A 144179-nucleotide genomic window follows, 5' to 3' on the forward strand; every position below is an offset into this window, starting at 1 on the left:
TCTGTGCCATGTACCCATGACAATACTTTTTCTGTCAGTTTAGCATTATTATACATCTAATAATTCTGATCACAATCAAACAGAATGCAGCTTTCATTTTTCTAGCCCAGTTATGAAACAGAAAGAAGAGATCTAATTGGTTGCTATAAAACAACGTTTTTTGTGACTACACAGAGCTGCCAGAGTATAAAAACAGGATGCCTGTAACTTCAACCTCTGATAACTCAAGAGAATTAAAGCGGCTCTGTCACCAGATTTTGCAACCCCTATCTGCTATTGCAGCAGATAGGCGCTGAAATGTAGATTACAGTAACGTTTTTTGTTTTTTTAAAACGAGCATTTTTGGCCAAGTTATGACCATTTTTGTATTTATGCAAATGAGGCTTGCAAAAGTACAACTGGGCGTGTTTACAGTAAAAGTACAACTGGGCGTGTATTGTGTGCGTACATCGGGGCGTGTTTACTACTTTTACTAGCTGGGCGTTAGGAATGGGAGTGTATGATGCTGACGAATCAGCATCATCCACTTCTGTTCGTTAACACCCAGCTTCTGGCAGTGCAGACACATAGCGTGTTCTCGAGAGATCACGCTGTGACGTCACTCACTTCCTGCCCCAGGTCCTGCATCGTGTCGGCCACATCGGCACCAGAGGCTACAGTTGATTCTGCAGCAGCATCAGCGTTTGCAGGTAGTAGCTACATCGACTTACCTGCAAACGCTGATGCTGCTGCAGAATCAACTGTAGCCTCTGGTGCCGATGTGGCCGACACGATGCAGGACCTGGGGCAGGAAGTGAGTGACGTCACAGCGTGATCTCTCGAGAACACGCTGTGTCTGCACTGCCAGAAGCTGGGCGTTCTGAAGAGAAGTGGATGATACTTCTCGTCAGAACGCCCAGCTAGTAAAAGAAGTAAACACGCCCAGATGTAACACACATAATACACGCCCAGTTGGACTTTTGCAAGCCTCATTTGCATAAATACAAAAATGGTCATAACTTGGCCAAAAATGCTCGTTTTTTAAAAATAAAAACGTTACTGTAATCTACATTGCAGCGCCGATCTGCTGCAATAGCAGATAGGGGTTGCAAAATCTGGTGACAGAGCCTCTTTAAGATATAAATGTTCTTTTTAAATCACACGAAGGCGTTTTTTTTAATCTACATCTACGGGCAGTTCTTGATTATTATGTACTTTTATCATCGGGATCCTTCCATTTACCAGACAACAAAACAGGCATAAGGGACAGGACAACAATCAATAATTCGAATACCTGACGCCCTGCCAGTCTGTCAGCAGAATAGAGGCTGACATTTATGAATGGCTGACGGCACTGAAAGTTTCTGCTAATGCGCTAACAGGGGATTTCATTTTCCCACTCTGTTTTATTCTTGGAACATCCCCACTGATGAGATTTTCTGGAAAACGAAAGCATATAACAGATTTTCCATATATGCAATGATCTCATATACAGCTTCAATATTGGTTCTCCAAAGGGTTGGTACATGACAGTCCTGTTAAACATCATAATTTCTATATGGATATGACATTTTTTATTTTATTTATATAAAGCATCCACATATTACAGCCAATTCTACAGGGAACGTATCAATCCACAACACTTACTGTAGCGTTTTCTGCATGCATACACAAGTTGAGGTCAATGTAATGGAATAATTCAGTAGTATATTACAGGAATTCCGAGAGGTCTGTCTGCAGATAAACTGTATAAACATTCTAAGATTCAAAAAATATACCAGAACAAACTATTACTTTGACTTTGGGTGTGAATTGTGAAGAAAATGTCAGAAACAGATCCAAGACAAGTTAAGCACTTAAAAGTAACTCACCTGATGTAGTTTATATAGGTTGTCCAGGATTCTAAAAACAGGACTACTTTCTTCCAAATACAGTGCCACAGTTTTCCACAGGTTGTGTGTGGTAGTGCAGCTCAGTTTCAATCACTTCGATGGAGCTCAGCTACAATACCACATGCAACCTGTGGACAGGTATGGCACTGTCTTTAGAAGAAGGCAGCCATATTTTATTTCTAATCCTGAAAACCCCCTTTAAACTGTGAAATGGAGTCTAAAAGCAAAGTTTTCTTTTAAAACATTTTTGTCAGTAGTGTCTAAACAAAGAAAACGTCTCGAACTGCCTTTATGCATACAAAAGGTATATGTGCCATGTTTAAAGACTGAAATATTACATTTCTCTACATGAACACCACTTTTATACAGGAGCCCCAGTATAGTTTGCATACTCCATCAACAACTTTAAATTGAATGCAATCCTGGGCGTATTATATCTTAATGCATAAAGTGTCTTTATGGAATAAGAAGATCAATGAAAGTATTGAAAACTAAATACTCCCCCCCCCAAGTACACAGGATTATGAGAAAATATTAGGAGGCCAGTGTAAGACACACATCATGGACTGCCATTACACACATCCAGTATATTATGCTATCTAATACGTGAACATAAAGCAATGCGCTTGTAAGGCAGACTTCAAAGTGCAACTTAAAAATAGACAGAACTTCTGATACTGCCCCAGATTTCCCAGCAATCCCTACAATCGTGAGCGGCTGCACCCACATGAAAGCATCTGACAGTTCCAGGTGCTCAGTGATCCGCAGCTAAAAAGTCATTAGCACATCCCGCTCCTGTACACTGGTGTGAAAAGGTTTCCCAAAAATAAACGAGTGAAGTCCTGGTTTGATCTTTTCAGCTAAAGACATAACTATGTTGAGATCGCCCTCTGCTGTCAGATCCAGATCCATTTTCAGGTTGCGCAGGGATTTGAAAACTTTTTTACCCTTTTGTCTAAAAAAGAACAGAATGATGTCATGGCATAAATTCTACTTATTCGTAAATGACAATAGGTCACATCAACACCGACATTACTTTTCTGTTAAGATGCCTATTAACCTGTGAGGTAAATGTAAATATGTTCTTACACTATTCAAAGACTCCTTGTATGCTTGAAAAGTGTGAGGAGTATTCCTAAAATGGTACCTTTAACCCCTTTCGGACTGGGCATTTTGGGTCTTTAGGATGAAGCATCTTTTTCCGTTGCTGCCTTCCGAGAGCCATAACTTTTTTCATTTTTCTGTCAATGTAACTGTATGAGAACTTGTTTTTTTGCGAGACGAGTGATATTTTTAATAGAACCATTATTGGGGTACATATAAATCATTAGGTAACTTTTTTTTGGGTGGGGAGGGGTGGGAAAAAATAGCAATTCCGTCATATTTTGTGGGATTTTTTTACGCCGTTCATGGTGCGCTTTATATGGGCTGTTACGATTGTTATGTGTGTATTTTTTGTTTTAACACTTTGCACAACTAAACCATTTATTAAACAAAATGTAAAATGTATTTATTTTTTAGCCCCACTAGGGTACTTCACAATGCGATCCTGAATGCTGCAGCGGGATCTCAGCTGTATAGTATAGCAGACACCCACTGCTGATGGCATGGGAACAGCGTCTGCCCCCCCTGGCCATCAGCGCAACATAACTGTACATTAGGTGCGAGAAGTTAATCCTCACCATGACGTAGTTACTTCGTGGTGCGCAAAGTGGTTCAGTCACTGCAGATTTGCAGGGTTGATTTTGTTGGCTACCAGAAACACTTGGCTACTGACTAAAGTGAGTTTACTATTTAAATACCAATAAATACAAATCCCTGACTATACCCAGCTTAGTGAATAATATGGCAGGAAGCACTTGATTTCAGCAGCCAAAGTAGTACGTTTAGCAACTTATTAAGAGGAGACATGTTCTTCTAAGCTTAGCAATTCCATTACCGATACAATGTTTTAATCACTCTAAATGGCACAGTTTTATTATCAGTAGGCAGAGCCGTTTATGGTTAATAAGTTTGCCAACCCCTTTCGATATGCCCTGTCAGAGCAAGTGAAGTCCACGTATTAATTTGTCCTGTGTCAGCGTGTTGAGAAAAATCTGCTATGAAATCAGACTTCAGGCAATATGAGATCTGACAGATTGTCACTTATAAGCAATAGCTTGGGCCCGTTGCTGGCACTGATCTGGAGACTCGTTGCCTGAAATCTGGTTTACTGACAGATTTATACTCACATGTGTTGGTAGATCGTAACATTACCACATAAAGAGGAAAAAAAAGGGGGAAAATGGTCCAATGCTTTTGTTTTTCTTGTATAAAGTGTATCTCCAAATATAGAAAGCTTTTGTCATGTCACTGCTCATTGGTGGGGGTTCATGCACTCCCTTTGGCTTCTTTTTTAAGAGATGGGCATGTGTCTTCACATTTCCCGAATTAAGCCGCCAGGACATTTCGCTCTGCAGAGCAACAAAGCTCCTTTGTTCTAGGTGCAGGTGAGGGTAACAGCATCTCAATGACATTTTAGAAAATTTCTATAAAAGGGGTAAAACTTTAAAGCAGCAGTTCTAGTAAAACCATCTCTTCAAAAGGTACGGATTCTCCTTGCGGAGATCCAGCTAGCAGGGAGCCTCAGGGGCTAAGCTTCCTGGGGAAAGTATGCAAAATGGGTCTCCTTAATAGGAGGAAAATGGTCCCTCTAGTTCCATGGTTGAAATAACTGTGCTCCAAACCTAACAATGTTTTCATTCCCGAAACAATAAGCAATATTCCCCAAAAATATTTTATCATTTAATTATTTTTCAACTAGAACTTTGAGTTGAACTTACGTGTCATCTTCAATGTATTTTATTAGTGTCAGTGCCTTCCTATGAAGTATCAGCATAAACTGTGCCAAAAATGTGCTTCTTAGAGAAAGATTAGGTTTCAACTGAAATATCTGGAAAAAAACACAGTAAGGTGTTGTATAAATTCTGTTGATTTTTTTTATTACCACAAAGTCAGAACCTTGGCTATATGCAATCAGCTGACACACTAAATTTCCCATGCTCTCCTAGTTCACATGTAGCAAACGGCATTAAGAAATCCAGACTGCAGGCATGGGGATCAGAGATGATCAGCACTTTTACTCTGGCTAATTGCATAAAGTGATTGTGTTACACTATTAAAGCAAAAACAGATAACACAAGTGGAGTAGATACAAAGATTAATACAGCCTTTCCTAAGAAAACAACATTTTCATAAAAGCGTGCCTTCAGTTATATACAAAAATAATTATAGTGCTTATACAGAACTTTGCAAAATAAGTTTTCCTATGTACTTTCATTAGCCTATACAGCTACTAAATAGCAGCACGGTCCGTGCTGCAGGCTGTTCATACTCTGCAGTAGGTGAAGCGTCCTGCTCTGTCTCCTAGGCAACTGTCTCCAGTATGAGAGCCAGCACTGTAGGATCACGTTACATTCTACAGCGCTGGCTCCCGTACTGGAGACGGTAGCCTAGGAGACAGAGCAGGACGCTTCACCTACTGGAGAGTTATGGACAGCCAGCAGCACGGACCGCGACCGGTACGTGCTGCTATTTAGAGCTAGAATCCACTAAACAAGTAATAAACCCAAATTTTTTTTTACCAAAGTCCTGCACGACCATTGTCTTTTATATAACTGCAGGAATACTATAAAGGAGTAGTCTTCTCTCGAGAACCAAATTTCCATACACCGCTAAGAAGCAGCGGCTTTCATTCTAGCGAACTTGCGATACATTTGATTGGCTCTAAGTAATACTGCAATTCCCCAGTAGTGGCAAATAAGCAGCCAATGGCAACTTCCTCCTTCAAAATCAGCTGTTTGCCGGCAGACAGCGGATCTCATATTTAAGGGGTTGTATGTGTTGGGACATCTCTTTTAATTAACCTTGGGTTGGTGAAATGAAATCTATGGCGCTGTCTCCGAAACACAAGTGAGTGAAATGCTAACAACAAGCAATTCAATTTCATATCCTCAAGATCTTGAGTCATTGATGCCTTTGTGTCTAGGGGGGAAAAAAAATATTGACCCTTTTGGAAAAAAGCATTGTAAAAATTGTAAGAGGTTAAAAAAAAATTTTTTTTCTTTGCCTATGCAAATATTTTTGCAAGATGGTTACATCTCTTTGTACGCTAATGTTATTGGTTAGATTACAGAAAGTGCAAAAATAGATCAAATAAATTCCCCATATGATACCGCATATGTGTACTTCATAAAACGTGTGACACAGCTTTAAAGCGAGCCTGTCAGGTGATTTATGCAGCCCTATCTGAGAGCAGCATATGATGGAGAGAGAAAAGCTGAGCTCTGTGATCTATAGGTTTTTTTATGATTTGAAGCAAGACTTCTGATAGAAAAGCAGAGTAAATCCAGACTCCTAGAAGAGACAGTGAGAGTCCTGCTTACACCGCCCACACACAATGATTATATTATCTGTGGCACTCTGTGTAGTTTTCTGGGTACTGTAATTAGGGTTCCCACCCCTTCAATATTTATGAGAGAGACTTGAGCACTACCGATTGATATGCAGAAAGAGATTTATTCATATAGTGGCAAGATAAGTGTGTTTAACGTTTCGGCCTTTCTCAAACACTTGCCGCTATGTATGGGTGTACGCTGCAGCTTGTAGTGGCGCTATGGAAAAGGTATTGCAACCGGTGATTGACAGCTGTACCAGCGTGTGTACAGAAAACTTCCAATCACTGTGTATGGGTGCTGTAAGCAGGACTCTCACTATCTCTCCTAGAAGTCCTGTCCGGATCTAATTTGCTTTTTGCTCAGAATTTCTGCTTCAAATCATATGAACTTATATATATGGCAGAGCTCAGCTTCTCTACCTTTATCATATGCTGCTTTCAGATAGGCATGCATAAATCACCTGACAGGTTCCTTTTAATACTTAGAACAAAGCAGTCTATTTTAGTTTGAAGTCTATCTCCCTCCCTTAGCTTGTCCTGCATACATGTTAAATGGAACCTGTTACCAGCATTTCACCTATTAAACCAGCAATACCTGGTGGCAGTGGGTGAAAAATCATTTCTATATAACCTATAATTGTCCTCTTAGTCGGCTCTGTAGCTTTATTATTCAGCTTTTTATTGATCCCACACCGTATGCTAATGAGCATAAGAGTCAAATCTTCGTTTGAAAAGCTTCATCTATTCATTCCTCAAGTCTTTCAGAGTTCACCCCGCCTCCATACTTTTGATTGACCGATCCACGCCTTCCCTGGGCACACAAAATCTTGCGCTTGTGCATTGATGTCCTCTTCTGGTGTGTGCGTACAACGGGACACCGGATTATTACGATAAAAGGCGCAAAATGTTTGCAGACCGTTATTTACAGTCGGAGGAGGAGTTTAGCAGAGGAGATAACGGCAATGAGCTTTTGATAGCAGCGGCCAGTGAGGGGTAAGTAAAGTTCAATAGGTGAAATTCTGGTGACAGGTTCCCTTTAAGTGTTTGTCAAATAGTACACAGGGGATGGAGATGGCAAAGTAATAGAAGAAATTATCGCATGGTCCCCAGAAAAATGACTCCAACAGGATAGGGCCCCCAGTATTTCTCTACATACAGACCACAGATGCGATTGTGATCTAATGATCACTGGCATAAAGGAATGCTGGGGGACACACAGATCATGTCCAATCAGCATTCCCTTATGTCGCATGTGACACTGGATATCTCATTACAACATCATGGCTTTCCACAACAACAACTTAAAAGATAGAAAGAATTGTTTCCGCTTTAAGATTCTACTTTACTAGGATCTCTGAGAAGACAGCACAATATACATTGTAATCTAATATTAAGGTTAGGACACTGAAGGTTAAAAGGGATTGTGTCACCTCAGACATTTATGTAATATTGACAGGATAAGCCATTAATGTCTGATAGATGCGGGTCCTACCTCTGGGACCCACACCTATAATCCAAAAGGGGGTTCACTGACCCCAATCCAGCCTGGGGCATTAGCTACAGGCCGCTGTATCCAGGCAGAGTATAGATGCACAACAGGATGAGACGCCAGTCGCCGCTACACCAGGCAGGACATGGGTCATGGGACCTCTGTTCGAAAGATAGGTGGGGGTCCCAGAGGTGGGACCCACACGAATCAGATATTTATGGCATTACCTGTGGATAAATATCTGAAATTATATAATCTCTTTAAGATATCCTGGGCTGAGTAATGCAGTTAATACGGAACAGATCCAACAAGCCACCACTATTGTCAATGTTTCTCAAAATTAATACACTACCTGTTCCAAAAAGTTTTCGACAAATGTGTCTCGGTGTAGAATATCTTGAAAAATATTCCTAGAATAAAACAATGCGCAAAAGTAAATGAAACATAGGTTATAGTAATACGTTTATTGGGCATATCATTACAATATGTCAAATCTTCATCTAGAAATAGCCAGAGTCCTTTTTTTATTATGTTTAGTTTTCGGAAAGGAATTTTCTGTGTTTAACTATATTAAAGAACAGAAATGTGCTTAAAGGCTATGTACACCTTGCTTTGAAATAGTTATTTATTTTTTATTTTAATAACAATGTGTATCCGTGTGTTTAGTGCAACTTTCTAAATACTTTTTATTAAAAAAATCTTTTTACGTTTTGAGATACAGCTGCTTTTTATCCTGTATACAGAGCAGCTATATCCAGCGCTAAGACCTGAATCCGTCAGGTAAGCAAGACTGACCGGTTCGTTGACAACGGGTCCTGCGTGTCTCTGACACGCAGGATCCACCTGTTAATGATCACATCTAAGTTATGAACTTAAATGTGATAGGTAAACTCTCGATCCTGCGTATCAGAGACACGCAGGACCCGCTGTCAACGAACCGGTCAGTCTTGCTTACCTGACGGATTCAGGTCTTAGCGCACGATACAGCTGCTCTGTATACAGGATAAAAAGCAGCTGTATCTCAAAAAGTAAAAAGGTTTTTTGATAAAAAGTATTTAGAAAGTTGTACTAAACACACGGATACACATTGTTATTGAGAAAAAAAAAAAAAACAATTTCAAAAGGTGTACATAGCCTTTAAATCATCCAAACCACTCGATAGTGAGCCAGGGTGAGGTGGAGAAGTGACCGCTCTAGTACAAGCAAATTGGATGTTCCGTGGAGATAATGAAATTACCATTTTGCTAGTCACTTGCTTACTGCCAACAACCCTGCTGTAGGCATCCATTCATCTGCTCAACTAAGCAGCTAGCTGCAGTCTTCATCTCTCTATTAATACTATTTTACATCAATATTTGCAAAGTCTTTCAAATTAGCTTTCATACACTTAAGATGTCACTCATCCAACGCATTTTACACATCAGGAAAAATGTTGCATTTTGACAAGAAAAGTTTGCACAGCAGGAACTCTATCTATTAAAAGATACAGCCAAGAATAATTCTTCGTTTATTCACCCATGTCACTAATACAACGATTCAGCTCCTCCATGGAGCCTCTCAAGCGGAGAAGCTGAAAAATGTTGTATTGGTGACATAGGTGAATAAATGAAGAATTTATTGGAGTGCTGCCTCCTTCTCTACTTCGGCTGTTGCGCTGATAACCTTTATGTCGGAAGTCCAGTGGCTTTGCACCCACTATGGTCTTCGCTGCTGTACTTCTCCCTTTCTGGATTTCTATCTATTGAATGAAATGCTGAAAGGAGGAAACGGTTAATATAAAAAATGACTATCATAGGCTCCACTTACAAATTAGGGGTGAAGCTTTCATCTGTGTGTATGACTGAATCTCCTGCCATATCTTCATCTGAAGTGGCCTTCCACAAAGCAGCCAGTTCTGCCCTCATGTAACGTCGCTGGTTATAGTTGTGTTCATGGCAAGGGGGCATTTGCTTTACTGTATTGACATCAACATCAATATGGGTAGCAGGGTATGGAGCATACATCACCTGACGGAACGGCAGCACAAAGCTTCCAGTTGAATCCTGAAATCAATTAAGTGCCTGTTATAATTTTTTTCCCGCAAGCATTTGTTTACAACTATGAACTAATGTACAATATATAAAAAAAGGAGCACGCTCCTATGTCGTTGAATGTTACCGATTGCCTGTCACTTGACATAGTGTTCATGCACCAAACCCCTGTTAATATACTAAACAGAACGGAATGGTATTGATTTGCATGGGGATTGGTGATGGTCTTATTTTCATATTTATATGAGGACTGATCGCTAGGGTACAGTCTGGTGACAATCCAGCCTTGGGTTAGGCTATTATGACCCTACCACTCAACTGGCTAATGCACCCAGAAGGTACACGGTGTCCCTGCGGTCAGCTGTCTGAATTGTACACACAATGTCACATCTACACTAGCATTAATTCCCAATACGTTTCCCGTCCCGGTTAGCAAGAGGGATCATCAAGAGATTTAAATGCACGGACAGAACATTAAGCAGTTAAAACTGCTGTTTGCTAGATAGAGAAGCAGTTAGAACCGCTGAGCTGGAGCACTGATGGTGGACTCTAGCTGCACGATGCGCGCGGCGGCCTGAACTACTATATAAAGATGAAGCCACGCCCCCCGCATGCCATCAAACCCCACGTCATCAGGTCTCGGATAGGCCTGACGTACATGTAGGTGTGTGAGATGACGAAGCGGCCGGGAGCGTGTACTCGTTGCTATAGCTGCGAAGACCCTGAAATGCTCGGCACAGAGAGCCAAAACAAACGTGACTCACCCACATGTACATCGGGCCTATCAGAGACCTGATGACGTGGGGTTTGTGTGTACAATTCAGACAGCTGACAGCAGGGACACAGTGTACCTTCTGGGTGCATTAGCCAATTGAGTGCTAGGGTCATAAAGACTGTACCCCAGTAATCAGTCCTCAAGCTGTCTGTGATTGAATATCAGTCACAATTGTGAAAGCACTGGGTGTCACTATTATTTTAACGCATACTTATTAAAAGTTACATTTTATTTTTTCATCCACAAATCATTTAGTGATAAGTGTATTATAAAGTGGATACAAATCCACAATTTTTCAGTGATCGTTATTTTCATATTTAGGGCGATTTGTGCAATGCAATGGGCTGTGAGTGTACAGGATTCAATTTTGCAGGCCACACATTTAGGGTATTGTCCATACAGAGTTTTTTCATGCGTATTACGCCTCATCAAAAAGAATTGCATGTCACTTCTTGAGGCAGATTTTGAGCATTTCCTATACACAATGCCAAGAAACACTACAAAAATCTTTTGGCAAATCCACCTAAAAAACGGCTGGTTTTCAGTGGCTGCTTCCTCTTGAAAACAGCCTCGTATTCTTCTGCTTCGTACAGATTCCATGTGAACACACCCTTACACGTGAGGGGCAACTCAAAGCAGGTTGGTTTCCCTTCTCATATAGCAGCATAGCACAATCTCTAAGCTGCAAGTATCTAATATATATATATATATATATATATATATATATATATATAGACACACACAGATATATACATACACACTATTTTATATGTCCTTAATTCATGACAATCATATTCTGCAACTGTGATGCAAAAATAAACATTTAAAGGGATTATATGGGATTAGAAAAACTAAGCTGCAATAATACACAGCCTGTGGACAAAAGCCACTGGTACTAGAAAAAAAAAAAACAACCATATTTTTCTAAACTCGTAGAGACCCTGTTGTGTATCAAAGGTGTAGCATAAGTAGAACTTTTGACAAGTCCACTAATCAGCAAGTAAAAATCCAGAACATGCAATAAAACTATAATCTTATGAGAGTTCTGGGCTGATACATTTAGGTCTACATAGACTGACCTTAAGGAGCCCTTGAACGAACAGACCAGATTCATACTTGAACGATGACTCAGATCTACACAGTCGTGAGCATTTACGCTCTGCGGGACAAAGAAAGAGGCAAAGTGTCCTCACCATCTTTACCAAAGTGAAAAAAAGAAAAGAAAATATACTATTTAATGCATCAACACATCCACATTACTAGAAGTTAATCTAATTTACTTTAAAGCGTACATAACATTTCAGGTGACTTTTCAGAATAAGCGGTCATATGTGTGTACATGAGGAATAACACTATTTCCAGCCATTATATAACTTGTAATCTGCATTATTTAGCAGTTTTCTACTCTGCAGGCTCGAATTCTCAGTTGTCTCTGAGCTAGTGGGAAGAGTCTAACTGCTATCATGTCTTCTATACACAGTAAACATAGAAGAGGAGAATACTGCTCTCCTATCTCTATCTATCACATACACACACTCCTCAACATTGAGATTGCAACACCAAGAAGGGCAAGCCGTAAGGTTATGAAAATCGAGGAAGTAGCAGGTGTCGCTAAGATCTGCAAATGATCAAATCTTCAAGCACCTAGCTCTAATCTGTGGCATGTGGGAAGGGTATAAAAAGCCAGATTGGAAGCAAAGTTTTTTAGCCACATGAAACCTCAACAGTCGGATCAAGTGGTGTGGGATGATTGAACACGAGTCATCGCACATCCACGTGTCAGTTATCGCCACTTGTCGCAAACTGAGAGGGACAAAATCCTTGAACTGAAAGACCTCAGTTTATCACTGCTGCAGATCGCTACGCGCCTTGGAAGAGTTGTCAGCACTGTTCAACGTTGCGTGTCCCAGAGGTTCGGAGAACAACAATGAAAGGGAATGACAGTAAGAGGTGTGCGAAGGCGAACTTCTGCACGGACGGATCTCATGCAGCATCTACACAAACCACCAGAAGGCGTTTGCAGGACATTTGGCTACGAGCCAGACGTCCAGCTACAGGTGTTCCATTGACCACACGCCACCACTCTCAGAGGCTATCATGATGCACAGCAAGATGCCAATGGAGGCTGGACTGGAGGTCTATCCTCCTCAGCCCCGCTTTTGTCTTGGACGCAATGATAGCCATAGATTGGTCTGGAGATCACGTGGGCAACGCTATGAAGAGGCCTTCACAAGGGAACGTCACACCGGTCCTACCCCGGGGATTACGGTGTGGCATAATATACTATAGCCTTACAACCCTCTAGTCCTCATTTCAGGTACGCTAACAACTCGGTGTTACATTGATTGGTCGTGGAACCAGTGGTACGGCCATTTTTCAACAAGACAACGCCGGGCCGCATTTTGCTCGTGCTACTGGAGCAGTCTGCATGGCCTAAATGTGCTACCATGGCCTGCAGCGTCTCCGGACTTGTCTCCCATCGAGCATATCTGGGACATCATTGGTCGGAAATTGCAAAGGGAGCTGCCAGTAGCCAATTGTGACGATTTGCATGCCCAAGTGCATTCAGCCTGGCATAACATTCCTTAGACAACCATAAATAACCTCATTGATAGCATGCCAAGGCGTGTAAGTGCGTGCATTTCCGCACGTGCCGCTCATACTCAATACTGAAAAAAAAAAATCAAAAAGATGTTTGCAATATTTTGTTTACATTTTTTTTTATCATTTGCATATCTAAAACATGTCTATTTATTCTGTGATTTTTAGAATTCTAAAACTTTTCCTTCTTGGTGTTGCAATTTCAAACTTGAGGAGTGTATATAGAAGCTGCAGCAGCATGGAGGACATTATACAGCAGTAATGATGAGTTAGCTGAGAATCCAACACTGGGGTGAGATTTACTGAGGAGAAGCACGGATGAGAAAAACGTATGACACCGAGAAACCACGCTGACACCCATTTTCATGAAAAAGGCCTGTTTTTTTGCAGATGCAAATCAGACACACTTGTGTGAATAATGCTTTATATGTAGGCCAGTCTATTCATGAGGAGAGCACCATTCCTTGCCCTCTTCACAGTGATTAATGGCTGGCTGCTATGTATAACCAACCACTGTATTCTTAGTTCGCTCCCGTTAACCAAACGGCACAATATATATATTTTTTTTTTTTGCCGGGTGGGCTAATAGGAGAGTGGAACGGTCCTTGAAAGAAGCATGCCCTTCCATAGGGCAGCATGTTCAGATGACAGATCCGCTATAATGTAGGGGCAATTCAAAACGCTGATTTACCCATCCACTTAACATGTAGTTCTAAACCCACCCCCGCAAAAAAAATACATACAGTTGGAGTCCTAAGTTTACATACCTTAGCCACGTTCGTTAAAACTCAGTTTTTCACAATTTCTAACATTTAATCCGAATACACATTCCCTCTCTTAGGGCAGTTGGGATCACTCTTATATTTCAAGAACGTGGAATGTCAGAATAATACTAGAACACATGATTTTTTTCAGCTTTTATTTCTTTCATTACATTTCCAGTGGCTCAGAAGTTTACATACTCGTGGATAGTATTTGGTAGCATTGCCTTTAAATTGTCTAACTTTTGGATCAAACGTTTTGGGTAGTCTTCCACAATCTTCTCACAATAATTTGCTGGAATTTTTGCTCATTCCTCCTGACAGAACCGGAGTAACAGTTAAGTTTGTAGGCCTCCTTGCTCGCACATGCTTTTTCCATAAATTTTCTATGGGATCAAAGTCAGGGCTTTATGATGGCCACTTCATTACCTTCACTTTGTTATATATTAACCACAAATTTGGTAGTATGCTTGGGGTCATTGTCCATTTGGAAGACCCATTTGCACCCAAGCTTCCTAGGTGATGTCTTAAAATGTTACTTCAAAATCTCCACATAATTTTCCTTCTTTATAATGCCATCTATTTTTTTCTTTTTAAAGAGGCTCTGTCATCAGATTTTGCAACACCTATCTGCTATTGCAGCAGATCGGCGCTGCAATGTAGATTACAGTTACGTTTTTATTTTTAAAAAACGAGCATTTTTGGCCAAGTTATGACCATTTTTGTAGTTATGCAAATGAGGCTTGCAAAAGTCCCAAGTGGGTGTGTTTAAAAGTAAAAGTCCAAGTGGGCGTGTATTAGGTGCGTACATCGGGCGTTTTTAATACTTTTACTAGCTGGGCGCTCTGATGAGAAGTAACATCCTCTTCTCTTCAGAACGCCCAGCTTCTGGCAGATCACGCTGTGACGTCACTCACAGGTCCTGCATCATGTCAGACGAGCGAGGACACCGGCACCAGAGGCTTCAGTTGATTCTGCAGCAGCATTGGCGTTAGCAGGTAAGTCGATGTAGCTACTTACCTGCAAACGCTGATGCTGCTGCAGAATCAACTGTAGCCTCTGGTGCCGACACGATGCAGGACCTGTGAGTGACGACACAGCGTGATCTCTCGAGAACACGCTGTGTCTGCACTGCCAGAAGCTGGGCGTTCTGAAGAGAAGTGGATGATACTTCTCATCAGAACGGCCAGCTAGTAAAAGTATTAAAAACGCCCCGATGTACGCACATAATACACGCCCACTTGGACTTTTGCAAGCCTCATTTGCATAACTACAAAAATGGTCATAACTTGGCCAAAAATGCTCGTTTTTTTAAAAATAAAAACGTTACTGTAATCTACATTGCAGCGCCTATCTGCTGCAATAGCAGATAGGGGCTGCAAAATCTGGTGACAGAGCCTCTTTAAGTGCACCAGTTCCTCCTACAGCAAAGCATCCTGGCAACATGATGCTGCCTCACAGTTGGGATGGTGTTCTTAGGCTTGCAAGCCTCCCCCTTTTTCCTCCATACAGAACCATGGTCATTATGGCCAAACACTTCCACTTTTGTTTCATCAGACCAGAAGACATTTCCCCCAAAAAGTAAGATCTTTGTCCCCATGTGCAGTTGCAAACTGTAGCCAGGCTTTTTTATGGCTGTTTTGGAGCAGTGGCTGCTTCTTTTCTAGGTAGCCTTTCAGGTCATGTCGGTATAAGACCAAATTTACTGTGGATATAGATACTTTTGTACTGGTTTTCTCCAGCATCTTCACAAGGTCGTTCGCTGCAGTTCTTGGATTGATTTGTATTTGTCGCACCACAGTAAGTTTGTTTCTAGGAGACAGACTGAGTCTTTTTCCTGAACAGTAGGATGGCTGCCTGGTCCCATGGTGTTTAAACTTTCATATCATTTTAACATAGTTTTCTCGAATTTTCTAAGCTATTTACAGTCAACTCGGTGTATATAAACTTCTGAGCTACTGAGAATGAGATGAAAGAAATTAAATCATGTTGTCTAGTATTATTCTGACATTTCACATTCTTGAAATATAGTAATGATCCTAACTGACCTAAGAGAGAGAGAATGTTCAGATAATCACTATTAATCATGTTATACAGTAATATCATTATTCCTGACCTTGATACACTTCAAATGTCAGGACTGCCCCATGCTGTAGGACTACTCTGGCACTGTCCTGAACTGCAAGCAGATTATCACACATGAAAAGGACTGAAAGGTTTTAGAGTAGGTAAGGGGATTATAGGAGAGCAATTGCTTTTCAATTATTTTTTTAAAGTTTGAAAGACTTCATGTAGTTTAGACAGTGTGAGTGCACTAGTTGTAGTCATACTACGTGTGAATGGCTGCATAAATGGTAGTTTACCTGTGGTTAACATGCAGACTACAGCTGAGATACACCATCTGGAGTTTCTTATTTTAGTTTACAGTGTTTAGTTAAAATAGTGCATGATAAAATATAAGAAATGCATAACTGTATACCTAAAGGCTTTGGAAACCCTTGATGCCTTTTTTATATAATGTATGTATTTTGCCAAAAATAGACACCTTTCTAATATACAATTTCATTAAAACATTTCCTTTGTTTCTGTTCTGCAGCTTCTATGTATCAACTGTACATAGAAACTGCGGAACACCTCTGACATCTCATGTAACCCGAACAAAAAACAAACAAAAAAAAAAAAAGACATCAAAAGTTTTCCATAGCCTATAAAGGGTAACTAAACGTTCGCCAAACTTCTGACATGTCATAGTGTTATGTCAGAAGTTTTGATTGGTGGGGGTCCGAGCACTGAGACCCCCGTCAATCGCTAAAACTAAGCGGCAGAAGTGCTCGTGTGAGCGCTCAGCCGCTTTGTTTCAGTTTGGCTGTTTTCCGGAAAGCCGATGTATCGGAGTACGGGCTCATAGACTTTCTATTGAGCCCGTACTTTGATACATTTATTTCCGGAAAAAAACAAACAAAAACTAAGCGGCTGAACGCTTCTGCCGCTTCGTTTTAGAGATTGGTGGGAGTCTCAGTGCTAGGACCCCCACCAATCAAAACATCTGACATGTCACTATGACAAAAGTCAGAATTTTGTCGAACGTTTAGTTACACTTTAAAGAGGACTTGTCACTAGGTCATATAATAGTGCTATCGTCCGGATTCCAGCCCCGTGCCAGAGATATGGCCCACTGTTATGTTTGCTCCCTATATGCTAATTTGCTGTAGTTAGCCAACGGGGAGTGAACTACCCTTAAGCTGCCTTGCACTGATTGGTCGGCATCAGAGGCAGGGAAGTTAGTTCCAGAGGAATCTAAGCATTACATAGTTCTCATTTAAATCTCAATGAAATGTCTGTGTAATGCAGGACAGGTGCTCCACAGAAAGATGCTTTTGTAACCGGTCACCACCCTAACCAAAAGATAGGGCTCCTGAGTAGAAGACCCCCTCTATTTAGAAAAAAGGATAAAAAAATAATAATAATATTCCAGGATATATTCAGCACACATTAGGTATACAAAAAAAGTCATACATTTATTTGCATCGATTCTGGCAGAAAATTGTATCCTACTTGTCTTTAAGTTTCAATATTAACTGGTTGCCGACACAGGACGAGAATGCTCGTCCTGAGCGGCGAGTACTTTGCGCATTAGGACGAGTATTCTCGTCCTGTGTGACAGCCGTCTCTGCGCTCGATCGAGAGCGGGGCAACGGCTGTAATACACCGACACGGCCCCGCTCTGACAGCGGAGAGAAACATCTCTCCGCTGTTAACCCTTTGAACGCCGCAATGAAAGCTGATCGCGGCGTTCGAGGGGGGACTGCACTTTGATCGCGTCACAGAAGATAACTGTGACGCGATCAAAGCCCATAACTTGTATGGCCATACAGCCCAGGGTCCATTGAAGGACCCCAGGGCTGTCTGAATATATTTCCTGTTATTAGGGCATACTGAGGTATGCCCTAACAACTGCCTGTGTACAATCAGTAACAGGCTAATGTATTGGCATATAGATCTATGCCAGTACATTACAGTTACAAAATCAAAATGATAAATCCCTTTATGGGATTAAAAAAAAAAGTTAAATGAATGTAAAAAAAAAAATTATGATAAATAAATAAAAAGTAAAATAATACACAGAAACACATTTTTTTATAATAAATAAACTTTTTAAAATATAAGTCCCAAAACATGAAATAATATAGACATATTTGGTATCGCCCCGACTGTAACAACCTGTACAACAAATGTATAACATTATTTATGATGATCGGTGTATGGTGTAAAAAAAATATATTAAAACTGCAGCGGAACTGCTTTTTTTCAGCAATTTCGGCCAAATAAAAATTTATAGAAATTAAACGATAATGTATTTGTACCAAAAAATGGTACGTACATAAAGTACAACTCGTTCCACAAAAAACATAGTCTCATACAACTACGTCGTACAAAAAATAAAAGAGTTATGAGCGTCGGGATGCAAAGAGCGAAATCGAAAAAAAATTGCTCTGTCCTCAAGGCCAAAATTGGCCGTGTCCTTAAGGGGTTAAAGTTGCTGCAGATCCGATTCGATGGCATTTCTAGGCTCAGATGTATGTCTGAGTGGGCAGGCTGAGCAAAACAAGATAGTCTTATTGAGTCTTCTGGTTAAAAAAGTAATATTTCAAAACTGGAAAAGGCATAAACCTTGTTAGTTTCTTCCTGGATATATCTTCTGAATAAGATTACTATTGTTGTTAAGCTCCGCGAATCTGTGCTCTTTAACCCCTTAATGACCAGCCTATTTTGGACCTTAATGACCAAGCTATTTTTTACGTTTTTCAATCGTCACATTCCAAGAGCTATAACCTTCTTATTTTTGCGTCGACATAGCTGTATAAGGCCTTGTTTTTTGCGGGACAAGTTGTATTTTTTAATAGCACCATTTTTAGGTGCATATTATTTATTGATTAACTTTTATTAACTTTTTTTTGGGGGGGGGGGAATAGAAAAAAAATCTGAAATTTCTCCACTCTTTTTTGCGTCCTAAATCTACGCCGTTTACCGTGTGGTATAAATAACACAATAACTTTATTCAGCGGGTTGTTACGATTGCAACGATACTAAATTTGTATAGTTTTTGTATGTTTTACTACTTTTACACAGTAAAAACGCTTTTGTTTCTAAATTATTTGTTTTTGTGTCTCCATATTTGAAGAGCCGTAACGTTTTTATTTTTTCGCCGATGCGGTTGTATGAGGGCTTTTTTTTTGCGGGACGACTTGTAGTTTTTATTGGTACCATTTTGGAGTAGATGTGACTTTTTGATCACTTTTTATTACATTTTTTTAAAGTCCGTATTCACAGAAAACAGCAATTTTTCCATAGTTTTTTATTATTATTTTTTTACGGCGTTCACCGTGCGGGTTAAATAATGTAATAGATTTATAGTCGGGGTCGTTACGGACGCGGCGATACCAAATATGTGTAACTTTTTAAACTTTATTTTGTTTTTTTAATAGTAAAGCATTTTGTAAGGGGAAAAGCTGGGTTTTTCGTTTTTTTTCACATTTTTTTTTAAATTAACTTTATTAAACTTTTTTTTCACTTTTTTACTAGTCCCATTAGGGGACTATAATATGCGATCGCATTTATAATACACTGCAATACTTTTGTATTGCAGTGTATTACTGCCTGTCCGGTTAAAACGGACAGGCATCTGCTAGGTCATGCCTGCGGCAATAATCTAGCAGGCATTCACTCCAGGCAGCCTGGGGGCCTTTATTAGACCCCCGGCTGCCATTAGAGACACAGACACTCGGCGATCGTATCGCCGGGTGTCGGTGGGGGAGAGAGGGAGCTCCCTCCCTCTCTCCAAAACCACTCAGATGCGGTGCTCGCTATTGAGCACCGCATCTGAGGGGTTAAACGGGTGAGATCGATACTAATACCGATCTCACACGGCGGAGCAGGGACGCTCCCAGCCCTCAGCTGCCTCTAGCAGCTGAGAGCAGGGAGATTTGACAGCTCCCTGCTCTGCAAACTTATTCCGATGCCGCGACGTAAAAAGTCTATGGCATCGGAATAAGGCCTGTTAGTGACCGACGTAGAAACACGATGGGCCGGTCACTAACGGGCTAACAATCTGTGGAAGATCTGGACGACACCATTTTTGAATTAGCTAAGATGTAATAATTTAAGATCTCTCATTTTTTCCCCTGGCTGCTGATGATGTGGGTAGGGGGGGGGGGGGATGGGTTTATTTTTGTATACTGTATTTTGTCAGGTATTTTTTTTGGTCATATTGATTGATAATGTGTGATATTTGCTTTGTAAATTTAAATAAAAAAATAATAATTTTATCTCTATAAATACTATTTCCCAGGCAATTGCCCTCTAATTCAAAATACAAAAAGCAGTGCATGCATACAGTATATCGACAAAGGCATTGGGACACCCACACATTAAACCTACAGGGGCTTTTATAAATCCCATTCTAAATCCATAGGCATTATTATGGAACGGTCACCCCCCCCCCCCCCTCTGCAGTTAAAACAGCTTCCACTCTTCTGAGAGGGATTCAAGACTTTTAAGTGTCTAGGAATTTTTTCCCATTCATCCAGAAGAGCATTTGTGAGCATTTGTGAGGTCAGACACAGATGTTGGACGAGATGGCCTGGCGCGCAATCTCCATTCTAGCTCATCCCAAAGTTGTTTGTTGGGTTTGAAGTCAGGGCGCTGTGAGGGCCAGTCATGTTCTGCCACACCAAACTCACCCAACCATGCCTTTATGGACCTTGCTTTGTGCACTGGGGCACAGTCATGCTGGAACAGAAAAAAGGCCTTCCCCAAAGTGTTCTCACAAAGTCGAAAGCTACAATTGTCTAAAATGTCTTGGCTTGCAGAATGTCAGGTAATTTTCCAATCTCAGATGCGTCCATCAGACTGCCAGATAGAAAAGGGTATAGTTCGTCACTCCACAGAATATGATTCCACTAATCCAGAGGTGGCGGGTGTGCTTTACAATACTCCATCCGACGATTGGCATTGTGCTTGGTGATATAAGGTTTGCATGCAGTTGCTCAACCATGGAAGCCCATGCTATGAAAAGTCTGTGTCACAGTTTTAGCGCGGATGTTAATGCCAGAGGAGGTTTGAAGCTCTGCAGTTATTGTCAGAAGAGTGTTTTATGCACCTCAGCACTCACTGACCCTGCACTGTAATTTTACGTGGTCTGCACTTCGTGGCTGAGTTGCTGTGGTTCCTCAATGTTTCCACTTTGTAATAATATCACTCACAGTTGATCATAGAATATCTAGGAGGGAAGAAATGTTACGAGTTGACTTATTGCAACGGTGGCATCCTATTACAGTACCACGCTGGAATTCAGTGAGCTCTTTACAATGACCCATTCTTTCCCAGATGTTTGTACTGGCAGACTGCATGGCTAGGTGCTGGATTTTATACACCTGTGGTAATGGCACTGAATGAAACACCTGACTTCAATGATTAAGAGGCGTGTCCCAATACTTTTGTCCATACAGTGTATATAAAGTTAAGACTATCTATCTGTATTCCCTGACCAGTGCACCTCATGCTATGAAAAATAAAATGTAGTGATAACACTTCTTCCATACAAATAGCCCTGTATGTTGAATTGCGCATCAATTCCCTATTTGGAAGTGCAGCGAACATTATCTTTAGCTTCTTTTATACAATAAACGAACGTCCAAAGATAATGTTAAAGCAGGATCTTGTTTCCTGCATTAGAATATATAAATTGAACAGTCCCAAATAGGCCGATTTGTAAGAAGTGGGTATTGACCTCGTGATTCATATATTGACGTCCACTATTAAAGACAGTCAGATAGTCTGTTATAGTATTTTACAATTCCAGTTGTGAACGACTTGCCACGATTTCACATAGGTAAATATTTGAACACTCCTTATTTAGATGCAGTATGTATCAGCCATCACCTCAAGGTAAATAGTACTTATCTTTTTGAAATCTGCTTCAAAAGTCACTCAGGGCCCTGTTTTGAGTGTTCAAGAATCGCTTCCCGTTGCAGGGGATATAGCAGGGTTATCAAGCGACTTACACGTTGTGGGTCATCCCAAATTGCGGTCAAGGTAAATGGTAACCAGCGTGGCATGGGGTCATGCTTAGATCAGATATGGCGTGAAGACTCCTGTCTATTTGACTTGTAGCTGATTGGCTGACGCGTTTTATCCCATACATTGATCCTGGACGGCACCGTGTAATACACTGATTTAATTTATTAGGGTTTAATCCTGAATAGGTATTTTTTTTAAATCACTCCCTCTATCAACTTATAATTCCCTAATAGAGTATATAAACATGGGCTTTCTAAACTGGACAACCATTTAACCCCTTTAGGACACAGCCTGTTTTGGCCTTCAGGACACAGCCTATTTTTTCAAATCTGACATGTGTCACTTTATGTGGTAATAACTCCGGAATGCTTTTACCTATCCAAGCGATTCTGAGATTGTTTTCTCGTGACATATTGTACTTTATGTTAGTGAAAAAATTTGGTCGATAAATTCAATATTTATTTGTGAAAAACTTCAAATTTTAGCAAAAATTTGCAAAAATTAGCATTTTTCTAAACTTAAATGTATTTGCTTGTGAAACAGATAGTAATACCACACAAAATAGTTACTAGTTACCATTTCCTATATGTCTACTTTATGTTTGCATCATTTTTTTTCACGTACTTTTATTTTTCGAGGACGTTACGAGGCTTAGAACTTTAGCAGCAATTTCTCATATTTTCAATAAAATTTCAAAAGGCTATTTTTTCAGGGACCAGTTCAGTTCTGAAGTGGCTTTGAGGGCCTTATATATTAGAAAGTCCCCATAAATCACCCCATTTTGAAAACTGTACCCCTCAAGGTATTCAAAACCACATTCAGAAAATATTTTAACCCTTTAGGCGTTTCACAGGAATTAAGGCAAAGTAGAGGTGAAATTTACAAATTTCATTTTTTTTGCCGAAATTCATTTGTAATAAAAAAAAATCTGTAACACAGAAGGTTTTACCAGAGAAACGCATCTCAATATTTATTGCCCAGATTCTGCAGATTTTAGAAATATCCAACATGTGGCCCTAGTGTCCTAATGGACTGAAACACAGGCCTCCGAAGCAAAGGAGCACCTAGTGGATTTCGGGGCCTCCTTTTTTTAGGAATATATTTTAGGCACCATGTCAGGTTTGAGGAGGTCTTGTGGTACCTAAACAGCCGAAACCCCCCCAAAGTGACCCCATTTTGGAAACTACACCCCTCAAGGCATTTTTCTAGGGGTATAGTTAGCATTTTGACCCCACAGTTTTTTTGCAGACTTTAGTGGAATTAGTCTGTGAAGATGAAAATCACCTATTTTTCTGTGGAAACATAGAATTTTTTCATTTTTACAAGGAATAAAGGAGAAAAAGCCGCCCAACATTTGTAAAGCAATTTCTCCCGATTACGGCAATACCCCATATGTGGTCGTAAACTGATGTTTGGACCCACAGCAGGGCTCAGAAGGGAGGGAGCGCCTTTTGGATTTTGGAAGCAGATTTTGCTGGATTGGTTTTCAGTGCCATGTCGGGTTTGCAACGCCCCGGAGGGACCAAAACAGTGGAAACCCCCCAAAAGTCACCCTATTTTGGAATCTACACCCCTCAAGGAATTTTTCTAGGGGTATAGTGAGCATTTTGGCCCCTCAGGATCTTTTTTAGAGCTAGGGTGACCAAAAAACAGCGATTTTGGCGCTTTAAATTCTTTATTTATTACAGCGTTCACCGTGCGCAATAAATTACGTTTTAATTTATTCTGCCGGTCGGTACGATTACGCCGATACCATATGTGTATAGTTTTTTTTAAGTTTTGCAGCGTTTGCACAATAAAATGAAGTTTCTATAAAATAATTTATTTTCTGGGACACGCTATTCTGAGCCGTAACTTTTTTATTTTTTCGTCAAAAAAGCTGTGGGAGGTCTTGTTTTTTGCGGGACGGGTTGTAGTTTTTATTGGTACCATTTTGGGGTAAATGCAACTTTTTGATCACTTTTTATTCTATATCTTGGGAGGGGTGGTGACCAAAAAATAGCGATGCTGACCGTTTTCAGTTTATTTTGTTTGCGGCGTTCACCGTGCGGAAAAATTAACATTATAGTTTCATAGATTGGGTCGTTACGAACGCGGCGATACCAAATATGTGTACTTTTTTTTAACGTTTTCATTTTTTCCCTATAATAAATGACTTATTATAGGAAAACAAAACCTTTTATTTTTACACTTTTATAAAACATTTTTATTAACTTTTTTTTACTTTTTACACTTTATATTTTTGTTTATTAACTTTTTTTTTTACTTTTTACACTTTCTTTTTTTGACCTGCAGCTCTGATCGCTGCTAGAATACATTACACTACCTAGGTAGTGTAATGTATTCCAACTGTCAGTGTGACGTCACAGTCACTCTGACAGTTGGTCTACGAGGATCAGCAGAGGCTGATCCTCATAGGCTGACATACATGGCAGACCTGGGGGCCGTTGTCTGGCCCCCAGGTGCCATCACAAGCATCAGAAGCCCCCACGATTGCATGGGGGCTGCTGATGCGCTACAAACCCGCTACATGCGGAGATCGCAATCGAGCCCCGCATGTAACGGGTTAATTGCCGAAATCAGCGGCGATGAGCCGCTGATCGGCAACACTGGAGAGTGTCAGCTGTCGGGGACAGCTGATCTCCAAGTTCCCGATGCACACTGTCGCCGACAGTGTGCATCGGGAATGGCACAGTGACTTTCTGTCACTCTGACAGGAAGCCTATCAGGACCAGCCGAAGGTTGGTCCTGATGGGCTTCTGTCCATGGCAGACCCGGAAGCCATTGTTTGGCTTCCGTTTGCCATACTAACTATCGTCAGACCCCGCGATTTCGGACGGGGGTCTGCCGATATGTTAGAAACCCCTAAAATTCGGCGATTGCACCCGATCGCCGAATTTAAGGGGTTAATGCGCCGAAATCAGCGGCAAAGGACCGCTGGCCGGCAAGAGGGGAGTGTCAGCTGTCGGCGACAGCTGACCTCCTGGTTCCCGGTGCACACTGTCGCCGACAGTGTGCACCGGGATTAACTCAGTAACTGTACGTCCTCGTGCGGGAAGTAACTTCCTGCAACGACGGACAGTTACGTCCTGGTGCGGATAGGGGTTAAAGGAAAGAGTTTAACAAAAAAAAATTTTTTCATGTCAGTTTTATGTCAGTGTTTTATTAAAAACGTTTTTATTTATTTGTGTGTTTGTGTGTTACTTTTTTCTATTTTTTCACTTTTTCTTCCCTATGGGGGCTGCCATTTTTTTTTCCATTTCTGTATGTGTCGATTAACGACACATACAGACATGGAATTCGGCAGTCACAGTCCCATAGGGACTGCGAACGGGGCCCGTCCCATCCACTTCTGTGTACGCCGTCTGTGTGGGAACGGCGCATGCGCCGCTCCCACACAGTCCAATTTGAAATGCGCGCCGTCCGGCGCCATTTTCCTGTGGACCGGAAGTCGCGGCCGGACAGTAAGATTACTACTTCCGGTCGCGGTTTCCGGACTTGTGCACTTGGACCAGCGGCAGCAGACGGAGCGGACGGGCCGGAGGGAGCCGCGGCGGCAGGAACAGGTAAGAGATTTCTATGTATGTTCGGGTTTGTGTGTGTTTACTACTGTATGTAAACCTACTACACTGTGTGTTAGCTCAAAAAATGGCGACACACAGTTTAGGAGGTTAGACCGTTCAATCCCCTCGTTTATCCCGGCACTAGCCAGGATAAAGGAGGGGGGGATGCTGAGAGCTCACTAGAGCGAGTGCTTTTTTCCCAATTTTGCAGAAAAAAGCAATGTGGTTGCTTTACCACATGCAATGCTGCAATTTTGGGAATAGCTCCATCTAGTGACCAGTGCTGGGAAATATTATAAATTAGAATCTAATTTATAATATTTCCTGACTCGTGAAAAAAATAAAAAAAATTTGAACAATGTTTAATCACCTACACACTAAATGTTTAACTAAAAAAAAAACAAACATGTTTTGCTGGCAACACATTCCCTTTAAATCTGTAAAGAATGGAACTCACCTGACCTCTAAGCTGAACCCTGGTAAAATAGGTGCAATTGCCCAAATCTTTATACATCTGTCATTTGCTGTTCATTTCAGTGTCTACAATTATAAACTATTTAGTACAGCGTTGCTCATAGATCAATTTATAAATAATGCTATTGAAAGAAAGAGTCTATGGAGGAATTTGTGAACCGCAAAAACATAGGATATGTCCTATTTCAGCACTGACCCTTATATGCTCCGTTGAAGCAGTCGTGTGAACGGCCCGATTGAAGTACATGGGTCTGTGTGACAGCCGTTGTTTTAAGATCTGTGCTTGCCATCAGTAAAAGGAAATATTTTCCATCTTGAACGAATATACAACTGACAGATTACTACAATTGTATGCAGTAATGCAATTATGTGACATAATATACGGCTCTATATATAGCAGCATCTGTTGCTGAACGCCATAGAAACATCTGGAAGAACCTCCTCTGAACCCAAAAGTCATAGTTATTCCTGATTGATTTTACATGATGAAGTGTTATTGTATCAATTATTAAAAGACTTGATGGAGTTAATTACCTTATTTACTTTTTCTGCACTGCTACCCACCACCACAGAGCAACCACAAGTCTGCAGATGTGAGCTGATGGCACTGTCAATGAAAGACAAAAAAAAAAACATATATATACGATTGGTATTTCCCAGCACAGCAGAAATGGCTCAACCTCCCAATATATACTAAAATTATTTGTACAAGTAATTATGAATATCTCTATACTGTGCAATCCATTCAATTCCACATTTTTACTACTCACAGCAGAAATGCCTTGTAAATAAAGTCTGTAATGCATAATGTTGCAATGACAAAAAAAAAAAAAAAGAGGTACAAAAATAGTATTTTGTCAGAACAACATATTAAAGAATAAACCCAACTTTAAATAATAACATGGTGAGCACATAAGTGCTGGAGTTGTAGGAAGGTTAGCTGGTACTCGTGTCACAAGAATACATAAAAAGGCTAAAACGCAACACAGACATGTTACTAGATGTGGCATCACTACCATACTGTCCAAAGCAGGGCTGGTCATAAGAGCAGAAACTTTATAGACCTGTCAGAAGGTCCTACATCCTATTTTCCATGAAAGACATTAACCCCTTCCCGTTGTAAACAACTTTCAGATTTTCATTTTCGTTTTTTCCTCCCCACTTTCCAAAAGCCATAACTTTTTTATTTTTCCATCGATATAGTCCTATGGGGGCTTGATTTTTGCGGGACGAGTTGTAGTTTTTCGTAGCGCCATTTATTGTGCCATATAATGTACTAGGAAACTAGAAAAAAAATTATTTGTGGAGTAGAAAATGAAAAAAAAACAAGCAATTCCTCCATTGTTTTTTGCGCTTCGTTTTTATGGAATTCACTGTACAATTAACACAGAATGTTATCTTTATTCTACGGGTCAATACGATTACGGCGATACTAAATATATATAGTTTTTTCTATATTTTACTACTTTTACAAGTAAAAAAAAGTAAGTGTAAAACGTATTTATTTATTTTGTTTTGCCAAATTCTGGGAGCCATAACTTTTTTATTTTTCCGTCGATTAAGTGGTATGAGGGATTATTTTTTGAGGGATAAGCTGTAGTTTTGAATGATACCATTTTGGGGTACATGCAACGTTTTGATCCCTTTTTTATTTCATTTTTTGTGGGAGATGAGGTGACCAAAAAAATAGCGATTCTGGCGTTTACAATTTTATTTTTTTTATTTTTTAAGGCAAACACCGTGCAGGTTAAATAATGATATATTGTAATAGTTAAAACTTTTGCGGCGATACCAATTATGTTTATTTTTTTTACTATGCTCTTTGTGAGTATTTGTGAGCCAAAACGAGGAGTGATTCCAAAACACAGACTACGTACAAATCTTTCCATTATACTTTTTCTTTGTTTATTTTCCACTCCTGGTTTTGACTTAGGCCCCATGCACACGACCGTGTTCGTTCCGTATATACATGTTTCAGTACGGGACAGTATTCCCGCGGGGAGGCAGGGAGCCTAGCATCATATATAACTATGATGCTAGGAGCCCGGCTCCCCGAACTGTGTTCGGCCCGGGAAATGAGTCCGAAACGCAGTCACGGACCGAACTCGTGTCCATGAGGCCTTACAAATACTGTTCCAAAATACTGCCATGTGAAAGAGGCCTAGGTGTATGTTCACTCGGCAAAATTTTTGTGCCGGATTCCGCCGCAAAATTCCACCTCCCATTCAGTTCAATGGGAGCCAGACACTTCTGTTTCCCGGTAGCTGTTTTTTTTCAGCTAGAAAGAAAAAGAAGTGCCCTGCCCCATCTTCAGGTGGATTCTGCCCGAACCTTTCACTGAAGTAAATGGGAGGAGGAGCAATTCCGCGGCAGATTTTGCGGTAGGACTCGCCAAGCAAAATCCGCCGTGTGGACTGACCCTTAGAGTGGATTTCAAGTCCCTCTGCAGCCAAAAGAGGATCTATTAATTAATTATAATGATAAATATCCACATTATTATCCCTTCCCCACCTTGCTGATGCCCAGCTCAAATTTATACCGTTATGGTGAATGTTCGTCCTATACTCATAATCATCCAACACGTGCTCATATACTTTCATTACCCAAAAATACGCCACAACAAGTGTCATTTTGGCATAAGTTTGGCTAATACATACTGGTAACTTATTAACTCGTTTTTTATTTTTTGTCAATGGGAATCAATGACAGATGTATGCAACTTTATAAGCATACATCTGGTGGACATTTCAAATGGCCCCACCAAACTTAATCGCAAAACATATCTTTATGCTCCCATACCTAATCTGTACCACATTGTATAGTGCCATGAAACATGATGTCACCATATAAACCAATAAAACAGAAAAATAATTAACATGCAATTCCACCACACAGATATATATCTACACTGCTGTAGAATGAATTTAAGTCTAAACAGTCAAAAATATTGCCATAGAAAAAAAAAAAAAAAAAAAAAGAAGACCAGCGGGTTGTGCAACAGCTAGTATGCCCTACACTTAAGGGGGTTTTACACACTGGGCAATTATCGGGCAAACGGTCGTTCATAGAACGCTCGTTGCCAATAATTGCCCTGCGTAAACAGGACAGCGATCAGCAGATGAACGAGCAAACACTCATTCATCTGCTGATCGTACCATTTTAAAAAAGTAAAACATTATCGACGTCAGCAGCACATCTCCCTGTGTAAACAGGGAGACGTGCTGCCGACAGGATATGGGGACAAGGGATCAGAGTAACGACCGCTAGTCCCCATGCATAGCTCCTTGTGACAGGAGCAAACGAGTGCCGATCAACGAGCTGTTTTGTTGATCGGCGCTCGCTGCACAGTCCAAAATCGGCCGGGGTAATAGGGCCTTAAGTTCTCATCTTAATATTATTGAGACTGTGTGGGATTACCTACAAAGACAAAAGTATATGAGACAGCCAAGCCTGCAGAAGCACTGTCACTAGTTTTCCAAGAGACAAGCAACAACCTACCAGTTGATTTCCCTATAAAACTGCTCAAGATTGCTGTATCAAATATTGATCTGATGTAAAAAATGGTTTTAGGAGTACTTATTATCTGTCTACTAAAAAAATGTATTTCACAATTAAAAAATAATGAAAAACATTTAAAGTATTTATAAATCAAAATATTCATAAAGTGGTTATGCCACCATTAAATATAATTTTCATTGTATAGATCATAAATAACAATGTTTGCTATTTACATGCTGTTAAAAAAACAATCCAGTGAAGAGTTAGAATATGACATTTACTTGCATAGTATGCTGCCACCTGGTGTTTAAAGTGTATAGCAATGTGCACGTCCACCTAATGAGCCGAGTGCTGGTGGACATGCATGCTCAGTCACTCTCCCAATTGCCAGATCTCTGCATAGTGTAGAGCAGCCAATAGAAAGAGCTTTCTGGCCTGCTTATCAGGGAAGGAGCAGAGACTCTGCGGTAGCATAGCAGTATAGCTGAGTAGGCTCCTTCTCAGCTTAATAGGACTGTAAATCTCTGCAACCTGACAGCTGATACAACCCTGAACATGCCCACTCTTTCTTTATTGTTTTATTTTATTATAATTTTATTTGTTTCTAAGGGAGTGCATACTGCGGTTGTCACACAGTATATATCTTCACTACTCTGGATCCTATGTTACTCATCTGTAGAAGAAGTAAGAAGGGACTATATGGTCTGCTGCCAGAGGTGGAAGGGGACAAATTGTGCTCAAAACCCCTCCCCCAGCAGCACAGATTAGCAGCAGCACAGATAGCAGAAGCACCGAGGGAGACACATGGAAACAAAAGAGAAAAAAAATAATGACAAGGTGTTATTTTTATGTTAGACACACTGCAAATTAAAACAGCCATTAACATTTTGGACTTTCGGTATGAAAAAAATTCATGGGATAACCCCTTTAAATATGGCTTCAGCTTTCAGTGATAATAAACTAGACATCTGGCTGTAGCGTACCTGGCAACGAAGCACCTTGTTATTTTGATTGAGCTATCAAAGATTGTACTTTCAGAAAATAAGTGAAGCTGACGGGAACCTTTCAAGCACTATTGCCCATGCTGAGCAAGCCTTCTGAATATACACAGACGACCATCAAGAAAACTACGGGAGCTCAAAGCATGTCAGAGAGAATGGCAGGGTAAACAAGAGAGACGGAAAATGATACTTGAGCAGGTTTATGAACTTGTTTAGTACTGTGGACAGTCCACTCAATATTGAATTATTATTATTATTATAAAATACCAATGATCGTTATGGAGGCAGCTTATAAGAATACAAAGAGCATACACCATGTGTAATGACAGGGATAGGGAAACAGACAAGTGAGCCCTAATCTACCCGCCACTCAGTCCCTGCCTACTTGCAATGACCCGTCCTAGGCGACGGGGTACAACTGGGCGATGGTCCCTACACTCAGTAAGTGCACGACAGACAACCAGACAAGGAAACACAGAACAAAGGGAAACGGGGCAGTTGCCCACGGCAACACCGTGAGCAACAAGAGTAGTAAACGAGCCGAGTCAAACCAGGAGAGTACGAGGTGCCAAACGCAGAGCAGGAGAGTAGTGAACAAGCCGAGTCAAACCAGGAGTGTACGAGGTACCAAACGCAGAGCAGAAGAGTAGTCAGTAAGCCAGGGTCAATACGAAGCAGGGACAAGTAATTCAAGAAGCTGCAGCAGGGCCAGGAAACCAACAGAGAAGAATCACAAGCAAGGAGGAACAGGAAAGGCAGGTATAAATAGACAGAGGGCGGGAGCTAGCTCCGTCTGGCCAGGCTGTGATAGGCTCTCCCACTCCTAAGCCTGCCATCCTGAGTGGTGGAAGATGGAGTCAGTCTCACAGACATAGAAGCAGGTGCAGACTGATTACCTATGGGCGTGGATACAGAAGCTGTGCCTGGCAGATCCTTAACACCATGACAGGAAACTAAAAATTGGTTAAAAATACACAGGTACCCTATCAGAATCAGTGTTAGAGAAACATCCCGGACAAGTGCTTCAGGGAAGCAGCCATAACCTTTAATAGACTATGAAATCCACTAGAACTAATGCGGTTTGGTTACAGAATTAACATTTCAGAGGTGTTCTTAGATAAGGGTATCAAGGTAAGGCAGCATCAAGAAGTCACTACTGACCAATTAGTTTTAAAGAGGCTCTGTCACCAGATTATAAGTGCCCTATCTCCTACATAATCTGATCGGCGCTGGAATGTAGATAACAGCAGTGGTTTTTATTTTGAAAAACGATCATTTTTTAGCAAGTTATGAGCAATTTTAGATTTAGTTTCTTAATGCCCAACTGGGCGTGTTTTTACTTTTGTCCAAGTGGGTGTTGTAAAGAAGTGTATGAGGCTGACCAATCAGTGACCAATCAGCGTCATACACTTCTCATTGTTCCAGCCCAGCATGATCCACAGCACAGTGTGATTGTGCAGTGAAAGAAGCTGGGCTGGAACAATGAGAAGTGCAGGACACTGATTGGTCACTGATTGGTCAGCCTCATACACTTCTTTACAACACCCACTTGGTCAAAAGTAAAAACACGCCCAGTTGGGCATTAAGAAACTAAATCTAAAATTGCTCAGAACTTGCTCAAAAATGATAGTTTTTCAAAATAAAAACCACTGCTGTTATCTACATTTCAGCGCCGATCAGATTATGTAGGAGATAGGGCACTTATAATCTGGTGACAGAGCCTCTTTAAGAGTCTGGAGGGTCTGTGGAGGAGCAGCATGAAAGAACTCCACAAATTTAAAGGAACAGTGTCATCACAATTTTTTTTTTAATATGTTAAAGATGTTAGTGCTTTATTAAAAACGTTTATATTTATTTGTGTGTTTGTGTTTTACTTTTTCTTATTTTTACACTTTTTCTTCCCTATGGGGGCTGCCATTTTTTTTTCCATTTCTGTATGCGTCGATTAACGACACATACAGACATGGAATACGGCAGCCACAGTCCCATAGGGACTGCGAACGGGGCCCGTTCCATCCACTAACATGTACGCCGTCTGTGTGGGAACTGCGCATGCGCCGCTCCCACACAGTCCAATTTGAAATGCGCGCAGTCCGGCGCCATTTTCCTGTGGACCGGAAGTCGCGGCCGGACAGTAAGATTACTACTTCCGGTCGCGGCTTCCGGACTTGTGCACTTGGACCAGCGGCAGCAGACGGAGCGGATGGGCCGGAGGGAGCCGCGGCGGCAGGAGCAGGTAAGAGATTTCTATGTATGTTCGTGTTTGTGTACGTTTACTACTGTATGTAAACCTACTACACTGTGTGTTAGCTCAAAAAATGGCGACACACAGTGTAGGAGGTTAGACCGTTCAAACCCCTCATTTATCCCGGCACTAGCCAGGATAAAGGAGGGGGGGGGATGCTGAGAGCTCACTAGAGCGAGGGCTTTTTACCCAATTTTGCAATGCTGCAATTTTGGGAATAGCTCCATCTAGTGACCAGCAATGGGAAATATTATAAATTAGAATTAATTTATAATATTTCCTGACTCGTGAAAAAAATAAAAAAAATTTGAACAATGTTTAATCACCTACACACTAAATGTTTAATTAAAAAAAAAAAAAACATGTTTTACTGGCAACACATTCCCTTTAAGGACACATTCTACAATACAATAGAATGCTAGGAAATTCATCCACTTTTACTTGAGCTTTATTGATTTAGAATCTTTATCTACGTGGCTTCTCATATTAGTTGTTGCACAGCAGTTATATTCCACATCATGCCGTCACCTACTGTGCTCATTCAGTCATCCTACACTAGAATCTGACACCTCCTGTTATGAAGCACCATGAAAATCGAGGAACCATTGATTAAAAAGAGAAAGAAAGACAGAATATGGATCATAATTTATAGTTTAGAAGAACAGAACAGAAATTGTGCACAAAATAAAATAAATTATTTCCGTCTCTAGGATGCAACTAAAGATATACAAGGTGGTTAACCCCTTAATGACCGCCGATTAGCCTTTTCACGGCGGTCATTAATGGGCTTTATTCTACAGCGCCGCTTTTCCACGGCGCTGCATTAGAATAAAGTAAACCGAGCAGGGAGCCGTCAAATCTCCCTGCTCTCAGCTGCCAGACGTAGCTGAGAGCTGGGGGCGTCCCTGCTCTGCCGTGTGAGATCGATATAAGTATCGATCTCACCCGTTTAACCCCTCAGATGCGGTGCACAATAGCGTGCACCGCATCTGAGTGGTTTTGGAGAGAGGGAGGGAGCTCTCTCTCATCCCACTGACACCCGGCGATAAGATCGCCGAGTGTCTGTGATGGCAGCCGGGGGCCTAATAAACGCCCCCAAGTCTCCCTGTAATGAATGCCTGCTAGGTCATGCCGCAGGCATGACCTAGCAGATGCCTGTCCGTTTTAAACGGACAGGCAGTAATACACTGCAATACAAAAGTATTGCAGTGTATTATAAATGCGATCGGATGATCGCATATGAAAGTCCCCTAGTAGGACAAGTAAAAAAAAAAAGTTGAATAAAGTTAAGAAAAAAAATGAAAAACCCACTTTCCCCCTTACAAACTGCTTTATTATTAAAAAACCACAATAAAGCAAAAAGGTTACGCATATTTGGTATCGCCGCGTCCGTAACGACCCCGACTATAAAGCTGTTACATTATTTAACCCGCACGGTGAACGCTGTAAAAAAAATAAAATAAAAAACAATGGAAAAATTGCTGTTTTCTGTTAATCCTGACTTTAAAAAAAATGTGATAAAAAGTCGCATCTACTCTCAAATGGTACCAATAAAAACTACAAGTCGTCCCGCAAAAAACAAGCCTTCATACAACTGCATCGGCGGAACAATAAAATAGTTATAGCTCTTCGAATGGGACGATGGAAAAACTTAAAAAATGGCTTGGTCATTAGGGCTCAGAATGCAAGCAGGGGGAAGGGGTTAAGAAGCAAAGGTGTTTTGTATGCACACATTATCTAGAGCAAAACAATGCTTGTGTTCAATCCCTATGGAGCAAACCAAATTTACATGGAAAGCAAAGAAAACGCTAAAAGAATATGTTTGCTATTACATACTTGCTTAGGAAACCTTCATGGCAGCTGTCACCAATATCATCATCATTGAGAACAGTAGTGGCAATCTAAAAAACAAAATAAATCATCAAGTCACTGCACCGTAGTCTAGAATGGTAAATTTACATTATAGAGACTGCAGATATTTATGCTAAGGCCTAGTTCACATCTGCGTTGGAGTCTCCATTAGAGGCCTCCATCGCAGATTCTGCTGAAAATACTGTAAACAGTACGCGATTGTTTTTGGTAAAACCACGGACACCCTAACAGAAACCAGACGAAACCCATTAAAATCAATGGGTTCCATCGGTCACAGGTGGTGTCTGTGGTGCAGCGGAACCACTGCTTCCAGTTATTCCCTCTGATGAAGCAGAACAACAGAATTACGAGTGCAGGTGTGAACATAGCCTAATATCTACTGGAAACTGACCAGGGTAAATAGTTGACACTAGCAAAAAACTTCCAGCACTCACTTTTTCAGAGGCTCACTCGAAATCGAAATGCACTTGACTGAGTGTTGGTTACTGGCAACCCACCTAATTTTTAGCTTCAACTAGTTTAAATAAATATCCCCAAGGATGTTTCATAAAGGATGCTCTTAGATTTCAAGATTACGGAATTCTAACCCTAAAGAGGAAATCCAGTGAAAAATGATCTCACGACATATCACATAAAAAAATTTGAAAATCCCATTGGTACTGTCTGTGAGCTGGCACCACCAACAATTTCCAGAAAGAAGGGGCTGCGGCACTTAAACCCCTTGGGCACTGCTTAATTATTTAATTTACGTGACACCATTGACAAAAGATGTTTGGGAGCTCTATAGTTTTAGAATTTAACTGAGGTCACTCAACCCATCAATGCAATATTCATTTAAGTCAGGAGATCACTTTTGGGTAGATTTCCACTGTAAACTGCACAATACATGTATTATATAATTCTAAAATTACCTGTGGAAAGCACCATCCATTATTCACGTGGTCACTTAGGGCTGTTTATGTGGATCACATTATGATTGACCGGCAGAAGCATTATACACATTTGCCCCTACAGATCTTTTGCTTAATGGATACTACAATATCCCAGACCGTTTAGGCTGGATTCACACATCACATATTTGCTGACAGGAATCTCGGAAAGCTTTTTTTTCTCCCAGAAGAATAAAGGATCAAGCAAAATTCAACATAACTGATCCTTGTTTTTCCCAACAACTGCCCCCATGCAGGGAAGATTGACCAGTTATTGGCATGTAAGACATTTATGGCATATCCACGGGATATTCCATAAAGGTCTGACAGATTCCGGTGCCAGCACTGGGCCCCGCACCGATCGCCACAACAGGGGTCATCCACCACCGTCCTGCCTAGCGAGGCAATGAATTAATGGAGAGGTTGCTGCTCATGTGAGTGGCTGCCTCCGCTTGCTCGGCTATTTACATAACTCTAAGAAGAATTAATGGAGAGATTTATTGCTTCTGTGCCCGGATGCAGCAACTGCCCCTATCAGGCAGGACGGAGGTTGTCCGAACCCTGTTCTTGAGATAGGTGCAGGTCGCAGAGATATCACAGCATCTATCAGACATTTATGGCATATCCTGAGGATTTTGAATAAATGTCTTAGATTGGAATACCCCTATAATGGTGCATTTTACCACAATGAACTAATTTATACAATGAATAAACTTTATTTACATGAACCCACAAAACACTAATTGAAGTGGAAGTAGTACATTTCTTCATTGCATATTTTCGGCATCACAGCAGACAAAGCAGAGGGCGGCAAAGAGCTATATTCTCCAGCGCTTCCTAAGGAATGACAAATGTTTGAGGTGACACCAGAATACATTAATCACCGGGCTGACAGATGGATTTAGAGACCTTCTCTTCAAATAGCCAGGTTTAAAGGCTTACATCTATTTCTTCAGGAACGCCATGCGACTTCATAGATGACAGCAGCTCCATAATAGGAATAACTTCTCCAGTCAACATGGAAATGATACTCTGGCCCTGTACATGGATAGAGGGAAAGGGTTGGGGAGTGACATTACGTTACAACCACAGAATCAGATATAAATGGTAAAAATCAGATTTTAAAAGCAGGCAAAAAAAATTGCAGAACATTTTTTTAGGATAGGATTCATGCATGGTGGTGACGGAGCAAAATCAAAAGAAATGCAAACAAAACTCAGTGTTACATGGTGATATATTATAGTGGGGTAAAATACTGCTTTAGGCAGCGCAGTGTGCTGGGGCCTGTAGAACTACAGAATGAGGCGTGCCAATTATAATGTATGTAACTAATAATAGCGGCATACAGTATAGTACAGTATACAGCATGAAGTACAAGCTGCTAAAGCCCAAATGGTGGCCATAGTTACAATTATCTTTAGAAGTCCCAGCATTGTTACACTAAGGGCTCATGCACCTCAGAGTTGTATAAAGCCACAATACGGTACCCACAGCAGCCTTGTTGGCCATACATCACCTTTGAATGCCTCTGATTTTTTTTTCTTTTGCATCAATACATAATCCGACAGTTGAAATTAAGGCACCAAAGTATTTTCCCCTTGATACATTGCTTCTAGTGAAGAATAGCTCTGTAATACGGTGTGTAGACACAGAGTGCCTGCAGATCCAAGGTATGGTACCAGACTGACTTAGTGTGCAGCGAGCCTTACTCAATATCTTATAAAGGGGGAAAAGATAACATTGGAAAAATCTGTGATCTTGGACCGTCACTGATTTACAGAATAAAATGGTTGTAAAAAGAGCTTAAATGTTATGAACACCTTTGACATGTAAAAAAATGTTTTTTTTTTAACATATATTAGTAGCCACTTTCAGGCTGCAATCTTCATTTTAAGATATTCGGATATACATTTTCCAACCTACTTCTAGTTTCAGACTTTTCTTACGTGGACATGTCTTTCCTAGTAATATATGCTGGAGGTGAGATCTACGTGTCCAGGGTGCGGCTGCCTTTACTAGGTCTCATGTATCAGCACAGCTTCGTCCCTGTACTGCTTAATTCTTCCACAGAGGGATCCCCTCTGCCTCGACAGACACTGATGGCAAGTCTGGGTGCTACACAGCTTGTGTGATCTCTCCCCCCTCCCATTACAGACTGCTGTCTGTGCTTTTCTATCAACACCCTGATACAGTTCAGCCTGTGTGATTTGCCCTTCCTGAAGACTTGGATGCTTTCCTCCCTCTCCATACTGATCTGCCCAGCATAGCCGTCTGCCACTCTGTGCTGCCATGTCTAAAGCTTGCCATAAATTAGGGATTTCAGACGGTAGTTTTCTGAACTTGGTCTGTGAAAGTTGTCGTTCTGGATGACAACTCCATAAGTTAAAACAACAAATCGCCGATCAATATCCGCCTTAAAGAGAACCTTTCACCTCCCCATACATGTGCAGCTGAGTGCAGCATGTAATGGGCAGGGCTGCACAAACCCTGGGGCACTTTACATTTTTTTTCTACCTCCCTCCATTATTTACATATCGGTGCCGTTATATTTGGCGCCCGATATTTAAATAACCCCCTGAACAGTCAACGGGGCATGTACTGGCAAGGGGGTGCTGTAACATCGCTGTGACACTGTCCAATCAGCTGTGGACAGAGTAACAGCAAGAGCTGGAGAGAGTGTGAGAGATCAGTCTTGTACTTTGCCTGCCGAACTGGCAAGGGGGCGTGTCTCTGCTATGGACAGTGCAAGCGTTCTGCAGCTCTTACACTGTCCGTAGCAGTGAATTTAAAAAATATATATATATTTTTTCTATTATTTATTAATGTTTACGCTGCGTTTTATTTTTCCCGCATTACCACACACAATTGCGTCGCAGAAACTGCAGCGTTTACGCTACGTGGGAACCCGGCTGTAGGCTGCCACCTTTGCAAAGAGTAAATTCATTAAATTTCTTCCCTCCTAGATATTCCACAATCAAGTGATATTATTGCAAAGTATAAGTGTTTAGGAACCACAGCTACTCAGCCACAAAGTGTCAGACTATGTAAAGTTACAGAGCAGGGTCGCCAAGTGCTGAGGCGCATAGTGCATAAAAGTCGCGAATGCTCTGCTGACTCAGTAACTGCAGAATTCCAATCCTTTAACATCCGCACAAAAACGGTGTGCTGGGAGCTTCATGGCATGGTGTTCCATGGTTGAGAAGCAGCATACAAACCTTACATCTCAAAGGACAACGCCAAGTGTAGGATGGAGTGGTGTAAAGCACGTCACCACTTGACTCCGGAGCAGTGGAAACGTTTTCTGTGGAGTAACGAATCACGCTTCTCGATCTGGCAGTCTGATGGACGAGCCTGGGTTAGGCGAATGCCAGGAGAACCTGCCTGGCTGCATTATGCCAACTGTAAAGTTTGGTGGAGGAGGGATAATACTATGGGGTTATTTTTCAGAGATTGGCCTAGGCCCCCTAGTACAAGTGAAGGGAAATTATTATAAAAAAAATTTTTAATAAAAAAATATCAGTGTGTTTTGTGCAACATTATAATTCCTTTTATTAAAAGATATTTTTACATCAAGTCTAAGTTATGAACTATGAGGTCAGAGAAAAGCAGGACCCGCTAACACTGAACGCATCAGTCCCGCGGACATGATGAGTACAGGATTCAGCGCAAGATACAGCTGCTCTCTATACTGAATACAGAGTAGCTGTATCGCAAAAATAATTTTTAATAACTAATTATAAAGTTGCACAAAACACACTGATTAACCTTTTTATTTAACAAAAAACGCTTTTCAAAGGTTTACATAGCCTTTAATACTTCAGCATCCCGAGAAATTTTGGACAATTGTAGCTTTCAACTTTGTGGGAACAGTTTGGGGAAGGCCCTTTTCTGTTCCAGCATGACTGTGCCCCAGTGCACAAAGCAAGGACCATAAGGTTAAGTGTGGAAGAACTCTACTGGCCCGCACAGAGCCCTGACATTAAAAGGACTCAGTCACCAGTTTACTTAGGAGATAGGGAATTAATAATCTAATAGGGGCTTTCCCGCTGATAACTACAGTGTGATTTGTTTTAAAAAAAAAATTATTACGTTAGCATTTTTGTAAATATGTAAATGAGCCTTTATTAGACAAGTGGGAGGTAACAGCAGCGATTCTACTGAGGTGGAGCTACCTCACAGTCTCTGACGTCGTCCTATCAGCATGAAGCTGCTTCACACACAGTGGGAGACATTCTAGAGGGAAGGGGGATCACTTCAAACAGCCATATCTCGGGACAGCGGTTCTGGTGGCATATGAAAGAGGTGATTCTAATCTTTCATATGACACCAGGATCGCAGTTCTAGCTGCCAGAGATATCGCCAGTTGAATACACAGTCGGGAATGGAAGCTGTATACTATATGATCACGCTGTGTTACTGGCAGAGAAGCTGTATGCTGATTGGACAGCGTCATATAGAAAACATTACACCGCCCAGAGTGAAAAGAAAATCACCTATTTCGCTATTAGAGCCACATTAGCATATTTAGAAAAATGCTCATAACTTTGCAAATAGTAAACTATTTTTTTTAAACAAATCGCAGTGTAGTTATCAGCAGCAAAGAGCTAAATTAGATTAGTAAGGAGATAGGGAATTGATAAACTGGTGACAGAGTCCCTTTAATCCCATTGAGTAGCTTTGGGATGAACTAGAAAAGAGATTGCGAGCCAGGCCCTCTCGTCCAATACCAGTGTCTGACAAACGCTCTTGTAGCCCCAATTCACAGGTATTGCAGCCTTCTTCTCCCATTCACTTCAATAGGAGAAGAAGGCTGCAATACCTGTGAAACCGCTACATGTGTGTCGATGATTCAGTGAACAAGTATAAAAGAAAGGGGAACCAGCGCTTGTACGAGCACTGCACCACCTTCAAAATAGATGATCAGCGGGGGTCCCGGGAGTCAGACCCCGACCAATCAGCTATGGAAGGCCTGAGGATAGGCCATGAATTTGTAGGGACTGAAAAACCCCTTTAATGCCTATGGAATTTTGTGATGTCATAAAAGCTCCTGTAGGTGTAATGTGCAGGTGTCCCAATACTTTTGTCCATATAGCGTATATTGAAATTCACAGAACTAATAAAACTTACTTTATGCATCCATATCCGCCCCTTCCTGATGATGTGTGTAAGGCGAGCCACACAAACCCTGTGTAGAGGTAGGTAGAAACACAGTTCAGTTTGTGGCAGAATGATGGAGAGGCCATATGTACTCCGATCACCGTTCCAGTTTCCATCAAAGATAAGAGACACAATAATTACACCCTTTTCTGCAAGTACAAAAAACTTCACATCGATGGCCCCACTTTCTGCATTCCTTAAGATCTCTCCATTCAAAGTGTGATTTGCCAGAAATGTTATCTCTCCATCACTTAGCACAACTTCATCAGTCTTTGGGGCCCAGATATGCCTCACTCGAGGGCCCAGAATGTTGTCCCAGTAGGCAAAGGTAGCAGCTAACAGTGGTGAGTAACCATCTATGGTGATCAGAGTCTTGGCTACAGCTGGAGAAGGTGGAGGACAAAGAGCCGCCATTTTTCATTTCAGTGTCAGAGCTCTAAACTTGGAAGAAATAGAACAAACAATTTGTATACCGTATATTTCACATTATGTTGGAGCATTTGTCAAGAAATATTCTATCAATACCAGAACAGACAAGCCAAATGTATTGGCCATAATTAAAACACGACAAAGGCCAAAATCAACCTGTAGAACAGAGGGCCACAATTTGATTTAGTTTTTATCTTGTGAGACAGATGTAACTTTGGGAAATGATAGGGAGCCACACTATTATATGTTGTGTTAAAGAGAACCGGTTACTAGATCATATAGGTTGAACTGGTTTACGGAAATGAATAGCGCGGTCTCCCCGATTCCAGCTCTGGTTTTTTTTCCCTGCACCACCCTCGTTCCAGAAATATGGCCCACTCGTGTCTTCGCTCCTTTAATGCTAATTTGCTGTAGTTAACCAATGGGGTAAATACAAGCTGCCTCTGATGCTGACCAATCAGCACGGCAGCTTGAGGATGGTTCACACCCTGTTGGCTAACTACAGAAAATTAGCATATAGAAAGCCAACATAACAGTGGGCCATATCTCTGGAACAAGGGGGTCCAGGAAAAAAACAAAACAAAAACAACAGTGCTGGAATCGGGGAGACAGTGCACTATTTAGGTTAGTCATTAAATTTATATGACCTAGTGACAGGTCCTTTTTAAAGGAGTTCTCACGAAGACAACAATCCAGAAGAAAAGACGAATCTAGAGCTTCACTGGCTGGACTGTCAACTCTCTAACCAAGGAGGAGCCATTCCGATTCAAGCAGAGAGGAGTGCGTAGGAAAAACCTCCTTTGCCAATCACCATGCTTACTTCGGGCACCGGTAGTATCCATAGTATGGGTATCAGATGCAGCACTGCGTTGTGGCTTCGATTATGAACGGATGTAAACAAAGCACAAGCCTCGTACAATAATCCTAACACTGACCATGCACAGTGCAGACCTACCAAGTCACTAGGCTAAGCCAATGACATTAGGGTTCACCGCGGTGTTTCAATAGACATAGGGGTAACTACACGTGTGCCCCATTTAGTGTGTATTTGTGTCTGGGTATATATGGTATGTTGTGATGGATTATATTACTTTTGAGTACTGTATGACACCTTTAATATTGCATGCCACGTTTCTTTGGACGGTATTATAGCCACATTTGTGGTATTACTTGGGCGTTGTAATGGCACTGTTCTTCCAGCATCGCAATATTATGGTGGTATTATTTAAGACGTGTACAGAGGGACTATCCTGGCGACGTATGGTGGGATTATTAAAAGCTAGGTAAACGTTTGCACACTTTTTAAAAAAATAAATAAAACATAATATAGTATTTTAAATAACTTTTTGTTAAAAAAAAAAAAAGTTAACTCTTTGAGATACAGCTTCTGCGTACATAGAAGCTGTTCCTTGCGCTCAAAAGCCAAATCCGTCAGGTCAGCGGGACTGACGGCTTCGGTGACTGCGTTTCAGAGATCCACCTGTTATCGATCACCAATAAGTGTACGGAGGTACTATTTCAATAATGTATGGTGGTATTTTTTACGCAGTAATCGGAGGCGCCATTCTGGTACTGTATTTTCCCCTCACCTATAGGTAGCTGTACTGGGTTACAATCTCTGCAGAATGTTTTTCTTTTGCCCATGGTAAGTGATATCTTCCCATCTCAGACCTGGTGCATCTGCGTCATATCTCCCCAACATGAGAAGTCCCGGTCACAGACTCATCCGTACATTGCACTAAAAATCTCATTGTGTGAGCTTTTCCTCAATCGACAGTGTTTACTTGTTAATCAGATATCACACCGATCATAGAAAAAAATCTAGCCACAAGCCGGATAAGAATCTCACCACACATCCGCAACAACGCTCCACCAAGCGCCTAGAGATTATCACCAGCATGCAAACACGGCACTACGTTACTAGGTTCGGCTCTGCATATAACAGTATGTGATACACACAGTAGACTTGCATACCTCCCACTCATACGCTGGCAACCGGGGATACCCGGTGATAGACGCTCTCTACCGGAAATTGCCTCACGTGTTATTATTATTTGCATCTACCAGAAAACGCTTCTCAGTTCATAACCAATAGCAGCGCGGCTTTGACGTGGATCTGGAACAAATGGGTAAGAGAGAAGAGCTGCTATTGGCTTCCGACATACAGTTCATTCAATGACGTCAGTTGTTACCGGTGAGACGGAAGAGCTCAGTGTAGTGGATAGTTATGATGTGTGCAGCGCGCAGCTATAGTAACGATGTATATATATTTGGCTTCTCTCCTTGAAGAAAATGAACACATTCAGCTGCCATTTTAGCACCATTTTAGGGGCCCCACCTGACACCAAACACCCCTTCACCGCTTGTTGGTCTGATGCACGGGCGTTTGTAAGACAAAATAGCTATAAGAAAATGTTCTATTTATGATACTCTAACTTATACAGTTAAAGGCCAGCTTCACATGAACATTGTACACGTCCGTGTGCTCTTCTCGAGAACAATGGACGGCACTCGGACCTCTGAAACTCAATGGGACTATTAAGACATGCGTGATTTTTCACGCCGCGTGTTTCCGTTGTGTGAAACTCACTGAATGCCCTATTTTGGTGCGGTTTTGCGGATCACGCACCCATTGAAGTCAATGGGTGTATGAAAATCACGGAAAGCACACGGACGTCTTGCTAAAGAAATGCAGAGAAGAAAATAAATAAAAAAATGTGCACCAACTCTGACATAAAAAACGGATGCTACAGGGAACACACACTAATGCCACACGGAACTGCCAAGCAGGAAAAACGCGGTGTTTTTTGTGGACGCAAAACAGACACGTTAGTGTGAATCAGGCCATAAAGTCGCACCATGACCACATATTACCACCACATAGTGACTGATAATTACCACCACACCATGACCACATATTACCACCATACTGTTACTGAATAGAGTCCACTATACAAATACCAATATTACCACCACATAGTGACTGAATAATACCACAATACGGTTACGCCTAATGCGCACGACCGTGTGCGCCAGCCGAGTACCGTCGGTGATCCGAGGAAAGATAGAACGTGTCCTATATTTCCTTGGATCGGAGACTCGGATCATTTTTCACGGACCCGATTCACCTGCTAAAGTGAATGGGTCCGTGAAGACTATCGGGTGCCACTTGGATGCCGTAAAAAACGGCCAGAGTGGCACAACGGTCTTGTGCATGAGGCGTAGCTGAATAATACCTCCAAATCATGACCAGATGTTACCACCACACAGTGATTAAATAATACCATCATACTGTTACTGAATAATACCTCCACACCAATACCACCATACTATTACTGAATAAAATCCCCTATACAAAGACTGATATTACCACCACATAGTAACTGAATAATACCTCCACACCATGACCACATATTACCCCCACATATTGACTGAATAATACCTCCATACTGTTACTGAATAATACCACCACATCATGACCAAATATTACCACCACAGAGTGATTAAATAATACCACCATACTATTACTGAATAATACCTCCACATCATGACCACATATTACCACCACAGAGTGATTAAATAATACCACCATACTATTACTGAATAATACCTCCACATTATGACTACATATTACCACCACATAGTAACTGAATAATACCACCATACAGTTACTGAATAATACCTCCACACCATGACCACATATTACCACCACATAGTGACTGAATTATACCTCCATACTGTTACTGAATAATACCTCCACATATTGACGACATATTACCACCACAAAATGATTAAATAATACCACCATACTATTACTGAATAATACCTCCACATTATGACCACATATTACCACCACATAGTGACTGAATAATACCACCATACAGTTACAGAATAATACCACCACACCATGACCACATATTACCACCACATAGTGACTGAATTATACCACCATACTGTTACTGAATCAAATCCTGTATACAAAGACCAATATTACCACCACATAGTAACTGAGTAATACCTCCACACCATGACCACATATTACCACCACATAGTGACTGAATAATACCACCATACTGTTACTGAATAAAAGCGCGTATACAAAGACCAATATTACCACCACATAGTAACTGAATAATACCACCATACTGTTACTGAATAATACCACCACATCATGACCAAATATTACCACCACATTGTGACTGAATAATACCACCATACTGTTACTGAATAATACCACCACACCATTACCACATATTACCACCATACCATGACCACATATTACCACCACATAGTGACTGAATAATACCACCATACTGTTACTGAATAATACCACCACACCATTACCACATATTACCACCATACCATGACCACATATTACCACCACATAGTGACTGAATTATACCACCATACTATTACTGAATAAAATCCCCTATACAAAGACTGATATTACCACCACATAGTAACTGAATAATACCTCCACACCATGACCACATATTACCCCCACATAGTGACTGAATAATACCACCATACTGTTACTGAATAATACCACCACATCATGACCAAATATTACCACCACATTGTGACTGAATAATACCACCATACTGTTACTGAATAATACCACCACACCATTACCACATATTACCACCATACCATGACCACATATTACCACCACATAGTGACTGAATAATACCACCATACTGTTACTGAATAATACCACCACACCATTACCACATATTACCACCACATTGTGACTGAATAATACCACCATATTGTTACTGAATAAAAACCACTATACAAAGACCGATATTACCACCACATAGTGACTGCATAATAACACAATACTGTTACTGAACAATACCTCTACACCGTGGCTGAATAATACCACTATACTGTTACTGAATAATACTCCCACACCATGACCAAATATTACCATCACATAGTGAGTGAATAATACCATGTGAAGGAATAATTTCAAAATTCCATGTTTTGTATTTTGTGTCAGTATACACTGCACAGTGTGATATTCATTTTTGTCTTTTAGGGTATGTTCACACGGCGGGGGTCCGTAACGGCTGAAATTACGGGGATGTTTCAGCCTGAAAACATCCCCGTAATTTCAGCCGTACCGGCATGTGCAGGCGCTTGAACGCCGCGTCAATTACGGCCGTAATTAGCGCTGCTATTCATTGGAGTCAATGAATAGCGGCTCCAATTACGGCCAAAGAAGTGACAGGTCACTTCTTCTACGCGGGCGTCTATTTACGCGCCGTCGTTTGACAGCGGCGCGTAAATATACGCCTCGTGTGAACAGACAAACGTCTGCCCATTGCTTTCAATGGGCAGATGTTTGTCAGCGCTATTGAGGCGCTATTTTCGGGCGTAATTCGGGGCAAAAACGCCCGATTTACGTCCGTAAATAGGCCGTGTGAACATACCCTTAGTTTGTCTTGTAATAGTCTGCAGATGCTCTGCAGATTACTTAACCCCTTGAGTACCCAGCTCATTTTGGCCTTGAGGACCAGACCCATTTTTTCAAATCTGACATGTATCACTTTATGTGGTAATAACTCCGGAATGCTTTTACCTATCCAATTGATTCTGAGATTGTTTTCTCGTGACATATTGTACTTTAGTTTAGTGCAAAAATTTGGTCGATAAATTCATTGCTTATTTGTGAAAAACACCAACATTTAGCGAAAATATGAAGAAATTATGATTTTTCCAATTTTAAATGCATCTGCTTGTAAAACAGATAGTAATACCACACAAAATAGTTACCAATTAACATCTCCCATATGTCTACTTTATGTTTGCATCGTTTTTTGAACATCCTTTTATTTTTCTATGACCTCACAAGGCTTAGAACTTTAGCAGCAATTTCTCATATTTTTAAGAAAATTTCAAAAAGCCATTTTTTCATGGACCAGTTCAGTTCTGAAGTGGTTTTGAGGGCCCTATATATTAGAAACCCCCATAAAACACCCCATTTTGAAAACTGCACCCCTCAAAGTATCCAAAACAGCATTCAGAAAGTGTTTCAACCCTTTAGGCGTTTTACAGGAATTGAAGGAAAGTAGAGCTGAAATTTTCAAATTTCATTTTTTTTACAAAATTCATATGTAATATATTTTCTTCTGTACCACAGAAGGTTTTACCTGAGAAACGCAACTCAATATTTATTGCCCAGATTCTGCAGTTTTTAGAAATATCCCACACGTGGCCCTAGTGCGCTAATGGACTGAAACACAGGCCTCAGAAGCAAAGGAGCACCTCTTGGATTTTGGGGCCTCCTTTTTTCAGAATATATTTTAGGCACCATGTCAGGTTTGAAGAGGTCTTGTGGTGCCAAAACAGTGGAAACCCCCAAAAGTGACCCCCATTTTGTAAACTACACCCCTCAGGGAATTTATCTAGGGGTATAGTTAGCATTTTGACCCCACAGGTATTTTGCTATATTTTCTGGAGTTAGTCTGTGAAAATGAAAATCTACTTTTTTTCTGGAAAAACGTAAAAATTTCTAATTTTTGCAAGAAATAAAGGAGAGAAAGCACCCCAACATTTGTAAAGCAATTTCTCGCGATTACGGAAATACCCCATATGTGGTAATAAACTGCTGTTTGGACCCACAGCAGGGCTCAGAAGGGAAGGACCCCCATTTGGATTTTGGAGCTCTGATTTTACTGGAATGGTTTTCAGTGCCGTGTCACGTTTGCAACGCCCTGGAGGGACCTAAACAGTGGAATCCCCCCAAAAGTGACCCCATTTTGGAAACTATACCCCTCAAGGAATTTTTCTAGTGGTATAGTTATCATTTTGACCCCACAGGTTTTTTGCTGAATTTATTGGAATTAGTCTGTGAAGATGAAAAGAGACTTTTTTTTGGAAAAAACACAGAATTTTCTAATTTTTATAAGGAATAAAGGAGAAAAAGCACCTCAAAATTTGTAAAGCAATTTCTCCTGATTACGGAAATACCCCATATGTGGTAATAAACTGCTGTTTGGACCCATGGCAGGGCTCAGAAGGGACGGAGCACCATTTGGATTTTGCAGCTCAGATTTTGCTGAATTGGTTTCTGGGGGCCATGTCGCATTTGCAGAGTCCCTGAAGTACCAGTACAGTAGAAATTCCCCAGATGTGATCCCAATTTGGAGACTATACTCCTGAAAGAATTAAATTAGAGGTGTAGTGAGCATTTTGAGCCCTCAGGTGTTTTATAGATTTTATTAGAATTGGTCCGTGAAAATGAAAAAATTTTTTTTTTCCAATACCCTGTAGCTTTAGCTCAGAATTTTTCATTTCCACAAGGAATACAGGAGAAAAGACACCCCAAAATGTGTTACACAATTTCTCCTGATTACGGAAATACCCCATATGTGGTTGTAAACGGCTATTTGGACATACGGCAAGGGTCTAAACGGAAAAAGTGCAATTTCGTTTTTGGAGTGGAGATTTTACAAAATTTGTTTTTTACGCCATGTTGCATTGCGCTGAGGTACCAGTACAGTGAAAACTCCCGAGAAGTGACTCCATTTAGGAAACTACACCCCTCAAGGAATTCATCTAGAAGTGTAGTGAGCATTTTGACCCCCAAAGGTTTTTCAGAAATTAGTGCACAGTGGATGTTGCAGATATAAAATTGACATTTTCCACATATATGCTATTTCAGTGCCCAATGCGTTGGGCCCAGCTTGTACCACTGGAGACATACGCCCCATAAATTGTTAAGCGGTTCTCCAGAGTACGGTAATACCCCATATGTGGTCATAAACCGCTGTTTGGGCACATTGCCAGGCCCAGAAGAACCGCCATTTGGCTTTTGGAGCGCAGATTTTGCTTGGTAGTAGTTTTGTTTAGTGTTTTACTGGTGTTTCAGTTTATAATGTGGGGGCATATGTAATCTGTGCGGAGTACATACATTTTTTGCGTGACACACTGTCGTTTTTATTGGTACCATGTTTGGCTACGTGCGACTTTTTGATCACTTTTTATTCCATTTTTTTGGAAACAACGTGACCAAAAAAGGAAATTCTGCCATTGTTTTTTATGGTATTTTTTTTTACGGTGTTCACCGTGCGGGATAAATAATATGATATTTTTTTAGGTCAGGCCGATACGAACGCGGCGATACCTATTATGTCTAGTTTTTGTCTTTTTTTTCATTTTTTTTCTAATTATAAAGGACTTGATCAGGGACACAAGATGATTATTGTTTTTATTACGTAAAACTTTTATTTATTTATTTATCTAAAACTTTTTTTTTACTTTTTTTTCACTTTTTATTTTACACATACTAGGGGACTGGAAGATCTGATCTTCTGATCCCCTGTACAATACACTGCACTACTTCTGTATTTACTGATGTAGTGCAGTGTATTGTAACTGTCACTTTACAACTGACAGTTGAGCCTATTATGTCCTGCCTTGGGCAGGACCTAATAGGCTCCCGTACCTGGCAACCAGGAAGCCGTTGCTAGGCTTCCTGGTTGCCATTGCAACCATCAGAACCCCGCGATTTTTCGCGGGGGGGGCAATGGGGTGCAGAGGGAGCCCCCTCCCTCTGTATCAATCACTTAAATGCCGCTGTCGCTATTGACAGCGGCATTTAAGGGGTTAAACTACAGCGATCGGAGAGGACAGTGATCGCTGTAGTTGCAGTGGGATGTCGGCTGTATATTACAGCCGACATCCGATGAAGATGGAGCGAGCACAGCTCCTGTGCCCGCTTCATCCTCAGGGCGTTACTATACGCCCATTTTCGGGAAGGGGTTAATAAAAATAGTGTTTTGTTTTTTTACACCGCTTTCTCTGATCTCCTCACGTATCTCACAGAAGTGAGGAGATCAGAGAAAGTGACAGGAGCTTTCTCCTGCAGACGACGTCACAGACGGCTGTGATTGGTCAGTCTTCAGAGACTGACCAATCACAGCAATCGCCGGCATTGGGGACTGCTAATTGGTCCCCAGGCCGGTAGCAGAGACGGTTAGCTGTCAATGACAGCTGCCGCCGCTGTTCTGTCACTATGTGATTTCACATAGTGACAGTTTATTCCTGCGCCGTAATAGTACGTCGAAGGTACGCTGGAATAAGCGGCCAGCGACGTACTATTACGTCGAAGGTACGCAAGGGGTTAAGGTATTTCTTCTTGGCAGTAAAATAGTTGCTAGAAGTAACAGTTTGGGATGGAGCTCAAGGTCAGAGGGAGGAATTCTCCCTTTGCTGATTACACTATGAGTTATGCCCTTTGTTCTGTGTCTTATAAATATACGCTGTGTATGATAATAAATTGGAGTCTTTCTTTTTGAGAACATGGTCTCAGAGTGATTTGACTCACCGAGCTCGTATATATACCTTCTTCTAATTTGGAACCTACAGAAATGAAGGCGTAGTGGTACCGTTGCGACCACATACCACCATACTGTTACTGAATAAAATCCACTATACAAATACCAATATTACCAATACATACTGATTGAATAATACTACACTACTGTTACTGGATAATACCTCCACATCATGACCACATATTACCACCACATAGTGACTGATAATTACCACCGCACCATGACCACATATTACCACCATACAGTTACTGAATAGAGTCCACTATACAAAGACCAATATTACCACATACTAACTGAATAATACCACAATACTGTTACTGAATAATATCTCCACATCATGACCACACATTACCACCACATATTGACTGAATAATATCACCATACTATTACTGAATAAAAAGGACTTTACAAAGACCAATATTACCATCACATAGTGACTGAATAATAACACAATACTGTTACTAAATAATACCTCCACACTATGACCACATATTACCACCACATAGTGACTAATTGTATTACCGCCACACCATGAGTACATAATACCACCACATAGTGACTGAATAATACCACAAACTACCATCAATAATGCATAATTTTCGACGTACACACTAAACGTGTCCATAGGGCTCCATAAGACCGACTGAGGCCAAAAGAGTAACGTTTTGCCCTACGTCGGGCTGGTATACGTCAGTATAGCTTTTTTTGAAGGACAATATTGCATAGTAGATTCACTGTTACATCCCAACGGGTCAACAAATAAAAAAGTATAACGCGAATTAAACTTTTTTTTAACGTGGGAGGCTATGAGTGACAAATGCCATTGAATGTTCCCCGTAAGAATGCTTGTGTTAAACGTATGCGTCTGGAAGCTCCAGTGACGTAACTGTCTGTTGGGCCCACGCTCGCTGACCACCGACACATCCTACTTACCGGCAGCCACGACCACAGGACGCTCTCTTCATGCCGGCGTCTCTCTCCCCAGATACGCCGAAACACGTGGCTTCAGTTCCCCACTGACTCCTATGCAATGTTCCCTAGCCAATCCCTATACACCCTAGACTTTAAAAATGTCTCTGCCCTTCCTCTCCTTGCCTGAGCGTTGTTGTGTCTGCCCATGTTCGTCATTGTAAATAGTCCCTTAGTTGTATCCTGTATCCAGTGTTCCCGTTACCTGTACCCCGTATACAATAATTGTTTGTTCCAGTGTGAAATCTAGTGTCGGAGTCGAGAGTATCATCTGTGCCAAGGATCATTTGCTACGCCACGTGTCTGCTACGCCAAGTGTTTGCCAGGCCGACTGTTTGCCAAATCTACTACCCAGGTACTCTTGTCCTAAAGACTATCGTCAATTTTGTTTGGCCAGCTGCTACTGCGGAGCGGCCTAGTGGGTCCACATACCCCATAGTCGTGACAATACGCTCAGGCCATGGATCCCACTGGTCAACCCAAAACTGCGGTTCAGGTGATGCAAGCGGACATGCGTGACCTCCAGGCACGCCAGGATCAGCTCCTACAGGCTGTAAACTCCATAATTACCTGTTGGGATCTTCCTTCTGTTCCTCCTCTGGCTGCTTCTGCCGCTCCACCACCTGCTATCCCTCCTGCCTGTCCTGGATCTACAATTTCATTGCCTCTACCTCCTCGCTACAACGGGGATCCTAAGACCTGTAGAGGCTTCATTAACCAGTGTACGATCCACTTCAAGTTACGTACCCATCTTTTCCCCTCTGAAGAGGCCAAGGTTGCTTTTATTATTTCTCTCCTCTCTGGCAAAGCCCTGGCATGGGCGAACCCCATCTTGGAACGAGAGGGTCCGGAATCTCTGATTTACCACTGTTTCTAGAGACTTTCCCTACAGTGTTCGAGAAAACGGGTCGAACATTCTCTGCAGCTGCCTCACTGGTGACTCTTAGTCAAGGGGAGTCAACTGTTGGGGAGTACACCATCTCCTTCTGTATGCTGGCAGCGGAGCTGGCCTGGAATAATGAGGCCTTAGTGGTAACTTTCTGGCAGGGCCTTGCCTCTCACATAAAGGACGAACTGGCAGCCCGAGAACTTCCTGCTACCTTGGATGCCCTAATACTTCTGGCAATCCGGATTGATATGAGGATTGAAGAGCACACTGGAAATTAGTCGGGAGAAAAGGACTTTTCGACTGGCGCCAAAATTTCAAAGGCCGCTATTGCCCTGCTCTGCTGCACCTCCATAGGAGCCTATGCAGGTAGAGGGACTCCGACTGTCCGACCAGGAGCGGCAACGCAGATGATCGACTAGGTTATGTCCGTACTGTGGCCACAAGGGACATTTCGTGCGCCAATGCCCGCAAAAGCCAGGAAACTCCAGCACCTAGGTTTGATTGGAGAGACAATCCTAGGTTAATCTTCCTCGACCACTAAATTCTCTTCCAGACTTTGTATTCCTGTGTCCTTCGTCATTGGTGAAGGATCGCACTCTGTCCTCGCTTATCTGGATTCCGGAGTGACTGCAAATTTTATCCAGCCGGACTTAGCTGATCGTCTCCACTTGATCACAGTTCCTCTGGAGAAACCTCTGGCGGTCGCCTCTGTAGATGGACAACCTCTGCCTGACCCTATCCTGTCTATCACCAAACCACTAGGGCTACAGATAGGAGTCCTCTATTCTGAGCTGATAGCTTTCTATGTCTTATCCAAAGCTATCAACCCCATCCTGCTGGGATTGCCATGGCTTCGCCAATATGCTCCAGTCCTTGATTGGAATTTCAGAGAGGTCCTCCAGTCCAGACCTCGATGTCTGCACTGCTGCCTGCCTCAGGTTCGTCCCATTCTTTCACTTCTACCTCAGTCACTCTCTGGATTGCCTCCACGGTATGCCAGCTAGAAGGAGGCAGAGGTCCTTCCTCCTCATCGTCCATATGATTGTCCTATTGAGTTGCTCCCTGAGGCCTCACTCCCTCGTAGACGGTCTACCTGCTTTCCTTGCCTGAAACCCAGGCAATGTCGTAGTATGTCAAGGAGAACCTGGTGAGAGGGTTCATCAGGAAGTCTACCTCACCACCATCTTCTTCTTTGTGGAGAAAAAGGATGGGTCACTCGGACCATGCATTGATTACCGTGGGTTAAACAAGTAGCCCTTGCCGCTTATCTCTGAGCTCTTAGACAGGATTCGTGGAGCCAAGGTTTTCACTAAGCTGGATATACGCGGGTCCTATAACTTGATTCCTATACGCAAGGGTGACAAATGGAGAACTGCATTTAGCACCTGAGACGATCACTACGGTATCTTGTTATGCCTTTTGGACTGTGTAACGCTCCAGCAGTGTTGCAAGAATTTGTGATCGACATCTTCCGTGGTCTTCTGTATGTCTGTGTGGTATCTTGATCTACTCACCTGATCTGACGACGCATCGGAAGCATGTAGTGACGTCTTGTTTCGGCTAAGGGGGAATAAAATATAAGCGAAACTGGAGAAGTGCGTATTTGAAAAGAGTTCCTTGCCCTTCCTGGGCTATATTGTCTCTGATTGTGCCCTTCAAATGGATCCGGAAAAGGTGAAGTATGTCTTGGAGTGGCCAAGTCCTCAGGGTCTCAGAGCTATACGGAGATTTCTTGGATTCGCTAATTTTTATCGTCAGTTCATCCTACATTTCTTATCCCTTACTGCTCCCATCTCACCTCTTATCAGAAAGGGAGTGAATGCTACGGACTGGACCCCTGAGGCAGAGTCAGCATTCTCCAACCTCAAGAGGGCCTGTCACGATCACAGGCTATGTGGACCCACTAGGCCGCTCTGCCGTAGCTGAGAGGCAGCTGGCATAGTCACAGTCTATACAAAAGTCTATAGCAGTTCCTAACACACGGTACCTGAACTAGTCCAGACAGTGGCTGTGGCTTTAGCACGGATGGAGATAAGTGCAGCAGGTTGCGCCAGACATGGCGGACAGTACTAGACAGGCCAGCCAAAACTGGACGTGGCAGAAGACACTGGACGTGGCCTGACAGCAGGTACAGTAGGGCACGACTCCAACACTAAGAGGCTCAGAAACGAGAACACAGCACGGGATACAGGATACGGGTAACATGATATGGGTAACAACTGGAACGGGAAAACACTAAGGGACCATTTGCAAGACAGACTTGGGATACTCTAACAATGCTCAGGCAAGGATCATTAGGGCAGGGCCCTTCTTATAGTCCAGGAATCATGTGTAGTTGATGATGATGATGATTGTTTCACATGTACGCGCGCTGGCCCGTTAAGACTGGGCATGAGCGTGCGCGCGCGCACCCTATGGGACACAGCGGACCGGAGAGCAAGTGAGCGTTGGCGTCTCCTAAGAAGGAGATTCGAGCCAGCGCTCACTGATCCATGGCTGCTGGCGTCAGGAGGTGAGTAAACCCGATGGCCCGCGGCCATGGACACTACTGTATCCCCCCTCTTACGCCCCCTCTTCTTGGGACCAGAGCAAGAAAGAAATTTCTTAATGAGAGCAGGGGCACTGAGGTTCTCTTCCGGCTCCCAGGACCTCTCCTCAGGACCAAACCCTCTCCAATCCAGCAAATAGATAGTCCTTCCTCCTACCCTTTTGCAGTCCAGGATCTCCCTCACCTCAAACACATCAGAAGAACTACTGGAAGCAACTGTGGAACTAGAAGTCTTACTGTAGCGGTTCAGGACCACTGGTTTCAGGAGGGACACATGAAAGGAGTTGGGGATTCTGAGGGTAGAAGGCAACCGCAGCTTATAGGAGACAGGGTTTATCTGTTGCAGAATCTCAAAAGGACCGAGGAACCTGGGAGCAAACTTGTATGAAGGCACCTTCAAACTAATGTTCCGTGAGGACAGCCAGACTTTGGTATCTGGAAGATACTGAGGCGGCTCTCTTCTCTTTGTATCCGCTTTTCGCTTCATGCGATCGACTGCCAGCAAAATAGAGGACCGGGTCTGTTGCCAGATTTGCAGAAAGTCCCCAAATTCAGAGTCAGCAGCGGGTACCTGAGATGTTGTCGACACAGGAAGAGGGACTCTGGGATGTTGTCTGTACACAATGTAAAATGGATTGGAAGTGGTGGACTAGCTTATGTGGTTGTTATACGAGAACTCGGCCCATGGAGGAAGCTGTACCCAGTTATCATGCTGCAAGGAGATAATTATCCATGAGTTTACAGAGGGCTCTCCAGAACTTTGAGGTAAATTGAACCCCCCAATTAGACACAATGTGAAGGGGCAAGCCGTGCAAGCGGAAGATGTGCTGAATGAAGAGACTCGCCAGTCGGGGGTAGGCCAGTCAGTGGGATAAATTGTGGCATCTTCGAGAACCGGTCCACCACCACCCAGACAGTGTTGCATCCTGCTGAGGGAGGAAGGTCTGTGACAAATTCCATCGCAATGTGCTGCCAGGGGACATTGGGTACAGGCAAAGGTTGGAGCAGGCCGGCAGGCTTGGAGTGATTACCCTTGTTAGAAGCACACCGTGTAGGAAGAGTTAAAGTCCACAACATCTTTGGGTAGCGTTGGCCACCATAAGAGATGAGCAATCAGGTCCCGGGTCTTACGAACACCAGCCTGCCCAGCCAGTTTAGAGCTGTGTCCCCAGCGGAGAATTCTTCTCCTGTCTGCCAACCGAACAAAAGTCCTCCCCGGAGGGATGTCTCTAAACTGCAAAGTGATAATGCAGGACGGGTCTATAATACTTTGAAGGGGCTCCACCGTGTCATCCGTCTCAAATGACCTGGACAGGGCATCGGCCTTCACATTCTTGTCAGTGGGACGGTAGTGGAGCACGAATTGGAAACGGGTGAAGAGCAGCAACCACCTGGCTTGACGGGGATTTAGTCGTTGAGCTGACTGGAGATAGGTGAGGTTCTTGTGGTCGGTGTAGATCAAGATGGGGTGAGCTGCGCCCTCTAGAAGATGTCTCCACTCCTCCAGAGCCAATTTGATGGCCAGTAGCTCCTGATCCCCAATAGAGTAATTGTGCTGTGCAGAAGAAAAAAGTCTCGAGTAATAGCCACATACTACTGCCTTTCCTTTGGAGCTCCTCTGGAACAGAAGTGCACCTGCACCAACAGAAGAAGCGTCCACCTCCAATGAAAACTGCCGAGATACGTCTGGATGATGGAGGATCGAGGCTGAAGTGAAGGTTTTCTTGAGGCTAATAAATGCGGACTCTGCCTCTGGAGTCGACACCTTGGCGTTCACACCCTTCTTGGTAAGGGTCGAGATGGGAGCCATCAGAGCTGAGAGGTTTGGAATAAACTGCCTGTAGAAATTGGCGAATCCCAGGAAATGCTGTATGGCCCTCAGGCCTGGAGGACAGACTTTAGTTTCTCAGGATCCATCTTGAGACCTTGATCCGAGATAATGTAGCCCAGGAAGGGCAAAGACTTCTTTTCAAAGACGCACTTCTACAACTTGGCATATAAGCGATTCTCCCTTAGTCGCAGTACAACCTGACGGACATCCCTCCGATGGGTCATCAGATTTGGGGAGGAAATCAAAATATCATCGAGATAGACTACAACACAGATGTAATGGCTATAGCCACAGAACGTCGTCCTGACTTACCCTCTGACGTCCGCGGCCATGAACGAGTGAGTTCCCGGCGGCATCTCCCACCTGAGAGACGTCGGCACTCACTTTCTGGTCTGGACACTGTCTCCCGGCGGACGCGCGCGCCCGCGCGTTCACGGCCTTATAGGACTAGTACGCGCATCGTTGCAGAATACTGCAATTAGCCCAGAATTCTTCGGGACTATAAAAGGGGCTCTGCCCTCTTGATCCTTGCCTGAGCGTTGTTGTGTTACCTTAAGTTTGTCTTTGCAAATGGTCTCCTAGTGTTTTCCAGTTCCCAGTGTTACCCATTCCTGCTGCCCGTACCCTGAATCCCGTGCTACCGTGCCTCTGTGCCTTCAAGAGTTGGAGTCGTGTTGTGCCCGCCGCTGCATCTGTTGTGTCGCACCCCGCCGGGTGTCTGTCTACTGTCAGAGCCTCATCTTAGCCTGAATCTACCGCTACTGTCTATATTGCCTCATGGACCCTTTCTGAACTATAGACATTGCATTGTACCTGTTTGGCCAGCTGCTATCCGGCTACGTGGTACGGCCCAGTGGGTCTACACCCCCACACCGTGACAACAGATATAGAGGAGATCTTGGAAGATATCATTGACGAATCCCTGAAAGACTGCGGGAGCGTTACACAGTCCAAAGGGCATCACCAGGTATTCACCGTCTTCCACTCATCCCGTTGACGAATTCTAATCAAATTATAAGCCCCACGCAAGTCTAATTTTTAAAAAATTCTGACTCCTCGAAATGGTCAAACAGCTCGGATATAAGTGGCAACGGGTATTTGTTCTTGACCGTGACCTGGTTGAGACCATGGTAGTCAATGCAGGGTCGAAGAGATCCGTCTCTCCTCTTAACGAAGAAGAACCCGGCCGGGGAGGAAAATTTTCGTATAAAACCCCTCTCCAAATTCTTCTTGATATAGGCTGACATGGATAAAGTTTCTGGCAAGGAGAGAGGATATACCCGTCTACGGGGAAGAGAAGCATTTGGAACCAGTTCAATGGGACAATTGTAATTCCGATGTGGAGGCAACGTCTCAGCCTCTTGCTTGCTGAAGTCATCTGCAAAACTGGCATACTGAGATGGTAGATCAGAGAGTGACTGAGGGGGCATAACAGGACGAACTTGTGACAGGCAATGGCTATGGCATCTGGGACCCCATTGAAGAATTTCTCCAGAACTCCAGTCAAGAACCGGGGCGTGTAGACGAAGCCATGGCAGACCCAGCAGGATAGGATTGATAGCCTTAGGTAGTACAAGGAAGGCGATCTGCTCCGAGTGAAAAGCTCCGACCCGTAGTGTCAACGACTCCGTGATGAACATAATCGGATCGTGCAATGGTAGACCACTCACAGAGGCAACAGCCAGGGGTCTCTCCAGAAGAACTGTGGGTAGATGTAAACTATTCACTAGATCCTGCTGGATGAAATTAGCAGCTGCTCCGGAGTCAAGATAGGCAGAGGAGGGATGTGACGGCTCTTCGGAGACGATGGCCACAGGAATCGATAATTTGGAAGAGGTTTTAATGTTTGGAGACGTCCCACCTAGAGTTGCCTCTCCAACCAACCCTAGGTGCTGGAGTTTCCCGGTTTCTGTGAGCATTGGCGCACAAAATGACCCTTAAAGCCACAATACATACATAGTCCAGAGGAGCGTCTGCGCTGCTTCTCTTGTTCGGACAACCGGACTTTGTCTACCTGCATGGGTTCTTCAGGTAGCGCACTAGGGGAAGGCAATGGTGGTCTCTGAACCGAGGGTGCTGGTCTGTGCCCCCAGCTCTCCTGTCCAACCTCTTGACTGCGCTCCCAGATTCTCATGTCAACCCGAGTGGCTAACAGGATGAGGGCATCCAAGGTAGAAGGAAGGTCGCGGGCCACCAGTTCGTCCTTGATGTGAGAGGACAGTCCCTGCCAGAAGGTTGCCACCAGTGCCTCATTGTTCCATGCCAGCTCTGCTGCCAGGGTACGGAAGGAGATAGCATACTCCCCTACTGTGGAACCTTCTTGCTTGAGGGTCAACAGAGTGGCTGCGGCAGAGGATGTTCGGCCCAGGTCCTCGAACACGGCACGAAAGGACTGCAGGAACAAGGCTAGGTCCGAGGATACAGGTCCTTGTTGTTCCAAGATAGGGTTCGCCCATGCGAGGGCCTTGCCAGTGAGGAGGGAGATGATAAACGCTACTTTGGCTTCCTCGGAGGGCCAGAGATGAGCCCGTAGCTTAAAATGAACCGTGCATTGGTTAATAAATCCTCTACAGGCTCTGGGATCACCATCGTAGTGAGGAAGAAGAGGCAGAGGAACTGTGGATCCAGAACAAACGGCGAGCAATGGGCAGTGGCACAGCAACAGCCTCTGGAGGAGGAACCGGAGGAGGAATATGGTTCCATAGCCTGAGCGTACTGTCACAATCACAGGTTATGTAGACCCACTAGGCCGCTCCACCGTAGCGGAGAGGCTGCTGGCCTAGTCACAGTCTATACAAAAGTCTATAGCAGTTCGTAATACACGGGTACCTGAACTAGTCCAGACAGTGGCTATGGCTTCAGCATGGAGGTGGCTGCAGCAGCTTGCGCCAGACGTAGTGGACAGTACTAGACGTGGCAAACGACACTGGACGTGGAAAACGACAGCAGGTGCAGTGGGGCACGACTCTAACACTAAGAGGCTCAGAAACGAAAACACAGGGATACAGGATACGGGTAACAGGGCACGGGTAACAACTGGAGCGGGAAAACACTAAGGGATCATTTGCAAGATAGACTTGGAATACACTAACAATGCTCAGGTAAGAATCAGAAGGGTAGGGCCCTTCTTATAGTCCAGGAATCATGTGTAGTTGATGATAATGATTGTTTCACATGTGCGCGCACTGGCCCTTTAAGACCGGGCACGAGCGTGCTCGCGCACACCATGGGACGCAGTGGACCGGAGCGGAAGTGAGCGCTGGCGTCTCCTAGGAATGAGATGTGGGCCAGTGCTCACTGATCCATGGCTGTGGGCGTCGGGAGGTGAGTAAACCCGACGGCCCGTGGCCATGGACGCTACAGCGCCTTCACTTCTGCCTCTGATCTTCATCATCCTGATGCTACTAAAAAGTTTTCCATGGAGGTTAATGCCTCTTACATTGGGGCTAGAGCACTCCTGTTTCAAAAGAATTCCAAGGGTAAGGCCTCGTGCACACTTCCGACACCGCTTACACGGCTGTTTTTGACGGATCCGTGTGCCCGGTTTAGCGGCCATTTGCAGTCCCATGTGCACTCCGTGTTTTCTTTTCCGAGCGCCGAGCATGGTGCTGTCCAGGTTGCTGAAAGAGTTAATGGGCTGCACTGATCGGCGGTAACTCTTTCAGCACCCTGGACAGTACCATGCTCGGCGCTCGGAAAATACAATTTTAATGTAATAAAGAAAAAAGTTTATACTTACTTTCCTCCTGTCCGGCCTCCAGCGATGACGTTTCATCCATGTCGCCGCTTCAGCCATCACAGGCTGTAGTGGCAGTCACGCACGTCAGGATGACGTCAGAAGGCCGGCCTCAGAAAGGAAGGTCGGACTGGAGGAAGAAGAGGGACTCGTCACCAAGACAACGACCAGGTACGTATGAACTACTTTTTATTTTATTTTTAATCAGCAGCCTCTTATCTCTATCAGTGATTGATAGAGACAAGTGGCTGCCGATTAGTGCAATATTTATGTAATGTATTTCTGCTCGCCCGGCCGTTGCTAGGCAACGGATCTGTCACACACGGACGGCACACGGATGCCTTCCGTGTGCCTTCAGTTTTTTTGACGGCCCCATTGACTTGCATGGGCCTCACAGTCACGGAATCTCGGACGAAAGTAGGACATGCTCTACTTTTGGCGGAACGGAGCAACGGGACTGTAAAAAAAACTGAAGTGTGCATGGCCCCAATTAAATGAATGGGCCAGGGTGCTAGCCGTCAGAAAAACGGATAGCACCCTGAAGGAAAAAGCTGAAGTGGGCATGGGGCCTAAGGCAGTGTCTTGCGTATTCTTCTCCAAACTCTTCACTCCTGCTGAGCGCAACTACTTAATTGGGGACCGAGAATTACTCGCTGTCAAGTTAGCCTTGAAGGAATAGAGACACCTGCTAGAGGGATCTTCTCATCCCATCATCATCTACACCGATCACAAAAATCTTACATATCTGCAGTCTGCACAGCAACTGAACCCTCGTCAATCCAGATGGTTGCTGTTCTTTGCCAGATTCCGATTTCTTCTTCACTTCTGCGGACATAAACATTAAGGCAGATGCCCTGTCTCGGTCATTCGAATCTGTTGACTCTGATAGAAAACCTAAACACATTATTGATCCTTCTAGGATTATTGCTGTAAATCCTCTGCAGATCAAAGACATTCTTTCTGGAAAGATATTTTGTCTGCCCTGCTGAGAGGAAAAGAATTTTACGCTGGGGGCATAATTCCGAACTTGCCAGGCATTCTGGTGCTTGCAAGAATCGGGACTTTATTGCTTGTCATTATTGGTGGCCCTCGCTACATAGAGATGTCTTGGACTTTGCTTCCTCCTGTACTAATTGTGCCCTAAACAAGTCTTCTCATTCTAAACCTGCTGGTCTGCTCCAACCTCTACCAGTGCTTGATGCTCCCTCGCAACACATTGCCATGGACTTTATCACTGACCTCCCCCTTCTGCTGGATGTACTATTATCTGGGTAGTAGCAGACCGCTTCTCAAAAATGTCACATTTCGTTCCTTTAACGGGCCTTCCCTCAGCTCCTCGTCTGGCAGATCTGTTCATTCAACACATTTTTCGTCTACATGGACTACCTCTTCATATTGTGTCTGACCGGGGTGTACAGTTCACATCTAAATTGTGGAGAGCCCTATGTAATCTTTTAGATGTGAAGCTGGACTTTTCTTCTGCCTATCACCCACAGTCTAACGGTCAAGTGGAATGGATCAACCAAATACTAGAGAATTTTCTTCGTCATTATGTCTCTGTCCAACATGACAATTGGGTACAGCTTCTGTACAATAACCATACAAGTGAGTCTACTGCTTCCTCTCCGTTCTTCATTGCATACAGTCAGCATCAACGAGTTCCCCTTTCTGTGCCAACTATGCCTCAAGTGCCTGCAACCAATTCTTGCTTCTGGACTTTTATTCACATCTAGCAGCAAACCAAGTCCGCCTTTTTTTCAGGCAGTTGATCCCATGAAAGCATAGGCCCATAAGAAGAGAAGAGTTCCTTTTCAGTTTCTCCCCAGTGTCAAGGTCTAGCTCTCTTCAAGGAACTTTTGTCTGAAGAAAGATCCCTTTCCACAAATTCGCTCCCAGCTTCCTCTGCCTCTTCGAGGTGTTACAACAAATAAACCCTGTATCCTATAAGCTTTGGCTACCTCTTACTCTCAAAATCCCCAACTCGTTCCATGTATCTCTCCTAAAGCCTGAGGTCCTGAACCGTTACAGCAAATCCCATGGTTCTGCAGTCGCTCCTAGCGGTTCTTCTGACATCTTTGAGGTAAAGGAAATCCTGTACTACAAGAGGGTAGGAGTGAGGACTTTCTATCTGGTGGACTGGAAAGGGTTTGGTCCTGAGGAGAGGTCTCGGGGGGCCTGAAGAGAACATTGATGCCCCAGCTCTCATCAAGATGTTCCTCTTGCGCTCTGGACCTAAGAAGAGTGTTCGTAATGGTGGTACTGTTGTGCCCTCAGTCGCTGACCTCCGGCACCTCCTAGTTACTGGCAGCCGCGACTGCAGGGCACTCGCTTCGTGCTGTCGTCTCCCGACACCGAGACGCTGGCACACGCGGCTGCAGCTCCCCACTGATATCTGTAGGGTGCGTGTGCGCTTGCCCTTTAAGGCCGGTAACAAGCACGCGTGCACCCTACAGGAATTAGTGGGGAGCTGCAGCCGCGTGTGCCACGTCTCTGGGGTGGGAGACGCCAGCATGAATCTAGTGCCCTGCGGTGCCCAGTGCAATGTTCCAAAGCCAATCCCTTTAAACCTTGGACTTTAAAATTGGCTCTGCCCTTCCTCTTCATGCTTAGCATTGTTGTATCTGCCCATATTCGTCATTGCAAATGGTCCCTTAGTTGAATCCAGTGTTCCCGTTTACTGTACCCCTTATCCAATAATTGTGTTTGTTCCAGTGCGAAATCTAGTGTCGGATTCGAGAGTGTCTTCTGTGCTGAGTAAAATCTGTGCCAAGTATCGTCTGTGCCAAGTATCATCTGCTACGCCACGTGTCTGCTACGTGACGTGTCTGCTACGCCAAGTGTCTGCCATGCCGAGTGTTTGCCAAATCTTCAACCCAGGTACTCTTGTTCTAAAGACTATCATCGATAGTTGTTCGCCATGACGCTGTAAGACATGACACTGTCCATATATAGCCAGTTATCACTGAAGCGTCCCGACGCAGTCTGGGCTGCCATGCCCCCTCGCACGGTGGCCCGTTCCCCGCGACTGCAAGACCTTTACAGATGAGTCCCCGGGTGCTATCTCTGCCTGGGGAAATTACATCATTGAGGCTTCCCTGAGGTAGCCCTGGTGACAAATCTGGCCAGTTAAGTCACTAGTGCTACCCTAGGGAAGCTCGAGTGACGTAGCTTCTCCGGGCAGGGATAACAGCCGGGGACTCCGGCTATTTAAGGTTCTTGCAGTTGTGGTAGATATAGGGTAGCCATGCAGGTGATGTTTGGAGTCCCTAGCCAGAGCACTTCCATTGCTCTGGCCGGATGATACGGGCATCGCAATGCTCATTACATCATATATGGACAGTGCTGTCTGGAGCATCCCCAGGGTTAGAATTCCCACCCAGAGCTCTTCCGATGCTCTGATCGAGGGTGCTGGCATCGCAAAGCTCTTGAAAATACTGTCCATATATCGACAGTGACATCAGGTGCATTCCCAGGGCTGGAATCCCCAGCTAGAGCCCTTCTGAAGCTCTGGCCAGGGTTCTGGCATCACAAAGCTCTGACATCAGTTCCATATATGGACTGTGACGTTGGGAGCTTCACGGGGCACATCGCTTAAGGGAGCGTTCTGCCCAGGGGGTTCAGGTGACGTATCCCCAGGCTTATAGACCCTGAAGACTCGCAGATTCAGGGACTACAAATAAAATAGACCTCCCACATTACCGCAACATATGTGGATGATCTGATACTAATACTCACTGATCCCACTACATCCTTCCCTAGGATTTAGAATCCATTGATAGGATTCAGAGAATTGGCCAATTTTAAAATACATACAACCAAATCTGAAGGACTTTAACATCCCTCAGGCAGATCTCACATCTCTTCAAAATAACTACCCTTTCTAGTGGCCCTCCTCCTAAATGACTGACTTGGAAATTAAATGAAGCCCATCTTGCAAAGATGTTTATGCACTAAATTTTAAACTGCTCCTACATAGAGTTAAATTGACCATGCTTTCATGGACAAAGCAATTTCGCCATTGTTTTTTGTGTTTTCTATTTACGTTGTTCACCTTTGCGGTTTAAGTTACGTGTTAACTTTATTGTTTTTTTTTTGTTTTTTTTTACTGTAATCTTTATTAATCATTTTTATTTAACATTTATTACTTATTTTTTCAGTCCCACTAGGAGACTTCACTATGCAATCTTTTTATCGCAGATATACTGCTTTGTATATATTAGTCTACTTAGTATACCAAAGCATTATTGCCTATCAGTGTTAGGGCTTGTCCACACGTAACGGAATTGCTGTAGAAAACTTCTGCAGCAATTCCGCAGAAACTAGCAGAAATTCTGCTGCGGAAAAACCGCACCATTTCCTGCGTTTTTTACTGCAGAAAATGGTGCGGATTTTGCTGCGTTTTTCAGAGGAAATATCACCATCTCCCAGCATTGACAAAAACGCAGCAAAATCTGCTAGTTTCTGCGGAATTCCTGCAGAAATGTTTTAAAACTTCCCAGTTTGCATCTTAGTGCCAATTAGACCATAATCGCATTTGCTATCGCCTTTACACAGTGTCGTGTGCATACCACTACTGAGTCAATATGCTCTTGACACTCGAGCTAAAGGCTTATGATCTGTGCTGCCAATGCCTGTGTTCAGATCCTGTTTGGCATTAGTGCCCATATTTTTAGCTAATATCTAATAAAATTCAATTTTAAACATTTAAACAGGCAGTGAATGTCTAATTAACAAATTCTAAACGTACACTATTTATACTTTTTATTTTGTAATGCAATCTATAGGGCCATGCCTCTGGCACGGCCTAATAGGCATATAGCCAGGGCAGGCCTGGGGGTCTTTGTTAGGCACCAGGCTGCCATGGCACCCTATCAGAGGCCCGCGATCGCATTTGCGGGTCGCCGATGGGTGACAGAGGGAGTTGCCTCCCACTGTAAACTCGCTATGGACCGTAGCATTTAAGGCGTTAAACTGCCGCAATCGAAGTAAGTCATGACATAGCTGAGCACCCGCTCCAGCCTGCACTGGCCACCCATGCAGGACTTAGACTAGGCTTCCGTGAAAAGGCGGCAGCCTAGGCTAAGGCCCCTTAGTGACCGCCGTGAGAAGGCATATTGGTGGTCACTAAGGGGTTAATCCCACGCCCCTCTGCGCACTCTCGGGGAGACCTAATCACTACACTTAAAGTTTGGGACTCGGTTAGAGACATGCTAAGCCCTCATCCCTCACCCCTGATGAGAATTGATAATGTTTATGATTGTTATTTAGATACATTTTCTGACGAACACCCCTCGGGTCTGCCACAAGACCCCTCTTCCACCCCGCCTGTTTTTTCTAATCTGCACTTTATCCACCTTGCCCACCTCAAAACATTAATATCACCCTATCGAAGTCTCCTCCCAGAACCCAAGACCCTCACCGACTTAAAAGACATGGGCTTCTCAGATGCTTGTTATTCAGGGTCTATAGTCACCTCCTATCTACCCTTGAAAATACATTTCATCTCCTCATGGGAGCCTGAACTTGACTCCTCCTTTAGTAAAAAGGAAATCTCACAAATTTACTTACTTTCCCACAGAAGGTCACACTGTGTCAGAATACAAGAGAATTCTTGCAAAATTATATTGAGATGGTATCTTACTCCATTCAAACTAAGAATTCTGAAAACATTAAAGTCTGATGACTGTTGGAGGTGATGACAAGACCCTTTCTATTATTTCTTTTTAACTAACTGGCAATATTCCAAATGTCCGCCCACCTGTTCTCCCTTTCTCTCCTTTCTTCCTCTAATCTGCTCTGTTTGCTTTTATATGCAAATATAAATACTGTAATATACAGTAGACTAAATATAATTTTCATGTCTGTATTGACTTTTTGATTTTGATCTGCCTATTACACATTGTTACAACCCATGGTTCATGATTCTCTTATGTTTTGTAAAAAAATGTTAATAAAATTAGAATTTAAAATAAAGAAAGTTACATATGGAAAGCTGTACACAAGTTCACTTTGTATTGACTCTGCAATTTATTCTGGTAAACTAGACATCTCCTAAAGGCTGTGGGAAAGATAGGTTTATGTTACAGTTTACATTTTTACACTACAATGTTGTGAAAAAGTGTGCCCTCCAAGGGCTCATTCAGATGGGCGTATAAGTCGTCCGTGTGACGACCGTTAAAACAACGGCCGTCACACGGACACATGTATTTCAATGGGGCCGTTCACACGACTGTTGTTTCAACAGAGGGTGTGAAGGGTCCGTGCAAAAATAGGACATGTTTTATTTTTTTGCGTTTCACGCATCCCTTCATAGACTCTAGTCTTTGGGGGATCCGTGATAACGCATCCCGCACGGGTGCACCTCGGATGTGACCTCGGACGTGAAAAACTGTAGTTTTTCACGTCCGAGGTTTCCCACGATCATGTGAATGTACCTAAATGACATACTGAAGATAATGCCCCACAAACCCGTCCGATCAGATACCATCCTTGGTAGTGAGATTCAATTACAAAAATGGGTGATTTTCTTTCTCATCTACTATACTTTGTATGTTTTTATATATTAGCTTATACAGTCCTGGCCAAAAGTTTTGACATGGACACAAATTTTGGTTTTCACAAAGTTTGCTGCATCTAGATCTTTTAGTCAGATGTTTCTATTGTATATTGAAGTACGATTCTAAGCATTTCATACGTTTTTAAACTTAAATTGACAAACACATCAAGTTTATGCAAAGACTCAATGTTTACAGTGTTGAACTTTCTTTTTCAGGACTTCTGCAATTCGCCCTGGCATGCTGGATATCAGCTTCTGGGCCAAATCCCGACTGATGGCAACCCATTCTTGCCTAATAAGTGTTTGCCGTTTATCACAATTTCTGTGTTTTTTTTTGTCCATCCGCTTTTTGAGAGTTGACCACAGGTTCTCAATGGGATTGAGATCTGGGGAGTTTCCTGGCCATGGACCCAAAATGTCAATGATTTGTTCACCAAGCCACTTAGTTATCACTTTTTCCTTGTGACATGGTGCTCCATAATGCTAGAAAAATCATTGGTCATCACCAAATTGCTCCTGGATCATTGGGAGAAGTTGCTCTTGGAGGATGTTTAAATACCATTCTTTATTTATTTGTTCTTAGGCAAAATTGTGAGTGAGCTCACTCCCTTGTGTAATGTCCGTGGCTGCGGGCTGTCAGCTCCAACCTCCCCCTGACAGCCGCAGCCACGAGTCGGCAAGCGCTGGCCCCAGCCTCCTCCTCAGGAGACGCCATCGCTCGCGTCCACTCACCTCAGCCGAATCCCGTAGGGTGTGTGCGCATGCTCGTGCACGCTCTTAAAGGGACAGCGCGTGCACCGGAACTTGTGATGAACTTTGACCCGTGAGTACCCTGGACTATAAGAGGGGTCCAGTCCCCTGCTTCTATGCATGAGCGTTGTTGTTGTTTCCCTTAGTCTGTCTTGCGAATGGTCTCCTAAGTGTATTCCTGCTTCCCAGTATTCCCCGTACCTGTATTCTGTATCCTGTTTGGCGTGCTATCAGTAACATCCTGGTCTACTGCCGTACTGAACTTTTTGCTGCATCTCCACGCCTGTTCTACTACTCCACGCCTGACGTCTACCTGCCGCCTGGTCCCAGCCAAGCCTGCCTTGCTGCTGTCTACATTGCCTCAGGTACCCTTTTCTGGACTATAGACTTTGTACCATACCTGTTTGGCCAGCTGCTCTATGCGTTACGGCCCAGTGGGTCCACACCCTGCATTGTGACACCTTGAATGAAAAGCAACCCCACACATGAATGGTCTCAAGATTCTTTAGTGTTGGCATGACACAGGACTCATGGTAGCGTTCACCTTTTCTTCTCCCGGCAATCATTCTTCCAGATGTCCCTAACATTCTGAAGGGGACCTCATCAGAGAAAATAACTTTACCCTGTACTTCCTGCAGAATATCAGTCTGTCCTTGATGTTTTTCTTGGAGAGAAGTGGCTTCTTTACTGCCCTTCCTGACACTAGGACAGCCTCCAAAACCCTTCACCTCACTGAGCCTCCAGATACACTGACACCTGCCTGCTGCCATTCCTGAGCAAGCTCTGCACTTGTGTTGAACCGATCCCGTAGGTGAATCCTCTTTAGGAGACGATTCTGGCACTTGCTGGACTTTCTTGGGCACCCTGAAGCCTTCTTCAAGAAGAGAGGTTCAATTGCTGTGAAGTTCTTCATGATCCAATAAATGGTTGATTTAGGGGCAATCATACAAGCAGCAATGTCCTTGCCTGTAAAGCCCTTTTGATGCAAAGTAATGATGACTGCACGTGTTTTCTTGGGGGCACCATTCCACTTTTAAAGCAACCAGTCTGCTCTTATAATTCAATCAGCATGACAGAGTGATATAATCTGCCTTGTCCTTGTTAACACTTTCTCCTGAGCTAACGGTAAGATCACCGAAATTATATTACCAGGTCATTTTGTGGCAGGACTGAAATGCAGTGGAAATAAGGTTTATGTGATTAAGTTAATTGTCATGGCAAGGAATAACTTTGCAATTACTTGTTATTCATCCGATCACTCTTCATAACAATCTAGAGTTATTGCAAATTGCATCTGTAAAAACTGAAGCAGCAAACTTTGTGCAAACCAAAATTTGTGTACACCGTGTTCCAAATTATTATGCACATTGGATTTAAGTAGCATAAACATTTAATTATTAGTATTTCAATTAAACTCATGGATGGTATTGTGTCTTAGGGCTCTTTGGATCATTGTAATCAATCTCAGACACCTGTGATAATTAGTTTGCCAGGTGTGCCCAATCAAAGGAAAACTACTTAAGAAGGACGTTCCACATTATTAAGCAGGCCACAGGTTTCAAGCAATATGGGAAAGAAAAAGGATCTCTCTGCTGCCGAAAAGCGTGAAATAGTGCAATACCTTGGACAAGGTATGAAAACATTGGATATTTCAAGAAAACTTAAGCGTGATCATCGTACTGTGAAAAGATTTGTGGCTGATTCAGAGCACAGACGGGTTCGTTCAGATAAAGGCATAATGAGGAAGGTTTCTGCCAGACAAATTAATAGGATTAGGAGAGCAGCTGCTAAAATGCCATTACAAAGCAGCAAACAGGTATTTGAAGCCGCTGGTGCCTCTGGAGTCCCGCAAACCTCAAGGTGTAGGATCCTCCAGAGGTTTGCAAGTGTGCATAAAGCTATTATTCAGCCACCCCTAAACAATGCTCACAAACAGAAACTGTTGCAGTGGGCTCAGAAATACATGAAGACTAATTTTCAAACAATGTTGTTTACTGATGAGTGCCGTGCAACCCTGGATGGTCCAGATGGATGGAGTAGTGGATGGTTGGTGAATGGCCACCATGTCCCAACAAGGCTGCGACGTCAGCAAGGAGGTGGCGGAGTCATGTTTTGGGCTGGAATCATGGGGAGAGAGCTGGTAGGCCCCTTTAGGGTCCCTGACGGTGTGAAAATGACCTCTGCAAAGTACGTAGAGTTTATGACTGACCACTTTCTTCCGTGGTACAAAAAGAAGAACCATGCCTTCCGTAGCAGAATTATCTTCATGCATGACAATGCACCATCTCATGCTGCAAAGAATACCTCTGTGTAATTGGCTGCTATGGGCATAAAAGGAGAGAAACTCATGGTGTGGCCCCCATGTTCCCCTGACCTCAACCCTATTGGGAACCTTTGGAGCATCCTCAAGCAAAATATCTATGAGGGTGGGAGGCAGTTCACATCAAAACAGAAGCTCTGGGAGGCTATTCTGACATCTTGCAAAGATATTCAAGCAGAAACTGTCCAAATACTCACAAATTCAATGGATGCAAGAATTGTGAAGGTGATATCAAAGAAGGGGTCCTATGTTAACATGTAACTTGGCTTGTTAAGTTTTTTTTGATTGAAAGAGCTTTTGATTTCTGTAAATATGAACTCCTGATACTGCAAATGCAACAAATTACCATTTTAGTTCTCTTTACAACCTTTAAAATGTTTTGATCTCTGTTGTGCATAATAATTTGAAACAGTGCATTTTGAGTTTTGTACTTCTAAAAAAAAATCTGTTTTCATTAGGAGATTTGTTCAATAAAATTTGCATTCGGTTGATGGCTTGAAGATTATACTGACTGTCATTTGCATCGACTATTTAGGAAAATCAGCGAAAAATAACATTTGCATAATAATTTGGAATGTGGTGTATGTCTCAAAACTTTTGGCCAAGACTGTACGCTTGTTTGTTCATCAGTACAATAATGCTTAGTCTGAGTTTCAGCACTATATTCTGCACCCAACTATATGCTGCACTCGACTTTCCTTAAAATATTCTGCTTGGCAAGTTTAATGGCAATCAGCCAATTATCCCTCATACAGTCTTAGGCCTCATGCACACGACCGTAAAAACTCCCGTTATTACGGGTCGTAATTACGACCCCTAATAACGGGCTCATAGACTTCTATTGGCGACGGGTGCCTTCCCGTTTTCTCACGGGAAGGTGCCCGTGCCGTTGAAAAAGATAGAACATGTCCTATTTCAGGCCGTAATAACGGCACGGACAGTCCATAGAAGTCTATGGAGCTCTCGTAATGACGGGTGGCTACATGTGTGCTCAGCGTTGCTAAGCGACGTCAGTAAATAGTCACTGTCCAGGGAGCTGAAAGAGTTAACTGATCGGCAGTAACTCTTTCAGCACCCTGGACAGTGACTACCGATCAGTATAAACCTGTAAAAAATAAATATAAAAGACGTTCATACTTACCGACAACTTCCTGCTTCCTCCAGTCCGGTCTCCCGCCCGTTGCCTTGGTGACGCGTCTCTCTCGACATCCGGCCCGACGTCCTGGATGACGTTTCAGGCCATGTGACCGCTGCAGCCAATCACAGGTCAATCACAGGCTGCAGCGGTCACATGGACTGCCGCGTCATCCAGGGATGTCGGGCTGGATGTGAAGAGAGGGACGCGTCACCAAGACAACGGCCGGGTAAGTATGAATTTCTTTAACTTTTATTACAGAAAAGGCTGTCCCTTCTCTCTATCCTGCACTGATAGAGAGAAGGGGCTGCCGATTAGTGCAGTGCTATTTTGCCGCCAAAAACGTGCTCGTAAATACGGGTGGAATACGTGTGACACCGGACCCATATTTACGAGCACGGGTTCGTAAATACTGGTGCAAAACGGGTGGAATACGTGTGACACCGGACCCGTATTTACGCCAGTATTTACGGGTGGGAAAAAATACGGTCGTGTGCATGAGGCCTCAGGCCTCATGCACACGACCATAAAAACTCCCGTTATTACGGGTCGTAATTACGACCCGTAATAATGGGCTCATAGACTTCTATTGGCCATGGGTACCTTCCCGTTTTCTTACGGGAAGGTGCCCGTGCCGTTGAAAAAGATAGAACATGTCCTATTTCAGGCCGTGATAACGGCACGGACAGTCCATAGAAGTCTATGGAGCTCCCGTAATGACGGGTGGCTACATGTGTGCACCCGTCATTACGGCAGCGTTGCTAAGCGACGTCAGTAAATAGTCACTGTCCAGGGAGCTGAAAGAGTTAACTGATCGGCAGTAACTCTTTCAGCACCCTGGACAGTGACTACCGATCAGAATAAAGAGCAACCTGTAAAAAATAAAAATAAAAGACGTTCATACTTACCGAGAACTTCCTGCTTCCTCCAGTCCGGTCTCCCGGCCGTTGCCTTGGTGACGCGTCCCTCTCGACATCCGGCCCGACGTCCTGGCCGTCCCTGGATGACGTTTCAGCCCATGTGACCGCTGCAGCCAATCACAGGTCAATCACAGGCTGCAGCGGTCACATGGACTGCCGCGTCATCCAGGGATGTAGGGCTGGATGTGAAGAGAGGGACGCGTCACCAAGACAACGGCCGCGTAAGTATGAATTTCTTTAACTTTTATTACAGAAAGGGCTGTCCCTTCTCTCTATCCTGCACTGATAGAGAGAAGGGGCTGCCGATTAGTGCAGTGCTATTTTGCCGCCAAAAACGTGCCCGTAAATACGGGTGGAATACGGGTGACACCGGACCCATATTTACGGGCACGGGTCCGTAAATACTGGTGCAAAACGGGTCGAATACGTGTGACACCGGACCCGTATTTACGCCAGTATTTACGGGTGGGAAAAAATACGGTCGTGTGCATGAGGCCTTAGTTAGGAGGAAAAACCCTTGTATTAGCTTTCTTGAATAATTTTTATCTCATTTTGAAAGTGGTAAGGGGGACGTCATGTTTTCTTTTCTTTGATCATACAATGCATTGATCAAAGACGTTTATATACAGTATATTCCAATTTTTCTGAAAGCGTTAATTTGATCATCAAATGCAGATTTAAAAACATTACCTGCTTTATGTTTCATGATATATTACAACTCTTGGTACTGTCCAAAAATTAACATCAATCAAAGTATTTACATTTGATGGTCTATTGTAGAACATTTCATTCACTAACTTGAAGCGCATATCCCAATAAACACATATTTTCAGTACTGGAGGTACTGAATATAGTCTTTCCAATTCATAAGACTACTACCAGTTGTGTGCTACTCTACCAATCAGCTGTTGCTACGAGAGAGTTTGCAGGAATCTATAATCTGTAAACTACATTTTCTCTAGGGAAAGTACAGACACCTAGCAATAGCGCCTCAGCGACCACCAACTTTTAGGCCTGCCATTACTCTCATAATTGCATCCACTTATGTAATGTGTCTATAACCTATGATGGTTCATAGAGGTTGCTGGCACAACAAAGGCACAGAAGTCCACAAAGACCCTAAAATCTGGGGACTATAAGAAGTGGTCAACAAATAAAGCAATTTGTTGGCTGTTTTTGGTTACAATTTTGTATGGCTTTCTGTCACATTGCAAGCTCCTGTATGCTATGATGTTACCAGGGATAAACCTTGTATGTATTTTTTATATAGGCATAAGATTGTCTTTTAAACAATGTGAGCCTGCGCTTAAATACCAGCAAATTCTCTTGTTGCACAGAAGTTACAATGGTTTGGATCCTTTCCATCTGTAGTGGTCTTCCTCCACACCCGGTGCTCTATACTTGCCTGTCCTCGGCTTCCTGGTCCACACTTCCACCCTCTGCCTCCTCTTTCGTTATCTGGTGGCCGCTCCAACTAATTTTTAAATTTCATCACCTGACCCAGTATAAAGCCCTGCCTACTCTGGCACACATTGCAAGAGCAATTTGGTTCCTTGTGTTCCTCTTTGTTTCTAGTTCTCTTGCAGTCTTGTTTTGTGAATTTCTGTGTACCAACCCTTTGCCTGTTATTGACTATCTGTGCCTGCTGCCTGCCATATCCTATTGCTACGTTTATCACTCTACCAACGACAGCCCTCGCCTAGGAAAACTACTCTGGGGGTAGCGACCTGGGGTTCCTCCATGAACAGGTGTTTATATGGTAAAGACCGGGGGTTCCCGTAGACTCCACTCCCCGAAGTAGCCACTAGTCAAACTCTTGGTGACAAGGAGGGATCACACCGCCACCCCCTGGCCCTACTAAAGCCCAATCCTAGAACTGTTGTTACACCATCATATAACTCTAATATCTCTAGTGAATTGATAAGTCATTGCCTCCGAAAAAATTCTGTCTGAGAAGCACTTCACCTGAGGGGAAGCCCTGCCCAAAATCAGGACTTCACCTAAAGTGGTAATTACTTGTACAGTAATGCATTCAAATATATTGAGGCTAGTTGCCTATACCCAAAAACTGTTGCTAAGTCACTGTCTTTTTCGAGAGAAAATGTAGTCTCCTTCATCAAAGATTCCTGCAAACTCTTTTATCTTAGTTGTGCATGCTGTATGGGTGATCCAATACTAGGGTCGGCCATACATAAATTATGTTTTTTATATATAGAATATACCTATTTCGCTGACAAGGATGTTGCTCTGACATTATGCACACATCAAAGATGGTGCCAGCAGGCTGGTAATGCATTCTGCACAAGCAGAATTATTACGGCGCTGATGTAAATAAAGTCTTTAATTCAATGAAAGCAACCTAAGCCTAAGGAGTATTTGGTGCAACGATCTTGGAAAAGTCTAGAATGAACTGTCTGTAGAAATTAGCAAAACCAATAAATCTCTGAATTTCTTTTTAATCTTTAAGCGTTGGTCAAGCAACAACAGCATTGATTTTACTAGGGCCCATACTCCGTTCTTCTGGAGATATAATGCACCCAAGAAATTGTAGTCCGTTCAAACTCACATTTCTCAAGTTCCATTTATAAGCAATGTTCCCAAAGTCATAATACGGTACCGACATGTTTGTGATGCTCCTCAAGATTGTCTGAAAAAATAAAGATATTATCCAGGTAGGCCATTATAAATTGATGCAATAAGTACCTGACAACATCATTGATAAAATGTTGGAAAGTGGCTGGGATATTACAAAGTCCAAAAGACATTACAAGATACTAAAAATGTCCATACCATGTCTTGCATTCATCCCAGAATGGATTCGAACAAGGTTGTATGCTCTTCTTAGATCAAACTTAGTAAATATTTTAGATGTACAATGGCTTTCAAGTAATTATGGAATTACAGAAAGAGGACATTGGTTTTTAACTGTGATGTTATTAAGCTCCCTATAGTCAATGTAGGGACGTAATGTAGATTGCTGGATAAAGCCTTTTTTCAAATTCTCATCCAAATATTCACATAAGACTTTCAATCCTATTTCAGAAAGAAAGTAGATACGAAAGGGTATTTTAGTTCCAGGCAACAGGTTTATTGGGCAATCATATGAACGATGTTAAGCAAACTTATCTGCATTCTTTTTATCATAAACATGCTGAAATTCTTTGTATTGTGATGGCAATGAGTCTAACAAAAAGTTCAGAAATTTATCTGCTCTCAAGTAGTGAAAAAGTAGGTTTAGACAGATAATTTAGCAGACAATATTCAGAGGGAAAATGTATACAACGTGTTTCCCAATTGATGAATGTATTGTGAGTACAAAGCTCAGGAATTACCAAAAATAACTGGAAACTTTAGAGAAGCAATCAGTTTGAAATTAATAACTTCTTGATGATCAGGATTGATGAAAACTTGAAGTTGCTTAGTCTCATAAGTAACTCATGATAGGGGTGACCCATCAACTGTTTCCATATATACTGATGCTGACTTTGTTAACAATGCAATATTATTAGCATGATCAATGGTTATGTTCATTAAATTTCCACTATCCCAGAGTCAAGCATAGCAGAACAAGAAATCTCACGTGTTTTACTGAAGCAATGTATTGGCATTATAAAATGAGACTCTGGTACCAACAACTTGTCTTCACTCTAAGATGGGAGAAATTGAATGTATTTTGAATCTGGGTGTCTCCAGTTTTATCTGTTCTTTTACATCAGTGACAGCAATTGTCCAATGGATCTTATTTAGTGCCCTGAACCACTGCAATAAAGGCAAAGATTGTCTGTTTGTTTTCTCTGTTTTTATGCTTCAGTAAGGGTTTTTCAATATCATCAATTTGCAAAGGTTCAGAGTTTTTCTGGGTATTTTGAATCGTTCAACTGAAGGAGAAGGCAGGATTTTTCCCACATGCCTGCAGTCTTTCCATTCTTCTTTCATTAAGTTTCTGATCAATACGAATGCACAATTGAATTAATTCCTTTAACGCATCTGGGGTTTCCACTATGGAAAGCTCATCTTTCACTTGCTCTGAAAGCCCTCACCAAAATTGGCTTTTTTGGGATGCAATATTCCATGTGGTATCAGCTACTCAGCAGTGAAATTCAACTCTTTGATCTCGCACAAGATTTGCTGCTGAAAACGTTTTTGTAGCAGATTTGGAGTCCAGTGGCTGAAGCAATCTGGCAGAAGTGTGATAATAACAAGAGTTGTAGAGTAACAGTCCAGGTTCAGTACACCAATAAGGGACAACAGGTTGTAGCGTGAGGCAGAGATGTGATCAATAAACAATCCAAGTTCGGTACACAGATAAGCGGCAACAGTATATCCCCTTGTGCTGCTCTTACCCATTCAGGCATGGACTTCACAAGACCTCTGATGGAATCCCATGGTTTCTGGCACCAAGACGTTAGCAGCAGATCCTTCAAATCCTGAAAGTTGCAAGATGGGGCCTCTATGGATCACACTTGTTTTTCCAGCACATCCCACAGATGCTCGATTTAATTGAAATCTTGGGAATTTGGAGGCCAAGTGAACGCCTTGAATTCTTTTTCATATTCCTCAAACCATTATTGAACAATTTTTGCAGTGTGACAGAGCGCATTATCCTGCTGATAGAAGCGTCTGCCATTAGGGAATACTGTTGCCATGAAAGGGTGTGCTTGGTCTGCGACAGTGTTTATGTACAGTAGGTGGTACGTGTCAAAGTAACATCCACATGAATGCCAGCACCCAAGGTTTCCCAGCAGAACATTCTCCAGGGCCTCTCACTGCCTCCGCCGGCTTGCCTTCTTCCCGTAGTATGCATCATTGTGCCATCCCTTCCCATCTCTTTCCACATGATATAAAAGAAAACAGCCCTAAATGCAGCAAGCTGTGATGTACTGTGTGTTCTCACACATTTCAATTTGTGCTACAGTAGTTTTTCTGTGGGGTACAGACGGGTTAGACTTCGCTCCCCACACGCATCAATGAGCCTTGGGCACCCATGACCGTGTCGCAAGTTCAACAGTTGTCCTTCCTTGGACCACTTTTAGTAGATCCTAACCACTGCATACCAGAAACATCCCACAAGACCTGCTTTTTTTGGAAAAGATCTGACTTAGTCGTCTAGAAATCACAAGTTTCTTTAAAGTTGCTCAGATCCTAACACTTGCCCATTTTTCCTGAACTTAACTTCAAGAATTCACTGTTCACTTGCTGCCTAATATATCCCACCCCTTGACAAATGCCAATGTAACACCATAATCAATGTTATTCACTTTAACTGGCAATGGTTTTAATGTTATGGCTGAACGGTGTATACCATATACACTTCAAGATGTTTATAAAGTGTTGAAGTTTGGCTTGAATGACAAGAAAATAAACCCTGAGGTCGCGGTGACATTCCCTTTACTTTCAGAGATTTTACTTAATCCGAAAACAAACATGTGCTTTTGACGTAAGTATCATTTGAAACCCAGCTGTAATAGATGAGGGTTCATAGGGTACAAATCTAGTAGTTCTCAATTCACATCCCATAATAGGGGCTTCTATATCATGTAATTCTCATAAAATTGTATAATTCACAAAACAAATCCTGTAATTCAAATCATAATGCATAATTTCAGTAACGCTTCCATTTCTGATTAACAGTTTCTCTACTCAGTAGAAAAGATACATATTCAAAATTAATGCAGCATTGTTATTTTTTAGATGATATAATGAGGTAAACCTATAGTTTGATGGACATCACTGCAGCCATTATTTGTAGTTAATCTGTTTTCTCACTGTGTTTTCAACCTCATTCAGACGGATAGTATGATATACAGTGAAGGAAATAAGTATTTGATCCCTTGCTGATTTTGTAAGTTTGCCCACTGTCAAAAACATGAACAGTCTAGAATTTTTAGGCTAGGTTAATTTTACCAGTGAGAGATAGATTATATAAAAAAAAACAGAAAATCACATTGTCAAAATTATATATATTTATTTGCATTGTTCATAGAGAAATAAGTATTTGATCCCTTTGGCAAACAAGACTTAATACTTGGTGGCAAAACCCTTGTTGGCAAGCACAGCAGTCAGGCGTTTTTTGTAGTTGATGATGAGGTTTGCACACATGTTAGATGGAATTTTGGCCCACTCCTCTTTGCAGATCATCTGTAAATCATTAAGACTTCGAGGCTGTCGCTTTGCAACTCGGATATTCAGCTCCCTCCATAAGTTTTCGATGGGATTAAGGTCTGGAGACTGGCTAGGCCACTCCGTGACCTTAATGTGCTTCTTTTTGAGCCACTCCTTTTTTGCCTTGGCTGTATGTTTCGGGTCATTGTCGTGCTGCTTTTTAATGTCCTGGTGGAGGGAAGGAGGTTGTCACTCAGGATTTGACGGTACATGGCTTCATCCATTCTCCCATTGATGCGGTGAAGTAGTCCTGTGCCCTTAGCAGAGAAACACCCCCAAAACATAATGTTTCCACCTCCATGCTTGACAGTGGGGACGGTGTTATTTGGGTCATAGGCAGCATTTCTCTTCCTCCAAACACGGCGAGTTGAGTTAATGCCAAAGAGCTCAATTTTAGTCTCATCTGACCACAGCACCTTCTCCCAATCAATCTCAGAATCATCCAGATGTTCATTTGCAAACTTCAGACGGGCCTGTACATGTGCCTTCTTGAGCAGGGGGACCTTGCCGGCACTGCAGGATTTTAATCCATTACGGCGTAATGTGTTACCAATGGTTTTCTTGGTGACTGTGGTCCCAGCTGCCTTGAGATCATTAACAAGTTCCCCCCGTGTAGTTTTCGGCTGAGCTCTCACCTTCCTCAGGATCAAGGATACCCCACGAGGTGAGATTTTGCATGGAGCCCCAGATCGATGTCTATTGACAGTCATTTTGTATGTCTTCCATTTTCTTACTATTGCACCAACAGTTGTCTCCTTCTCACCCAGCGTCTTACTTATGGTTTTGTAGCCCATTCCAGCCTTGTGCAGGTCTATGATCTTGTCCCTGACATCCTTAGAAAGCTCTTTGGTCTTGCCCATGTTGTAGAGGTTAAAGTCAGACTGATTAATTGAGTCTGTGGACAGGAGTCTTTTATACAGGTGACCATTTAAGACAGCTGTCTTTAATGCAGGCACCAAGTTGATTTGGAGCGTGTAACTGGTCTGCAGGAGGCTGAACTCTTAATGGTTGGTAGGGGATCAAATACTTATTGCTCTGTGCATAATGCAAATAAATATATATCATTTTGACAATGTTATGTTTTTTTATATAATCTATCTCTCACTGATAAAATTAACCTAGCCTAAAAATTCTAGACTGTTCATGTCTTTGACAGTGGGCAAACTTTCAAAATCAGCAAGGGATCAAATACTTATTTCCTTCACTGTATATAGTGAAGAATTGCACGCACTGAGGCTGCTATTGACTTCTTACTAATAGGACACCATTAATAACGGTTTCGTATGTGGATTTAAAACTTTGTAAGTGACAAACTATTTTGATGACATTAGATACAGTACTCTAAAATGTTAAATAAATGTAAAGATTAAAAGGGATTATAATAATTTTATAGATTGCTTTTAAAATCTCTTTTGTGGTTTTACGGTAAGAACATGATATTATTAAACTAGTCATTCAAGCTCAATCAACTAGCAGAAGGTTGCATACAGTATGTTGGATTACAGCTGCCAACAAATATTAGCATGTTTTTTCTATTAAATTACAAGTGCATTTATGCTTTGGTCATAAGTGCATTGTGGAGTTTGTGCAGTAATTTATATACCATGGGGTATACAATTTTTGGAGATAACATGCAGAGGCGTAGCTAGGGTCTCCAGTACCCGGGGCAAAGATTGTCTGGCGCCCCCTCACAAACCTTTTTCCTGACATCGCCCTCCCCCTTGCCATGTTTGTTTTCTCTACCAATCAATGAGGTGTCCTTTTTTTTTTTCTAATTTTTTTTGTGTAACTCGAGCATAAAACCATTTGTACATTTTGCAAGCAATGTAGTTCTATATACAACACCAGAACTAAGCTCATTACATATATACAGCACCAGAACAAAGCTCAGAACTCTTCTCCAAAACTATAGCGGGCACAGGAACAACTACAACACGGGATACAGGATACAGGTAGCAGGGCACAGGAACAACGGGAAAAGGATAACACTAAGGGACCATTTGCAAGACTAACAGAGGAATACGAACAACGCTCAGGCACGGAGTAAAAGGGCAGAGCCCTTCTTATAGTCCAGAGTGATCATGGGCTAGTTACTGATGATTTAGATGTGCGCGCACTGGCCCTTTAAGGCTGGGCGCGAGTGTGCGAGCGCAACCTTCGGGACACAGCAGAGTGGAGCGGAAGTGAGCGCTGGCGTCTCCTGGGGAAGAGATGGGGACCACAAGTCCATGGCTGCGGCCGTCTAGGGGTGAGTAATCCCGACAGTCCGTGGATGTAACAAAAGCTCAGTACATAAATACCAGAACCAAGCTCAGTACATAAATACCAGAACCAAGCTCAGTACATATATACAACACCAGAACCAAGCTCAGTACATGTATACAGCACCAGAATCAAGCTCCGTACATTTATACAGCACCAGAACTAAGTTCCGTACATGTATACAGCACCAGAACCAAGCTCAGTACATATATACAACACCAGAACCAAGCTCAATATATATACAGCACCAGAACAAAGTGCATACATATATACAGCACCAGAACAAAGCTCAATATATATATATATATATATATATTGTGAGACAGTGACAGGTAAAGTCATTGAGGGAAGGGACATTTCCCCTAGAATCCTGTCATATGTATCCTAGGCTCCAGGGAATGAGTATGTTTTGCAATAGAAAGCTCTAGCTTTCGAATCTCGGCTTAAGGAAAAGCCGGAAAAAGGGCCTGGAGTTGGATTGGGGAAGAGCAGGGCGGGTTCCCCAATCCCTAGTCCATCTCTGTTCGTAGGACAAGGCTGCTGCTCAATTAGCTGCACCTGCAGCCTGTGTATAAAAAGGTGCAGACACAGTGTGTTTCAGTCTCACCCCTGACTCAGACCGGAGACTACTAAGTCTGGAGTAGCCTGTATTCTATGTGAGTAAAGACCTGTGTTACTTTGTGTCCAGTGCCTGGTAGGAAGGCACTTGGTATAGTTAGATAATATCTTGTTTAGTTAGTGCTCAGACGAGCAGGATTTATTTTGCCTTGTTGTACAAGAGGCTGTACCTTTGACAAGAATAAAACACAGGCAAAGCCCTGTTATGAACTTTAATGCATGGTGTCCCTGTCTCTGGCTACTAAGAAACCGCTGTACCAACCTCTCCTGATGCTAAACAATCACATATGGTGGCCGATGCGGGCACGGTCTTAAAGAGACATATACCTATTTAAAAGGACTTTTGCTGCTCCAAGCGGAAAATCGTTGCTAGGGGCAACAACACCATTTTTTTTTCTCCCCGAGAGTGCTTGGAAGTGTATGTCTTGGGTGAAGGCGGCAACAGGGCTAGAAAAAGAGACTGTTAAAATGGATGAAATACTTAAACAGCTGATTCAGGCTAATATTAACCAGGGGAAGATAAGCACAGCTTTGCAAGAAGCCAGCGCGACTTAGCGAATGGTGCATGAGGAAGCCATGCGTGCACAGGCTGAAACCAATATTCTGCTGGGTGAAGCCCACAGACTGGCCTTAAAAGAACAGCAGCAAATTAATCGCCATTTGCAAGACCAAATTCAGGCCTCAGTGGAGAGGTCAATGGGGCCTCATGGTTTGCGCCAAACCACTCGTGCAGCGGTACAGACATCTCTGCAGAAGATGACACCCACCGACGACGTTGAGGCCTATCTCATGGTGTTTGAGCGAGTGGCAGAATGAGAGAAGTTATCCTCGGATCAGTGGGCAGCAGTGGTGGCACCTTTCCTTACCGGAGAGCCGCAAAAGGCATACTTTGATCTCTATGAGCAGGATGCCAAGGATTACTCCAAGCTGAAGGGTGAGATCCTTGCCCGTCTGGGTGTTAATATGAATGTGCGTGCTCGACGGGTGCACAACTGGACTTTCGTTGAACACCTACCTGTGCGATCACAAATGTATGATCTTGTCCATCTTGCAAGGAAATGGCTACAGCCAGAGGAATCATCCCCTGCGCAGATCGTGGAGAGAGTGGTGCTTGACAAATACATCCGCTCCTTACCACCGAAGGTTCAGCGTTGGGTCGGTCAAGGAGATCCTACAGATGCGGAACAGCTGGTGAACCTGATTGAAAGGTACAGAGCTACTCCGGATCTACTCCAAGAAGTACCGCCTGGATGTTCTAACCCCAGGAACAGCAAATCGTGCGGAGCACCCGGTAAGACTGTTCCATTTACTAGAGGGTTGAGAAATGTCTTTAAGGGAGGTGGCTCAGAAGGGGAGCAGACGGAGGGAAGAAATCCCAGAGAGACACTGAAGGCCAGACCAGGGTCTCAAGTTGGGGACCGGGGCTGCATACAGTGCTGGCGGTGTTATGGACCTGGGCATATTGCTGCCAATTGTCCCCTGACTACTGAGCCAATGGAGTGTGATGCAGCAAGGCGAATATTCTTGTTTGCACATCCTGTTTGTTCTGCTGAGACAGTTTACGAGACTGAACAACAAATGTGTGTCGTAAAAGTGGAAGGGTGTACTGTGAGTGCCTTGCTGGATTCTGGGAGTCTGGTTACCCTGGTGCATGCCAGCCTGATAGACCTTGGAACATTCAGCGGACATAGTATAGGGGTCCTGTGCATTCATGGGGACACTAAAGAATACCCCACCGCTTTGGTCACTCTAGAGCAGACATGGGCAAACTACGGCCCGCGGGCCACATACTGCCCGTTAGGCTTTTTAATCCGGCCCGCCGAACTTGTCCAAGATATATCCGTCCTCAGCAGCTGCTAGTTCGCGCAGGAGGACGGATATCCGTCCTGTGATGGCGCGGGTACTGACAGTTTACCCACGCGATCAGCGGCAGGAGCACGGCTGTTATACACAGCCTGGCTCCTGCTGCAACTGCTGGAATCGAAGCACGCGCCGATTCCGGCAGTTTAACCCATTAAATGCCGCTGTCAACAGTGACAGCGGCATTTAATGTGTTTGACAGAGGGGGGAACTCCCTCTGTCTCCCGATCGGCGCCCCCGCAAACAAATCGCGGGTCGCCGTCGGGTTTCCATGACAGCCGGGGGTCTAACAAAGACCCCCAGGTCTGTCTTCAGCATCTGCCTGTTAGGCGATGCCAGAGGCATGACCTAACAGGTTGCCTGTCAGTTTTACACTGACAGGCAATAATGCTTTGGTATACGAAGTATACCAAAGCATTATATATGCGATCGGCACATCGCATAGTGAAGTCCCCTGGTGGGACTAAAAAAAAAAAAGTAAAACCGTTAAATAAAGTTTGTGAAAAAAAAAATAAAAAAAATTACAGTCAAAGTCAAATAAAACTACTTTTTTGCCCCAAAAAGTGGTTTTATTTAATAAAACGGTCAAAACAAATCACACATACACATATATGGTATCCCCGCGATCGTAACAACTTGACCAATAAAATGAACACATTAATTAAACCGCCGGATGAACGGCGTCCAAAGAAAACGCAAAAAACAACGGCAAAATTCTCTCTTTTCTCCCATTCCCCCCATAAAAAATAAAATAAAAGTTCATCTATAAGTCATCATCTATGTACCCCAAAATAGTACTAATGAAAACTACGCATTGGCCCGCAAAAATCAATCCCACGTACGGTCACATCGACGGAAAAATAAAAAAATTACGCCTCTTGGAACGCGGCGATGCAAAAACAAGTAATTTTTTTCTAAAAGGGTTTTTATTGTGCAAATGTAGAAAAAACATATAAAACCTTTACACATTTGGTATCCCTGTAATCGTGCCGACCCATAGAATAAAGTTAACATGTTATTTACGCTGCATAGTAAACGGCGTAAATTTATAACGTGAAAATTAATGCTGGAATAGCTGCTTATTTTCAATTCTCTCCTAAAATAAAGTTAATAAAAGTTAATCAATATGTTATAAGCATCTAAAAATGGTGCAATTACAAAATACAACTCGTCCCGCAAAAAACAAGCCCTTATACGGCTATGTCGACGGAATAAAAAAAGAGTTACGACTCTTGGAATGCGACCATGAAAAAACAAAAAATAATCCTTGGTCATTAACGTGCAAAATGGCCCGGTCATTAAGGAGTTAATGTGGCGCGTATTTCTCTTTATTCCACTTTAATTTTCACTTCGTTTCACGTCACCATTAAGCCCTTCGGTTTTCAAAGAGTACAATATCAGCCGTCACTTTGCCACGAAGCATGCAAACTATGCTAGCAAGCAGTCAACACAAGAACGGGCGGCTACTGCTCAGAGGTTGGCAGCTAATTTACAGAGTCAACAGAACTTTTTTCTTGATAAATCACAGTGCGTATGTTATTTTAATCTATTTACATTTCCTCCTCCCAGTATCTGCGAAATAGTATGTAAATGCCATATCTTGCATATTCCTTGAGACAAATTTATTAACTGATAAGGGCTATTTTTCACATTTGAAAGACAGTTAATAAATTGGGTTGTAGTGTTCTTACTGTGCTATGAGGTTTGCACACACTACATTTAATGCTTTAGTATATCCGGCCCAAACACTCCCTCCAAATGCTCCTGGCCCGGCCCCTCTGTCAAATTTTAGAACCCATTGTGGCCCGCGAGTCAAAAAGTTTGCCCACCCCTGCTCTAGAGACTTCCTGTGGAACCGCTTGCCATGAAGTGGGTGTGGTCAAGTCCCTGATGCACAGTGTGATCCTGTGGAGAGACTTCCCAGTGTTCTGGGACTTGTGGAGGAAGAAAGATGTAACCTCCACTGTAAATGTTAATGATGGTATTAATGTGTGCGCTGTGATTAGCCCAGAACCCTTTAACGAGGATGCTGAGATGCCAGCAGTAGGGGTGACTACTGAGCCTGATAAATTTCCTCTGGCTGTTTTTGCTGGTGAAACAGATGAGCAGGAGGAAATTTCTGAGATACCAGAGTTAAATGTATCACGTAACAATTTTGGGACCGCTCAACTTAGCGATCCCACATTGGTAAAAGCCAGGGAAAATACTAAGGTATTAAATGGAGTGCCTCAACATCCAGGGGCTGATAAGGTGTTTCCACACATGGCGGTTAACCAGGATTTGCTGTATCGGATAGATAACGTACGTGGGGAGGTTGTTGAACAGCTGGTGATACCCCAACCGTATCGTAGAACGGTGTTGGACCTGGCTCATAAACACGTGCTGGGTGGACATCTAGGTTGCGAAAAGACCAGAGAGCGTATCTTACAACGATTCTTCTGGCCGGGGGTATATATGGAAGTTCAGAGGTATTGCGAGTCCTGCCCGGAGTGTCAGATAACGGCTCCTATACCACATTTTAGGAGTCCGCTGGTGCCTTTGCCTATCATTGAGATCCCTTTTGAAAGAATTGCCATGGATCTGGTCGGCCCTTTAGTCAAATCCTCTAGAGGACATCAATATATCCTAGTGGTGTTGGACTATGCCACACGCTACCCTGAGGCAGTCCCTTTGCGAAATTCCTCTTCAAAAGCCATTGCAAGAGAGTTGTTTTACATGTTTTCCCGTACTGGTTTACCTAAGGAAATCCTTACCGATCAGGGAACTCCCTTTATGTCCAAAATCACCAAGGAATTATGTAAACGGCTGAAAATTAAACACCTGCGTACCTCTATATATCACCCTCAAACTGATGGTCTTGTCGAAAGATTCAATAAGACATTAAAGGGCATGTTGAGGAAGGTGGTTAGTAAGGATGGGAAGGATTGGGACTGTCTTCTGCCCTATTTGATGTTCGCTGTACGTGAAGTTCCTCAATCATCCACAGGGTTTTCTCCTTTTGAACTTGTATACAGCAGACAACCCTGTGGTCTCCTGGACATAGCCAAGGAAACCTGGGAGCAACAGTCCACACCCTATAGGAGTGTAATTGAGCATGTCACGTTGATGCAAGACCGAATCGCTGCGGTCATGCCGATAGTTAAGGAACACTTGGAGCAAGCTCAGGATGCTCAGAGCAGGGTGTATAACCGAACTGCTAAAGTTAGAAATTTTAACTCTGGTGGTCGAGTGTTGGTCTTAGTGCCAACCGTAGAAAGCAAATTTCTTGCTAGATGGCAAGGGCCGTATGAGATAATTGAAAAGGTGGGGGATGTAAATGATAAAGTTTACCAACCAGGTAAAAGGAAGACAGTGCAGTTATACCATGTAAACTTAATTAAGCCATGGAAAGAAAGAGAGACCCTCGTGGCAGTAAGTACCCCCTATAGTCTTAACCCAGATGTGTATGTGTCAGAATCCCTCGCAAAGCCACAGAAACAGGAGACAAAAGAGTTTGTGCAGAGAAACACAGACGTGTTTTCAGAACTGCCAGGACAGACTAGTATAATAAAACATGACATTGTGACCGAGCCTCAGGTTCGGGTCCACTTGAAACCCTACAGAGTCCCTGAAGCTCGTAGACAAGCCATATCTGAGGAGGTCAAGAAAATGCTAGACCTTGGGATTATTGAAGAGTCAAAAAGTGAATGGTCAAGTCCCATTGTATTGATTCCGAAACCAGATGGGTCATTACGTTTCTGTAACAACTTCCGCAAGTTAAATGAGATGTCAAAGTTTGACGCATACCCAATGCCAAGAGTTGACGAGTTAATAGAGAGACTGGGCCATTCAAGGTATTTTTCAACACTTGATTTAACCAAAGGCTATTGGCAAGTACCCCTCACGGTGGGCGCCAAAGAGAAAACTGCGTTCATCACCCCGGATGGTCTGTTTCAATATATTTGTTTACCATTTGGGCTACATGGGGCTCCAGCGACCTTTCAAAGGTTAATGGACATAGTCCTCAAACCCCATCGTCGGTGTGCTTCGGCTTATCTGGACAACATTATAATCTTTAGTGATGACTGGGAAAGCCACATACCAAAAGTACAAGCAGTACTAAACTCCCTCAGAGCCGCGGGGTTAACAGCAAACCCAAAGAAATGTTCCTTAGGCTTGGAGGAAGCACGGTATCTGGGGTACATAATTGGGGGAGGGGTGATAAAGCCACAGGTCAACAAAGTTGAGGCTATCCAAAACTGGCCCCAGCCCTCAACCAAAAAGCAGGTCAGAGCTTTTCTAGGAATTGTAGGTTATTACCGCAGGTTCATTCCAAACTTTGCCAGCACAGCAGCGCCCCTGACGGATCTTACCAAGGGAAGTAAGTTTGTCATGTTCAAGTGGGACACGAAGGCTGAAAGCGCCTTTCAAGAGTTGAAACTGGCCCTGTGTAACCAACCAGTCTTAGTCACTCTTGACTTCAAAAAGGAGTTTGTTGTCCAAACTGATGCTTCTGATGTGGGGCTCGGAGCAGTTCTGTCACAAGAGGTGGGTGGTGAGGAACATCCTGTAACCTATTTGAGCAGAAAACTTACCCCGGCTGAGAAAAACTATAGCATAGTTGAACGGGAGTGATTGGCAATTAAGTGGGCACTTGAGTCCCTGAGATATTATTTATTGGGTCATCGGTTTAGGTTAGTTACAGACCACTCTCCTCTTACGTGGATGTGTCAAGCTAAAGAGAGAAATTCAAGAGTTACACAGTGGTTTCTTACTTTGCAGAACTTCAAATATACTGTGGAACACAGAGCAGGAAAACTGCAGGGCAATGCTGATGCTTTGTCTAGGACACACTGCCTTGTAGCTAAATGTGTCCGATCCCATGGGCTCGAACAGAGGAAGAGAGTATGTGAGACAGTGACAGGTAAAGTCATTGAGGGAAGGTACATTTTCCCTAGAATCCTGTCATATGTATCCTAGGCTCCAGGGAATGAGTATTTTTTGCAATAGAAAGCTCTAGCTTTCCAATCTCGGCTTAAGGAAAAGCCGGAAAAAGGGCCTGGAGTTGGATTTGGGAAGAGCAGGGCGGGTTCCCCAATCCCTAGTCCATCTCTGTTCGTAGGACAAGGCTGCTGCTCAATTAGCTGCACCTGCAGCCTGTGTATAAAAAGGTGCAGACACAGTGTGTTTCAGTCTCACCCCTGACTCAGACCGGAGACTACTAAGTCTGGAGTAGCCTGTATTCTATGTGAGTAAAGACCTGTGTTACTTTGTGTCCAGTGCCTGGTAGGAAGGCACTTGGTATAGTTAGATAATATCTTGTTTAGTTAGTGCTCAGACGAGCAGGATTTATTTTGTATTTTGCCTTGTTGTACAAGAGGCTGTATCTTTGACAAGAATAAAACACAGGCAAAGCCCTGTTATGAACTTTAATGCACGGTGTCCCTGTCTCTGGCTACTAAGAAACCGCTGTACCAACCTCTCCTGATGCTAAACCCTCACAATATATATATATATATATATATATATATATATATATATATATATATTCAAACAGAGAAAGCAGCAGCACTCAATCTCAATAGGAGAGAGCTTACATATGTGAACGGGTGCCAGCAAGCAGTACAGATCCTAGGACTGTATCAATATTCAGGAGAAATAAATCTTGCAGCACTCCAACAGGATGAATGAAAATCACAGGCTTGAATAAATCACAGTTTTTTTTCATTCATCCTGTTGGAGTGCTGCAAGATTTATTTCTCCTGAATGCATATATATATATACAGTGAAGGAAATAAGTATTTGATCCCTTGCTGATTTTGTAAGTTTGCCCACTGTCAAAGACATGAACAGTCTAGAATTTTTAGGCTAGGTTAATTTTACCAGTGAGAGATAGATTATATATATATATATATAAAAAAAAAGAAAATCACATAGTCAAAATTATATATATTTATTTGCATTGTGCACAGAGAAATAAGTATTTGATCCCTTTGACAAACAAGACTTAATACTTGGTGGCAAAACCCTTGTTGGCAAGCACAGCAGTCAGACGTTTTTTTGTAGTTGATGATGAGGTTTGCACACATGTTAGATGCAATTTTGGCCCACTCCTCTTTGCAGATCATCTGTAAATCATTAAGATTTCGAGGCTGTCGCTTGGCAACTCGGATCTTCAGCTCCCTCCATAAGTTTTCGATGGGATTAAGGTCTGGAGACTGGCTAGGCCACTCCATGACCTTAATGTGCTTCTTTTTGAGCCACTCCTTTGTTGCCTTGGCTGTATGTTTCGGGTCATTGTCGTGCTGGAAGACCCAGCCACGAGCCATTTTTAATGTCCTGGTGGAGGGAAGGAGGTTGTCACTCAGGATTTGACGGTACATGGCTCCATCCATTCTCCCATTGATGCGGTGAAGTAGTCCTGTGCCCTTAGCAGAGAAACACCCCCAAAACATAGTATTTCCACCTCCATGCTTGACAGTGGGGACAGTGTTCTTTGGGTCATAGGCAGCATTTCTCTTCCTCCAAACACGGCGAGTTGAGTTAATGCCAAAGAGCTCAATTTTAGTCTCATCTGACCACAGCACCTTCTCCCAATCACTCTCAGAATCATGCAGATGTTCATTTGCAAACTTCAGACGGGCCTGTACATGTGCCTTCTTGAGCAGGGGGACCTTGCAGGTACTGCAGGATTTTAATCCATTATGGCGTAATGTGTTACCAATGGTTTTCTTGGTGACTGAGGTCCCAGCTGCCTTGAGATCATTAACAAGTTCCCCCCGTGTAGTTTTCGGCTGAGCTCTCACCTTTCTCAGGATCAAGGATACCCCACGAGGTGAGATTTTGCATGGAGCCCCAGATCGATGTCGATTGACAGTCATTTTGTATGTCTTCCATTTTCTTACTATTGCACCAACAGTTGTCTCCTTCTCACCCAGCATCTTACTTATGGTTTTGTAGCCCATTCCATCCTTGTGCAGGTCTATGATCTTGTCCCTGACATCCTTAGAAAGCTCTTTGGTCTTGCCCATGTTGTAGAGGTTAGAGTCAGACTGATTAATTGAGTCTGTGGACAGGAGTCTTTTATACAGGTGACCATTTAAGACAGCTGTCTTTAATGCAGGCACCAAGTTGATTTGGAGCGTGTAACTGGTCTGGAGGAGGCTGAACTCTTAATGGTTGGTAGGGGATCAAATACTTATTTCTTTGTGCACAATGCAAATAAATATATATAATTTTAACTATGTGATTTTCTTTTTTTTTTTTAATATAATCTATCTCTCACTGGTAAAATTAACCTAGCCTAAAAATTCTAGACTGTTCATGACTTTGAAAGTGGGCAAACTTACAAAATCAGTAAGGGATCAAATACTTATTTCCTTCACTGTATATATACATATACTCAGTATCAGAACCCAGCTCAGTACATAAATACAACACCAGCACAAATACAGCTCAATTTAGTGCAACCCCTGCTGTATAGGTTTGCACTAAATTGTATACAGCTCCCAGCATGGCCCGAACAATGGTAAGGATATGGTGGGAGATGCTGTTTCCCAACAAAAAAAAAATCATACCATCCATCATCTCGCTGCAGATCATACAGTGACTACAGTACTGATTAGAGGCAGAATAAACATTTACATTAACCCCTTGGAGACACAGCCAGTTTTGGCCTTGTGGACACAGCCTATTTTTTTAAATCTGACATGGGTCACTTTATGTTGTATTAACTTGGGAATACTTTTACTTATCCAAGCGATTCTGAGATAGTTTTCTCGTGACATATTGTACTTTATGATAGTGAAAAAATGTGATCGATAAATTCAATATTTATTTGTGAAAAACACCAAAATGTAGTGAAAATTTGGAAAAATTAGCATTTTTCTAAATTTAAATGTATCAGCTTGTAAGACAGATAGTAATAACACACAAAATAGTTACTACTTTACATTTCCCATATGTCTACTTCATGTTTGCATCATTTTTTGAACGTCCTTTTATTTTTCTAGGATGTTGCAAGGCTTAGAACTTTAGCAGCAATTTCTCACTGTCACGATCTGTGGGTTTGTGGACCTGCTGGGCCGTACCGGCGTAGCGGGATAGCAGCTATCCAAACAGGGTACCACAACAAAGTCTATAGTTCGAGCACAAGGGTACCTGTGGCAGTTCAGACAGTTGTAACGGCTAGGCTCAGATGGAATCTTGGCAGCAGACACCAGACGTGGTGTAACACAGCAGGCGTGGATGCAAGCAGCACACGACTCCAACTCTTCAAAGACACGAAAACAGGTATAGCACGGGATACAGGTAGCAGGGCACAGGAATACTGGGAACAGGAAAACACTAAGGGACCATTTTCAAGACTAACACGGGTAAACACAACAACGCTCAAGGAATGAGTGAAAAGGCAGAGCCCTTTTTATAGTCCAGGGGAATTATGAGTTAATTACAGATTTCTGACATGTGCGTGTACTGGCCCATTAAGGCCAGGCACGAGCGTGGGCGCGCATCCTATGGGAGCCAGCAGAGTGATGCGGAATTGAGTTGCGGCGTCTCTTAGGAGGGACAATCCGCCCAGCACTCACTCGTCCATGGCCGCTGGGGGGTAAGTTAGAACGATGGTCCGCGGCTGTGAACGTTACAGTATCCCCCCTCTTACGCCCCTCTTCTTGGGGCCAGAGCGAGAGAGAAACTTCTTAATGAGGGTAGGAGCATTGAGATACTCTTCTGGCTCCCAAGACCTTTCTTCTGGACCAAACCCCTTCCAATCCACCAAATAAAATACTTTTCCTCTTGTCCGCCTGAAGTCCAAGATCTCCTTGACCTCGAATACCTCTGATGAACCGCTGGGGGCAAATGCAGGACTAGGAGTCTTGGTATGGCAGTTCAGGACCACAGGCTTCAGGAGGGAAACATGAAAGGAATTGGTGATCCTGAGGGTGGGGGGCAGCCGAAGCCTGTAGGAGACAGGGTTGATCTGTTGTAGGATCTCAAAGGGTCCAAGGAACCTGGGAGCAAACTTGTATGATGGCACCTACAGCCAGATATTCCTAGAGGACAGCCAGACCTTGGCACCCGGAAGAAACTGAGGTGGCTCTCTTCTCCTTGTGTCTGCCTTTCCCTTCATGCAGTCGACCGCCAGAAGAATAGAGGATCGGGTTTGCTGCCAGATTTGCAGGAAGTCTCTGAATGCAGAGTCAGCTGCTGGCACCTGGGACGTAGCTGACACCGGCAGAGGAATTCGTAGATGGTGGCCGCAAACAACGAAGAACGGTGTGGCAGCAGTGGACTCACTTGTGTGGTTGTTATAAGAGAACTTGGCCCAAGGAAGAAGCTGCACCCAGTCGTCATGCTGCCTGGAGATGAAGTGTCGTAGATAGTTCTCCATGATTTGGTTGATCCTCTTGACTTGACCATTGTACTGGGGATGGCAGACTGAGGAAAATTCCAACTTTACATCAAGGAGTTTAAGAGAGGGCTCTCCAGAACTCTGAGGTAAACTGAACACCCCAATCAGACATGATATGCAGGGGTAAGACACGCAGGCGGAAGATGTGTTGGATGAAGAGGTTGGCCAGTCAAGAAGCAGAAGGTAGGCCGTTCAGCGGAACAAAATGAGCCTTTTTCGGAATCGGTCCACCACCACCCAGACCGTACTGCACCCAGCAGAGGGAGGCAGGTCCGTGACAAAGTCCATTGCTATATGCTGCCAGGGAGCATTGGGCACAGGCAGCAGTTGAAGCAGACCAGCAGGCTTGGAATGAGCAGCCTTGTTAGCAGCGCACACCGTGCAGGACGAGACAAAGTCCACTATGTCTTTGGGCAGCGTGGGCCACCAGAAATGACGAGCAATCAGATTTAGGGTTTTACGAGCACCCACATGTCCAGCGAGTTTGGAGCTGTGTCCCCAGTGAAGAATTCTCCTTCTGTCTGCCAGGCACACAAAAGTCCTCCCCAGAGGGATGTCTCTAACTTGCAGAGGATTGACAGAAATAATGCAGGATGGATCAATGATATTTTGTGGAGACTCCATGGTGCCCTCTGTCTCGAACGGCCTGGACAGGGCATCGGCACTCGCATTTTTGTCGGCAGGGCGGTAGTGGAGCTCAAACTGGAACCGGGCAAAGAACAGCGACAACCTGGCATGACGGGGGTTCAGCCGTTGGGCCGACTGGTGATAGGTGAGGTTCTTGTGGTCGGTAAATAGCAGGATGGGGTGAGACGCTCCTTCTAGAAGATGTCTCCACTCCTCCAGGGCCAATTTGATGGCCAGTAACTCTTGATCCCCAATCGAGTAATTGCGTTATGCGGAAGAAAAAAGTTTAGAATAATAGCCACATACCACTGCCCTCCCTTTGGGACCTCTCTGGAACAGAAGTGCGCCTCCACCAACAGAGGAGGCGTCCACCTCCAACGAAAACTCTTGAGATACATCAGGATGGTGGAGGGTTGAGGCTGACGTGAAGGCACTTTTAAGGCTATTAAATGCAAATTCTGCCTCTGGAGTCCGCACCTTGGCATTCATGCCTTTTTTGGTGAGGGTAGAGATGGGAGTTGTCAGTGAAGAGAAGTTTGGGATGAACTGCCAGTAGAAGTTAGCGAATCCCAAAAAAACGTTGTATGGGCCTTAAGCCTTGAGGGCGTGGCAACTCCAGGATGGACTTTACCTCCTCAGGATCCACCTTGAAGCCTTGATCCGAGATGATGTAGCCCAGGAAGGGTAGAGAATTTTTCTCAAACATGCACTTCTCCAGCGTGGCATACAGGCGATTCTCCCTAAATCGCAGAAGAACTTGACAGACATGTCTCTGATTAATCATAGGATCTGGAGAAAAATCAAGATGTCATTGAGATAGACCACGACGCAGACATACAGGAAATCTCGGAAGATGTCATTGACGAACTCTTGGAAGACTGTTGGAGCGTTACACAGGTCGAAGGGCATTACCAGTTATTCATAGTGCCCTTCTCAGGTGTTGAATGCCGTCTTCCATTCATCACCCCAGCGGATCCAGATTAAGTTGTAAGCCCCACGCAGGTCTAGCTTGGAAAAATCTTGGCTCCTCGTATGCGGTCAAACAGTTCGGAAATAAGTGGCAACGGATATCTGTTCTTGACCGTGATTTGATTGAGACCCCGGTAGTCGATGCAAGGTCGAAGAGATCCGTCTTTCTTTTGGACAAAGAAGAACCCGGCCCGGCCGGGAGGAGGATTTTTGTATGAAACCGCTCTCCAAATTCTCCTTGCTCTAAGCACACATTGACTGAGTCTCTGGCACGGAGAGAGTGTATACCCATCCACGAGGGAGGGACGCTGTCACGATCTGTGGGTATGTGGACCCACTGGGACATACCGCCCTAGTGGTATAGCAGCTGGCCAAACAGGCTACAAAGTAAATGTCTATAGTTCAGATAAAGGTACCTGTGGCAATACAGATAGTAGCGATAGTTTAAGCTCGGATGGAACTCTGGCAGCAGGCAGACAACAGGTGCGGTGAAATACAGTGGGTGTAGCAGGCGACACAACACGACTCCAACTCTGTACAGCATAGGAAAACGGTAGCACGGGATACAGGATACAGGTAGCAGGGACGGGAACACTGGGAACTGGAGAACACTCAATGGACCATTTGCAAAAACTGAGAAGGGAAGGTACAAACAACGCTCAGGCAATGACGGAAGGGGCAAGGCCCTTCTTATAGTCCAGGGTGATCTGGGAGCAATCAAGATTGCTGAAGAGACCCTAGTAGTTGGCAGGTATGTGGTTAATATTGAAAGAGACAAATGTGCCGGAGCACACTAAAACCCAATTTCCCAACTACTAACTGATTGGTGATAATAAAATATAACTTTTATTGATTTGCTATTAAGATTTCCATGAAAGGACACACAATGAACACGAAGAGTTACAAATTATAGCCAATGTCAGTTAGCACACGCTCTGTATAGACTCTACCTGCACTGTTGCACTGTTGCAGGATAGAGTATAAAGTAGAGAGTCTAAATGCATTGGAACAGCAGCTGCAGACTGCTGAACCTACGTAGATACAACGATTTAGCGTGCTATAAATGCCAATGAGACATGACTGTTTAAAAGTAACTTAGCCCCCCCGACATGTTTCGCTGTCAACACAGCGTCCTCAGGGGATCAATAATGGGGCTAATAAGCGCGCGTTCTGGTTTCTCCTCTTTTAAAGACTTGCATGTATGTCACACAGGAATCACCTGTGTGAGACCCAATGAGATCTCTGTCTGAGAGCGAGCCTCCGTGCAGGGAGATTGGCATACAGTATAGCCAATCAGGAGGATGTGTATAAGGCCATTCAAGATACGTCGGGCGCGCATGCGCCCTATGTCCACGGCTGGACTTAGCCGATTTCGACATGTCTGAAGGCAAGTGCGCATGTCAAGGCACTTAGAAAATTACAGCACTGCAAAAAAACTATTACAAGAAGAAGCCAAGTGGATCCATAGGTTAAGCTGCTGTTCCAATACATTTAGACTCTCTACTTTATACTCTATCCTGCAACAGTGCAACAGTGCAGGTAGAGTCTATACAGAGCGTGTGCTAACTGACATTGGCTATAATTTTTAACTCTTCGTGTTCATTGTGTGTCCTTTCATGGACATCTTAATAGCAAATCAATAAAAGTTATATTTTATTATCACAAATCAGTTAGTAGTTGGGAAATTGGGTTTTAGTGTGCTCCGGCACATTTGTCTCTTTCAATATCTGGGAGCAATCAGCTCAATCTCACACATGTGTGCGCTCTGGCTCTGTAAGGCTGGACTGAGCTTGCGCGCGCACCCTAGTGCTCACTGTGGTCACTGAGGGACAGGACGGCCGCATGTGTTGGCATCTCTGGAGAGAAAGGCGTCGGCAGGATGCGAAGAGTTCGTGGTCAGCGACCGCGGACGTTACAGATGCATCAGGAACCAGTTCAATAGGGCAGTCATACCCCCGGTGTGGGGGCAGCGTCTCATTCTCCTTCTTGCTGAAGACAACTGTGAGTAGTGAGGAGGCAATCCTGCCAACGACTGAGGTAGAGAAGGCTGGGCCAGATGGATCTGCCCCAGACAGCGGTTGAAACACTTGGGACCACACTGGAGAACCTCACCGGAATTGCTGTCCAGAACTGGGGCATGCAGTCGAAGCCAAGGCAGGTCCAGCAGCACAGCATTGATGGCTTTTGGCAGGACGAGAAAATAAATTAGCTCCGAATGAAGGGCTCCAACCTGGAGCTTCAGAGGTTTTGTCAACGATACGACTGGATCGGGCGGAGGCAGTCCATTTACTGAGGCAACAGCCAAAGACGTCTCCAGGGAGACTGTGAGCAACTGGAGAACATCCACTAGGTCTTTTTGGATAAAATTAGCTGCGGATCCAGAGTCCAGATAGGCAGAGACACGGTGCATCTTCTCGCCGGACACTATGGTCACGGGGATGGATAGTTTTGAGGAGAGATTTTTATCCAGGGCTGTAATGCCTAGCATTGTCTCCCCAACCAATCCTAGGCATTGCAGTTTTTTGGCTTTTGAGGGCACAAACGCACAACATGGCCTCCGAGGCCGCAATACAGACAAAGTCTGCGTTGTTTCCCCTGGTTCTACAATTTGAGCCAGTCCACTTGCATAGGCTCCTCAGTTGAACCACTGGTGAGGGCGACAGGGATTGCTGGAAAGTAAGAGCCAGTCTAGGGAATCTTCTCTCTCGACGAACCTCTTGGGATCGTTACCTGATCTTTATGTCAATCCGGGTGGCTAAAAGATTGAAGTCATCCAGAGTAGATGGCAGATCACGAGCGGCAAATTCGTCTTTGACGAAAGACAGTCCCTGACAGAATGTAGCCACCAAGGCCTCGTTGTTCCAAGACAGCTCTCCCGCCAGTCTGCGGAACTCAATGGCGTATTCACCCACGGAGGTGTCTCTCTGGTGAAGGGCCAACAAGGAGGCAGCTGCTGACGACTCGTCCAGGCTCCTCAAATACAGTGCGAAATGTCCATAGGAAACTCTGGAAGTCACGGGTCTCTGGTCCCTGACGTTCCCAGATAGGATTTTCCCATGCTAGTTCCTTGCCAGTAAGCAGAGAGATAATGAAAGTGATCCTTACACCATCAGAAGGGAACACTCTGACATGTAGCGTGAAGTGGATCTGGCGCTGGTTCAAAAATCCCCTGCAGGTACTCGCGTCTCCATCGTAACGAGGTGGTAGTGGCAGCGAGAATCGGGGATCAGCACTGGTAATATCAGGAGGTGTAGCAGGAGGAACAGCCGGGGTAACAGGAACAGGAGCTGTGGAGACTGCAGCTTGCACATCTAGCCGATGTACAATGGCGTTCACTGCCAGGAGGAGTTGATCCTGTCGCGACCCAAGGTCTCGCAGTTCCGCTTGCATGGCTTGCGACGTCGTCAGGGTCTTGGGTTGACCAGCAGGGTCCATGGCCTGAGTGTACTGTAATGATCTGTGGGTTTGTGAAGCCACTGGGATGTACCGCCATAGCGGGATAGCAGCTGGCCAAACGGTACCACGACAAAGTCTATAGTCCGAGCACAAGGGTACCCGTGGTAGTTCAGACAGTAGTAATGGCTAGGCTCAGATGGGACCTTGGCAGCGGACACCAGGCGTGGTGTAACACAGCAGGCGTAGAAGCAAGCAGCACATGACTCCAACTCTTCAAATACACAAAACCAGGTATAGCACGGGATTTAGGATACAGGTAGCAGGGCACAGGAACACTGGGAGCAGGAAAACACTAAGGGACCATTTGCAAGACTAACACGGGTAAACACAACAATGCTCAGGCAATGAGTGAAAGGGCAGAGTCCTTTTCTTAGTCCAGGGTAATTATGGGCTAATTACAGATTTCTGACATGTGCCTGTACTGGCCCTTTAAGGCCAGTACACGCACGCGCACCCAACGGGGGTGTAATGACCGGGTAGGGAGACAGACAGGTGAGCCCTAATCTACCCGCCACTCAGTTCCTGCCTACTTGCACGGCCCGTCCTAGGCGACGGCGTACAACTGGGCGACGGTCCCTACGCTCAATAAGTGCACGACAGACCAACAGACAAGGGTACACAGAAGCTAAGGGAAATGGGGCAGTTGCCCATGGCAACACCGTGAGCAACAAGAGTAGTGAACGAGCCGAGTCAAACCAGGAGTGTATGTGGTACCAAACGCAGAGCAGGATAGTATTCAGTAAAGCCAGGGTCAATTTGAAGCAGAGGACAATAGAACAAGCAGGAGCAGCAGAGCCAGGAAACAGGACAGTATCACAGGGAAAGGAAGAGCAGGAAATTAAGGTATAAATAGACAGAGGGCGGGAGCTAGCTCCATCTGGCCAGGCTGTGGTAGGTTCTCCCACTCCTCAGCTTCCCAGCCTGAGTGGTAGCAGATCGAGTCACTCTAAGAGACCTAGGCACAGATGCAAGCTGATTAATCACGGGCGTCAACAAAGAAGCTGTCAGGCAAATCCATTACAGTACCCCCGCTTTTATGTGGGGCCACTGGACCCTTCCTAGGTGGACCTGGCTTGTTGGGGAACCGAAGATGGAACTTCCTGAGCAATAACCCAGTGTGAACATCCCGGGCGGGTACCCAAGTCCTCTCCTCAGGCCCGTAACCTCTCCAATGGACCAGGAACTGGAGGGAGTCCTGGACCATCCTACTGTCCACAATCTTGGCCACCTCGAATTCTACCCCATCAGGAGTGAGAACAGGGACCGGAGGTTTCCTCGAGGTAGCCAAGGACGGGGAGCATCTTTTCAGGAGGGAGGCATGGAACACGTTGTGTATCTGAAAGGACAGGGGTAACTCCATCCGGAAAGAGACAGGGATAAGGACCTCAATGATCTTGTATGGCCCTATATATCGGGGAGAAAATTTTTTGGACGGGACTTTAAGGCGCAAATTTTTAGAAGATAGCCACACCAGATCCCCGACCACAAACAAGGGTTTAGCAGAACGTCTTCTATCTGCCTGATTCTTTTGTATGCTCTGGGACGCCTCTAGGTTCTTCTGAACCTGGGCCCAGACTGTGCACAGTTCCTGATGAACGACATCTACCTCAGGATTGTTGGAACTACCAGGTGAAACGGAGGAGAACCGTGGATTAAACCCAAAATTACAGAAAAAGGGGGAGACCCCTGACGAGTTACTGACCCGGTTATTAAGGGAAAATTCGGCGAGGGGAATGAAGGAGACCCAATCATATTGACAGTCAGAGATAAAACACCTTAAATATTGTTCTAGAGACTGATTAGTCCTCTCAGTTTGGCCATTAGTTTTAGGATGGCAGGCCGAGGAGAAGGACAGATCAATCTCCAACTTTTTACAGAAGGCTCTCCAAAACAATTAAACAAATTGTACCCCTCTGTCAGAAACAATATTGACAGGAACCCCATGGAGACGCAGGATGTGTTTGACAAACAAGGTAGCTAACGTCTTAGCATTGGGTAGTTTCTTGAGGGGCACAAAGTGGCACATCTTACTGAAACGGTCTACTACAACCCACACCACCGACTTGCCTTAAGATGGAGGCAAATCGGTGATAAAATCCATGGAGATATGGGTCCAAGGTCTCTGGGGAATGGGCAAAGAACATAGTAAGCCTGCTGGTCGGGACCTGGGAGTCTTGGACCTAGCACAAATTTGACAAGCGGCGACGTAGGCCTTAACGTCTTTAAGCAACCCAGGCCACCAATAGTTTCCGGCAATGAGATGCTTGGTACCCAAGATGCCTGGATGGCCAGATAGTGCAGAGTCATGATTTTCCCTGAGTACCCTTAGCCGGAATTGCAGGGGAACAAACAGCTTGTTCTCAGGAAGGTTCCCGGGAGCTGAACCTTGATCAGCCGCAATTTCGGAGACTAAGTCCGAATCAACAGAGGAAATGATTATACCTGGAGGCAAAACACATGCAGGATCTTCCTCCGAAGGAGGACTGGCCATGAAGCTACGTGACAGTGCATCAGCCTTAATATTTTTAGACCCAGCCCTATAGGTGACCAAAAAGTTGAATCTAGTAAAAAATAACGCCCATCGAGCTTGTCTCGGGTTTAGCCTCTGGGCAGATTCTAAGAAAACCAGATTCTTGTGGTCAGTAAGGACCGTTACCTGGTGTCTAGCCCCCTCCAGGAAGTGGCGCCACTCTTCATATGCCCATTTAATGGCTAAGAGTTCGCGGTTGGCAATATCATAGTTACTCTCAGTGGGCGAGAACTTCCTGGAGAAGTAGGCACAGGGACGGAGATGGGTGAGGGAAATGGGGCAGTTGCCCACGGCAACACAGTGAGCAACAAGAGTAGTGAACAGGTCGAGTCAAACCAGGAGTGCACGAGGTACAAATCGCAGAGCAGGAGCGTAGTCAGTAAAGCCAGGGTCAAAAATGAGGTCAATAATCATAGCAGGAGCAGCAGAGCCAGGAAACAGAAAAGAATCACAGGCAAAGGAGGAGCAGGAACTGCAGGTATAAATAGACAGGGGGCGGGAGCTAGCACCGTCTGGCCAGGCTGTGATAGGCTCTCCCACTCCTCAGCCTCCCAGCCTGACAGGTAGAAGATCGTGTCACTCTCTCAGACTTAGGAGCAGGTGCAGACTGATTACCCACGGGCGTCGACACAGAAGCTGTGTCTGGCAGATCCTATACATATATATATATATATATATATATATATATATATATATATATATATATATATATACATACATAAAAATATTGTTCTAAGCTGCATACTATACATTACCTAATAGATTATTTTGGAAAGTTGCATAACTTGATGACAGAAACTCTTCCTCACATACACACCGTGGGCAAATTCTTTCCATCATTGTTTGAAGCATGGTAAATACTACACTCAAGGAAAACTACCAATGCCAGTAGCTGACCAATATAAATAATTCATTAATAATGATAATTTAATTTTTGTAGCACCTCTAGACTATGTCTATGTCAGTGCTAAGCTAATCATTTTAGCCGCCCTGCCGTCGGATCCTTTACTTTTATAACACATCTGCAATTAAGCCTAGAAAGCTTGTACTTGATCATTATGGAAATCCTGACCCTTGAGAAATTGGACAGAGATCATTAGGCTGCAGAGATGCAGGGTTGTGTATTTAACATGGAGAAGCATCTCAAGCATCAGTCTGAAACACTTTCGTCTTTAAATGGATGATCTCCCAGGATCACAGTGTGCTAACTACTTCAGCATGCTTAATAGGTTAAATACAGGTGAGTGACTAAGCCGCTAATCACATCAGACAAGCAGAAATGGTCTTCAACTTTTTTTTTATATACATTTAGTGTCTACACTGACTAAATGCTTCACCTTCCTACTAAAGTGCTATGTGGGTCCATGACTGTGAAAAGTCAAGATTGTCTTTAATTCAAACAGAGATAGCTTACAGTAAATGATACATGTTTGGAGAGTCCAAGCCACTTTCTATACATAATATCCTATGTATTGTTGATCGCACATTTTTGTGTTTCCGTGTGGGTTTCACTTATCGTATTACACATATGACATATGAATACTCAGGGTCCTCTTACACAGCCTGACATGAGACAGCTCGTTGATTGGCACTTGTTTTCTTCTTTCACAAGGAACAATCATGGGGACGGGCGAATGTTACTACGATCGCCCGTCCCCATGCTTTTCTATCATGTCGGCAGCACATGCCGATAACGATAATATTTATTGCAGGATAAACGATACAATCAGGCGACGAACGAGCGTTCTACACAGGGCAATGATCAGGAACAATCGTTCTGTGAATGCCCGTTTGCCCGATAATTCGCCCGTGTAAAAGGGAGGTTTACTAGATTAAATTGTTTGGGTGATGCTAGGGTCTGAACTTCCAAGTCAAATAATTTACATAGATCAAAGCTTACTAAGTAGTGGCCCAGCCATACAGCGTTATGTGTAATGAACAAACTACACCCAAACATTTAGGTTTGCACACTTTTAGGCCTCGTTTACACGAGCGTGCTATACGTGCGTGCGACGCGCGTGCTTTTCACGCGTGTCGTACGCACCTATATTAGTCTATGGGGGCATGCAGACAGTCCGTGAGTTTTGCTCAGCGTGAGTCTGCTGAAAAAAACTCATGACATGTCCTATCTTTGTGCGCTGTTCGCGCATCACGCACCCATTGAAGTCAATGGGTGCGTGAAAACCACGCATGCCGCACGGAAGCACTTCCGTGCGAACTGCGTGATTCGCGCAACAGCTGTAGAAAATCTCGCAGCCGCGCATCATACGCTTATGACACACGAAGCTGTTAAGTGCCTTTTGCGCATGCAAAACGCCGCATTTTTTGCGTGCGCAAAACGCACACGCTCGTGTAAATCAGGCCTAACAGTGATTTAGTAAAGATATTAAATGGCACATCACCAGATAATGCTGAGTACATTATCCATTAGTTAAAGTATAGCAAGAGTAAAAAAATTATCGATATTAAACTACATAGGCAATGTACGTTTGCATATACATATAGCATTGCCGATTCTCTGGCTCGGGATTCCCCTCTTAGAGAAGCCCCTATGTGGGCTAGTATGTGGGTACTAGAACTTTGTATGTGGGCACTGGCACCATCTATGTGGGCACTGTGGCACAATTTTCAGGGGCATTGTGGCACTATGGGGCATTATACTGTTTGGGGGCATCTGTGTGGGCATTATACTATATGGAGGCAGCTATGGGGGCCATTATACTGTATGGGGGCAGCTATGGGGACATTGTTCTGTATGGGGACAGCTATGGGGCATTATACTGTATGGGGGCATCTGTGTGGGCATTATACTGTATGGAAGCATCTGTTTGGGCATTATACTGTACGGGTACATCTATGGGGGCATTATACTGTATCGGGCAGCTATTTAGCACTATACTGTGTGGGAGGTACTATGGGGTATTATACTGTGTGGGCTGAAGCAGGTGTGTTTGGGTGGGGTAAAAAAAATTTGGCACGTCGCACTACACTCGCCGCATCGGTTGTCCCTGTTTGCGATACTTGAAATCTGGGAGGTATGGATAAAGAGCCCACTCTCACTTTAAGGGCTTATTCAGACGAATGTATAATACGTCCGTGCTACGCGCGTGATTTTCACGCGACTCGCACGGACCTATGTTAGTCAATGTGTCCGCTGCGTACAACTCACGACATGTCCTATATTTGTGCGTTTTTCGCGCATTACGCACCCATTGAAGTCAATGTGTGCGTGAAAATCACGCGCAGCACACGGAAGCACTTCCGTGTGACGCGAATGATTTGCGCAACAGCAGTAAAAACTATAAATGAAAACAGAAAAGCACCATGTGCGTGCTTTTCTGTTTACAAACATAAAAACAGAGTGTCATAATGATGGCGGCTGCGCGAAAATCACGCAGCCACGCATCATATGCTGATGACACGCGTCGATTCGTGTGAATCCGGCCTAAAAGTAATTTACTACTGTCTATTAGATTGCAAGTAACTTTCATAGCTTACAATTACTGGGGGAGTGTTAGAGAGGGAGTGGGGGAGTGTTAGAGAGACATAAGGGAGAGCTATTGGAAACTTAGGGGTCCATATACTGTTTTAGCACAAGGGCTGTTTTCTTTGTCTGCACCTGCTGAATTTTATGGAATAAAAAATGTATAGTGCTTTGTATAAAAATAAATTTTCTTGTCAGCAGTTTCCTGCATCCTACATTTGTGGATGGTTGGTAAATACAGTCACGTGTTCGACAGACCTAATAAGCTAAATGCACCCTGCAGGGCTTCATTGCAGACAAGGAGTATGGGAAGGGACATGGCAATGAAAAACATTCATAATATATAAATTTTTGTGTCAGTCTACATTAATGTGCTACCCATAATACTTCTGTCTGCTGGATATAAACGGTAGAGAAACAGTGAAATATCCATTTGTGTTAGGTCCTTGTGACCTTGCTCTTCCTGTATAAATCAGACATACATGTGTAAACAAACAAAATTATTCAGCAGCACTGTGCAAATATATATACAGGGTGGGCCATTTATATGGATACACCTAAATAAAATGGGAATGGTTCGTGATATTAACTTCCTGTTTGTGGCACATTAGTATATGGGAGGGGGGAAACTTTTCAAGCTGGGTGTTGACCATGGCGGCCATTTTGAAGTCGGCCATTTTGTATCCAACGTTAGTTTTTTCAACGGGAAGAGGGTCATGTGACACATCAAACTTATCGAGAATTTCACAAGAAAAACAATGGTGTGCTTGGTTTTAACGTTACTTTATTCTTTCATGAGTTATTTACAAGCTTCTCTTTGTTTACAGCCATTGACATGTCGCAGAGGTTAACACGTGAGGAGCGGATAGAAATTGTGTTGATGTCTGGTGAACGCAGTACCCGGGTCATTGCAGCAGATTTCAATGCAAGACACCCTACGAGACCACCCATCTCCCATGCTACCGTTTGCAAACTGCTTGCCAAGTTTCGTGAAACTGGTTCAGTGTTGGATTTGCCCAAATGTGGACGCATGAAAACTGTCACTAATGAAGAAACATCAGTGGCTGTCCTAGCTTCATTCAGCAAGAGCCCACAGCGTAGCACTCGCCGCATGTCACTGGAGAGTGGCAACAGTCGAACATCCCTTCGGCGGATATTAGCTACTCACAAATGGCACCCTTACAAACTCCAGCTGCTGCAGCATCTCAGCGAGGATGACCCAGATCGGCGCACTGAATTTGCAGAATGGGCAAAACAAAAATTGGAACAGGACCCTCAGTTTACACAGAGCATTTTGTTCAGAGATGAGGCAAACTTTTATGTGAATGGTGAATGTGCAGCAACTGAAACTATGGATACTGGAAGCCTGTGCTAGCATTTCTTCTGCGGTGTTGCTATCAGTGTGTGAAGAGTGGGAGAAGAGGGTTGCATTGACAATCCAACATAATGGGCAGCACTTTGAACACATTTTATAAGTGGTCAGAAACTTGTAAATAACTCATGAAAGAATAAAGTAACGTTAAAACCAAGAACACCATTGTTTTTCTTGTGAAATTCTCGATAAGTTTGATGTGTTACTTGACCCTCTTCCCATTGAAAAAACTAAAGTTGGATACAAAATGGCCGACTTCAAAATGGCCACCATGGTCAACACCCAGCTTGAAAAGTTTGCCCCCTCCCATATACTAATGTGCCACAAACAGGAAGTTAATATCACCAACCATTCCCATTTTATTTAGGTGTATCCATATAAATGGCCCACCCTGTATATATATATATATATATATGTATATATATATATATATATATATATATATATATATATATATATATATATATATAAAAGTAGAAATCTTGCAGCACTCCAAAATGTGAAAAATAAGTGGTTTATTCAGCCAACAAACAGCTGTTTGTTGGCTTAATAGACCACTTATTTTTCACATTTTGGAGTGCTGCAAGATTTCTACTTTTATATACTGCTTCGTCCTTGGATCTGGACGACTTGCTTGGCACCTATACACTTGTCTCTAGTGAGTGCTGCTGCTTTCAATTGCTATATATATGTATATATATATATATATATATATATACACACACAATATGTATGTATATCTATCTACACTACCGTTCAAAAGTTTAGGGTCACTTAGAAATTTCCTTATTTTTGAAAGAAAAGCACAGTTTTTTTCAATGAAGATATCATTGAATTAATCAGAAATACACTCTATACATTGTTAATGTGCTAAATGACTATTCTAGCTGCAAACGTCTGGTTTTTAATGCAATATCTACATAGGTGTATAGAGGCCCATTTCCAGCAACCATCACTCCAGTGTTCTAATGATACATTGTGTTTGCTAACTGTGTTAGAAGGCTAATGGATGATTAGAAAACACTTGAAAACCCTTGTGCAATTATGTTAGCACCGCTGTAAACAGTTTTGCTGTTTAGAGGAGCTATAAAACTGACCTTCCTTTGAGCTAGTTGAGAATCTGGAGCATTACATTTGTGGGTTCGATTAAACTCTCAAAATGGCTAGAAAAAGAGAGCTTTCATGTGAAACTCGACAGTCTATTCTTGTTCTTAGAAATGAAGGCTATTCCATGCGAGAAATTGCCAAGAAACTGAAGATTTCCTACAACGGTGTGTACTACTCCTTTCAGAGGACAGCACACACAGGCTCTAACCAGAGTAGAAAGAGAAGAGGGAGGCCCCGCTGCACAACTGAGCAACAAGACAAGTACATTAGAGTCTCTAGTTTGAGAAATAGACGCCTCACAGGTCCTCAACTGGCAGCTTCATTAAATAGTACCCGCAAAACGCCAGTATCAACGTCTACAGTGAAGAGGCGACTCCGGGATGCTGGCCTTCAGGGCAGAGTGGCAAAGAAAAAGCCATATCTGAGACTGGCTAATAAAAGGAAAAGATTAATATGGCCAAAAGCACACAGACATTGGACAGAGGAAGATTGGAAAAAAGTGTTATGGACAGACAAATCGAAGTTTGAGGTGTTTGAATCACACAGAAGAACATTTGTGGGACGCAGAACAACTGAAAAGATGCTGGAAGAGTGCTTGACGCCATCTGTCAAGCATGGTGGAGTTAATGTGATGGTCTGGGGTTGCTTTGGTGCTGGTAAAGTGGGAGATTTGTACAAGGTAAAAGGGATTTTGGATAAGGAAGGCTATCACTCCATTTTGCAACGCCATGCCATACCCTGTGGACAGCGTTTGATTGGAGCCAATTTCATCCTACAACAGGACAATGACCCAAAGCACACCTCCAAATTATGCAAGAACTATTTGGGGAAGAAGCAGGCAGCTGGTATTCTATCTGTAATGGAGTGGCCAGCGCAGTCACCAGATCTCAACCCCATAGAGCTGTTGTGGGAGCAGCTTGACCGTATGGTACGCAAGAAGTGCCCATCAAGCCAATCCAACTTGTGGGAGGGCCTTCTGGAAGCATGGGGTAAAATTTCTCCCGATTACCTCAGCAAATTAACAGCTAGAGTGCCAAAGGTCTGCAATGCTGTAATTGCTGCAAATGGAGCATTCTTTTACGAAAGCAAAGTTTGAAGGAGAAAATTATTATTTCAAATAAAAATCATTATTTCTAACCTTGTCAATGTCTTGACTATATTTTCTAGTCATTTTGCAACTCATTTGATAAATATAAGTGTGAGTTTTCATGGAAAACACAAAATTGTCTGGGTGACCCCAAACTTTTGAACGGTAGTGTATATATATATGTGCTGGGGTTTGTCTCTGCCTGTGGATGTGATGACTGGATCCATTGCGACAATTTTGTAATGGATCTGCTCCCTGGTAACGCAGGCAGACTCACTCTCTGCCCCTCAATCTATTTTTTGGTCCTTTTCTTCCTCTGGTTCAATTGAAGGAATGTAGATATTTTCAGAATTTCTTATCAGACTTCGCTCTGGCTGATGGTAACCCGACCTGGGCACCTTTTAGTGCCTAGGATGGGCTTCCCTACCATACATCTCGATCCCAACCATGATGTGATCTATCGAATATAGAATAAGAATCTCCGTTTTTGTTTTTTTAACTTCTTTTTCCGGCTCTGGCTGGAGGGGACCTGGTGTGTAAGCCATTAAGGTTCCCCACCAACTCTCCTCCACCGAGAGCCGACCTGAGCATGCTATGTGTTCTTTAACATGTTTATATATTTGATACACCAGTTTGACTACTATTGATATTAACCATTAGTTATGGATGTAATTTTTCTCTCTTTAACCCCTTAAAGGGAATGTGTTGCCAGAAAAACATGTTTTTTTTTTTAAAATTAAACATTTAGTGTGTGGGTGATTAAACATTGTTCAAATTTTTTTTATTTTTTTCACGAGTCAGGAAATATTATAAATTAATTCTAATTTATAATACTACCCATTTTTGGTCACTAGATGGAGCTATTCCCAAAATTGCAGCTTTGCAAAATTGGGTAAAAAGCCCTCGCTCTAGTGAGCTCTCAGCATCCCCCCCTCCTTTATCCTGGCTAGTGCCGGGATAAACGAGGGGTTTGAACGGTGTAACCTCCTACACTGTGTGTCGCCATTTTTTGAGCTAACACACAGTGTAGTAGGTTTACATACAGTAGTAAACACACACAAACACGAACATACATTGAAATCTCTTACCTGCTCCTGCCGCCGCGGCTCCCTCCGGCCCGTCCGCTCCGTTTGCTGCCGCTGGTCCAAGTGCACAAATCCGGAAGCCGCGACCGGAAGTAGTAATATTACTGTCCGGCCGCGACTTCCGGTCCACAGGAAAATGGCGCCGGACGGCGCCAATTTCGAATTGGACTGTGTGGGAGCGGCGCATGCGCAGTTCCCACACAGACGCCGTACACTGAAGTCAATGGGACGGGAGCCGTTCGCAGTCCCTATGGGACTGTGGCTGCCATATTCCATGTCTGTATGTGTCGTTAATCGACACATACAGAAATGGAACAAAAAATGGCAGCCCCCATAGGGAAGAAAAAGTGTAAAAATAAGAAAAAGTAAAACACAAACACACAAATGAATATAAACGTTTTTAATAAAGCACTAACATCTTTAACATATAAAAAAATAATTTGTGATGACACTGTTCCTTTAAGGACGCAGCCTAGTTTTGGCCTTAAGGCTCAGAGCCCATTTTTCAAATCTGACATATTTCACTTTATGTGATAATAACGTCGGAATGCTTAAACCTACCCAAGCCATTCTGAGATTGTTTTCTCGTGACACATTGGGCTTCATGTTCGTGGTAAAATTTGGTCGATATATTCAGTGTTTATTGGTGAAAAATTGCAAAATTTAGAGAACATTTTGAAAAAATTGAATTTTTCAGAATTTAAATGCATCTGCTTGTAAAACAGACGGTTATACCACCCAAAATAGTTACTAGTTCACATTTCCCATATGTCTACTTTTAGATTGGCATAGTTTTTTGAACATTCTTTTATTTTTCTTGGACGTTACAAGGCTTAGAACATAAACAGCAATTTCTCATATTTTTAAGAAAATTTCAAAAGCCTTTTTTTTTTAAGGTACCTCTTGAGTTCTGAAGTGGCTTTGTGGGGCCTATGTATTAGAAACCCTGATAAAGCACCCCATTTTAAAAACTAGACCCCTCAACGTATTCAAAACAGCATTTAGAACGTTTTTTAACCCTTCAGGCATTTCACAGGAATTAAAGCAAAGTGGAGGTGAAATTTGCAAATTTCATTTTTCTTGCTGAATTTCAATTCTATTCATTTTTTTTCTGTAACACAGAAGGTTTTACCAGATAAACACTACTAAATATGTATTGTCCAGATTCTGCAGTTTTAAGAAATGTCCCACATGTTGCTCTACTGCGCTCGTGCAATAAAGCACAAGCCCTAGAAGCAAAGAAGCACCTAGTGCATTTTGAGTCCTCTTTTTTTATTAGAATATATTTTAGGCAGCATGCCAGGTTTGAAGAGGTGTTGAGGTGCCAAAACAGTAGGAATCCTCCAATAGTGACCCCATTTTGGAAACTACACCCCTCAAGGAATTAATTTATGGTTGTTGTTACCATTTTGACCGCACAGTTTTTTCACAGCACATATTTGAATTGGGCTGTGAAATTAAAAAAATGTAATTTTTTCCAATAAAATGTCATTTGTGATCAAAATTTCTTATTTTCACAGGGAACAAAATACCCCATTTTGTTGCCCAATTTGTCCTTAGTGTGGCAATACCCCATTTGTGGTGATAAACTGCCATTTGGGCCCATGGGAGGGCTCAGAAGGAAAGGAGCGCTATATGTTTGTTGGAGTCCAGATTTTGCTGGATTGGTTTTCGGGTGCCATGTCGCATTTGCAGAGCCTCAGAGGTATCAAAGCAATGGAAACCCACCAAAAGTGACCCCATTTTGGAAACTACACCCCTCAAGGAATTCATTTATGGTTGTTGTTAGCATTTTGATTGCACAGTTTTTTCACAGCACCTATTTTAATTGGGCTGTGACATTAAAAAAATGACATTTTTTCCAATAAGATGTAATTTTTTATCAAAATTTCTTATTTTCACAGGGAACAAAATACTCCATTTTGTTGCCCAATTTCTCCTGAGTGCAGTAATACCCCATTTGTGGCAATAAACTGCCGTTTGGGCCCATGGGAGGCCTCAGAAGGGAAATTGCGCTGTGTGTTCTTTGGAGTACAGATTTTGCTGGTTTGGTTTTCGGGTGCCATGTCGCATTTGCAGAGCCCCAGAGGTATCAAAGCAATGGAAACCCAACAGAAGTGACCCCATTTTAGAAACTACACCCCTCAAGGAATTCATTTATGGGTAATGTGACCATTAAGACCCCATCGTTTCTTCACAGAACTTATTTGAATTGGGCTGGGAATTAAAAAATAAATATATTTTTTCCAATAATATGTCATTTTAGCTCAAAAATTCTTATTTTCACAAGAAATAAAATACTCCATTTTGTTGCCCAATTTGTACTGAGTGCGGCAATACCCCATTTGTGGTGATAAACTGCCGTTTGTGCCCATGGAAGGGCTCAGAAGGAAAGGAGCGCTGTGTGTTCTTTGGAGTCCAGATTTTGCTGGATTGGTTTTCGGGTGCCATGTCGCATTTGCAGAGCCTCAGAGGTATCAAAGCAATAGAAACCAACCACAAATTACCCCATTTTGGAAACTACACCCCTCAAGGAATTCGTTTATGGGTGTTGTGACCATTTTGACCCCATAGTTTTTTCACAGAACTTATTTGAATTGGGCTGGGAATGAAAACAAAATTATTTTTTTCAAATAATATGTAGTTTTGGCTGAAAATTTCTTATTTTCACAAGAAACAAAATACCCCATTCTGTTGCGCAATTTGTTCTGAGTGCCGCAATACCCCATTTGTTGTGATAAACTGCCGTTTGGGCCCATGGGAGGGCTCAGAAGGAAAGGACCACCATTTGGCCTACTGGGGATTTTCTAGTGCGAAGTCATGTATGCAGAAGCCCCTGAGGTACCAGTACAGTTGAAACCCGCAAGAAGTGACCCCGTTTTAAAAACTACACCCTTAAGGCATTCATCTAGAGGTGTAGTGAGCATTTTGACCGGAGACCTACACCCCATAAACTGTAATGTGGGTTCTCCCGGGTATGGCAATACCCTACATGTGGCTGTTATCAGCTGCCTGGACACACAGCAGGGCCCAGAGGGGAAAGACGAGGGGGGATAAGCTGTGCGGAGTGCATCAGGGTAAGTAAAATTGGGGTAAATTATAAACCAAGGGATGTATGATAAATTTTAAAACACTCTTTCATACAGAGCTCTGGTTATTCGGGAAACGTGTCACATTGATATATTGTGTCATCCCTTATCGCCCTCTTATATCAGACTTTGCACCTCTTTTGACTTTTTCCCTTCTTGCCAGTTTGGGGAACTTCTCCTGGAAAGTGTTGCCCTGGTACGATGCGTGTGGCCCCGCTTCCAGAAGTACTGGGTGCCCCCCCTTCTTGGTCCCTAAAGATTAGGTTCTTGATAATCACCTCTTGAAATTCCAGGAAAGTTCCCGTCTGGCCTGCACATCGACGTAGCACGTACGCATTGTACAAAGCCATCTGTATGATGGGCACGGCCAGCTTCTTATACCACACCGCATGGCGCTGTAGGGCTTCAGGATTTGCTCTGACATGTCCATCCCTCCCATGTACCTATTGTAGTCCAGGATGCAGTCTGGTTTGGGGGTGGCCTTTCTTTCATATATCCTAAACCTGTAGGTATACCCTGATGCACTCTCGCAGCTTATACATCTTCACGCCATACCTTGCCCTCTTACCCGGCAGGTACTCGCAGAATTTAACCCTCCCTTTAAAATGTACCAGGGACTCATCAATAGAAATACACTTCTTGGGGTGTATGCTTGGGAAAACCGGGCACTGGAACGGTCTAATAGGGGTCTCCGTTTATACAAACGGTCAAAACTGGGGTCATCTCGGGGTGGGCATGGCTCATTATCAGTATAATGGAAGAAGCGAAGTATTGCCTCATTTATTTATTTTTTTAGGTTCCAGTTCAGTTCTGAAGTTGCTTTGAGGGGCCCATATATTAGAAACCCCTATTAAATACCCAATTTTAGAAACTAGACCCCTCAAAGTATTCACAACAGCATTTAGAAAGTTTATGAACCCTTTAGGTGTTTCACAGAAATTTAGAGCAAAGTAGAGGTGAAATTAACATTTTTTTTTGTCAGAAAATCCTCTTTATATCATTTTTTTTATAACACAAAAGGATTTATCAGAGAAACGCAACTTAATACGTATTGCCCAGATTCTGCAGTTTTGAGAAATATCCCACATGTGGCCCTAGTGTGGTAATGGACTGAAGGAGCGGCCTCAGAAGTAAAGGAGCACCTAGTGGATTTTGAGGCCTCTTTTTTATTAGGCACCATGTCCGGTTTGAAGAGGTCTTGTGGTGCCAAAACAGTGGGAACCCCCCAAAAGTGACCCCAATTTGGAAACTAGACCCCTTGAGGAATCCATTGTAGTTTTCTTGGGGTGCATGCGGCTTTTTGATCAGTTTTTATTCTATTTTTAAGTGGCGCTGTGACTAAAAAAACAGCAATTCTACTACTGTATTTTTATTCTTTTTTTTTTTTACAGCGTTCACCGTGCGATATAAATGACATAGTCACTTTATTCTGCGGGGCGATACGATTACGTCGATACCATATGTTTATAGTTTTTTTTAATGTCTTATGGCGTTTGCACAATAAAATACGTTTTGTAAACAATCATTCACTTTTTGTGTTGCCTTATTCTAAGAGCCAGAACTTTTTTATTTTTCAATCAATAAAGCCGTGCGAGGACTTATTTTTTGCGTAACGAACTGTAGTTTCGATCAGTACCATTTTTCGGTACATGCGACTTTTTGATCTCTTTTTATTCCATTTTTTGGAAGGTGAAGTGACCAAACAATTGTGATTGTGGTACGGTTTATTATTATTTTCTTTTACGGCGTTCACCGTGCGGGATAAATAACGAAATAATTTTGTAGTTCAGGCCGTTACGGACGCGGCGATACCAATTATGTATAGTTTATTTGTTTGTTTATATATTTTTATTAATAATAAATGACTGATAAGGGAAAAAGGGGGATTTTTACTTTTAATACTTTTACAACTTTTATTTTCTTATTTTTACACATCTTTTTTTTAACTTTATTACTTTGTCCCACTAGGGGACTTGAGGGCAGGAGGCCCTGATCGCAATTCTAATACACTGTACCTATTGTAGTCCAGGATGCAGTCTGGTTTGGGGGTGGCCTTTCTTTCATATATCCTATCGCGTAGCAGGCCGGCGATGGCAACTTAACCCCTAAAAAGCTGCGATCTCTATAGAACGCGGCTTTTAAGGGGTTAATCAGCGGGGACACAGCGATCGGTCCACGCTGTAGGAGCGGTGACAGCTGCTGTACGAGACAGCAGCTGTCACAGCTCCTGTATGTGTCGGGAGGACGGCCGAAACGGCCGTTACTCCAGAGACGTACTATTAGGTCATGGAGCGCGAACGATACAGCTGCCATGACCTAATAGTACGTCCAGGAGCGGGAAGGGGTTAACATAGTTGACTTCTGAATGGATTTTTTATATACACCGCGTTCCAAATTATTATGCAAATATAATTTTTAGCTGATTTTCCTAAATAGTCGATGCAAATGACAGTCAGTATAATCTTCAACCCATCAACCGTTGGAGTATAATGTGAATTTTATTGAACAAATCTCCTAATGATAACAGATTTTTTTTTAGAAGTCGAAAGCTCAAAATGCACTGTTTCAAATTATTATGCACAACAGAGATCAAAACATTTTAAAGGTTGTAAAGAGAACTAAAATGGTAATTTGTTGAATTTGCAGCATCAGGAGGTCATATTTACAGAAATCAAAAGCTCTTTCAATCAAAAAAAACTTAACAGGCCAAGTTACATGTTAACATAGGACCCCTTCTTTGATATCACCGTCAAAATTCTTGCATCCATTGAATTTGTGAGTATTTGGACAGTTTCTGCTTGAATATCTTTGCAGGATGTCAGAATAGCCCCCCAGAGCTTCTGTTTTGATGTGAACTGCCTCCCACCCTCATAGATATTTTGCTTGAGGATGCTTCAAAGGTTCTCGATAGGGTTGAGGTCAGGGGAACATGGGGGCCACACCATGAGTTTCTCTCCTTTTATGCCCATAGCAGCCAATGACACAGAGGTATTCTTTGCAGCATAAGATGGTGCATTGTCATGCATGAAGATAATTTTGCTACGGAAGGCACGGTTCTTCTTTTTGTACCACGGAAGAAAGTAGTCAGTCATAAACCCTATGTACTTTGCAGAGGTCATTTTCACACCGTCAGGGACCCTAAAGGGGCCTACCAGCTCTCTCCCCATGATTCCAGCCCAAAACATGACTCCGCCACCTCCTTGCTGACGTCGCAGCCTTGTTGGGACATGGTGGCCATTCACCAACCATCCACTACTCCATCCATCTGGACCATCCAGGGTTGCACGGCACCAGTGGCGGATTATCATATGGGCGATTCGGGCGGCCGCCCGGGGCCCGAGGCTTCCAGGGGGCCCATGGCAGCCCGAACCGCACATCATCTTATAAATATATTCAGCGCGCTAGCGCTGCTAACTGCCGAAGATGAGGAGGAGGAGCAGGGAATTGGCCGGGAAAGGGGTAGGACACGCCTCCCTGACATGTGTGGGCCGCCGCCATTGAGTAACAGAACAGCGACGGACGGCTGTTCTGTTACTCCAAAGCAGGAAGAGAAGAGCCGGGCGGGCGGTCACCGGCGCTGAGGTTAGTTGGCTTACGGTCAGCGGTCAGGAACGGGTCGTTAAAACCCGAGCCATAGACTTTCTATGTCTCGGGTTTTATCTTGCTGCCCGCGCGATCGGGCAGCTGAATGTCGGGTTTCCGGCTGTGAGTGACTGCCGGGGACCCTGAGGAGAGGATAGAAGCAGCTTTCACTGCTTCTGTCTTCTCTGATGACTTGTACACAGCGCTCAATGCGCGCTGTGTATAAGAATAGAGACAGCAGCAGCGGCGCTGTCTCTATTCCTCCCGGTGATCATGTGACTGGTCACATGATCGCCGGGTGCCGTTAGTGGCAGACTGTTGCTGGGTCTAACTAGACCCAGCAGAGCCCTATTAGTGACAATCGTCACTATGAGAGGGCTGATTTCCCCTGTAACTGGGGCTGCTGTGCAGCCCCAGTTACAGTGGAAAAACATGGTGTAAAAAAAAAAATATATATAAAGTTCCCCAAAGGTCTTTTTTGACCTTTGAGGATCAGACCACAGTAATAAAATAATAGTAAAGTAAAGTGCAAAAAAAAAATTAAATAATAAATACACATAAAATACCCACCCCAAAAAACAGTTCCCCCCCGCCAATCATTGTTGTAACGCCAGCGCTGACCCAATTACCCTAATATAGACATGTAATATATAAAAATTTACGGTAAACAATGTCGATTACAAATAAAAGGTCTATTTTAGGGTAAAACTATATTACCAAAAAAAAAAATAGCTGAAACGTAAAAAAGCTTATTTTTTTACTATTATTTTCAAACTATGAATAAAAATTCTAAAATTGCAAAAAAGGTATGTATAAAAACGATAAAAAACGAAAACTGCATTGTCTACGGAAAAAAACGTCGCAAAAATCACGTCGGTTTTGTTTTTTTTTAATAAAAATGTGTGTTTGGTGCAACTTTGTAATTATGATTTATTAAAAAATATTTTCACTTTTTGAGATACAGCTGCTTTGTATCCTGTATCCGTCAGGTCAGCAGGACTGACGGGATCAGTGAAACGGGCCCTGCACTAAATTATAATCTTAGATGTGATAGATTTGAGGTGGATCCTGCGTGTCACTGATCCTGTCAGAAACAAAGCACCTGTATCTCAAAAAGTCAAAATATTTTTTAATAAAATCAATCAATCACACTGATACACACACATACTAATAAATATATATATATATAACAAATTGTACCCCTATGTCAGAAACAATATTGACAGGAACCCCATGGAGACGCAGGATGTGTTTGACAAACAAGGTAGCTAACGTCTTAGCATTGGGTAGTTTCTTGAGGGGCACAAAGTGGCACATCTTACTGAAGCGGTCTACTACAACCCACACCACCGACTTGCCTTGAGATGGAGGCAAATCGGTGATAAAATCCATGGAGATATGTGTCCAAGGTCTCTGGGGAATGGGCAAAGAACATAGTAAGCCCTCTGGTCGGGACCTGGGAGTCTTGGACCTGGCACAAACTTCACAAGCGGCGACGTAGGCCTTAACGTCTTTAAGCAACCCAGGCCACCAGTAGTTTCTGGCAATGAGGTGCTTGGTACCAGGGATGCCTGGATGGCCAGATAGTTCAGAGTCATATTTTTCCCTAAGTACCCTTAGCCGGAATTGCAGGGGAACAAACAGCTTGTTCTCAGGAAGGTTCCCGGGAGCTGAACCTTGATCAGCCGCAATTTCGGAGACTAAATCAGAATCAATAGAGGAAATGATTATACCTGGAGGCAAAACACAAGCAGGATCGTCCTCCGAAGGAGGGCTGGCCATGAAGCTACGCGACAGTGCATCAGCCTTAATATTTTTAGACCCAGCCCTATAGGTGACCAAAAAGTTGAATCTGGTAAAAAATAACGCCCATCGAGCTTGTCTCGGGTTTAGCCTCCGGGCAGATTCTAGGAAAACCAGATTCTTGTGGTCGGTAAGGACCGTTACCTGGTGCCTAGCCCCCTCCAGGAAGTGGCACCACACTTCAAATGCCCATTTAATGGCTAAGAGTTCGCGGTTGCCAATATCATAGTTACTCTCAGTGGGCGAAAACTTCCTGGAGAAGTAGGCACAGGGACGGAGATGGGTGAGGGACCTGATACCCTAGGACAAGACAGCACTCACTCCCACCTCGGAGGCGTCAACCTCCACGATGAAAGGCTCCATTTGGTTGGGCTGAATCAGCACTGGGGCCGAGATAAAGCACTTCTTAAGGACCTCAAAAGCCTGGACAGCCTTAGGAGGCCAGTGGAGGAGATCAGCACCTTTGCGAGTGAGATCCGTAAGAGGCTTAGCGATGACCGAGAAGTTATCAATAAATCTCCTGTAATCAATAGTGAACCCCAGGAAGCACTGTAACGCCTTCAGGGAGGCAGGTTGGACCCATTCCGCCACAGCCTGGACCTTAGCGGGGCCCATGCGGAATTCATGAGGAGTGAGGATTTGACCCAAAAATGGTATCTCCTGCACCCCAAACACACATTTTTCGGTCTTAGCAAACAGTTTGTTTTCCCGAAGGGCCTGGAGCACCTTCCTTACATGCTCAATGTGGGAGGACCAGTCCTTGGAAAACACAAATAGGTCATCAAGGTACACTACAAGAAATACCCCCAGGTAGTCTCTTAAAACCTCATTTATGAAATTCTGGAAGACCGCTGGAGCATTACACAACCCAAAGAGCATGACGAGGTATTCGAAATGACCTTCGGGCGTGTTAAACGCAGTCTTCCACTCATCGCCCTCTTTGATGCGGATAAGGTTATAAGCCCCCCGTAGATAAAAATTAGAGAACCATTGGGCCCCCTGAACCTGATTGAAGAGATCAGGAATCAAAGGAAGGGGGTACTGGTTCCTTACAGTGACCTTATTCAAGTTCCGGTAGTCAATGCACGGCCTAAGACCACCATCCTTCTTCCCTACGGAGAAGAAGCCAGCACCTACCGGAGAAGTAGAGGGGCGAATGTAACCCTTGGCCAGGCATTCCTGGATATACTCTCTCAAGGCTTCACGTTCGGGACAAGAGAGATTAAATATCCTACCCTTAGGGAGCTTAGCTCCTGGTACCAAATCGATTGCGCAATCGTATTCTCTATGAGGAGGTAACACTTCGGAGGCCTCTTTAGAGAAAACATCAGCGAAGTCCTGAACAAACTCAGGTAGAGTGTTCACCTCTTCAGGGAGAGAAATAGAATTAACAGAAAAACATGACGTCATGCATTCATTACCCCATTTGGTAAGATCCCCAGTATTCCAGTTAAACGTGGGATTATGCAACTGCAACCAGGGAAGACCTAAAACCAAATCGGACGATAATCCCTGCATCACCAGTACAGAGCACTGCTCCAAATGCATGGAGCCAACAAGGAGTTCAAAATCAGGGGCATGGTGTGTAAAATAACCATTAGCAAGAGGAGTGGAGTCGATACCCACTACCGGGACAGGTTTAGGCAAATCAATCAATGGCATAGCTAGAGACATAGCAAATTCCACAGACATAATATTAGCAGAAGACCCTGAATCCACGAAGGCACTGCCGGTAGCAGACCTACCACCAAAAGAGACCTGAAAGGGAAGCAAGATTTTATTAGGTCTCATATTTACGGGAAATACCTGTGCGCCCAAGTGACCTCCCCGATGATCACTTAGGCGCGGAAGTTTTCCGGCTGCTTATTCTTACGCCTAGGACAGTTGTTAACTCTCTACGTTGTTGGGGGGACACGGAGGCCCCGAGTTGCATAGGTACATCCGAGTCATCCGTGGAAGAACGAAGCAACGGAACCTCGGGAGGCATCATTGGTGAGTCAGAGGAGAAGGCACCAAAATGTTCAAGTCGTCGTTCCCTGAGACGTCGGTCAAGTCGTACTGCTAAAGCCATAACCTGATCTAGGGAGTCAGAAGAGGGATAGCTAACTAGCAGGTTTTTCAGGGCGTTCGACAGACCCAATCTAAACTGGCACCTTAAGGCAGGGTCATTCCACCGAGAAGTTACACTCCACTTCCTAAAGTCAGAACAATACTCCTCAACAGGTCTCTTACCCTGACGTAAGGTCACCAGCTGACTCTCGGCAAAGGCAGTCTTGTCAGTCTCGTCATAAATGAGCCCGAGAGCAGAAAAGAAAATTTCAACGGAGGAAAGTTCAGGGGCGTCAGGAGCCAAGGAGAAGGTCCATTCTTGTACCACGGAAGAAAGTAGTCAGTCATAAACCCTATGTACTTTGCAGAGGTCATTTTCACACCGTCAGGGACCCTAAAGGGGCCTACCAGCTCTCTCCCCATGATTCCAGCCCAAAACATGACTCCGCCACCTCCTTGCTGACGTCGCAGCCTTGTTGGGACATGGTGGCCATTCACCAACCATCCACTACTCCATCCATCTGGACCATCCAGGGTTGCACGGCACCAGTGGCGGATTATCATATGGGCGATTCGGGCGGCCGCCCGGGGCCCGAGGCTTCCAGGGGGCCCATGGCAGCCCGAACCGCACATCATCTTATAAATATATTCAGCGCGCTAGCGCTGCTAACTGCCGAAGATGAGGAGGAGGAGCAGGGAATTGGCCGGGAAAGGGGTAGGACACGCCTCCCTGACATGTGTGGGCCGCCGCCATTGAGTAACAGAACAGCGACGGACGGCTGTTCTGTTACTCCAAAGCAGGAAGAGAAGAGCCGGGCGGGCGGTCACCGGCGCTGAGGTTAGTTGGCTTACGGTCAGCGGTCAGGAACGGGTCGTTAAAACCCGAGCCATAGACTTTCTATGTCTCGGGTTTTATCTTGCTGCCCGCGCGATCGGGCAGCTGAATGTCGGGTTTCCGGCTGTGAGTGACTGCCGGGGACCCTGAGGAGAGGATAGAAGCAGCTTTCACTGCTTCTGTCTTCTCTGATGACTTGTACACAGCGCTCAATGCGCGCTGTGTATAAGAATAGAGACAGCAGCAGCGGCGCTGTCTCTATTCCTCCCGGTGATCATGTGACTGGTCACATGATCGCCGGGTGCCGTTAGTGGCAGACTGTTGCTGGGTCTAACTAGACCCAGCAGAGCCCTATTAGTGACAATCGTCACTATGAGAGGGCTGATTTCCCCTGTAACTGGGGCTGCTGTGCAGCCCCAGTTACAGTGGAAAAACATGGTGTAAAAAAAAAAATATATATAAAGTTCCCCAAAGGTCTTTTTTGACCTTTGAGGATCAGACCACAGTAATAAAATAATAGTAAAGTAAAGTGCAAAAAAAAAATTAAATAATAAATACACATAAAATACCCACCCCAAAAAACAGTTCCCCCCCGCCAATCATTGTTGTAACGCCAGCGCTGACCCAATTACCCTAATATAGACATGTAATATATAAAAATTTACGGTAAACAATGTCGATTACAAATAAAAGGTCTATTTTAGGGTAAAACTATATTACCAAAAAAAAAAATAGCTGAAACGTAAAAAAGCTTATTTTTTTACTATTATTTTCAAACTATGAATAAAAATTCTAAAATTGCAAAAAAGGTATGTATAAAAACGATAAAAAACGAAAACTGCATTGTCTACGGAAAAAAACGTCGCAAAAATCACGTCGGTTTTGTTTTTTTTTAATAAAAATGTGTGTTTGGTGCAACTTTGTAATTATGATTTATTAAAAAATATTTTCACTTTTTGAGATACAGCTGCTTTGTATCCTGTATCCGTCAGGTCAGCAGGACTGACGGGATCAGTGAAACGGGCCCTGCACTAAATTATAATCTTAGATGTGATAGATTTGAGGTGGATCCTGCGTGTCACTGATCCTGTCAGAAACAAAGCACCTGTATCTCAAAAAGTCAAAATATTTTTTAATAAAATCAATCAATCACACTGATACACACACATACTAATAAATATATATATATATAACAAATTGTACCCCTATGTCAGAAACAATATTGACAGGAACCCCATGGAGACGCAGGATGTGTTTGACAAACAAGGTAGCTAACGTCTTAGCATTGGGTAGTTTCTTGAGGGGCACAAAGTGGCACATCTTACTGAAGCGGTCTACTACAACCCACACCACCGACTTGCCTTGAGATGGAGGCAAATCGGTGATAAAATCCATGGAGATATGTGTCCAAGGTCTCTGGGGAATGGGCAAAGAACATAGTAAGCCCTCTGGTCGGGACCTGGGAGTCTTGGACCTGGCACAAACTTCACAAGCGGCGACGTAGGCCTTAACGTCTTTAAGCAACCCAGGCCACCAGTAGTTTCTGGCAATGAGGTGCTTGGTACCAGGGATGCCTGGATGGCCAGATAGTTCAGAGTCATATTTTTCCCTAAGTACCCTTAGCCGGAATTGCAGGGGAACAAACAGCTTGTTCTCAGGAAGGTTCCCGGGAGCTGAACCTTGATCAGCCGCAATTTCGGAGACTAAATCAGAATCAATAGAGGAAATGATTATACCTGGAGGCAAAACACAAGCAGGATCGTCCTCCGAAGGAGGGCTGGCCATGAAGCTACGCGACAGTGCATCAGCCTTAATATTTTTAGACCCAGCCCTATAGGTGACCAAAAAGTTGAATCTGGTAAAAAATAACGCCCATCGAGCTTGTCTCGGGTTTAGCCTCCGGGCAGATTCTAGGAAAACCAGATTCTTGTGGTCGGTAAGGACCGTTACCTGGTGCCTAGCCCCCTCCAGGAAGTGGCACCACACTTCAAATGCCCATTTAATGGCTAAGAGTTCGCGGTTGCCAATATCATAGTTACTCTCAGTGGGCGAAAACTTCCTGGAGAAGTAGGCACAGGGACGGAGATGGGTGAGGGACCTGATACCCTAGGACAAGACAGCACTCACTCCCACCTCGGAGGCGTCAACCTCCACGATGAAAGGCTCCATTTGGTTGGGCTGAATCAGCACTGGGGCCGAGATAAAGCACTTCTTAAGGACCTCAAAAGCCTGGACAGCCTTAGGAGGCCAGTGGAGGAGATCAGCACCTTTGCGAGTGAGATCCGTAAGAGGCTTAGCGATGACCGAGAAGTTATCAATAAATCTCCTGTAATCAATAGTGAACCCCAGGAAGCACTGTAACGCCTTCAGGGAGGCAGGTTGGACCCATTCCGCCACAGCCTGGACCTTAGCGGGGCCCATGCGGAATTCATGAGGAGTGAGGATTTGACCCAAAAATGGTATCTCCTGCACCCCAAACACACATTTTTCGGTCTTAGCAAACAGTTTGTTTTCCCGAAGGGCCTGGAGCACCTTCCTTACATGCTCAATGTGGGAGGACCAGTCCTTGGAAAACACAAATAGGTCATCAAGGTACACTACAAGAAATACCCCCAGGTAGTCTCTTAAAACCTCATTTATGAAATTCTGGAAGACCGCTGGAGCATTACACAACCCAAAGAGCATGACGAGGTATTCGAAATGACCTTCGGGCGTGTTAAACGCAGTCTTCCACTCATCGCCCTCTTTGATGCGGATAAGGTTATAAGCCCCCCGTAGATAAAAATTAGAGAACCATTGGGCCCCCTGAACCTGATTGAAGAGATCAGGAATCAAAGGAAGGGGGTACTGGTTCCTTACAGTGACCTTATTCAAGTTCCGGTAGTCAATGCACGGCCTAAGACCACCATCCTTCTTCCCTACGGAGAAGAAGCCAGCACCTACCGGAGAAGTAGAGGGGCGAATGTAACCCTTGGCCAGGCATTCCTGGATATACTCTCTCAAGGCTTCACGTTCGGGACAAGAGAGATTAAATATCCTACCCTTAGGGAGCTTAGCTCCTGGTACCAAATCGATTGCGCAATCGTATTCTCTATGAGGAGGTAACACTTCGGAGGCCTCTTTAGAGAAAACATCAGCGAAGTCCTGAACAAACTCAGGTAGAGTGTTCACCTCTTCAGGGAGAGAAATAGAATTAACAGAAAAACATGACGTCATGCATTCATTACCCCATTTGGTAAGATCCCCAGTATTCCAGTTAAACGTGGGATTATGCAACTGCAACCAGGGAAGACCTAAAACCAAATCGGACGATAATCCCTGCATCACCAGTACAGAGCACTGCTCCAAATGCATGGAGCCAACAAGGAGTTCAAAATCAGGGGCATGGTGTGTAAAATAACCATTAGCAAGAGGAGTGGAGTCGATACCCACTACCGGGACAGGTTTAGGCAAATCAATCAATGGCATAGCTAGAGACATAGCAAATTCCACAGACATAATATTAGCAGAAGACCCTGAATCCACGAAGGCACTGCCGGTAGCAGACCTACCACCAAAAGAGACCTGAAAGGGAAGCAAGATTTTATTAGGTCTCATATTTACGGGAAATACCTGTGCGCCCAAGTGACCTCCCCGATGATCACTTAGGCGCGGAAGTTTTCCGGCTGCTTATTCTTACGCCTAGGACAGTTGTTAACTCTCTACGTTGTTGGGGGGACACGGAGGCCCCGAGTTGCATAGGTACATCCGAGTCATCCGTGGAAGAACGAAGCAACGGAACCTCGGGAGGCATCATTGGTGAGTCAGAGGAGAAGGCACCAAAATGTTCAAGTCGTCGTTCCCTGAGACGTCGGTCAAGTCGTACTGCTAAAGCCATAACCTGATCTAGGGAGTCAGAAGAGGGATAGCTAACTAGCAGGTTTTTCAGGGCGTTCGACAGACCCAATCTAAACTGGCACCTTAAGGCAGGGTCATTCCACCGAGAAGTTACACTCCACTTCCTAAAGTCAGAACAATACTCCTCAACAGGTCTCTTACCCTGACGTAAGGTCACCAGCTGACTCTCGGCAAAGGCAGTCTTGTCAGTCTCGTCATAAATGAGCCCGAGAGCAGAAAAGAAAATTTCAACGGAGGAAAGTTCAGGGGCGTCAGGAGCCAAGGAGAAGGTCCATTCTTGTACCACGGAAGAAAGTAGTCAGTCATAAACCCTATGTACTTTGCAGAGGTCATTTTCACACCGTCAGGGACCCTAAAGGGGCCTACCAGCTCTCTCCCCATGATTCCAGCCCAAAACATGACTCCGCCACCTCCTTGCTGACGTCGCAGCCTTGTTGGGACATGGTGGCCATTCACCAACCATCCACTACTCCATCCATCTGGACCATCCAGGGTTGCACGGCACCAGTGGCGGATTATCATATGGGCGATTCGGGCGGCCGCCCGGGGCCCGAGGCTTCCAGGGGGCCCATGGCAGCCCGAACCGCACATCATCTTATAAATATATTCAGCGCGCTAGCGCTGCTAACTGCCGAAGATGAGGAGGAGGAGCAGGGAATTGGCCGGGAAAGGGGTAGGACACGCCTCCCTGACATGTGTGGGCCGCCGCCATTGAGTAACAGAACAGCGACGGACGGCTGTTCTGTTACTCCAAAGCAGGAAGAGAAGAGCCGGGCGGGCGGTCACCGGCGCTGAGGTTAGTTGGCTTACGGTCAGCGGTCAGGAACGGGTCGTTAAAACCCGAGCCATAGACTTTCTATGTCTCGGGTTTTATCTTGCTGCCCGCGCGATCGGGCAGCTGAATGTCGGGTTTCCGGCTGTGAGTGACTGCCGGGGACCCTGAGGAGAGGATAGAAGCAGCTTTCACTGCTTCTGTCTTCTCTGATGACTTGTACACAGCGCTCAATGCGCGCTGTGTATAAGAATAGAGACAGCAGCAGCGGCGCTGTCTCTATTCCTCCCGGTGATCATGTGACTGGTCACATGATCGCCGGGTGCCGTTAGTGGCAGACTGTTGCTGGGTCTAACTAGACCCAGCAGAGCCCTATTAGTGACAATCGTCACTATGAGAGGGCTGATTTCCCCTGTAACTGGGGCTGCTGTGCAGCCCCAGTTACAGTGGAAAAACATGGTGTAAAAAAAAAAATATATATAAAGTTCCCCAAAGGTCTTTTTTGACCTTTGAGGATCAGACCACAGTAATAAAATAATAGTAAAGTAAAGTGCAAAAAAAAAATTAAATAATAAATACACATAAAATACCCACCCCAAAAAACAGTTCCCCCCCGCCAATCATTGTTGTAACGCCAGCGCTGACCCAATTACCCTAATATAGACATGTAATATATAAAAATTTACGGTAAACAATGTCGATTACAAATAAAAGGTCTATTTTAGGGTAAAACTATATTACCAAAAAAAAAAATAGCTGAAACTTAAAAAAGCTTATTTTTTTACTATTATTTTCAAACTATGAATAAAAATTCTAAAATTGCAAAAAAGGTATGTATAAAAACGATAAAAAACGAAAACTGCATTGTCTACGGAAAAAAACGTCGCAAAAATCACGTCGGTTTTGTTTTTTTTTAATAAAAATGTGTGTTTGGTGCAACTTTGTAATTATGATTTATTAAAAAATATTTTCACTTTTTGAGATACAGCTGCTTTGTATCCTGTATCCGTCAGGTCAGCAGGACTGACGGGATCAGTGAAACGGGCCCTGCACTAAATTATAATCTTAGATGTGATAGATTTGAGGTGGATCCTGCGTGTCACTGATCCTGTCAGAAACAAAGCACCTGTATCTCAAAAAGTCAAAATATTTTTTAATAAAATCAATCAATCACACTGATACACACACATACTAATAAATATATATATATATAACAAATTGTACCCCTATGTCAGAAACAATATTGACAGGAACCCCATGGAGACGCAGGATGTGTTTGACAAACAAGGTAGCTAACGTCTTAGCATTGGGTAGTTTCTTGAGGGGCACAAAGTGGCACATCTTACTGAAGCGGTCTACTACAACCCACACCACCGACTTGCCTTGAGATGGAGGCAAATCGGTGATAAAATCCATGGAGATATGTGTCCAAGGTCTCTGGGGAATGGGCAAAGAACATAGTAAGCCCTCTGGTCGGGACCTGGGAGTCTTGGACCTGGCACAAACTTCACAAGCGGCGACGTAGGCCTTAACGTCTTTAAGCAACCCAGGCCACCAGTAGTTTCTGGCAATGAGGTGCTTGGTACCAGGGATGCCTGGATGGCCAGATAGTTCAGAGTCATATTTTTCCCTAAGTACCCTTAGCCGGAATTGCAGGGGAACAAACAGCTTGTTCTCAGGAAGGTTCCCGGGAGCTGAACCTTGATCAGCCGCAATTTCGGAGACTAAATCAGAATCAATAGAGGAAATGATTATACCTGGAGGCAAAACACAAGCAGGATCGTCCTCCGAAGGAGGGCTGGCCATGAAGCTACGCGACAGTGCATCAGCCTTAATATTTTTAGACCCAGCCCTATAGGTGACCAAAAAGTTGAATCTGGTAAAAAATAACGCCCATCGAGCTTGTCTCGGGTTTAGCCTCCGGGCAGATTCTAGGAAAACCAGATTCTTGTGGTCGGTAAGGACCGTTACCTGGTGCCTAGCCCCCTCCAGGAAGTGGCACCACACTTCAAATGCCCATTTAATGGCTAAGAGTTCGCGGTTGCCAATATCATAGTTACTCTCAGTGGGCGAAAACTTCCTGGAGAAGTAGGCACAGGGACGGAGATGGGTGAGGGACCTGATACCCTAGGACAAGACAGCACTCACTCCCACCTCGGAGGCGTCAACCTCCACGATGAAAGGCTCCATTTGGTTGGGCTGAATCAGCACTGGGGCCGAGATAAAGCACTTCTTAAGGACCTCAAAAGCCTGGACAGCCTTAGGAGGCCAGTGGAGGAGATCAGCACCTTTGCGAGTGAGATCCGTAAGAGGCTTAGCGATGACCGAGAAGTTATCAATAAATCTCCTGTAATCAATAGTGAACCCCAGGAAGCACTGTAACGCCTTCAGGGAGGCAGGTTGGACCCATTCCGCCACAGCCTGGACCTTAGCGGGGCCCATGCGGAATTCATGAGGAGTGAGGATTTGACCCAAAAATGGTATCTCCTGCACCCCAAACACACATTTTTCGGTCTTAGCAAACAGTTTGTTTTCCCGAAGGGCCTGGAGCACCTTCCTTACATGCTCAATGTGGGAGGACCAGTCCTTGGAAAACACAAATAGGTCATCAAGGTACACTACGAGAAATACCCCCAGGTAGTCTCTTAAAACCTCATTTATGAAATTCTGGAAGACCGCTGGAGCATTACACAACCCAAAGAGCATGACGAGGTATTCGAAATGACCTTCGGGCGTGTTAAACGCAGTCTTCCACTCATCGCCCTCTTTGATGCGGATAAGGTTATAAGCCCCCCGTAGATAAAAATTAGAGAACCATTGGGCCCCCTGAACCTGATTGAAGAGATCAGGAATCAAAGGAAGGGGGTACTGGTTCCTTACAGTGACCTTATTCAAGTTCCGGTAGTCAATGCACGGCCTAAGACCACCATCCTTCTTCCCTACGGAGAAGAAGCCAGCACCTACCGGAGAAGTAGAGGGGCGAATGTAACCCTTGGCCAGGCATTCCTGGATATACTCTCTCAAGGCTTCACGTTCGGGACAAGAGAGATTAAATATCCTACCCTTAGGGAGCTTAGCTCCTGGTACCAAATCGATTGCGCAATCGTATTCTCTATGAGGAGGTAACACTTCGGAGGCCTCTTTAGAGAAAACATCAGCGAAGTCCTGAACAAACTCAGGTAGAGTGTTCACCTCTTCAGGGAGAGAAATAGAATTAACAGAAAAACATGACGTCATGCATTCATTACCCCATTTGGTAAGATCCCCAGTATTCCAGTTAAACGTGGGATTATGCAACTGCAACCAGGGAAGACCTAAAACCAAATCGGACGATAATCCCTGCATCACCAGTACAGAGCACTGCTCCAAATGCATGGAGCCAACAAGGAGTTCAAAATCAGGGGCATGGTGTGTAAAATAACCATTAGCAAGAGGAGTGGAGTCGATACCCACTACCGGGACAGGTTTAGGCAAATCAATCAATGGCATAGCTAGAGACATAGCAAATTCCACAGACATAATATTAGCAGAAGACCCTGAATCCACGAAGGCACTGCCGGTAGCAGACCTACCACCAAAAGAGACCTGAAAGGGAAGCAAGATTTTATTAGGTCTCATATTTACGGGAAATACCTGTGCGCCCAAGTGACCTCCCCGATGATCACTTAGGCGCGGAAGTTTTCCGGCTGCTTATTCTTACGCCTAGGACAGTTGTTAACTCTCTACGTTGTTGGGGGGACACGGAGGCCCCGAGTTGCATAGGTACATCCGAGTCATCCGTGGAAGAACGAAGCAACGGAACCTCGGGAGGCATCATTGGTGAGTCAGAGGAGAAGGCACCAAAATGTTCAAGTCGTCGTTCCCTGAGACGTCGGTCAAGTCGTACTGCTAAAGCCATAACCTGATCTAGGGAGTCAGAAGAGGGATAGCTAACTAGCAGGTTTTTCAGGGCGTTCGACAGACCCAATCTAAACTGGCACCTTAAGGCAGGGTCATTCCACCGAGAAGTTACACTCCACTTCCTAAAGTCAGAACAATACTCCTCAACAGGTCTCTTACCCTGACGTAAGGTCACCAGCTGACTCTCGGCAAAGGCAGTCTTGTCAGTCTCGTCATAAATGAGCCCGAGAGCAGAAAAGAAAATTTCAACGGAGGAAAGTTCAGGGGCGTCAGGAGCCAAGGAGAAGGTCCATTCTTGGGGCCCGTCCTGGAGCCGGGACATAATTATACCCACCCGCTGGCTCTCAGAACCTGAGGAGTGGGGCTTTAAGCGAAAATAGAGCCTACAACTCTCCCGAAAGGAGAAAAAAGTCTTCCGGTCCCCTGAGAACCGGTCAGGCAACTTGAGATGGGGTTCAAGAGGTGAGGTGGGGGGCACTACCAGGGTAGCATCATGCTGGATGACCCTCTGAGCCAGGGCTTGGACCTGTAGGGAGAGGCCCTGCATTTGCTGAGCCAGGGTCTCAAGGGGGTCCATAGTTGTGTCAGGGACCAGGGTAGACTAGTTATATTGGCCTGTGTTTATGTAATGATGGGGTAAGGAGACAGACAGGTGAGCCCTAATCTACCCGCCACTCAGTCCCTGCCTACTTGCAACGACCCGTCCTAGGCGACGGGGTACAACTGGGCGACTGTCCCTATGCTCAGTAAGTGCACGACAGACAAACAGACAAGGGTACACAGAAGCTAGGGAAACGGGGCAGCTGCCCACGGAACACCATGAGCAAAGAGAGTAGTGAACGAGCCGAGTCAAACCAGGAGAGCACAAGGTACAAAACGCTGAGCAGGAGAGTGGTCAGTAAGCCAAGGTCAATAACAAGCAGAGGATCAGTAGTTCAAGCAGCAGCAGAGCCAGGAAACAAGCAGAGCAGAATCACAGGCAAAGGAGGAACAGGAAAGGCAGGTATAAATAGACAGTGGGCGGGAGCTAGCTCCGTCTGGCCAGGCTGTGATGGGCTCTCCCATTCCTAGGCCTGCCATCCTGAGTGGTGGAAGATGGAGTCAGTCTCACAGACATAGGAGCAGGTGCAGACTGATTAGCCACGGGCGTCGACACAGAAACTGTGTCTGGCAGATCCTTTACAACGGTGTATATATTTGTTATCAGGGATCGTACCCAGGATTGCATTTGTTTCGAACACATTCCTTTTAAGTTCTGCATTGGTACATTAGCATCTATAGTAGGGTCTGACTAAATAAGGACACATTTTTACATAGATATGTAGAAACTATTTCAGATTTCTTATAGATTATTAGGTCCGTTTTTGGCTGGTGGGGACCCGTTCATGTACCTTTTGGCCCCTGACTGACTCCCTGCCACCCTCAAACGGATCTTATAGGATGACTGTATGAGGCTTAATTTTGATATCTGAATAATAGTGATCTGGTATATTTTGACCTTCTGACCAAATAACTATTTGTCATCATCATTTTTTTGTTTATTTTTTTCTTTTTTTCTTTCCCATTTTCTTCTCAATCCTTATTTTGGGAAGAGAGACACCTTTTGCCCTTTGAATTATGTGAAAAAAAATTTATTATTTTAGTATATAATGAAATATGCCCTCTATGTGATGTTCACTAAAGGATGTTTGAATTTTATCAATATATATGCTTTAGTAGTTTGACATTCTTTTGCTATTTGGGGATTAATGCCCCACTATCATGCATCTCTGAGCGTTGTTAAAAGTTGCACGAGGTGCTGGACAACGCTGTTCTAATCTACCACTTTGGCCACTAAGTACTGGGATCTTTTCCCCCCTGAAGCTTATACCTTACCTGGGATATTGGAAACTACGTTACCAAGAGAACACTAACCTTGTGAAAGGTAATGATTGAGATTTTCCCTCTGTAAATGAGGATTACCCATACTTCTCTGGGCTGCTGGGATTGCTTGGCAACTTTACTATATGAATGCACCTGATTCGGGACACAGTTCAGATCGTGCTTGGCTAGTCCGGAATGGACACTGTTTAATCCCTGGGGGAAAGAGAAAAGAATCTATGCCTCTTTCCAAAAGGAAAACTGGGCAAAATCAAAAGGAATAATTTCCTAAAATTGATGTGAAAGCTAATAGGCTGTCTCAAAAAAAGAACATAAACACATTTTTTTCATCTTGTTCCAACTATCTATATTTTTAAATCTCTGTTATATAGACATATATGCAATTTTTTAGTCTCGCCGTCTTTGATGTTCAGACTGCTTAGCCCGAAACTTTATATATATATATATATATATATATATATATATATATATATATATATGGGGGTGACTCAATAATGTGCACGTAGGTTGTCCTAGGTATCTGGAGCTATGCTGACTGCAGTGCATCCCACATTTGCTGTAGAGTGCATGGGGGAGGATCTGTAGAGCGAACAAGACGATCGAGGTGGTCCCACAGATGCTTAATTAGGTTAAAGTCTGGCAAATTAGGGGGCCAGGGAGGTACTTGGAAGTCTTGGTCATGCTCTTCCAACCACTGTCGGATATTTCTAGCCGTGTGACATGTCGCATTGTCTTGCTAGAACATTCCATCTGCCCCAGGGAAGACAGACAGCATGTATGGGTGGACGTGATCTGCAATGATGAATTCATACCCAAATTGGTTCAGAGTGCCTTCCACATGGATGAGTGGTCCCAGAGAATGCCATGAAAAAAATTCCCCAGACCATACTGCTGCTGCCACCAGCTTGTGTTCTTCCAGCAATGGTTGCAGAGTTGTTTGTTTTCTGATGTTTCTCGCCTGACACACCAACGTCCATCCGTTCGATTAAGCAGAAAATGAGACTCATCGGAGAAGGCTCTTTGCCAATCATCGGTGGTCCAATTCCGATACTGCCATGTAAATGTAAGCCTTTTTTTTGGATTCACCTTTGTTAGCATAGAAGCAGTGATCATCGTCTGCCTCGGAGCCCCACAGACAGTAGGGTTCGCTGAACTGTTGTTTTAGACACATGTCTGGTAGCACCCTGGTTGATTTTACGTTGAGCTCCTCCACTGTACCGTGTTGTTTGGCCCTCGTGCACGTTCATAGCCGACGTTCACCCCACACATCAATGGCACGTGGTGCTCTGCAGTTTCCATGTTGGTTATTCCCAATGGTGCCATTTGTCCCCTCAAGATACACTTTCACCACAGCAGTACGCAAAAAGTTCACAAACTGCGCTGTTTGAGAAATACTGCCACCCTTGGCCCGATAGCCAATAATCACCCCATTTTGCAACTCTGAAAATCGCCCCTTTTACCCATGGCAACAATGAGTGATATGTGTTCAGACAGCCTATCGCACACCTTATATACCCACCAAGCCAGCCCACGTAACATCACTTCCTTCATGGGCTACGCTCTGCCGACGTCGAAAGTAGGAGATGGTCATAATAATGTAACTCGACTGTGGATTATATATATATATATATATATATATATATATAAAACGACCATAGAACAAGATAAAGGCACCAGGACTTCAGAGTAGATGAAAGAAGGTGGATTTATTCACCTCAAGTGAGCGACGTTTCAGTTCGTCACAGAACCTTTCTCAAGCTTCAGAAAGGTTCTTTGATAAAACGAAACGTCGCTCACGTGAGGTGAATAAATCCACCCTGTTTCATATACTCTGACGTCCTGGTGCCGTTATTTTGTTCTATGGTGGTTTTATATTCAAGTTGGGGAACTCATTCATCCTCTGGTAACGAGCACATGGCCTAATATATAGGTATGTTGGAGTGCTCTGTTCATCTGCATTTGGACTGTTTATATATATATATATATATATATATATATATATATATATATAAAAAATTATACAGTGTGTGTGTGTATATATATATATACATATATATATATATGTGTATATATACACTACCGTTCAAAAGTTTAGGGTCACTTAGAAATTTCCTTATTTTTGCAAGAAAAGCACAGTTTCATTCAATGAAGATAACATTAAATTAATCAGAAATACACTCTATACATTGTTAATGTGCTAAAAGACTATTCTAGCTGCAAACGTCTAGTTTTTAATGCAATATCTACATAGGTGTATAGAGGCCCATTTCCAGCAACCATCACTCCAGTGTTCTAATGGTACATTGTGTTTGCTAACTGTGTTAGAAGGCTAATGGATGATTAGAAAACACTTGAAAACCCTTGTGCAATTATGTTAGCACCGCTGTAAACAGTTTTGCTGTTTAGAGGAGCTATAAAACTGACCTTCCTTTGAGCTAGTTGAGAATCTGGAGCATTACATTTGTGGGTTCGATTAAACTCTCAAAATGGCTAGAAAAAGAGAGCTTTCATGTGAAACTCGACAGTCTATTCTTGTTCTTAGAAATTAAGGCTATTCCATGCAAGAAATTGCCAAGAAACTGAAGATTTCCTACAACGGTGTGTACTACTGCCTTCAGAGGACAGCACAAACAGGCTCTAACCAGAGTAGAAAGAGAAGAGGGAGGCCCCGCTGCACAACTGAGCAACAAGACAAGTACATTAGAGTCTCTAGTTTGAGAAATAGACGCCTCACAGGTCCTCAACTGGCAGCTTCATTAAATAGTACCCGCAAAACGCCAGTGTCAACGTCTACAGTGAAGAGGCGACTCCGGGATGCTGGCCTTCAGGGCAGAGTGGCAAAGAAAAAGCCATATCTGAGACTGGCTAATAAAAGGAAAAGTTTAATATGGGCAAAAGCACACAGACATTGGACAGAGGAAGATTGGAAAAAAGTGTTATGGAGAGACGAATCGAAGTTTGAGGTGTTTGGATCACACAGAAGAACATTTGTGAGACGCAGAACAACTGAAAAGATGCTGGAAGAGTGCCTGGCGCCATCTGTCAAGCATGGTGGAGGTAATGTGATGGTCTGGGGTTGCTTTGGTGCTGATAAAGTGGGAGATTTGTACAAGGTAAAAGGGATTTTGAATAAGGAAGGCTATCACTCCATTTTGCAATGCCATGCCATACCCTGTAGACAGCGCTTGATTGGAGCCAATTTCATCCTACAACAGGACAATGACCCAAAGCACACCTCCAAATTATGCAAGAACTATTTAGGGAAGAAGCAGGCAGCTGGTATTCTATCTGTAATGGAGTGGCCAGCGCAGTCACCAGATCTCAACCCCATAGAGCTGTTGTGGGAGCAGCTTGACCGCATGGTACGCAAGAAGTGCCCATCAAGCCAATCCAACTTGTGGGAGGGGCTTCTGGAAGCATCGGGTGAAATTTCTCCCAATTACCTCAGCAAATTAACAGCTAGAATGCCAAAGGTCTGCAATGCTGTAATTGCTGCAAATGGAGCATTCCTTTACGAAAGCAAAGTTTGAAGGAGAAAATTATTATTTCAAATAAAAATCATTATTTCTAACCTTGTCAATGTCTGGACTATATTTTCTAGTCATTTTGCAACTCATTTGCTAAATATAAGTGTGAGTTTTCATTGAAAACACAAAATTGTCTGGGTGACCCCAAACTTTTGAACGGTAGTGTATATACAGTGAAGGAAATAAGTACTTGATCCCTTGCTGATTTTGTAAGTTTGGCCACTCTCAAGGACATGAACAGTCTAGAATTTTTAGGCTAGGTTAATTTTACCAGTGAGAGATAGAATATATATATTAAAAAAAAAAAAGAAAATCACATAGTCAAAATTATATATATTTATTTGCATTGTGCACAGAGAAATAAGTATTTGATCCCTTTGGCAAACAAGACTTAATACTTGGTGGCAAAACCCTTGTTGGCAAGCACAGTAGTCAGACTTTTTTGTAGTTGATGATGAGGTTTGCACACATGTTAGATGGAATTTTGGCCCACTCCTCTTTGCAGATCATCTGTAAATCATTAAGATTTCGAGGCTGTCGCTTGGCAACTCGGATCTTCAGCTCCAAGTTTTCGATGGGATTAAGGTCTGGAGACTGGCTAGGCCACTCCATGACCTTAATGTGCTTCTTTTTGAGCCACTCCTTTGTTGCCTTGGCTGTATGTTTCGGGTCATTGTCGTGCTGGAAGACCCAGCCACGAGCCATTTTTAATGTCCTGGTGGAGGGAAGGAGGTTGTCACTCAGGATTTAACGGTACATGGCTCCATCTATTTTCCCATTGATGCCGTGAAGTAGTCCTGTGCCCTTAGCAGAGAAACACCCCCAAAACATAATGTTTCCACCTCCATGCTTGACAGTGGGGACGGTGTTCTTTGGGTCATAGGCAGCATTTCTCTTCCTCCAAACACGGCGAGTTGAGTTAATGCCAAAGAGCTCAATTTTAGTCTCATCTGACCACAGCACCTTCTCCCAATCACTCTCAGAATCATCCAGATGTTCATTTGCAAACTTCAGACTGGCCTGTACAAGTGCCTTCTTGAGCAGGGGGACCTTGCGGGCACTGCAGGATTTTAATCCATTACGGAGTAATGTGTTACCAATGGTTTTCTTGGTGACTGTGGTCCCAGCTGCCTTGAGATCATTAACAAGTTCCCCCCGTGTAGTTTTCGGCTGAGCTCTCACCTTCCTCAAGATCAAGGATACCCCACTAGGTGAGATTTTGCATGGAGCCTCAGATCGATGTCGATTGACAGTCATTTTGTATGTCTTCCATTTTCTTACTATTGCACCAACAGTTGTCTCCTTCTCACCCAGCGTCTTACTTATGGTTTTGTAGCCCATTCCAGGCTTGTGCAGGTCTATGATCTTGTCCCTGACATCCTTAGGAAGCTCTTTGGTCTTGCCCATGTTGTAGAGGTTAGAGTCAGACTGATTAATTGAGTCTGTGGACAGGAGTCTTTTATACAGGTGACCATTTAAGACAGCTGTCTTTAATGCAGGCACCAAGTTGATTTGGAGCGTGTAACTGGTCTGGAGGAGGCTGAACTCTTAATGGTTGGTAGGGGATCAAATACTTATTTCTCTGTGCAGAATGCAAATAAATATATATAATTTTGACTATGTGATTTTCTTTTTTTTTTTTTATATAATCTATCTCTCACTGGTAAAATTAACCTAGCCTAAAAATTCTAGACTGTTCATGACTTTGACAGTGGGCAAACTTACAAAATCAGCAAGGGATCAAATACTTTTTTCCTTCACTGTATATATACACAGTTAGGTCCAGAATTATTTGGACAGTGACACAAGTTTTGTCATTTTAGCTGTTTACCAAAACTTATTGAATATACAGTTATATAATCAGTATGGGCTTAAAGTGAAGACTCTCAGCTTTAATTTGAGGATATTCACATCCTAATTTGTGGAAGGGTTTAGGAATTACAGCTCTTTAATATGTATCTGCCTCTTTTTTTCAAGGGACCAAAGATAATTGGGCAATTATCTCAAAAGCTATTTAAAGAGAACCTTTCACCTGCCCATACATGTGCACCTGAATGCAGCATGTAATGGGCAGGGCTGCACAAACACTGGGGCACTTTACATTTTTTTCTACCCGGCTCCGTTATTTAGATATCGGTGCCTTTTTATTTGGCGCCCGATATTTAAATAACCCCCTGAACTGTCAATGGGGCGTGTAATGGCAAGGGAGCGTGTAACATGGCTGTGACACTGTCTCGCGAGAGATCAGTCTTGTCCTTGTCTGCCGAGAGCTGAAGAGTGATAGCGGGCACACGCACACGCTCTCCTCTCTCCAGCTCTTGCTGTGATACTGTCCGTAGCTGATTGGACAGTGTCACAGCCATGTTAATCTGGTGATCTCGTGAACTCCAAAAGGCCTGGAAGTCCACGGAAGACAACAGTGGTGGATGATCACAGAATCCTTTCCATGGTGAAGAAAAACCCCTTCACAATATCTTCCCAAGTGAAGAACACTCTCCTGGAAGTAGGTGTATCAGTATCTAAGTCTACCATAAAGAGAAGACTTCATGAGAGGAAATACAGAGGGTTCACCACAAGGTGAAAACCATTACTCAGCCTCAAAAAAAGAAAGGCCAGATTAGACTTTGCCAAACAACATCTAAAGAAGCCAGCGCTTTTCTGGAACAGCATTCTTTGGACAGATGAAAATAAGATCAACCTGTACCAGAATGATGGGATGAAGAACGTATGGAGAAGGCTTGGAACGGCTCATGATCCAAAGCACCCCACATCCTCTGTAAAACATGGTGGGGGCAGTGTGATGGCATGGGCATACATGAGTCACTATAGTTTATTGATGATGTGACTGAAGACAGAAGCAGCCGGATGAATTCTGAAGTATTTAGGGATATACTTTCTGCTCGGATTCAACCAAATGCAGCAAGGTTGTTTGGATGTCTCTTCACAGGACAGATGGACAATGACCCAAAACATACTGCGAAAGCAACCAAGGAGTTTTTTAAGGCAAAGAAGTGGAATATTCTGCAATGGCCAAGTCAATCACCAGATGTCAACCTGATCGAGCATGCATTTCACTTGCTTAAGACAAAACTTAAGGCAGAAAGACCCACAAACAAGCAACAACTGAAAACAGCTGCAGTGAAGGCCTGGCAAAGCATCACAAAGGAGGATACCCAGCGTTTGAGGACGTCCATAAGTTGAAGACTGCAGGCAGTCATTGCCTGCAAAGGATTCTCTACAAAGTATGGTAATGTTAATTTGTCCAATTACTTTTGAGCCCCTGAAATGAGGAGGCTGTGTAGAAAAATGGTTGCAATTCCTAAACGTTTCACAGGATATTTTTGTTCAACCCCTTGAATTAAACCGGAAAGTCTATACAGGGTGGGCCATTTATATGGATACACCTAAATAAAATGGGAATGGTTGGTCATATTAACTTCCTGTTTGTGGCACATTAGTATATGGGAGGGGGGAAACTTTTCAATCTGGGGGTTTACCATGGCGGCCATTTGGAAGTCGGACATTTTGTATCCAACTTTAGTTTTTTCAATGGGAAGAGGGTCATGTGACACATCAAACTTATCGAGAATTTCACAAGAAAAACAATGGTGTGCTTGGTTTTAACGTTACTTTATTCTTTCATGAGTTATTTACAAGTTTCTGACCACTTATAAAATGTGTTCAAAGTGCTGCCCATTGTGTTGGATTGTCAATGCAACCCTCTTCTCCCACTCTTCACACACTGATAGCAACACCGCAGAAGAAATGGTAGCACAGGCTTCCAGTATCCGTAGTTTCAGTTGCTGCACATCTCGTATCTTCACAGCATAGACACAGCCTTCAGAGGACCCCAAAGATAAAAGTCTAAGGGGGTCAGATCGGGAGGCATTTATTCTGTGGTGTTGCTATCAGTGTGTGAAGAGTGGGAGAAGAGGGTTGCATTGACAATCCAACACAATGGGCAGCACTTTGAACACATTTTATAAGTGGTCAGAAACGTGTAAATAACTCATGAAAGAATAAAGTAACGTTAAAACCAAGCACACCATTGTTTTTCTTGTGAAATTCTCGATAAGTTTGATGTGTCACATGACCCTCTTCCCATTGAAAAAACTAAAGTTAGATACAAAATGGCCGACTTCAAAATGGCCGCCATGGTCAACACCCAGCTTGAAAAGTTTCCCCCCTACCATATACTAATGTGCCACAAACAGGAAGTTAATATCACCAAAAATTCCCATTTTATTTAGGTGTATCCATATAAATGGCCCACCCTGTACTTCAATTGCATCTCAGTTGTTTCATTACAAATCCAATGTGGAGGTATGCAGAGCCCAAATCATGAAAATTGTGTCACTGTCCAAATAATTCTGGACCTAACTGCATATATGTATATTTATACATTATAATATACAAAAGTATTAGGACACCTACACATTACACTTACAGGAACTTTTATGACATCCCATTCTAAATCTATAGGCATTAATATGGAGTTGAAATATAGATGAAAGAAATGAAAATGCGGCACTCACCCGTTTGCAAATCTTTTTAACTTTATTGTGTCACCTTGGCGAGGGTAAAAGCATTACAGGGAGGACAGCTAGTTGTAGGTTACAGCCTTTTTCGCACTGGAGATTGCGCTTCTTCTGATTAATATGGAGTTGGTCCACCCTTTACAGCCAAAACATCTTCCACTCTTCTGGGAATGCATTCTACAAGATTTTAGAGGGTGTCCAAGATGTTGTACAAGAGGGCCTGATTCTAGTTCATCCCAAAGTTGTTTGATGCAGTTGTGGTCAGGACTCTGTGTGGGCCAGTCAAGTTCTTGCACACCAAACTCACCCAACAATGCCTTTATGGACCTTGCTTTGTGCACTTGGGCACATTTATGCTGGAATAGAAAAGGACCTTCCCCCAAATGTTTCCACAAAGTTGAAAGTGTACAATTGTCCAAAATGTCTTGGTATGCTGATAGCATTAAGATTTCCCTTCTCTGGCACTAAGGGGCCTTGACCAACCGCTGAAAAAACAACCCCATAGCATTATTGCTCCTCCACCAAACGTTACAGTTGGCACAATGCAGTCAGAGAGGTAACGTTCTCCTGGCTTTCTCTAAACCCAGACGCATCCATCAGACTGCCAGATAGGGAGAAGGGTGATTTGTCACTTCACAGATCACATTTCCACTGCTCCAGAGTCCAGTTGTGGCGTACTCTTCACCACTCCATCCGATGCTTGGCATTGTGCTTGGTAAAGTAAGGCTTGCATGCAGCTGCTCAGCCATGGAAACCCATACCATAATGCTACCGGCGTACAGTTTTTGTGCTGAAATTAATGCCAGAGGAGGTTTGTTACTCTGCAGTTATTGAGTCAGGAGAGCATTGGCAACTATTATGCAATATGCACCTCAGCACTCGGCAACCCCGCTCTGTAACTTTATGTGGTCTGTCACATCGTGGCTGAGGTACTTTGGTTTCTAAAGGCTTCCACTTTGCAATTATACCGCTCACAGTTAATCGTGGAATATCTAGGAGGGTAAAAAATTTAATGAACCGACTTGTTACAACGGTGGTATACTATTACAGTACCATGCTGGAATTCAGTGAGCTCTTTAGAATGACCCATTCTTTCACAAATGTTTGTAAAGACAGACTGCATGGCTAGGTGCTGGAACTATTTTATTTTATAGAAAAATATAAAACAAGTCCACAAAATACATAAAAAAAACTAAAAACAAAAATCTTAACTAAAAATATATTGCTGTATGTATAACACCTAACCTGGCCCCACATACTCCACTCATACAGCCACATTCACACCTTATCCAAAACAACAACTAGATTCTCTAAAAAACTATAGAACAAAACAATAGCAAAAAAAACCTACTCCCACCCATGCCAACCAAAGTGCACAGAAACAAGAAAAATAAAGCAAACAAATGAGCAAATAACACCCCAAACAACAAAAACACCTTTTTTTTATTTTTTTAAATTTGTTCTTTATTTTTTTTTCCCCTTCACCATAATAAATGTCACATACACATATCCTATCTTTCCCTAGCCTTTCATATCCTAACCTTCACCACCCCCAGCCGGCATCTCGCCTCATGTTCTTTCATGTCCGCGTATTCCAGATGCTGGCCCCTACCACCACACCCAACACCCCAGCCCAGCCCCCCGCCCCCCGCCCCAAGTCCTCCCATGTCCGTATAGTCCAGGGCTGGGCTAGGAACACCCCTACCACAACCCCGGCCCTCCTCCCAACCTAACTATTACCCCCCTAAAACTGACCCTATTCTAACACTATACAGAATTATATACAATATATACATAACTATCACAACTTATCTTACAATACCATATACCATAAACCATACAAATACAAAACCAAAACATTCCCGAAAGCACCAAGTTCGGTCGCTTGTAAATTCTTTTTCTGCCTTTACCAAAAACAAAACAAAACACTTATTGTGCTTACCCAGCCCATCACCAGAGAGAGAGAAGGGAAAAGCCCCCCAGAGGCCAAACTCCACATCCACCACCTCACCCATCCCTATCGCTTGCCTTATCTCCTTACCCTATTACTAGCCCTTCCCCTGACCCTATTAAAAACTGACCCCATGCTGACCCTCACCTTTCCATATCCCTAGCCCTATCGATGATAATCTTTTGGTGCCTCAGTGGAACGCAGACCCCCACCTCCAGTTGAGCACCGGCGAAGACCCTCCCCTCCCCCTTAAGGAGGCCGACACTTTAAGGTACCCAAAAGGAAAAGCCCCTCCAAAGGCGAGAGGCTTTGTATTCCCCCAATCTGTCGACCTCCAAAGAATGCACCTTCACCTGGTCACCCAAAATATTGCTAACAACATCATCAACTAGGAGGATTTTCTTCTGAGTAGAAACTAGGCTTTGTGTATTCCATGTAAAGTGCTTAACCACTATACTGACTAGAAACAAGGTGAAATAGTCCCTACCACCAAGGTCTCCGAACACTCCATAGGACCACCCAGCATAAGAGAGGCTGGTTAGGCCTGGCCAAATAATGGAGGCTCCCACCCTTTTGTATACCTCTGTATTGAAGGGGCAATGAAGCAGGAAATGCTCCGTGCTTTCCAGCATGCCGCCACACTCCTTTCGGGGACAACCCCTATTATCAGAGTTTCTGTACTTCAAGTTGCGTCTTACATACAGTCTCCCATGGAAGCAACGCCAAGCCAGATCCCAAAACTTCTGGGTGATCCTCGCTGAATTTTACATTTTTAATCCCACCCCGAGGTCCCTACTTTAGGCAGTCTTTGAGCACCAGGTGCTTCTGAAAGTGGGTCATCAGAACCCTTCTGTCAAGAAATTTTCTCGACATTGCCCTGATCTCCCACACTCCCAGACCTCACCCGCGAACAATCTTCAGCACCAGGGGGGCATAAGCCGGAAGATGTCCGTGAGGCGTACACAGGTCTTTCACCTGATCTCCTCTCTCCCATTCCTGGAAGAGAGGCCGAAACCCCCTCCTGCAGGAGGATAGCCACCAAGGTTCCCTCTCTTGCCAGAGGTTTGCCAGGTTGATCTTTTTTTTTTTTAAACCTGTTTTTGTTTAATTTTCAACTTTTTCTGAAAGGGATACAGAAGGAAAAGGGGGGAGGGGGGGGGGGGGGGTGAGACAGACACAGTAAGATATTTCAAAATGTCCATTTCCATAATAACATGTTCAGAATGATGTGGTACAATCTGCTAATGACAGTCAATCAAAAATCTAGTCTGATGGTACACAACTTGTCATGGACAATATAGATCAGCATATTATCAATACAGGGGGAAGGGGGGGGGGGCAGTGATGGGACATCCGGGCCCGTTCCTGGTCCAAAACATTGGGTCAGCACCCCAAGTATATTGATTCCATCATATCCTAATCGGTGGGGAACCCAAGACAGTCTGCTCCAAATACCAAGTAGTAGGGCCAAAGCAAGATTTTAATTTAAGCTTGATCCTATCATGAAGAAGGGTTATAAATTTGTTCCAGATTTTAAAGAAGTGTTTTACTTTCTGATCCTTAGACAAGGAGGCTTCTATCCAGTCCATGCAAAAGAGGTATGATAACTTCTCAAGGAAGAGTTTAATAGTAGGCGGGGAGGGTGAGATCCAGCAATGAAGTATAGTTTTACGTGCTGCTGCTGAAATAAATAGTAAGAGCTTTTTCTCATGTTGCGGGATTATGTTATGTTCAGGTGGGACAATACCAAATAAGCTCCACTCATCTCCATTGGACAAGAGTGTAACAGGTTATTGGTGACAAAAGAGTGAATTTGCATCCAGAATATTCTTATTTGGGGACACAACCAGAGACAGTGGAGTAAATCTGCGTTGGGCGAGGAGCATTTGGGAAAAGAATGATCAGTGGTGTTGCCTATCATAAAGCCTCTATGTAGGGAGATGTAGGCTCTATGAGTTATTTTATATGCCATTTCCCAATACATTGCTGATGGTAGGTATTTATTTGCCGTTTGTAATGCAACTAAAATATCGTCCACCGCAATGTCAGTTATTAGAGTGGTCCAACAGAACATTCCCGCTTTGGATTTAGAGTAATCCCTTTTATGGGAAAGTAGTTGGTAGTATGTCGTTATTAGTTTAGGAGAATGTTGTCTGGCTGGTGTCAGTGCCAAAAACTGATCATCCCAATCACTATCCGTCATGTGATGTAGTATCTTAGTGATGTAGCTGTGAGCTTGTAGATAGTAGAACGGGTGTGGACCCACTACATCATGTTGCAATCTTAGTTCATTAAAAGTATATATCTGTCTCCTGGACTTATCCACTAGTTTCCCAACGCTACTCAGGCCTCCAGAGTGCCAAAGTTTGAATATTGGGGGCGGTTGACCATGCTGAAAAGTAGGATTTTCAGGAATTGCAGGGATAGGGAGTATCTCGGATTAAGTGACAGTAACTGTCTACTCTTGGTCCAAGATTTCCACGTTGTGAACAATAAAGGGTTTTTAGTAATGTCCTCAGGAAGTTCTGAGTATGGGGTATGTAAGAGGTTAGTCAACGATATATGAGGGAAAAATTGACCCTCTAATATGGTGTCTGTGTATATCGAGGTTTGCTGTAACCAGTCTCCCACAATGCGTAGTTGGGAGGCTATGTTATAACGTTGTATGTCCGGAAAGTTTATACCCCCATTTGTTTTGTGTTGTTGCAGAATATGTAATCCAATTCGTGGTCGTTTGTTGTTCCAGATGAAACGGCGAAACAACCCATTGATGACCCCAATGTCCCGTGGTTTTAGAAAAACTGGGAGAGATTGGAAAAGATATAATAGCTTGGGAAATATTACCATTTTTAGGAGATTTGCCCTTCCTAGAAAAGAGAGTGTTAAGCCTCGCCATGTGGTAAGTTGGGACCCCAGATATGAGATGAAGGCTCCTGCATTCTGCTTGTATAGGAGACTAGGGGATATAGTAATTCGGATACCTAAGTAGGTAATATAAGTGGTGTTCCAGCGGAAGTCATATCCAGGGGCCCAAGATGGATTTGCAGGGCCTTTTAGAAGTAGTGCTTCTGACTTAGTTGTGTTAATTTTAAAACCCGATATTGAGTCAAATTTGATAATATCAGACAGTAAGGTGTCAAGGGAGGTTCTTGGATTGGTGATATATAACAATATATCATCTGCAAAAGCTGAGAGCTTCAATTCCATAGGACCAATGTGTATCCCCTCAAAGGGGGTCAGTGAGAGTAAGTGTTTAAGAAAGAGGTCTATGGAGAGGTTGAATAAAAGGGGTGATAATGGGCAACCCTGTCATGTGCCTCTGTGAATCTCAATGGGTAGTGTGTTACTTCCATTAATAGTGAAGGTGGTATGCGCCTGGTCTTGTGATCCCGTGTGAGAGGTTAGGAAAACATTTCCAAAACCTCTGTATCGAAGATTGGCGTGTAAGAAAGGCCATGAAACAGAATCAAAGGCCTTCTCCGCGTCTAGTCCCAGAAGCATTGTGGGTGCAGAGTGTGAGTGCAGGGCCTGTATCGTGGCCGCCACTGCCTGTCTAGTCCCTTTGGTTGAGTGTCTATTTCTAAGAAAATCTAATTGATGCTGCGTAATTATCTTTCCCAGGATCAATTGCATACGATCTGTCAAAATTTTCGTTAGCAATTTATAGTCCTGGTTTAACAGGGATATAGGTCTGTAGGAACCTATGTCTGTCGGGTTTTTATGTGGTTTCTGGATTAAAATAGTACGTGAGCTGAAAAATTTGCGTGGCCCAGATCCCTTGGTATAGATGTCATTCAGAAATCTAGTTAAGGGCGGTAATAAATGGGGTGAAAGCATTTTGTAATATTCTGAGGATATGCCATCTGGGCCTGGTGTTTTATTATTTGGCAAGGCAGTAATGGCTCTTTGTACCTCCTCTTCTGTGAGTGCCTGGTCTAGGAGTTGCTTGCCAGGTTGATCTTAACAAAGGTGTTTACTAGAAACACCACCGGGTTAACCATATCTAACCCGCCTAGTCTCCTTGGTAGATAAGTAACCTCCCTCTTGATTAGGTTAAGCCTGTTCCCCCATAACAGCTGGAAGAACAGGAAATAGACCCGAGTCCAGAGAGGTTCTGGAAAAAGGCACACACTGCCTA

General features: G+C 43.6%; 1 protein-coding gene across 7 annotated transcripts; it reads right to left on the reverse strand.

The window, feature by feature from the left end:
• Positions 1–1527: 1527 nt before the first annotated feature.
• Positions 1528–43284, reverse strand: C9orf72 (C9orf72-SMCR8 complex subunit). Of its 7 annotated transcripts, none has more exons than XM_075826499.1 (10): positions 43184–43284; positions 40751–41216; positions 36566–36661; positions 34659–34723; positions 26613–26685; positions 11680–11796; positions 9602–9837; positions 8148–8205; positions 4694–4803; positions 1528–2826 (listed from the first exon to the last, which is right to left on the reverse strand). In XM_075826499.1, the coding sequence occupies exons 2-10, from the start codon at positions 41192–41194 to the stop codon at positions 2640–2642; spliced, it is 1386 nt and encodes a 461-aa protein (XP_075682614.1). In that variant the 5' UTR covers positions 41195–41216; positions 43184–43284; the 3' UTR covers positions 1528–2639. The 7 variants fall into 7 exon arrangements, with proteins under 7 accessions (XP_075682614.1, XP_075682605.1, XP_075682652.1 ...); XM_075826490.1 differs by having other exon boundaries at positions 40751–41221; XM_075826537.1 differs by lacking the exon at positions 43184–43284 and adding an exon at positions 43059–43176.
• Positions 43285–144179: the final 100895 nt, after the last annotated feature.

The sequence above is a fragment of the Rhinoderma darwinii genome, chromosome 1, assembly GCF_050947455.1.
Source record: "Rhinoderma darwinii isolate aRhiDar2 chromosome 1, aRhiDar2.hap1, whole genome shotgun sequence".
NCBI lineage: Eukaryota > Metazoa > Chordata > Amphibia > Anura > Rhinodermatidae > Rhinoderma > Rhinoderma darwinii.

Coding starts and splice junctions, on each gene's coding strand:
- C9orf72 (XM_075826499.1), bottom strand. CDS start 41,194: ATGGCGGCTCTTTGTCCTCCACCTTCTCCAGCTGTAGCCAAGACTCTG. Junction 11,797..26,612: donor GTGCAGAAAAAGTAAATAAG/GTAATTAACTCC, acceptor ACTTTGGTAAAG/ATGGTGAGGACACTTTGCCT. Junction 9,838..11,679: donor TCGTTCAAGGGCTCCTTAAG/GTCAGTCTATGT, acceptor AATTGATTTCAG/GATTCAACTGGAAGCTTTGT.